Source organism: Doryrhamphus excisus, chromosome 23 (genome assembly GCF_030265055.1).
Source record: "Doryrhamphus excisus isolate RoL2022-K1 chromosome 23, RoL_Dexc_1.0, whole genome shotgun sequence".
NCBI classification, from domain to species: Eukaryota; Metazoa; Chordata; class Actinopteri; order Syngnathiformes; family Syngnathidae; genus Doryrhamphus; species Doryrhamphus excisus.
The window spans coordinates 10,402,451-10,545,930 of record NC_080488.1 but is presented as its reverse complement, the minus strand read 5'-3'; the positions used below and the strand labels follow the sequence as shown (position 1 = coordinate 10,545,930).

The 143,480-nt window shown below is 41.3% G+C and overlaps 9 protein-coding genes and 1 long non-coding RNA gene across 23 annotated transcripts; 6 read left to right on the top strand and 4 right to left on the bottom strand.

The window, feature by feature from the left end:
* Positions 1–30,817: 30,817 nt before the first annotated feature.
* Positions 30,818–32,273, top strand: tmsb2 (thymosin beta 2). The gene is made up of 3 exons (XM_058063634.1): positions 30,818–30,941; positions 31,702–31,806; positions 31,956–32,273. Exons 2-3 carry the CDS (start codon positions 31,707–31,709, stop codon positions 31,991–31,993), a joined length of 138 nt encoding a protein of 45 aa, XP_057919617.1. The 5' UTR covers positions 30,818–30,941; positions 31,702–31,706; the 3' UTR covers positions 31,994–32,273.
* Positions 32,274–34,200: 1,927 nt separating this feature from the next.
* On the top strand, positions 34,201–35,791 carry LOC131110462 (protein Wnt-8a-like). The gene is made up of 6 exons (XM_058063631.1): positions 34,201–34,271; positions 34,350–34,383; positions 34,512–34,650; positions 34,806–34,931; positions 35,010–35,152; positions 35,222–35,791. Exons 1-6 carry the CDS (start codon positions 34,201–34,203, stop codon positions 35,789–35,791), a joined length of 1,083 nt encoding a protein of 360 aa, XP_057919614.1.
* Positions 35,792–36,400: 609 nt separating this feature from the next.
* LOC131110665 (protein Wnt-8a-like) lies at positions 36,401–37,874 on the top strand. The gene is made up of 5 exons (XM_058063951.1): positions 36,401–36,415; positions 36,499–36,628; positions 36,810–36,935; positions 37,015–37,157; positions 37,317–37,874. Exons 1-5 carry the CDS (start codon positions 36,401–36,403, stop codon positions 37,872–37,874), a joined length of 972 nt encoding a protein of 323 aa, XP_057919934.1.
* Positions 37,875–42,392: 4,518 nt separating this feature from the next.
* On the bottom strand, positions 42,393–43,119 carry syce3 (synaptonemal complex central element protein 3). Its single transcript, XM_058063633.1, has 2 exons — positions 42,814–43,119; positions 42,393–42,707 (listed from the first exon to the last, which is right to left on the bottom strand). Exons 1-2 carry the CDS (start codon positions 43,034–43,036, stop codon positions 42,565–42,567), a joined length of 366 nt encoding a protein of 121 aa, XP_057919616.1. The 5' UTR covers positions 43,037–43,119; the 3' UTR covers positions 42,393–42,564.
* A 901-nt stretch (positions 43,120–44,020) lies between these two features.
* foxi3b (forkhead box I3b) lies at positions 44,021–46,001 on the top strand. The gene is made up of 2 exons (XM_058063630.1): positions 44,021–44,777; positions 44,863–46,001. Exons 1-2 carry the CDS (start codon positions 44,177–44,179, stop codon positions 45,438–45,440), a joined length of 1,179 nt encoding a protein of 392 aa, XP_057919613.1. The 5' UTR covers positions 44,021–44,176; the 3' UTR covers positions 45,441–46,001.
* A 13,297-nt stretch (positions 46,002–59,298) lies between these two features.
* gabrp (gamma-aminobutyric acid type A receptor subunit pi) lies at positions 59,299–65,913 on the top strand. 2 transcript variants are annotated; one of them, XM_058063628.1, is made up of 10 exons: positions 59,299–59,832; positions 61,404–61,466; positions 61,579–61,691; positions 61,773–61,840; positions 61,931–62,148; positions 62,679–62,761; positions 62,974–63,111; positions 63,236–63,388; positions 64,318–64,511; positions 64,584–65,913. In XM_058063628.1, the coding sequence occupies exons 2-10, from the start codon at positions 61,414–61,416 to the stop codon at positions 64,914–64,916; spliced, it is 1,353 nt and encodes a 450-aa protein (XP_057919611.1). In that variant the 5' UTR covers positions 59,299–59,832; positions 61,404–61,413; the 3' UTR covers positions 64,917–65,913. The 2 variants fall into 2 exon arrangements, with proteins under 2 accessions (XP_057919611.1, XP_057919612.1); XM_058063629.1 differs by having other exon boundaries at positions 61,401–61,466.
* Positions 65,910–87,055, bottom strand: afap1l1a (actin filament associated protein 1-like 1a). Of its 3 annotated transcripts, XM_058063616.1 has the most exons (20): positions 86,910–87,017; positions 79,247–79,300; positions 72,714–72,839; positions 72,539–72,622; positions 72,375–72,454; positions 71,624–71,759; positions 71,330–71,425; positions 71,045–71,259; positions 70,793–70,972; positions 70,501–70,584; positions 69,754–69,829; positions 69,541–69,645; positions 69,256–69,467; positions 68,901–69,046; positions 68,720–68,789; positions 68,163–68,277; positions 67,388–67,555; positions 66,468–66,643; positions 66,270–66,395; positions 65,910–66,061 (listed from the first exon to the last, which is right to left on the bottom strand). In XM_058063616.1, exons 3-20 carry the CDS (start codon positions 72,835–72,837, stop codon positions 66,035–66,037), a joined length of 2,220 nt encoding a protein of 739 aa, XP_057919599.1. In that variant the 5' UTR covers positions 72,838–72,839; positions 79,247–79,300; positions 86,910–87,017; the 3' UTR covers positions 65,910–66,034. The 3 variants fall into 3 exon arrangements, with proteins under 3 accessions (XP_057919599.1, XP_057919597.1, XP_057919598.1); XM_058063614.1 differs by lacking the exon at positions 79,247–79,300 and having other exon boundaries at positions 86,910–87,055; XM_058063615.1 differs by lacking the exons at positions 79,247–79,300; positions 86,910–87,017 and adding an exon at positions 77,514–77,699.
* A 489-nt stretch (positions 87,056–87,544) lies between these two features.
* ablim3 (actin binding LIM protein family, member 3) lies at positions 87,545–121,964 on the bottom strand. 7 transcript variants are annotated; one of them, XM_058063617.1, is made up of 23 exons: positions 121,116–121,963; positions 114,579–114,698; positions 105,882–106,065; positions 102,727–102,842; positions 100,815–100,941; positions 100,645–100,738; positions 98,402–98,489; positions 98,264–98,322; positions 98,115–98,186; positions 96,822–96,983; positions 96,310–96,339; positions 96,079–96,205; positions 95,374–95,469; positions 95,037–95,087; positions 92,089–92,223; positions 91,918–91,988; positions 91,564–91,732; positions 90,068–90,097; positions 89,788–89,843; positions 89,600–89,663; positions 89,521–89,531; positions 89,337–89,417; positions 87,545–88,598 (listed from the first exon to the last, which is right to left on the bottom strand). In XM_058063617.1, the coding sequence occupies exons 1-23, from the start codon at positions 121,126–121,128 to the stop codon at positions 88,485–88,487; spliced, it is 2,070 nt and encodes a 689-aa protein (XP_057919600.1). In that variant the 5' UTR covers positions 121,129–121,963; the 3' UTR covers positions 87,545–88,484. The 7 variants fall into 7 exon arrangements, with proteins under 7 accessions (XP_057919600.1, XP_057919601.1, XP_057919603.1 ...); XM_058063618.1 differs by having other exon boundaries at positions 92,089–92,205; XM_058063620.1 differs by lacking the exon at positions 98,115–98,186 and having other exon boundaries at positions 121,116–121,964.
* Positions 121,965–124,838: 2,874 nt separating this feature from the next.
* Positions 124,839–140,727, top strand: sh3tc2 (SH3 domain and tetratricopeptide repeats 2). Of its 4 annotated transcripts, XM_058063600.1 has the most exons (24): positions 124,839–125,023; positions 125,230–125,316; positions 127,543–127,649; positions 128,820–128,918; positions 130,148–130,279; positions 130,683–130,810; positions 130,906–131,011; positions 131,101–131,244; positions 132,173–132,368; positions 132,456–132,529; positions 132,918–133,113; positions 133,273–133,409; positions 133,725–133,775; positions 134,532–134,836; positions 135,221–135,415; positions 135,598–136,458; positions 136,531–136,751; positions 137,038–137,204; positions 137,591–137,768; positions 137,845–137,995; positions 138,554–138,676; positions 138,754–138,904; positions 138,982–139,178; positions 139,371–140,725. In XM_058063600.1, exons 4-24 carry the CDS (start codon positions 128,909–128,911, stop codon positions 139,971–139,973), a joined length of 4,326 nt encoding a protein of 1,441 aa, XP_057919583.1. In that variant the 5' UTR covers positions 124,839–125,023; positions 125,230–125,316; positions 127,543–127,649; positions 128,820–128,908; the 3' UTR covers positions 139,974–140,725. The 4 variants fall into 4 exon arrangements, with proteins under 4 accessions (XP_057919583.1, XP_057919582.1, XP_057919585.1 ...); XM_058063599.1 differs by lacking the exon at positions 127,543–127,649; XM_058063602.1 differs by lacking the exons at positions 124,839–125,023; positions 125,230–125,316; positions 127,543–127,649 and adding an exon at positions 125,333–126,251.
* Positions 128,257–141,476, bottom strand: LOC131110468 (uncharacterized). 2 transcript variants are annotated; one of them, XR_009120892.1, is made up of 4 exons: positions 141,241–141,476; positions 141,065–141,128; positions 138,212–138,308; positions 128,257–133,111 (listed from the first exon to the last, which is right to left on the bottom strand). It is a non-coding gene; the product is annotated as an uncharacterized LOC131110468 (long non-coding RNA). The 2 variants fall into 2 exon arrangements; XR_009120893.1 differs by lacking the exons at positions 141,065–141,128; positions 141,241–141,476 and adding an exon at positions 140,870–141,058.
* Between the last annotated feature and the right edge of the window lie 2,004 nt (positions 141,477–143,480).

Here is a 143,480-nt window from a genome sequence, read left to right as displayed (position 1 = left end):
TGGAGATAAACCGTCCTGTGATTTGTTCGCAATCACTGCAGATGGCTTCACTGGTGAGCAGTGCATCAACCCCTGAGATTAATTAGCTCATTAGGAGATGTGAAAGTCATTGCCATAATGCTTTTAACAGATTGTAATGGCGACAGAAAACCATAAATGCATGGGGGTGAAAGAGGAGAAGGGTGTTTGCATAACTAAGATAAAAACACGAGGAAGCGGGAGCAGCAACAAAGAGAAAAGGCAGAAGTGCGAGATGGAAAGAGGAGGAGGAATGAATCGATAAGAATAAATCCATACAGGAAGAAAGAAAAAAAAAAGAATGGAGATGGAGACAGATGATGGAACCAAAATCATGCAAGAGACGGAGCGATATCTAATCCTTCAAAGAGCTTTTAGCGCAGTTTAGGGGGCACAGATTCTAAAAATGTTATGAGCGGAAACACGAGGTAGCCTGAACAAGACGTTGGGGTGGTTAGTACCGGAGCAGAGATTATTTACTGAAGAATCGTGTCATGAAATAAACATGAGGAATCATTTTCTCTCCACCCTTAATCCACCTACTCAAGTAGGACATGACACTCTCTCTGTACCAAACTCTTAGACTTTGGGGAATAAGTGCATCCTCCCGGGGAAGAGGGTAAGGCTACAGTATGTCCACACTAATACTGTGTTAGTTCAGCTCCACACTTTGTTTTAAGTTAACTTGCTTTTCTTTATGATGAATTTGGCATAATCTAAAAATTCCGTCTATTCATCCATTTTCTTCTGCTTAACAGGTCCGGGTCGCTGGGACAGCGGTGTCAGTAGGGAAGCCCAGTAAAGCGAGTAGAACACACATCTGCAGGTTTAAATATTACTTGTGGAGTACCCCAGGGGTCAATACTGGAACCAAAGTTGTTCAACTTGTACATCAATAACATCGGCAAAGTTATGAGCCTTAAAGTTGGTATTATTTGCAGATGATACAACTACCTTTTGTTCCGGAGGAAGCGCAGAAGACATGCTTTACATGTGGAAATGTGAATTGATTTATGTGATGTATTCCATCTGTATAAAATATTCTGGTTCGCAATACTGAATCCAGCTTTGCAGAAATTGACTCAGTTCTGGAACCAATTCACTGTGATGAACAGGGACAATTATCTATGGAAAAAGTGGAAATAGTGTACAATACAGCTTCTTGGACATACACACTACTGGCGTAGATGAACACAGCTCATTAGCATTGCAGCTACACACACACACAAACACACTTTCCCACTTGGGCTTACTAAAATCACTTCCAAACTGTCTAAATTCCAGCATTAAGCCTAGATTTTAACCAACGCACTTTGAATACTTTATTGTGTGGCCCGGGTTGGCGTCCATCTTTGTTACCACCTCTTCTCCTCATCTGCCCTTTTGGCTGGTGCAGTGTGATCCCATCTCCTTTGTATGAGACAACTCAAAAGGTTTGTGCTAATTAATTTCATTTGAACCCTAGAAAATTGATGTCCTTGTGTCAGTTTGGGGATAAGATGATGAGAGGGAGATTTTGCTGGTACACTCATTTATAAATTTGTTCTGTGTCCCTAACCTCCATTGTGTTTGCCGCCTATCATAATTATACTCCCGTATGTAGCGGTTATATTTGAGCTGCTCTGGGACAATAGAAAAGAATACTGATTATTAAAAAAAAAGGAATTAAAAGACTGATGGTCGACCTTGTGAGGATAAGCGGCATAGAAAATAGATGGATGACTGATGGTCGAATATCCGGACTAAACAGTACAATTTTTCTAGTATTTTTCTAGTATTTTCCCTTGTGGCAGCATCACAAGAGGCAAAAATTTTAAAACTAATGTATTTATGTATAACTGACATCTATTGGGTGCATGTAGACATTTATTACTAAAAAGATACGTTGTAAATAAAATATTTCTGACAGTAATATCAAATAGATTATAGTCAGACATGAGAAAACCTTTGATATCAATAAAACCTTCTCTTGTATGGATGGAGGTGAAATAACATTGATGCATCTAACTATTTGAGAAAAATACTATTTAGAGCCATTAATCACGAGAGATGCAAAACATCCCTCTTAACAACCATTAATAACTTTTTCTCAAATGAATTATTGAACTGTTTAATAATTCTCCATCCCATGAATTTTACCAAGGCATATTAATATCAAATTAACTTTCACTTGAACTTTTAGGTCACTGCTGATATGGGCAGACGTAGCACAACATGGTGATTAAAAATCAATGCGCCTTGAGCAATAGCTGTAATAAATTATTTGCATACAATCTTGCTCCAAAGCTACAGCCGCTAAGCTCATTTACGATGGATCACAGCAGCATGGGGGGAAAAAAAAATAAATAAAATTGCTCTTGATAGCCAGGCCATACAGACAAACAAGTGTGATTATATTTAAACACACAAACACACGTGCTTTGATAAAGCCTGCAAAGAGGATGCCACAGGATTCAGCTATGGGAAATATAACCAAGACTTTGATTCTATAGCCTTCAGCATAAACACAATAAGATCCCAATACACTAATTATATTGGTGCGACGTATTATAAACATTCACCAGGTACACTGACTATACCTAATGAGATCCAATACAAGACATGAGAAAAATGTTCCGCCTTTACAAAGATAATAGGGCTCAGTCATTTGGCGAGCTGAAGAAAACCTAATAACGCTGAGACGTTTTAAACTTCCCAATTGCACCTTGTGTTGCATTTCTGTGGCCAATCAGAGTGTGTGAAGAGTGAATACATAATGAGCATTTTTGTTAAACACAAACACGGATAATGAAGACAACACATTCTTGTTACGTCCCAAAGGTGTCTAGGGCAAGGTGGGGGCGTAACAAAAGTGTAAAAAGAAAACACCAGGTAAGTTAAAGGTAGCACAGTAGTAGGTCAAAGTAAATCAAGTATTTAATTCCAGGGTAACAAATCACACAAAAACTGGGGACGGAACAAGAAGCAAAAAAAAAAAAAAAAAAATAGCTAATACAAAATGGCTGCACACACAGCAAACAGCCACTCGGTCACCCACACAGCAACGCTTCTACAAGAGCAGCACGAGAGAGAGCACTGATTGCTGTCTGGCTGTTATATGCCAGCTTCACCTGATTGGTAATCAGGCACACCTGGGATGCACTTTCCAGGTGTGTCACCACTCTGCTGACGAGAGGGGGGGAGAGAAAAAAACACACACACACACACACACACACAAATACTCAACAGGTTTTGAAGTCAAGCAAACACAACAACAAAATAGTAAGAAACACCCATTAGAGAACCCTTTTCTGCGGACCGTTTAGTAGAAAGCTTGCTTTTCTTTTCCAACCCTCTCGGTCACACTATCAACCCCCCCCCCCCCCTCCCTCGCCCCACAGGACTACCTATCCCCAAATATCAATCACTTGAATAAGATTGTTCAATTATAACAGCTTTAATGAGCTTAATCATTGAGGTGGAAGATGAATTGTGAAATCAATTAAACAGATTGTTTAATACGGATGTGACTTCACACTCTTATGCTACAGTGAAGACTTTTTTTTAACAGAAAAGGTATATGCAATTTGTATTTGTTCTCTTTTTTATGGGAAAGTACAGCAGATGAAATGAAAACATGTGTACAATATGTTCCGGTGTATAATCATAGCTATTTTGTTGCTTCGCTGTCATTGTAATCATATGTAAGATGATGTATTCTCTCTGGTGGTTCAAGCCTGACCTAACAGCAGTGTACAGTCCTCATGAAACAAACTAGTACTGTCTTTGGTTGCCAAGGTAACTGTTTCATAGATTCCTCATTTTACTCATCTGTCTGTCAACATAATGCTTATCGGGAGTCATTTTAATTATGCTGCTTAGCGTCCTTGGCCGCTTTGCATCAAGACACATCCATCTTTGGTTTTCTGAATAAAAAAATAATACAACTAAGTGTGTGGAATTGCACAGATTTACATTTACATTACATGTGCACATAAAAAATAATAATTATTAATTAATATTTATTGTATTATTATCATACAAAAACAAACCCAACAGTAATGTTACATTATAATTTAAAAAATTGAAATTAATTTAAATTGAAAAGTAATAAGCCAAAAGACTAAAATATTGTTTTAAGAAGCAAAACGCTTTACTGAAGTGACACAACCAACCCGTCAGAACGTCAAAATACCCCAAACTATCCCTCTAACTATAAGATGTACATGTTCTTTGTTTTTTATTGGGGTCATGTGTATACTTAAGATATAATTCTACGTCTTAGATCAGGAAGAGCGAGCATTGCCTTCTGATACTGGAACTCCAGAGACTAGTAGCACAAGAATGAAAGCTCGCTGTTCATAAGAACGGGAGTTTGATTGAAGTCTCTCTTGTGGCTTAATTAAGTCATATTTTGTCACTATTTGATATATATACTGCATGCATAATTCCTTCACAATAAACAATATGATGATTATATATATGAATATTGGGTAACGGATGACGATACATATCAAAAGTAGAGGAAATGCAAATGAAACAACATTCAAGTAATGCAGCAAAAGCACTCATGTGCAGTATGCTTTGAGTTCCTGTTTGGAAATATGTGGATGTGCACCCAGGTGCATAATTCATAAGGAGTTCTCTCCTATATTTACCTGATTTGTTTGAGCAGGGCACTGAATGTGACCAAAAGGCCAAGTTAGAAATATCTCTGCTAATTCTGTTTCAGCCAAAACACAAACTGTGTGCTCTGTTTTATTGGTCTACAGCAGAGCTGGGGGCCAGATGTTCAATACAGCAAATATATAAAAAATATCAATACATAAAACAGGACTCAATATTAATATATTGAGGACAGAAAACCTGTTTATGACTTTCCAAATACTTATTTTAACCATTATTAGAGCCCTATAGACATTAAATAACACTTGTTTAGTCACATTTACACTGCTATTATTCTTTGTTTACACCACATTGCTATTGTGCAGGCTAAGTAAGAAGACAAAAACTTACCACTTCCACACGGAATGTGAGAAGGTTTTTTTCATTCATGTAGCGTCATCAATGTTTTGTATCATTATTACTGCCCCCCCCCCAGTCTGCAGTTTAGATAACAGCATTTTGGTGTTTTTAGGAATCGTCTGCAAAAATGAAGTGAAGCCGTGGTGTTATGTTATTCTTATACTGGATTTGGCTCATGGCTACGGTGTGCCAGCAGTTAAGGATTGTAGGACAATAATACGATGAGCATTTTAGTTGTGTAAAGCAAAGAAACCATGCATTTCTAAAAATTCTTTTGACTGACATTTAACAATATCTCATTTATAAACATGTATTCCTTGCTCATCTTTTTTTCATGTTTCAAATAAATGTCAACTGAAATCAATTGGCTTCGTCGTCAAACAACAGAATGTCCAGTTTGAACATGATACGTGCACCCCTGCTTCCACTATGCTATTTTCTTTCAGCTGTGACAATCACTGTATTTTGTTAGGGAACAATGGAGAGAAAAAAAGCCGCAAGCTTTGCATCTTCCAATTGTTGGGAAAATGGCAACACTGGTGTCAGTCACTGAGTATGAAAAGAAATGGCTTCAACTGTAATTGTTTCCTGTTCTGTGTAATACTGCTCTTTTATAGTGCACTAACAATACTGTTTACAATACATATTCATGCAATATAGGTTTGCTGCTAACAGGATTACCCCCGACAGTTGGAGAATAAAAAGTGACCAGCAGATTGGATCCAAAATATGTCAGTTGAGCTGCTGATGTTTTACCATTTAGCCTCTCTGAACTCAACCCCCCCGTCAGGCGATGCCGCTGCATGAAACCTCATTAATGTACAATATTATCCATAGGGATTGCATGTATGTATTTTTATCTCCACCAAGCAAGCAAAAGCAGGCGAGTTTGACCACCATTCGTTAGTTAGCAAGATAACGTCAAAAGTACAGAACCGATTTCCATGAAATTTCCACAGGAGGTACATACGAAGGCCTTATTAAAATCTGATTCAAATCCAGTTAAAATGCACATAGAAGAATACATATTTTGGACTCAGAAAAGGAACTCTTTGCAATGTTTAATTTAATTATAGATGGATAAAACACACATGACAGGAAAGAGGAAGTGAGAGAACATGGAGTGTAGCGTGCAGAACGTTTTGATGCATGCACGGGCGTGCATGCACCCATGCACACATATTGTCCAGGTCCAAATGTGAAAACTATAAATAGGTCATGGTGTTATATTTGTAAATAAATTATTTTTATGCAAAAGAAACGTATTTTAGTTCATTTAGCTTGAAAATTCTCAATATAGGTTCTTCAATTCTGACACTGAAGAAGACAACTTTAGTGGTTTAAGTGCAGAAGGAGTAAGATGGAAACGGTAAAAATGGTTGTATTTTTTTTACGTACATTAGATACTAGTTTGTAATCTTTGTAAAACTCTCTCCTTCAATTCGGTCTTCAATCATTGAGATTGCAAGTGGACGAAAAAAAAGTGAAGCTCAAATTCAACTTATCACATGCATTCACCAATTATTCACATTTTAAAAGTTGTGTTTTTTATGTGTGGAAAGGCAGGGTTTAATTGCTTTTATGGGTACTGGTGGAAAGTTTAGGAACCACATATTTACAGGATAACGTAATATTATGTAAACTAAGTATCACAAGATTTTGCATCGGCTTGTGATCCAAGATAGCTGACCAAACAAGCAATGCTGTGTGGACTGAATCTTTATTACAAAACACAAACGGGTAAAATCCAACAGTTTGATACTGAGGCACTGAATCATGAAAGGTTTGACTGCACTTATTACTTTTTGAAATGCTTGTTTTTGTTGTTATTAAAGAGGCACATGGCAGAATAATTTTGCACTTAGGCTTCAATATTTGTAGTGCTGCTCTTCACTCAAGAGGGATTAGTTCTGCTTCGTTCATGTTATGTGAAAAGGTGTATTTTCGTAATACCTCTCACGTTTGATAATTGCTTTTTAAATCTGAGCTATCTTAGACGATGAAGCCAGCATCTCTGCCCGAATACAATGGCGGCGCGTAAACAATTCCCTGCCTCAAGATAACGACATCGAAGGATAATGCAGGCATTTTTACTGTCTGAGGTTCAAGATCACGATCTAATCTTATTTACTGCTTAAGTAGCATTTCTGATGGTTGGGAGAAACCAAGTTAACCTTTAGCATTTTTTGACAGAGTACAAGGACACTTCTATCTGAGTGCCAGGGAGCGGTAAAGAGCCTCTGTTGTGGTTCATATGGTCTGTTCTCTACAGCTCTGTGGGATCATGATCACTCTGTGCGATGTCAGCAGGAGTTAATGAATATCCCCCTCCACGAAGCCGGGGTAATCTTGCCAACAAAATGTCCCCTCATTTATAAGATCTGCCATAATACAGAGCGAGCGCAATGGCATGCAGGGCTCAACCTACCACAGAGGGATTTTTCACGCTTTGATGCCTAAGCCGTATTCTTTTCTTTATTTATTTTCCTAAACTAAGTGGAAATTGGGTAGAGCTTATTATTATGGGATTTGTTGCCGGAGAAGACAATAAAAGAGTCCACAGTCCTACAAGTAGGAGCTTTTGTCTTATTTTATCACTGCTCTCGTTTTTCTTCTTTCTCTGCACTTCACTGTGGTGCCTCTCTATGATCGTCGCCTCTCAGGTGTGAACAAGTAATTTCATGTCTTTGTTTTTGTTGCGGAAAATATATTCTGGTTTCATGACACGGAAACTAATTTACATTTTAAGACAGTGTGCTACTTTCATTTTTGGGAGACCAAAAAGTTATTCACCTCGAGTCATGACAGCGCCAGAGTTTCCGGTCTAAAAAGGACACTATTTTTCAGAGTTTGTGGTCCGTTTGTGGTTTCTGGTCCTCCAACTTTGGTGCAACTTACATATAAAAAACAAAGTGCACTGGTGGTTGTTTTTTTTAGCTTGTTCTGATGCACACAAATATGGTTGTGTGTGTCTGTAAGTAATGTGCAACTATGATGATACGATATCTATGTGGATTGAGAAATGCAGTATTTTTAGAGAGCACTGTTGATGATTATTTCTAGTTTATACATTTAAACGGTGCATCCAGACAAAACATGCAAACAAACGGTGTTTTCTGAAAAATAGTTATACCATATAAGTCAGATTTGAAATTTCTCACACAGCACAATGCGCTTTATATAAAACTTTATACTCATTTGTCTAATGAGTATAAAACATGGAGGGTATCTGTATCATATGTATGGTAGCGTGTCTTCCAAAGCATTTAGAGCACAACCCATGGCGCCCCTTTAATGTGAACAGACTCGCCTCCTGGGCACATGCAGTGTTTCCCCCTCTATTTGCTGACAATTTTAATTAAATGGATTATTTTCTCTTTATTGTAGTAGTTACAATCCCCCAAAGGTGAAATTCTTTACAGTCTGTTGTATCTATATTGCATTGCACACACAAGCAGGCATGCAAGATGAGACGTCAGTGAGGGAGTACACAAACAAAACAGAATAAAAAGAATAGCATGTCTCCAACGACCAGTTGCAATTTATTTTTTGCCTGCAGTGGGACTTGAACTTGTGGAGTCAGGTAGGGAAGACCATGTTCTTACAGACTGAGAAACACCCACACCAACTTCACTATTTTACTACGACATAGTGGTCGGGATCTTGGTCTCACAGTCAGGAACAGTTCAAATTTATGGTGGAGAATCTCTGTGGAGATTTTGCATGTTCAAAAGGTACAAAAATCATCATTAACTTATTCAATAACACATGCTGTACGTGTTTATGTGTTTTTACAAACACCAACACGCCATCCCAAAGACATATAATTTAAATTTTTTGTTGTGCAAGAGGCAAAAAGAGGTGATGATGCAACTGCACACTAAAATAGGCCACTGTTAGATGAGTGTAAAGCCATAAAAATAGTTCAATGTTTATACTGCAGAGCCATAGAACATAAAATCTGTCAAAATCCTCTAAAATGGCCGAAAGGGTTGTCTTTTGAAAAATGGCTGATTGAGTTCATTGTAAAAGTATGAACAAAGCATATTGCACAGTCTGAATATTAGTTCTCTAGCCTTAAAAAATGTATTAATTACTTAAGGAAATCATATCCAAAAAGGAGACTAATGGACTCTTATGTTTGAAGTTAAAGCACATTTTCTTCCAACTGTCATATTCAAGCTTCTTCTTGTGACTTTGGATGTTTGTATTTAAAGCTCATTTATGTACTAAAGTATCTTTCAAAGACTTAGTCCCTGCTCACAGTTCAAACACAGTTTTTACCAATGAAATACGACTTTTATTCATTAGTGTGGATAGCACTACTTTGAATACCTTACAAGAAATTAGGAATAACCCTTTATCCAAGCTCTCTTTTTATGTGCCTCTGTAGACGGTAAAGGATGAAGGAACTATGATCAGGCTGTGAGAGTCACTCTGACTTAAACGGGGACACTTCCTCAAAGACTGTAGGTGATCAGACATAAAGGTTGACCTTGTAAGAGGTCGTCATTCATCGTTGAGACATGAACCTTCTTAACATAGACTGGAGCAAAGCTACTCAAGAAATTCAATCATTAAATGCAAAAATGTACTTTTTCATTTGAAATAAATTAAAATTGGTGTAATTAAATAATGTCTTCAGATTCCGTATTGCCACAATTTAATTGCACTGCTTTGACTTAGATAGAATCGTGATCACCCATGGCTTTTAATCACATAATCAGTACATATTCACATGTAATTAGTCAAAGTCGGATAGCCTCCCCAGCGGTCTGTCTTTCCAAAAATGACTTCAGAATGGCAAACTGACGCTTCACAATTTTCATATACTCATGGAGAATAATCCTCTTATTTTTCCTAATCAAAATCATTCTGCTAACTCGCATGCTTTCATCTTATTCTGAACAGGAGACAAAAGCTTGTTATATTTTAAAGTAGTTGTCTTTTCCCTTCCTGTCACTGTCATGCCTCAGTGGGAGTGATCAGAGTTGAGCAGATCTGGCGTAGGCCGGTTTCCACCTGTCAGACGATGATCAGAGGAACGTTCCAAGTCGCTTCCTCGCCTCAAACATCTTATGCTAATTTACTGGTTTAGCTAGTTTAATTTGAAACATCTCAGCACCAGTAACCTGTGTGTCCTTGCTTTTAAGATGCATTTTACTGCAGAAATGTGACGCAAATGGGTTGTTTTGATCTTTCTGTTGTAGTTCAATGGCATACGGTAAGTTTGGATCTATTTCTACCGAATATATTAGGGATGCTGTGATCAATCGGCCAACGATCAGTATCAATACTGATAATAAAATACGATCACCTGTGGATCGTCGTATGCTCAGTGTGGTATCCTGTTCTAATGTCTTTGGTAGGGTCCCCTTTTCCTTCACACTGGACGGGCGCGTGGTGGAAAACCCAACATGTCTGCTGTGTGGAACTCAAGTTTGCATCCTGATGTTATTGATCTGACATCAGATGTGATGGGACAATTCATACAAACATCTATGCTGGTTCAGACGGTTGCATAAAATAGTGGTTGCTGGTTGCATTGAAATGTGCCTGACACTCTGAAAAACCTGCCTTTTAAGTTTTGGTGTGATGTGTGTGCACTGTGCACCAATTTACTACTGCGCAGGGTGCGCTTCACATGCACCAAGAATAGAACAGGTCGGAGCTGGCGATCTTTTAGTCCACCTCAAGTGTGGACTAATCCCCTGGTGCGCCACCACGGCCATCTCGGCGCAGCCAGTCTACCAAATTACCACTGTGTGGAGTGTGCCACACTCTGCCACCCCATGCCACCTTGTGCCAGGAAATTGCGCCCTTGCGCCCCTTGTCTTGTCCTTCTTGAAATCAGGTTATTTTGCATTGAACAAATTTTTTTCATTTATTGCCAGACATGGCAACTTCCATTCCGATAATACACAAAGGCCAGAATTATTTCTGCCACTGATGTTTAATAGCTAAAAAAGCTTTTTGATTCAGCTTGTTTGTTTGTTAATGGAAGACAAGCCTTCTTTAGAAATACCACATAATAAACCGTGGTTTATTTCTTTGCGAATGCATTACCAATGAAAGCTTACAATGCCAGAACCCTTATAGGTGAATAAACAAGATAGATAAAAAAAATCAGTTGCCGGTAAGTACAGTATATATTATGTATTATGCACACCTTCAAATAGATACAAAATAATGCACTGCACAAGAGGGCGTTGCATTTCAATGAATATGAGTACATACACTCTCCAGATAACCCATGGCAGTGCAGCAGCACCACAACTTAGGACAACAAGACTCAACCTTTGCTGTCAATTCTGTTACAGTTCATCAGCTAATCCAAAACCAGGTTGGCTCGATTATTCCATTTCACTTACTCAACTGTTTCAGTCTGTCTGCAAGACAAATCAAGCACTCCGTTAAGATTTTCTGCTCAGCTGGTAATGAAGACCGTTTAAAAATGATGAATAACAGCTTCAGAATCGCAGTAATGGCGCACCGGGGTGTTGTTATTGCTGTACTTTATAAGTCATCATATCAGCACAGACTCGGAGCTGCGTGCACATCAGACATCAGACAGTTAGAATTTGGGAATTTTGTCAAACATACTGTACATGCACTATGAATATGGCTCGTGTATAATAGTAGCACATGAAGCGGTGCTGATCTTGGACTTTTACTCCTACTTTAAAAGTCTGATTCAAACTAATTCATCCATTTTCTTCGCCTCGAGGCTCCCACTTCACTTCAATGGAGAAGATGACTCAGGTGGAGTTCATTACGTATTGAATACTGGACTGACACTAATGAGAATATCAAGAAAATGATTTATGATGTGAGAGAGAACGTGACCCTCAGGAAACAACACCATTTTTGGAATTTGTCCAGGAAATAGGATCTAATACTAAGACGCTGCATATGTAGAAGAAGAGGACAACAACACAATAAAATGTCATCGTCATCGCTACTTTTTGTTTCTCTCTTCTGTTTAAAAGATCTCCATCTCCACCATCATGAACTTCTGTCCTCTTCCCACCTCTGCACTCTTTCACTTTTCCTCCTTCTGTCCCTATGAAGATGTTCCGCTCTGTGATCAAAGAAAAATCTTTCCTTCCTTTTTGAGAAGCAAAGAGACTACGGAAACAAAAGCCCCGCGCAGTCAGTCTGCCGCAAATAACCTCTTCATAGATCTACGCCGCCCTAAGTCAGCCCGTGGCAGCAGGAAGAAAAAGTGAGGCTGGCAGATCTGTTTGAGAGCACATTGTGTATCCTGGCTCCATTATTGTGAACTGCGGCATATAATGAGGCAGCTCTTTATTATCTGTGAATCACATCCGACTAATGTGACGCGTATAGAATGACTGCTGAGAAATCGTTGTCTCCAAAAAAAAAATAATAAAAAATGCATTACAACAATGAAATTGATTAATGAGCAATCGCCAAATAAAAGACGTGTTGAAAGCTTTGGTGTCAAGACGGGTCAGAACAGCATTGACTGCCCGCATTTTTCAACATAGTCATATATGGCTTGACAGATTTCCATCAAATGCTGAAAATATAGAGTGCAACAGAACCAGACCTCTTGAAAAACTGAAGAGCTTTCCAAGGTCAGACAGGTACTTTGGAACGAAGCTATTAAGGTTTGTTGGGGAAAAAAAGGTTGAAGATATTATTTGAAAAAAAAAACTGGTGTTGTGTACTGTATTTGTGGGTTTGTTTTCTGACCCTGACAATAACATGACGACCAGATGACTGAATTTTTTCATTGGGGTGGCCAGGGTGAGACCATTACAACTCATAGGTTGATACACCTCAAGGCACTCGAAGCGCTTTGACACTGTTAGCACGTACTGATAACTGGGGGTTCAGTATCTTGCCCAAGGATACTTCGACATGATAACAACAGGACAAAAGTCCGATTCCACAACCTTCAGGTTGGGAGACGACCACTCTACCAGCTGAGCCACGCCAGAACCAGAGTGTACAGCGGGAAGAGCCTCCTGCCAGGCAATGTACACAATGTATTTTTAAAGTTGCGACACGTGCAAGGGTCATATACTCCACCCCTGCCTTGCCCTTGCGACCTTGGCTGAGTGTAATGTTGGGATGCAAACAATTTGCTGGTAAGTTTTGTTTTTTTCAATGGTGTGGCGACTGGTCTGGTCTGAATAAAAGACGCTGAAACTGAGGTTATTCCCTTGATTTTTCATTTCAGTGGCTGACAGCTGTCTCATCTGTAAATGCGTGACAAACAAACCTGCAAACAGCACGGGAACTTCAAGAAAGGACCTTTGTCAGAGCAGAAAGTAGCCATGTAATATGGTGACCATTTATGCAAATGCCTACATTATAAAAGCAGCAGCTGGGGCTTAGCCATTAAGTTGCAATGATTGTTTTTCTTTTTTTTTCCTTTGGAGGCAAAGAATAATTATCATATGGACAAAACACAAAGAATGACAAAGGTCCACTGTGTGGGAGGTGTGTGTGTGTGTGTAGAAAAATATCTGAAGCAGTGGACGGAATCTGCTCAAGGATGATGGAGCAAGAAGGGTTTCCATGAGGGATTGAAGGGGAAACAAAGAGAAGCTGAGACTCCCCAGCCAGTTGAAAGCTAAATCATTGCACCATCAAGACCTGAATAAGAATGCAGTAAAATGTATGTGTTCAGACTGGCAAACTCCAGGTCTGTGGAGAGAAATGGGATAATCTTGTGTCCTTGGGCTTTTCAAATGGTTTACTCACCCTTTTTGAAGGCCATTTGGGGTTAGAGTGAATTATATTCCAATTTCCACTGCAGACAGTCCCATAGTGTAGATAATGTCTTCTAAGGGGCAATGCCCCGCATCTACTGTGAAGTTATTAAACAAGGATTTAGTTTACATTCATGGTGTTCTGCAACCTTGTCCTCCTCTGTTAGAATTCAGATTCAAGTGTACTTTATCTATGAAACTCCATTCTTTCACTCTCTATACCAGTCAATCACCGGGTACATACAGTAAAGACAACAATTTACATGCATGGTTTGGGGAGGAAGCCCGGGTACCTGGAAATATCCGTACAAGTACGTGGAAGACATGCAAACTTCATAAAGAGCGTAAATGTCTAACCGATTCTATCAATGCAAGGATCCGCATTACACAGTACTGTACTATAAAACTATAAAACCCGTGGAACAATCAATGTATGCATTTATTGGTGATTGAGATGGACTACTTGTTTCCAGATTAATTTTATTCCATCATCTTTAATTGAAAAAATGCTATGCCTCATCTTTGCGGTAACTGGGGGTGCAGAGGGTTATGCTTAATTAATTAGCTTCTCAGATGAAGCAGTAAGCATATGAGTAATGAATAGAACATACAATCCCTATTAATTCTCATAAATTCCTGATACATCCCATGGTAACGTTTTAACAAAACATGAATGTTGAAGAGAATAAACATAACCGATAAATCTTATGTTGAATAAATAATAAACAATAAATCTGTCTCATGTATCCGAGGGTTTCAGGATGTTAAATATAACAGTGCTAAGATGATAGCACAAGACTCATACTGTAGGTCATAGACAAAATTTTTACTAGCTTTTCAAGTAAAGTACACATCTTTTGTGAAAGATGAAAATAGATCTGTGATAAAATTCATATTAAAGTGAATAAAAAGTTCATATGGTTAAAAAAATCATGGGGAATTTCATACAATTCATCCAAAAAGAGCTCTCACAATTGAGAATGGTTAGGAACCTGAATCAAAATCGAAACTGAAATATTTAAATTAAAACGATACCCAGCCCTACCGATATGAGACAAAGACGGCACTACCTCCGACCATACAAATTACTTAACAAAAGTTTCCACAGACACAAACATGTTTCCCATAAAAATGTCTTCTTATGTCTTATGGGTACAATGTCCATAATTCTTTGGACCTCAGGCAAAATACTGATGGAATTTTGGGACTGCCAGCAGCTTCTGAGCTACAATGTGAATGGCACTGAGATATCAGTTAACCAAAAATCTAATTATGAACTCGCAATTGAGTTGTAATGAAACACGCCTCCGCCATTCGTTTTCAGTTTTGTGCCCCTTGGTGAATCGTCTGGATGGATTTCTGCGCAGTGGTTCTGCGGTTGCCGACCCACTACATGATAACTGGAAGCAGAGGAAACTGTGTGACTCGTTATCCTCCCTTTAGATTGTTCTCTAAATCAGTGAGGAGGCAGCTCTGGGCCATGTAATGATGCTGCTGGAATCACAGAGGACAGGCTGAAGCTAAGTGCCTCACGGTGCGGGTGCCTCTCAGACACAAACCACGCTATTCTCCGCATCTCTGCCAGGAGAACAGACACAAATGCATGCATATCTAAGCACACCTTTCCACATTCTGCATGCACAGACACCCTGGAATGTAAATCCTTGTGTGGTATAAAGGGGAACCAAGGGGAACAGAAGCAAAATAAAAACTCCATGTGACAGATCTAACTAGGTGCGATGTTGCCGGGCTTTTCTCAGCACTTTCAGGGTACTCCGACTAAACACTGGTGTCACAATAAACTCATGGCAAAGCTTTCTCTGCAAGGCATGCTGGCTCATATGTCTTTATTTGTGTCACACTGCTACCAGGCAGCACTTGCACAGTTGTTGTTCTTCAGACAACCACATATTGGAGAGAGAAGGGGAAGGTTTGGACCTGAATTAGATTCACCTTTGTGCTTAGTATTTAACTGCCTGACTTCAGAAATACATATATTAATAAATCAGGCTGTGTTCTGGTGATTAATAGTGTATTATTCATTTTTTGTAATTATTTCGCAAAAGATACAATAATCCCTTACACGTTCTACTGTTTTGGCCTTAACCCTAAAACTCAACACTGAAACCCTGACGTCACTTAAGCCAGGCCCAACCCAGCTTTAATATAGTTGGTAATACGAATGGCTTTAGGGCTCTATTAATGTTAAAAGCCATATGTAGAAGGTTGTAAACAGGTTTCTTATGCGCTTACTATGAAAATATTCCATTTATAAACAAGAAATCGTACTTCGTGGAAATGTTCATATATCATTGCAGCCAGGTCTGGAAGCAATTAATTGAATTTTTACGGGCATATCAATGACTCGTGTTTTTTTGCCATTCGCATCAGTGACGTCTACTGTATGTGAGTGTAATATAACTTTTTTTTACTCCGTCTCAAAGCATGTTGGAGACTACAGTATCATTACAGCTCCAACATATTCTGTAAGTGATGCTTGACATGATCTTGAGTATTTTCCTTGCTAATGACAGCGGTGACTGCTTGCCCTGCGGCCACTGGAGCTCGGTAGCCCACAGCTCATGCTGTGTGGCAGAAAACTGATCATCCATAGCAAGTCCTCCATCTCTTTGTTAGCTGGAGGCTTACAAACCGAGGCACTCTGTGTGGAAGGCTTAGGCTGAGATCTGTTCACTTGCTCTGTCATCTAAGCGCTACAAATGCCCTACAATATGCTCGAGTGTCCACAGGGGAAATAAGACTTCCAGACATGAGACTCCATCACCGCTGCACTCATGTGGGGGAAAATGAAGGGGCAGAGAGCGTTTAACCAGCCTTGCCTCACTGGCCTCTTGCGTCTTGTTAAAAAGCTGATGGCCACTTATAAGAGAAGGGATAGCTGAGATGATGAAATGCAGGGGGCCAAGAGGAAACAGGCTTGGCTGAAGAGTTCGGGAAATAGATGGGAGGAAGAAAAAGACAGCAGGTGGTGGACAGAATGGCCTTGATAGACAGATTAGAAATATTCAGTGTATAAAGCTTCGTTCAACTACATTGGTGCTGTCTGTAGTTGGGTAAAAGAGATTAGATATTATATTAGATATTACTATGCCAGTTTTATACTTTTTGTCAAGGTAATTCATTTATGGAAATACATCTGATTATTAGCATCAAACACTTGAAACGGTCTTATTGCCTACTAATATCAAGCATTGGCACAAGAACGCATCAACAAGAAAATGCATTGGTTGTCAGGAGACATATGCTGAAAAGACTATGCAGGGTGTCATCCTGCTGTGAAAAGGTCAAGAGTCTTGCTGTTCTACTCTCTTGCAGGGCGTTCTACCTTCTCTTCAAGTAGCCCTGCCCTTATCAGCATGCATGATACGTACCATTTGTGACAGGGTGATTTGCCAAAGGTGCTGGACAGGCCAATAACATTGGCGTGGTACAAGTTGTGTTACATGTCGGTACAGAATCCAGCTTCCTGCAATCCTGGACTACATATGGTGTGGATGAAGATGATGATTCTGGTAACTTGCCTGTATGGAGAATGAGTATGAATAATTCTGGACCTGGAATGTTTTGTCAATATAAAAGATAATGAAAACAACATTTCATCTCTTGTATCATTTTCACTAACCCATTAACCAAACTTTCATTAAAAATTTGGCCAGCGTGAGAATAGTTTTGGGATGAAGTGTATTTCCCGGCCAAATCTGAATTTAAATTTGTTGTGTTTATGTAGGATCTTACTATAAAGTTTTCTCAATGACTCAAAAAGGTCCCCGGGCTTTGTACAAGTTCTGTTCCTAGACTGTGATGTGAGACCATAACACTGCTCAGTCAGTTGTTTTCAGAGCATCAGCGTTATGTGTACTGTAGTGTAAAAGAATTTAGTCATTTTATAATACACCTTAATGACGGTCACAATGTGACCGTACATAGTGTGTTGTTGCGAGGCGCACTGTGTTATAAATAGTTCTCCAGCAAGTTTTGTGTTTTCTGACCAAAATTATGTTAATTAATTTATAGGAGCATGTACGAAATGCTCTGCAGTACCACCTGCATGTATGTATCTCACTCAGTGATGTCTGCATATAACAAACAGAAATACTTGGTATACGTCCGTGCTCCCCGAGTACTTGTTCATAATGGTTTTGGCATCATTTAAAACACATTTGGTGTGTATGTTCATGTGTGCATGTTCTTTAAATACATGTATTTTCTGTACAACTGTAATTTGTATCAGATACATCACCACTTGGAGATGCTCATTTCTTTCACCTTTCGGTCTCAAAGAAGACATCTTGGGAAGTTATCATCTGTGTTCAGCTGTCAAAACGATGTACCCATGCGGCGGCAAACATATGGGCGTCAGGTGTGTGTGTGTGCGTGTTATGTGTGTGTCAGCACAAAAAAAAGGAAATGACAAACTGGTTGAAATATTCTCACTCCACATCATTTCAAGCCTGTCTGGTAGTCATCGTGTGGTGCATTGACAGGAAATAGATTACTGGGAAAAACGTCCCTGTTCTATTCTATCTACACTTACAGCTTGCTGCTCATGTTTGTGTGTGTGTGTGTGTGTGTGCATTTGCATGCTTGCAAAGAACAAAACAGAGCATAAAAAAACAAGAGCTTATTGCGGTGTATATTTTAATATTTTATGTAGTGCACATAATGACATGGTGTCATATCTCTACCCCCCTAGTGGATACCTGCTGTCACATGCTCAGCGAGTGTGCGCGCAGATAACTGCCGTCCCCATAGCAAAGTCAGCTAAGCCAGCTGCCCTTCCTCCAAAAGATAAACCTCTAAAGCTTGAATGACAGCTTGAACACTGTAAGACCACACACACACACCCACACACTCTCTGTTCTCTCGCAGTGTCGCTGCCTCTATCTTCCTGGAACAGTCCAACTACTAGTCTCCGATCCATCATCTTGGGTCACGTTTAAGTGCTTTGATGTAAGATGCAACATGCAAAAACTCGTATTAATCAATAGTATGTTTTGATAGTATGATTTGATTTTTAATTTGATTTGATAGTATGATAACATTTTGTGGGCCGGCGCCAGTTGGTACCAGTTCACGCCAATGCATTTCGCTGTGGCGCCTAGTGTCGCCAATAAGGTGCCTCGGGGAGGTGCAGTGGCTCAAACTGCCTCCCAACTGGCTCGTTGTGGCCCGTAATGGTGGCAAAAATTGAGTTTGTCGGCAGTAAAATTTCAAAATGTTCAAAATCTCAGCTCGCCACCTGCATCAAGCAATCGCCACAAAGTGTCCACCAAGTGGAACCAAATGTCGCAAACAATCCGCCTATTGGAATCCACTGGAATGCAATGGCGCGAGCCAAGTTGCGCCAAGCTGCTGGTCTCAGGCTGCACTGACAAGTGGTCAATTGTCACATATAAAGGACTCCGAGGGCCATACTAAAAAGACCGTGGAATAGTGGAACTCGCTGGCTCATAAAGATCATCTTTTAAAGTAGTCAGAATTCCGAGTAGAAGCCGTTTGTTGTCGTGATGAGGACACCGCCTCTAGGAGTGAAAAATGTCTCTAAAGTGCAATCCCTACGCGCAAGAGCAACAACACTGAGTTTAGCATTCTAAAGTGGCCACACGGGCTGAATAAATCATTGATGCATTTAAATATCTGCTTTGATGCCGTACACATACTGCACATGACCAAAACTAGCGTTGTAAAAATTGGAAATAGTCAAATACTACTATGCTTCCCCGGTGGTATTAAATTCATTTGTACATGCAGCCATGTGAATCTGATGACTTGAACATTACTACTATGTCACCTCTTCTGACACTGAGCAGCCTATCATTCCTCGAGATGAAATTATTATCACCCTCCTACCAGTGGAGCAGTCAGCCTTCTCAATGAGTGGGATATCATCTTTTCCATCTTCCTTGTTTAGCGCATTGGAGCATGACACCATCCGATACGTCAACATTGCTGTAGTAAAAGCTTTTCTCCTTTTAAAATACGGCTTAAATCTACTGAGAATCACTTACAATCATACAAGCCAATGTAGCCACAATGAGTCCCACGATTCTCCCTTGTAGAGATACTTTCCTGACCTACGACTAATGATTTGTATTTCTTACATAGAAAATGTTAGAGGAAAAACACACTTTTTTGCCCATAATTCGATCAGATTGCACTTTTCTATGCATTCTAGAGAGAACAACAGCTGACATAGTGGTGTTAATAATGCACAAAATGGGACCTAGCTATTTCGGCTATAAAGCCCTATAAACGCTGTACAAAGTGGCATGTCTCCGGCAGTAGAGTGGTGGCCTCCCAAGTTGACGGTTCAATAAATTTCAACAGATTTCAGCATTCATTCCATAATTTCGCTTCAACATTCACATGCAATTTCTACTGAAATTGCTTAATTTCAGCTTAAACATTTAGAGGAAGCTTGACAACATTGGACTTTATCATGATAGCATAGATTCTATGAAGTGAATCAGTGTGGGCAGAGGAGACGAGAGGAGACCTGAAGGCAAAGGGAGGTGACCTATGTTGTGGGTCAAACACGGTCTCACACCCCACAGCATTTGTTGAAGAAAACATCACTAATCAGATCAGAGTAGGTCAGGTCAAAAGTCCGCTCACACTCACAGGCAAGCGCACTCTCAGAGTCGAAAGCCCACACATATCTTAGTCATAATTTGGGCAGAAGATGCACAGGCTTCTCACAGCGTTGGCAAACTAACAGACTCATCATGGAGAGGAAGAGGTAGGGGGTGGGCAGTTATCACCGGATCATTTGGAAACATCTGGAACCACAATAAGTGCCTCCATCCTTCTAATTAATTTCCCATGCCTGCATCCTCACTTCTCTTTCTTATCTCATCTCGCATCTTTCCTCTGATAAATCTGAAACCAATTCTACTAATAGCTTAGCATCCTTCCTCTTATCTCCCAAACACGCTCAGCCACATTTCGGCTGAAACCACATCAAATGCAGAGGTTGCATGCGAAAACAGGAAAAGCGTAACGAAAAGACATAAGCATACGCACACACACACACTGTTTGAGGTAAGATTGGTTTCTAATGCCATCGTCATGGTAACACTCCCTCGCTTGGAACAGACTACATACAGCAGAATTCACTGTGAGGATTCTTATGTAACGACACAGCCCCACGCACTTATCAGGAGCCAGACAGACAGAAAGACAGCGATGGTGTGACTCAGACCGCATAGTAAGAACATCTGTGGTTATATCTTCAGCCGTGACAAGAACAGGACGTACCTCTGTCCTGCTGCGCATGCCCATCCTTTCACGACATAACCATAGAAAGGATGAAAATAGTTGCTTGACTGCATTCAGCAACACAACAGGCTCATGTGTTAGCATACTAATTACTACTTTTCCTCCCCAAAGGCACTGCCGTTGGTGTTGAGGGGCTATATAAAGAGGATTAATGAAAATGGGTCGCCAGAGGTATTCCTGTGATAAAATTAGGAGATTTCTAGTAAAAAAAAAAAAACAAAATTGCACTTTGAATTTTGTCGCTTCACTCTAAAATAAATCAATAAATCATGCTATTAATATGACCGATTAGTCAAATACATGCATGATGAAGCACATTTTATTTCAAGCATAAAATTATGTAAATTAACTAAAATACATATATAAGGCATTCAGAAGACTCATTCAAAGACGCTGTTCTCTAAACCCCCAAAGTCACTTCCTGACCGCCCACCACTCAGCTCCTCTGAGAACACATTCATAGCGCACACACACACTTCATTTTTGCATTTAATTAACAGACATTTTATTTATTATCAAGAAAGAACACACTCTATGGTGGTAAAATAAGTGTAAAAGGTAAAAAACAGAATACTAAAAAAATTAAATGTAAAAAATAGAATAAAAAAATAACAGAATTTGGGGGGAAATTGATTCCATTGGGCCCTATTAATGTCTTAAATAGCTTATTTTCTCTTATTATGGCTACAATATTGCATAATATGAGACTGTAGGGGTGTTATTTTAGGTCTAGAGGTCTCTAATAAGGTTAAAAAACATTCATTCATTTTCTACTGCTTATCCTCACGAGGGTGGTGAGGGTGCTGGAGCCTATCCCAGCTGTCTTTGGGTTGAGAGGCGGGGTACACCCAGGACTGGTGGCCAGCCAATCACATTCACACTCACATTCATACCTATGGACAATTTGGAGGCGCCAATTAACCTAGCATGTTTTTCGAATATGGGAGGAAACCGGAGTACCCGGAGAAAACCCACGCATGCACGGGGAGAACATGCAAACTCCACACAGAGAAGGCCGAGTGTGGAATCAAACTCGGGTCTCCTAGCTCTAACCACTCGTTTGCCGTGCAGCCTGTTAAAAAACATCTTAGAAAGAAAGTCGTAAATATTCCATTTATAAAAAAGGACTCCTTTGCGGGAATTCACTCGGGCTTGCGTGTGAAGTAATTAAAGCACAGGAGACCATGGCATTTGGGAAGGAGAACATCAGATGCAACAAGAGTAGTTGAGAAGTTTTCAAGTCTGTCCACCTCCTCGTTCTCTTTTTCTCTTAGCAGCCATGCAGGATTGGATGTGTTGTTGTGCTGCTGCTTAGGCAATGCAGGCGGATGTGTGGTTGGCAGCATGCAATGCTCACACTTAATTGACCAGGCTTCCTGTGTGGGACTTTTTGATTAAAATGCCTAATCAAACAGGGGAGACAGTGGAGGGCAATGTGTCTTTTTTTTTTGTTTGGCAATGTTGTAGCACATGGTCATTAGTGTGACTGTTTGCTGAAACACTACCAGTCCCAGAAAATCAGTCGCAGCAGACACGTTGTGCATGGAAAATTAACAGATTTAATTCCCAAAATTGAACCAAGTCTGAAGGGGAAGCAATGAAGTCAATGTCAGAGTAATGCCAGTTAAAGCGAGACAGATAAAGTAATTAATGCTACTTTAAAACACAACAGGCTCTCGTATCAGAATATTCACGCTCACAAGCAGGTTAATGTAATACACAACAGAGTGCACTCTCAAAAGTCAAATATTCTAATGAAATCTAAGAGGAGTATTAAAAATATGCGCTTCATATAGGACCATAAAAACAAAAGGAATTTGTGTGCACTAACTGGCATGCATGTTTTTTGTTCTATACATAACACTTTGGAACAAAAATTGAAAAAAAAATACTATATTGTCCTTGTGTAAATACACATTTCGAGGCAAATACATGACTGGTTGAAGTGAAACACTGCCTCTTCCAGTGAATTCTCCCGCTTCTAATTTGATAGCTCAGACAGACTGCCACTGTTTGGTTTGTGTGCTATTCAACAATCACATATGTAAGCTCAAACCAATAATACTACACACTAAACATTAACAGCCATGTCTGAATAGATTTACAGACAATATGTAGCAAGGCCCCAGAGCTTAAAGTTGCAGCTAAATGCAATGCAAAAGCATTATGTCAAATTAAAACGTGATTAATATATTACCCAGGAAATAAGGGAGATTTTCATGTTACACCAGTAACTGGGAATGCCGCTTTCAAAAGAAACACTATAGGAAAAAGAGCATCATTAGGCATTTCCCATATGTTTATCTGTTTGTGGCAGATCATCACTTTTGCACTGAGGTGCGTTGAAGGACCTCAAACAAAATGTGAAATCATAATGCTTGGCAAGAAAAACGAGTATAGTGTTGTTGCGGACCTTCCGCTATCTCCAAGTACTCACAGGTCGGTCAGTATCCATATTTTTTTATTCACTTTTTTGTCTGTTTCAAGTAAAAATAATGCACCTACTATTTTGTATCATGCAAAACTGGCTTATATAAGTTTGCAAAATGATAGAAGAAGACATTTGTATTTTAAAAGCAAGGTTTCAATCGATAAAATGCAAGCTTCCAGGTTTCTTTCTGCCATGTCTCGCTGACTGAATGCTAATCAGAAGAGTTCCTGGCTTTGCAATCCAATCTTTGAAGATTTGTTGAAAGTTAAGAGGAGGAATGGCAATCACTGGCAGCTAACTTACACACTATTGCTTCTTCAAAATTGTCTTTGTTTGTGAATTGCATCCTGGAGGAGCCCGGGGCCAATCATCTGGCGCAGTCTTTGGTGCATGAAATCTGACTGTCAGGGTCTGCTGATCCACCTGCCTGCACGGCTGCATTTTCACACACACAGAAAGTATATAAAAACACACAGAGTCTGGTAATTGGACTCATGAAGCCAAAAGACAAGTGCACAATCTCACTTCCTGACGTCGTGGAGTAAGTGTTTGTATGTTCGTTGAGCGTGGAAGTCATTTTCTGCTTTCAGGCGTGCCCTCTAAAACCAGGCAGGCAATCTCCTGTAGAGCAAGTCAAGTGTGACAGCAGCAGGTGCCTAATGGCTACATTTTAACGAAACAAGCTGCTGCCAGAATCTGGCAAACTCAATTGTATTAATCCTCTGGATTAGCAGATTTAATTCTCTACACATTCCCTGTTTTAAAAGTTTTGTTTCCTTCCTGAAAATAGGAGCCACCCGCGAGGTACCGAACTACGTCAAGTCTGGTGCAGCAAACACTGACGCCTGCATTGCCACGCTTACCTGAAGGTGTCATGATAAAACAGTCTCTTGCTAATTAATCCGGTGCTCAATCCGGTGTTGATACAAAAGTCACGATCACTAAACCTGCACTCAGCACATCACCCTAAAGACCAGCAAGGGGTGGCAGGTTTAATCTCCTCCTGTCTCTCTTACAGACACACACAGCTTTTCAAACCAGGGATTTAGATTACAGTGCAAAACAGTATGAGTGTGTACTCTGAGTGGGAGCCTTATTAGAATTCATACAACGTTTGTTGACTCCCTTCACATAAACAGGTGGCTGTGTGGAGATAACTTTTCAGCATTCGAGCAGATGATGCACCCTTGCAGCCTTACACACACACACACACACACACATACACACACAGTAGTGTTGAGTGTGTTATTTTAAAGCAGTCAATGTGCTGTTTGTTGTTATTAATCTGTGTATTTCAGTAGACGCGTTTCCTGAACATGTGTTGACTCATGTCTGTGCAGTAGCAAGAACAAAGCAACATTAGTATTGTTCTGCTGGTAGTCTACTACGCAGGTGTATAAGGTGCACATTTTATAATGCCAAATTGTGGTGTACACAAAGCTGTCTCTGTCCACCAGAAGCCCAGAGGGAGGCTGATGTCATTGCAGCATCCTAATGAACACAATGCATTATAGGAAAACTAACAGATGTATGTTTTCATATACCCAATCTCGTGTATCATCTTGTCTCGTGAAGTGTCTCCTGGCATCCCTAAGAATTCTAATCCAAATGTGAAAAAGAAGCATACATGCAAAGTTGGCATGGCGACCTGATTGAGCCACAGTTGCTGTGAGCAAAGCAGAAGCAGCGTGCACACGTGCATGCTTCTTGACTTTGAGACGACTGATAGAAATGTGATTTTTGTCTCCTTTGCAGATGCCTCGGCAGCCTCTCCCGCTTTAAAAGCCCATCTAAGTGCTGACCTTGACACTTCAAGTCAACCTCTTTATTGATCTCTGCTTTCAAGGGCTAAGAAACACAAGCTGACAGGATGCTCCAACAATCTGGCCTGACTAAACCAATTATTCTTGCAAAATGTGTTGCAATGATTTTGACTAGCTGTTAAGAGGTGCTTTAAAACGGGATTTGTCGGATCCATTTACTACAAGAAAGATGTCCATTGATTTAAAGCAGGAAATATAATTGACTCAAATGTGAATTTTTTTTTTTGTTTATGTCTCTACTTATAATATTCAGTGTTCATCGTGGGTCACCTTTCACAGACTCGCTGTTTCAATGATTTTTTTATTTTGATTTTTAGTTACAATTGGACCTTTGAGAATGTTTAAACAAGAGAAAGGCTGCGCGGCCTGCAAGGCCTCACAGCTAGGGGACTCAAGTTCGATTCCACCCTCCGGCATCTCTGTGTGGAGTTTGCATGTTCTCCGTGCATATGTGGGTTTTCTCCGGGGACTCCGGCTTCCTCCCACATTCCAAAAACATGCTAGGTTAATTGGCGACTCCAAATTGTCCATAGGTATGAATGTGAGTGTGAATGGTTGTTTGTCTATATGTGCCCCGTGATTGGCTGGCAACCAGTCCAGAGTGTACCCCGCCTCTCACCCAAAGACAGCTGGGATAGGCTCCAGAGAAAGATGATATGATATTTGTATATCCAAAAAAATAAGCACAAGCCTAATTTTAAATTCAGTATTCATGTGGTGCACATTTGTACAAGATCCAGTACATGACTCATAATGACAACGAACCACATAAAAAATTGCAGGAACTCGAGTCAGTGACTTGTGAAAGAGCGCTGTAGACCACAACACGTTCCTCACTGCTTTAAAAACACCCACAAGTTCATAATGAATCTTTTATGTTTCATTCTGCTTTTAGACTTTTTAAAAGTTAGCAAAGAAAGTGGTGCATCTGAATGGCAACCTGACTGCTCCCTGGCCTATGAAAACACATTACAGACACTACATGAGTGGTCAAGCATGGCTGCTACCATAAATTCCATTTTTCATCTATCCCAAACTGCGAGAAGGCGCCAAATTAGAGATTAAGCTCTAAACGGATTCGTTGGCAGCCAGCTGAAGAGGTGGTAGGAAAGGATGAATCGGACTTCTGGGGACCAAATTTGCCTGTGAATTAGTATTAAAGAGCATTCTCAGTGGGTGTGATTTTTGGTTATTTCATCCGGGCCAGCAGTTTTTAATTTTTGGGGCCAGGGAGCTGGAGGCTGGAGAAAGGCTCAATCCAGTGCCCATTGTCAGTAGGGCTTTTGGCACCCATGGGGTCATAAAAGGCATCTGGCTTCAAGAGCCCACATTTTTCCTTTTTCAGTTTTTGGTGACACTTTTTTCCCATTTTACCGCCATCAGAACATCCATGAACATAGCCTGCAGAAAAGAATACAGTCATCTAAATATATTAATATAAATACCCATCTGATGTAGCTTCAGGTGATTCTTCAGCACAAATAAACCAAGGCTCCCCTGTAAAGGTCTCACAAAAAGGTCACAGGAGTTATAATGCAAACTTTGCACTAATGAGAGCAGGAATAATAAGATACAAGAGATGCTTGTCAGATGTAGCATAAACACAACAAAAAAACTCCACACTCATCCACTCCAGCCCCAAGCTTAATATTAACTGTATGCATGCATCCGTACAAAACATAGTACTACAGTAAGAACATCTTTCATTTAAACCGCAGCAGATCCACGCTATCGTCCCCAAAAAACATGAATAATATACACACCCATTAAATACTCTAAAAATGCCTATTCTTGACTTGTGGCTTGCGACCGTTTTGTTGTTGGCCGACTGCTCAGAGCCGGGCCAAGGCGTAAGCCTAAGACTAAGACTAAGCAAATGCTTAGGGCCCTGTGACCAGTAGAGGGCCCCCAAGAGCAATTCACTAAAACCAGAAAAAATATTTTTTTCTGTGTGTGAGGGCCCCAAAATCAAATTTTGCTTAGGGCCCCCCCATCTTCGTTAGAATAAGATTTTTTATTCTTAATATTTTTACATTATTCTTACAAAATGTGCTCTTCTTTTATTTTTCAGATCTTTCCTGTAAATTTTCTTCTTGTAATGATACATTTTATTTCCATAAAATTTTGACTTTATTCTCATAACATTATAATGTTAAAAAAACATAATAATTTATCATAATATTTCAGCTTTATGCTCCTAAAATTATTTTATTCTTGGACAATTTTAATCTCACATTTTAATCTAACTTTTTTTTCCAACATTGTGACTTTATTCTTGTAACACTACTACAGATTTATCCATTTTGGCTGTTGTTATCTTAGTTTTCTTCTTAAAATAAATTTTTATAATGTGCTATGGGCCAATTAAAAAAAAAAAAAAGAGGGGGGTTGCGGAACACAAATGGCCCCAGGGCTGCATTGCCCCTGGCCTGGCATACAGTAGATAGAGAATGTTTGAACAATGACATTTTAGGAAGCCTGTTTCCTCCACCAGCAGGTCTATGAGCAACACATCGCCACCGCTCTTTGATTGCTGATAAAATGTAGTACAAATGTGTTTTATTCATGTCATCCCTCACTGGTCTCCTCCCTGTCCAGTGTTCTCCCTCCTCACCTTCTATCTCTGCCATGGTGCTCCAGCTGGCCTGGGGAGATAACTCCGCACCAAGATACTCGGCTCTTTGGCTGGCGAATGGAACACAGGGCACCAATCAAACGCAGCATCATTAGTCGAGGAGTTCATGAGGCGAGGCCGTGCTCTTATCTGGGCTCACTGAAGCCGCACTGTCCTAACTCATCTTGCACAGCCACCACCCGCCCTCAGGTGTTTACTTGCACTTGGAATGGACTGTACGTGTCTTCAATCTGATCCGTGTGAGTACTTAGTACAATGGCGTGTTTCTGATGCATTACGACTGTCTGTTGTTTGGATTTAAGATTCTACAAGGTCACATAAACTCCATAGTGCTGTTGTTGTGTGTTCATGTGAGAAGGGGAAATGTAGATAAAAGTAGATATAACAGCTCCCACTTTCTACAAATCACACCACTATTTATGAAACCCTTGATTTACATTACAGGATGTTGGCCTCATGAGTTTGGCATCTTTCTAAAAAAAAAAAAGCACAATGCTGCCATCTTCTGGTTATTTGTATACACGCATCCTGTCTCATATTCTGCACACTCATGTTAATCTGACATTCTCAGTTCTCAGGCGTGATCTTCCCCCAAAAGGTTTACTGGTATGTTATCTTCCATCAACAAGGTGCACGCTGTCAGGCACACCTGTCAGACAATTCATTGACCTTTGTCAGTGTCCAACCCTCAAATTCGATGACATTTCCAACACAAAGGTTAATAAGGAAGGTCGGGATCCATTTAGAAGGTCAAAGATCTCCTCAACTGGTAGTCAGAAGTGAATCACCCGAGGATCTGTATCTGTACTTAAATGTATTGAGGCATCCTGCATTACCAGCACCTGTCATTATTAGTAGAGAGTGTTTGCTCTAACAATGCAATGTTTACAAAGTTGCTTTTCCAAAGCAGGTTGTTTCAGATTGTGGAGTTGGTCGCACCAACCGCACCAACCCATCACAAGATTGAGGGTAAACTTTTTGCCTGTAGGAGCTTCTGTGATATGGTAAATGTCAGCTAAAAAAAAAAAAGCTCACAAATTCCGCCCACTATGAAATCTTAAAGAGGTGGTCTAACGATGAATTGGATGCATTATGAAAATTGTTGTTATATTACACTATACTGCACTTTAATATGTTTACATTAGGGCTGTAAAAGTTAGTGGGTTATTAACGCGTTAACGGAGGTTTCCTTTAATGACGCGCGATTAACGTGCGTACGGCCTTTTTTGATCCTAGCTGACGCCGCAGTTGTCACTGTGTAGCTACAAGCTGGAGCCAATATTGAGCAGAAATTGAGACACAATAAGGTATATTCATTGGTAAATTAGTAATTACTAATTAACAAAAACTCACGGTGAAAATTCCTGCGCTTGCGATGCATTCATACTTAACTAGTTCACGGAAATTATGCATGCTACAAATTTGGAACATTTAAATATGTTCTTTGCACACTGGCACGTAGCCCTGCACAGTTTCCACATACAGCACATCTGTTTAGGACCAATTTACTCATCGGCACGCAACATTGTATTATACTGCAGGGACAAAATGCATGCAAGTGTAAACTAGGCCTGCTAAATGATCTGTTGAAGACCCACTGTGGTGCAAATTTGGAACTGGTTGCAAAAGAGAATCCATTTCGCCGCTTCCTGTGCATGACTGATGTGCCATTGAGCAAGAAACTACAACCACCAACCAGGGTAGCACTGTATTGTATGACTGTATGGTAAGTGTACGTGCATGTATTTATGCATGCACACTGTATGAACATTCATTAGTTCATTTTCTATTGCCTTTCCACTAGGGTCTACCCAAAGCTGCCAAGTTATAATGACAAATTAGGCGAGGTTATATTTAGCTGATGATGAGATGTTAACATAAGAGGTGCAGCAGGAGGTCTCACTCACTTAAATATATTTTCAAAAGTGTCTTTGGATCATAAGGCAGGGTCAGCTTTTACGACTTTCACCCCTCATTCATTACCTCATTAAAGTACAGGTATATAGAATCTTAAGAAAGTGGGTCAGTTCCACATTCTGACCAAGCGATGGGAATGCACCCACACTGAAAAGCATGCAACCATTTATGACCACAGAGAGGCGTTGTTGTCACCCTATTTAAGGCCGTCCAGTAATGTGATGCCAGAATAGCAATGCACATACAATACTGTACCAAAGAGGCAATGTTGAGTCATCCTCACAGTTATGAACTGCATGGCAGGGAGCTGGGCTGATATATGCATATAAATATACACAGCAGGTGTCCTCACTGACCGGCAGCATTGTAGTGGACCCCTGGGATGATTAAGAGGGGAAAGCATGGTATTTTATGACATCATCCCAGGACTATCTGAACATCATTGCTCTATTGAAGCCTGATGTAATCAAGAGCTGCTTGATCAGCCACAAAATAAAAGCTGTGACTAACATCTGTGGAGACTTAAATGTAAAACCATATACGCAAAATATACCAAATGCAGTAAACACCAAAAGACGACCGCTCATATAAATAAAGGGAACAATAACATAACACATCCGAGCTCTCAATTAATGAAATATTCTTATTAAATACAATTTTCTTGAATGTGCTGACAACAAAAATAATCTCCAAGGAAATCAAATGTATTAGATTTATTAAAGTGGAAAAACTAAAAACTGATCCAACTTTGATGTAATTTTGGATCAAGTAACATAAGGCCTCTTCTTGTATTGCATCCTATATTGACATAAGCAGAGCATCACACTGAGTCTTGTCTTTTCCCTTAAGAACATAAATATTGATGACAAAGAAGAAGTCTGACTAAGCCCTGAGTCACTCTCTCTCCCCTCTCTATCTCTCTCCTCCCTCCCTTTTATACCCCCTCCCTGGATGTAGGCAAGCAGGCGTGCACACACACCGGCAGCTCCCGTCTCACTCTCTGCACCGTTATCCCTCCGCGCTCTCCTTTAAGCTAGTGGATTTGAGCCAGCTGCTGCGTAAAAACACAGGTAAGAATATAAATATTCTGTATATTCTTCATCGTGTTTTTCAGGGATGTCTGGCTGTGTTCTTTTTCGGGGAGGCTTGTTGCTGGGAGCCAGACAAAGGATTGGGGTGTGGCTGGATCACAAGAGAGGTGGCCTGCTGATGGCAGCAAGGGGGAAAGATGTGCAAAGGAATGGTGGTGCTGATGGTGATGAAGGGGGGAAACAATGGGGCTTAGTGTCTGGGTAATTAGTTTGCCGATTAATCAAGATGTGCTCCTGTCAGGGTTATCATCTGTGGCGTGATCCAGTTTGCCTTGTTTGTTACTCTAATGATTAAAACATACCAATAAAGCTCTATTTGTACATAACATCATGTAGTCGTGTGGGTCAAGGGGGCTACACGACAGAGCAGGTGTGACCAGGCCACATTTTGCAAGACGACATATTGAGACCTGAGGCTAGGTCAGGCAAATGACTGCAGTAAAGCACAATGAGGCTGGAGGGGTGGATGCAGAGGGACAGAACAAAGACATGGGCCCCAGAGAAGGAATGGCAAAGACAAAGAAAAGACAGATGGGTAAAAAAAAAAAAAAAAAAAAAGGCACGTGGTGCCGCCATGAAGGGGGGAGTGCATGATGATGGAGGCACACATGTGGACATGTGTTAGCTTTGCACAAAAGCCACTCCCTTCGTATGTCACTGCTGAAAATGTTCCTATTCAACACCATTCAACATTACCTCAGGTACTCAATATTCTAAGGTGATATTTTTGTCTTTACAGCCAAAATGTCTGACAAGCCTGATATGACTGAGATTTCTCGTTTTGACAAGACAAAGCTTAAGAAGACCGAGACAAAAGAAAAAAACCCTCTACCCACCAAAGAGAGTGAGTCAACGCTTTTCTGTGCCAGTACAATACAGCTACATCTGACAATACCACAATGAATAATAACTGAGAATAAATCTGCACAATATACTGATTTTTCTCCTCTCGTGGTCTTTAATGCTGATACATGTTCTCCTTCTCCTCCCCAGCGATTGAGCAAGAGAGGAAAGGAGATGCCACACCTTGACTGATAAGCACATGAAGAAAAGAAGCTGGGATGCCACAGCAAAATGCACTTTGTTTTTCATTATCACAGTATTCCCATCTCCTACTTTTGTCGTCAGATAAAGGGTGCTCCTGAGCTGAGAAGGGTTACATCCTCATATGGATGGGAGGGGGTCGCTTTATCACGTGAGAGCAGAAGAGTTAGTCTGGTTCCCTGTCTCCAACATTGCCAAACTGGGAAGAGTGGTGCTGTGATGTAGCATCACGAGGCAGGCAACCAAACTATGGGGGGATAAGGGTGGGTGGGGGTCTCCTGAAAGAGGGAGCAGTCAGAGCCAAACCATGTGGGGGGTTTTTCGTAATAATTTTTTTAACTTTTCTTTATGAAATAAATATCAAGATGTGGAACCAAATGGTCTGAATCAGTTTTTCAGTTTTGTGCAAAAAACATAAGACTTTTACACAAGCATAATAGGAAATGGTCATGATACGATGACTAATAAACCTCAATGGCGTTAACCTAATGGAGCCACACACTCACAAGCCACAATGTTAGGAACACCTGCACCATCACCACCACGAGATCAACTTCATTTAAGGCCTTACACACTATGTAGGGTACTTTATATTATAGCTACATACACAATACTGGGGACAGCTCGATATAATGCAGTGCAATTCCTCACTATTGCAAAGTGCAACAGTATCAGTCCTTCCCATTGCAATTTATATTTATATTATATACAGTGGTATGAAAATGTTTTGGTATAACACATATACATAACACATAATCACCAACACTCAGTATATAATATAATAATAGTTGCAACCATTACTTCTGATAATAATAATGATTTTGGTTGGGCACAAGAATTTGGAAAATTTGAAATTTAAAAAAAAGCACCTAATACTCATAAACTGAGCTACTGGTGTGATTATCATTATTACTAAGTTTTGGTTTTATTCGTATTGAAAGATGGGTTGAAATGATAACCCACCAGGGTGAAATGTCACCTCTCCCCACGTGATTTGTCGGCAATAGTTTCGATGGCACCCAAACACTAACACGCCCATGCATTTAGAGCATTATTTGCGCCCTAACAAGCCATTAGAGTTGTTAAGAGGGCGCTTAATTAAAGACAAATTATGACGGGTCAGTATTATATCACGTCCAGGTTTGGAGGGGGCGCTATTCTGTTGGTTTCAGTCATATTGCAGGATGAATGTCAGCGATATCTAATTATTAGGGATTATCCTCACCTACGTCTCCTCTCCATTGTGTGGATGTTCTCGCCCAGTCGTCCGCCTATTGTTGTCCATGCTGAGTGAGTTGTTGTTTTAGAGGATTTTGAGTAGCTTATTTGGGATTTGACAAATGGACATTTTTTTTAAACTAACATTAATCACTATGGGCAACGCAGAATGCCATTAAAGCCATGACAGAAACCAGCATAATCAATGTTGATGACTGCCATGATTATATAGGATAACTTAATAAAACAATCAGGGCACAGCAAAGCACATCATTATCCATTATATAAAAAAATTCAATGTTTCCCACATTAGTGCTTTCATGGATTTATGCTCTTGTAAATTCCAGACTATTTTCACACCAGGTTGCTTCTGAGGGAAACATCTATTATCCTATTATCACCATGATGCCAATGTCGGTGACGTGTGAAGAAGGATTTACATGACTATATGGGCTCTGCTCCTGCAAGACTTTATGGCTTTATCGTCACCCTGAGCTTCCCCCCCAGGGACACCGGTGCCATTTTCCCAAACTTGCAAACCCTTCATGACACATTTTAGATATATGTATTAGTTTGTATTCATCAGCATCTATCAACACTTCTGCAGGGGATCTGCAATGATTAATGTGGGATTATATTCTCCTTACAAGTTGTCATGCAGGTGAAAGCATGAGGAGTGCAGGTGAATGAATGAGGGATTTGTTGAAGTGTCTGCATCCCCTCTTTGAAGTGCACTTATGCACGGACGGCTCCTATTTGTCTACTGGCAGAGGACAATCACTGTCCTCCTTCTCACAGCGGAGCGTTAGCTGCTTGACAAATCTGTCAATCAAAGGGCCTATAGGGCCCACCAGCATATAAATATCATCAGTGTGGAGGTCGGGGCACAGCTTCAGTTGCCCTCTCGTCTTTTTGCAACTCACACTTGGGACTCTAATAGGCAGACGTGCAGGGCAGGGTCTGGATCACAGTTACTATGGGACATTGGACTTTGCCTGCAGTGATGGTTGTCTACATGAGTTGGAATTTGCAAGCCTCATCTGCTTGGTAAGACAACTTGCATTTTGGTGCATTTATTAACACAGCAACTAAATCATTAATTCTGTTTTTTTTTTTTTAATATAGGACGGTGAATAACTTCCTCATGACCGGACCAAAGGTAAACACACTTTCCTCTGATTTGTGCAAATTTCGTTTATAACAAGAGAAATGTCTCCGTCCTGCATTTGGCATGCATGCAATAACATTATATTCTGTATAAAGAATACGCTCTCTCTCTCTCTGAAGGCTTTTCTGACGTATGCTGGCAGTGTTCAAGTAGGTGCGCAAAGTGGAATATACGAGTGTAAACATCAATTTGCGTGGGACAGATGGAACTGTCCGGAGAGTACGCTTCAGCTATCTACACACAAGGGCCTAAGAAGTGGTAAGAAAAGCTTGAATTCACCTTATTTTCCGAAGTCTGACGTGCTCAATGGTGCGCATGACGTAACTATTGCATTTTTACGCATCTATTACGCACGGTGCCATTGCAAATATACGGTGCCAAATGTGTAACTTTGTTTTTTTTATGTGTTATAGCCACAAAAGAGACATCTTTTGTCCACGCTATCAGTGCTGCAGGAGTGATGTACACTCTGACCAAGAACTGTAGCATGGGAGACTTTGATAACTGCGGCTGTGATGACTCCAGGATAGGACAGAGTGGTATGACGCGTCATCTTTTTACAATTTGATCCAGGTAGTATAAATGATGCTCTAATAAAACTACTTTGCCATCTCCAGGTGGTAGAGGGTGGATTTGGGGAGGCTGTAGTGATAACGTGGCGTTTGGAGAGAAGATCTCCAAACAGTTTGTGGACGCACTAGAAGATGGTCATGACGCTCGTGCCGCGGTCAACCTGCACAACAACGAGGCTGGCAGACTGGTAGGATATGCAACGACATGAATTCACCTTCAGAAAGAGAGCCGTGCATTCATGTTATGTCTTTAACAGGCAATCAAAGCCACAATGAGGAGAGCATGCAAGTGTCACGGAGTGTCTGGCAGCTGCAGCATCCAAACGTGCTGGATGCAGCTGGCTGATTTCAGGGAGGTGGGAAACTACCTGAAGATGAAGCATGCTCAAGCAAAGAAGCTGGAGATGGACAAGAGGCCGGTGAGGGCTGGGAACAGCGCCGATAACAGAGAAGCCATTGCGCATGCCTTCCGCAACATTCCACGGACGGAGCTCATCTTCCTGGAGGACTCCGCGGACTATTGCGTCAGGAACCAGAGCATGGGCTACCTGGGCACCGAGGGACGGGAGTGCCTGAAGGGGGACAAGAACATGCCACAGTGGGAAAGGAAGAGCTGCCGCAGGCTGTGCTACGAATGCAGCCTCCGTGTGGTGGAAAAGCGCACCGAGGTTGTCAGCAGCTGCAACTGCAAGTTCCACTGGTGCTGCACGGTCAGATGTGACAAATGCACCCAAGTTGTTACTAAATATTACTGTGCACGCAAGGACAGTAGCAGAAGAGCACACAACAACAAAACAAAACGAAAACACCGTGCAGGTCGGCACTGATTGTAACAGTCTGTATGGTGCATGATCGTTATGGATTTTATGTTGTTTAATGCACTTTATGTTGGATTTTGTATACTGTACGACCAAATAAGTCACTCACAACTGTTGAGCATGACGATATATAGTCAAAAATATGTCCTGTCTAATATTGTATTTGAAATTGTACTTAATAAATATTTTATAATATAAAAAGTGATTGCGTTTAGTTTGTCACAGGCTAGCCTCACTTGTATATTGGTGTCATGCGGCTTTGCAAGGAAAATAAACTATCACCTATAATACCAGCCTTTGAAGTGCGCATATAGGCGTTTCCTAAAGCCGTTATCCAATCAGCTTTTTGGCTGCTTGGGGGATAAGACACAAGGGCCCCGTTTGTTCCTCCTTCAAATAAAGGCCTTAAGCTGCATAAGACGGGCTCACCTTAAGTTTGGTGGTGGACAATCGATCAAAATGGTACATTTACTATGGATGCTGCCTATTCTATGCAGAATTGATGCAGGACATGCTTGGTAAGTGACTTTCCTCAAGCTTAGATTGAAATGTTTCTGAAGTCTGATTAGAGTTTATAAATGATGCTGTTGTCCTCTCAGGATTGCAAGCAATTTTCTGATGACGGGTTCCAAGGTAAATGAGGAATTTATTTTCAGAATTGCACTATTTTTATTTGGGAACTTCAAATGAAAAATCTATGGCTCTGTTGCATGCAGGCTTACCTTACCTATGCCAGAAGCGTGCAGGTGGGCACACAGAGTGGCATAGACGAGTGTAAACATCAGTTTACGTGGGATAGGTGGAACTGCCCAGACAGCGCTGTCCAGCTCAGGGGACTAAGACGTGGTAGGGACATCATGCATTTGCATAAACATAAATTAAAAATAATATGTGTAGCCCCAGTTAAAGGTTTTGTCACACTTTCTTATGCTATTAAATGAGGTGTGTCAAAATTTGTCTAGGATCAAAAACATTGTCTTGGCAGTGTTAATTAAAATCAGTATGATTCATCTCCTTTTCTTTGCAGCAACCAGAGAAACATCTTTTGTCCATGCCATCAGTGCAGCAGGAGTCATGTACACCCTGACCAGGAACTGCAGTCTGGGAGACCTCGACAACTGTGGCTGTGATGTCTCAAGAAACGGCAAAATTGGTATGAAAGGAACATACTCAATAATGAGGGGGAAAGGTGAATGATGTTTCCTATTGTCAATGATGATTTGTGCATCTAGGTGGACAAGGCTGGCTGTGGGGTGGCTGCAGTGACAACGTGGACTTCGGGGAGAGGATTTCTAAACAGTATGTGGATGCACAAGAGACTGGTCAGGACTCCAGAGCTGCCGTCAACCTGCATAACAATGAAGCTGGACGTCAAGTAAGCATATTTATACCTTATGGATTAAGAGCTACATAGATCGAAAAGGCTTCTATCTGTGAAATCTGTGGTATTGTTAGAGAAATAACAAGCCTCGTAGGTAGGGAATGATGAATTCCATTTACTCATCAGGAAATAACATTGCCCATGTCTCTATAGGCGGTGAAGGCCACCATGAAGCGCATCTGCAGATGTCACGGCATGTCTGAGAGTTGCAGCGTCCAAACCTGCTGGACACAGCTGTCCGACTTCAGAGAAATTGGTGATTATCTAAAGGTCAAGCACAGCCAAGCCCAAAAACTGGACATCGACAAGAAGCGCAAAAGGGCAGGCAACAGTGCGGACAGCCGTGGGGCCATCGTGGATGCTTTTGGCAGCATCGCCCGGACTGAACTCATCTACCTGGAGGACTCCCCCGATTACTGCAAGAGAAACACCACTTTAGGGTTGTACGGCACAGAGGGCCGGGAGTGTGTGCAGCACGGAGAGGCCCTTACCCAGTGGGAGAGGAGGAGCTGCCGTAGGCTGTGCCACGAGTGTGGCCTGAGGGTGGAGGAGAGGCGTACTGAGGTGGTGAGCAGTTGCAACTGTAAGTTCCACTGGTGCTGCAAGGTGAACTGTGATGACTGCTCGCAGGTCATAGTGAAGCACGTCTGCGCCAGGAGGGAAGCCACTGAAGGTCACAGCCTCAGACGCAGATATCGTGGCCCCAAATAAGACATAAGTTTATATGACAATCTTCTAAAGGGTCAAAATCTGAACTGTAATCATGTTTGCACTTTTGTTTCATGTTGTACGCCTATTTATATTAATTTGTGTCACTGAGTGGAATGTCTGAGTATTGAATAAAAGTTAAACTTCTCCAGCACTGTCTTTATTATTTCAAATGGTTAAATAGAGATTGTTTAACTTGGGGAAGAAGGGGCTTTAGGACAAGCCGAAAGTCAAGTTGTGTCTATTTGAATTACAATGGTGTAAATACACTTAACAGAGGATTACAGGGATAACATGGTGCAGATGACACCTATCAAGGTGTTGATCCTGCATTACTTTGATGTCAATGCGTACTGAATTGGTTCTCGGGATTTGAAAGACAAATTAGTGAAGTATTTCCACTGCAAGAAGTCAGCTATTTGTCCTGATAATCTGGGAGGATGCCCAGCACAGGCTTTCTCACATCTCAGATTCAGACAATGCTAATGCAGTATGCAATACATCAAAGCTCCGGGAGGGGAGGCAGTTTGACAGTCCGCGACACATTTCCGCCACTTTGTGTTAAGGTACTCACATTTTCCGTCTTGAAATGTGATATTTTTTTGTTGTTGAAATACCGCATTTACACATTAGGTCTGTAAAAAACTTCAACTGATTTACTCCCTTCTTTCCTCTTCCACCCACTGTATTAACTCAAAATGTTCCTCTCAGCAGGACATGTCATAAATCTGGCACTGTCTTAGTTAAATGAGAAATGGCATTGCTATTTCCTTCATCAGGGGTCCAGGATTGGAGGAGAGTGGGTGGGGGTATTTTTAGCTTTACAAACACTACTTTTGGAGCAAGAAAATAAGGTAAGCGCAACAGGCTTTAGAAAAGTGGGCTTCACCTTCAGGTGGTGACAGTAAAGACAATAACAAAAAAGTAACAGATATTGACTCTGAAAACAAGAAACTCTTTATCTTCCAATCCCCTTTTCCCATTTGCCTGTTTGCTCCTGGGGATGTCCCGTATTTCCCATGCTGTCCTGCTGTGCGCTAATGAAGGCTTTGCCCCACTGGAGGTCTTCCCCGATCCACCCCTTATCTCTTGTCTCCACCAGCTAAACATGATTGCTTCCATATTGGCCCAATGAAGAAACTGCTGTAAATGGCATCTATTCTTTACTTAAAATGATGTTGGAACTTTTTGAGTGAAACAAGTTAAGGTTTAACCTAATTTTTCTCAGAAGAAATGTGTCATTGTTTGCTAGAAATGCTGGAAAATACATTTGTCACTAAATACTCAAATGTGTTTGCAACACTTTCTCCATTATCATACATCTTTCCATGTTGACTCTACAGTGGCAAGATCCTGTCTTTCACAAGGGGTGCGTCTCCAAATCAGAACCCCAGAGGAAAACAAGAGCAGGGGGAAGCAGGGGGGGAATCTTGCACAAAGACCCCCCAGGAGGACTCATGTATTCACCAGACATGCCTGAGGGTCTGGGGGGGCGGATCACACCGTGATTGATCATTCCCACTCCCTGTTGCCCTCCTCTATCACCTATGTGTGAGATAAAGTCTCGCTGTGCTGGGTCACAAGACTGTATTTAGGAAATGCCATCCACATTAATATCTAGGATTAACAAGGAAAAAGCCTTAAAAATGGTATTGGGTAGGAAAATAAATACAGCTGTATATGCTGCATTATTGCTGCATATAGAGATTCTTGAGGCAACACAATGTAAAAGTGCTAATGTCAGTTCTGTATAATTCTGTGGGAAAAAGTATTTAGGATTAAGAAAATTCACCTCACGTGAACTGGTGTTGCCTGTGTGTTCATCTGGACTACAAAAAAAGGAAGCAACAGGACAGCAACCACATGTGAAAAGGTAACAAGGACCGACTGCCAAGTTCAGTCTGACAGGTAAAACTGACAGGTACAAATAAGGAGCTATCCATGCAGAAACATTTTCATTTTCATTTCAAGTATCATCTCAGACATTCATCCACACAAACGGCATACAGGGTGCCCTGAAACGGTAGTTAAAAAAAAAACCAAAATACTTTCAGAGAATCTCTAAACACCATCTTTCCATGTAAATCTCAATCTAATTTGCATAGTGAGGCACTACAGCTGTGACAATCTGAATCATTGTCCACACACTTTCCCAAACTAACAGTACAGCAGTGGTTCCCATACCTTTTTTCCCATACCAATGGGAATGGCCAAATCTCTTTCCTTGGCCTCCTGCGGTCTCGAGTTTGCTCCTGATCGATCCCTTCGTTCTGCTTAAAGAGTTCTGATTTGTGCCATTGTCTCCAATGGTAACACTCTCCATCATTCCTTGACGAAGCTCGTATGACACAAACAAGGTGATAAACTGGCATCCCTGCTGATGCAATGCCTCTTTCTTCCAACAGTACATACTCCCAAGGATGTCCTGCTTGTCTTTGCTGATATGAGCTTGCACTTGTTCAGTGTGAGTGACTTGGGAGTTAACTCGGGTATAATTTTGGTATGCAGTCCGTCTTACACCAAAACTCAACTTACATCACATGCTAGTAAATTAATTTGTACACAACCCAAGGACCATCTGTAGATTATTATGTGGAGACTTCAATGGTTCAATTGATATTTATAACTATGTCCACAAGATGGTAGCATTGACAAGGCTTGTGTGGCTATTACTGTTTAAAGCAGCACTTCACTGAATATGTACAGTAATAGACTACATTCTCCCCATAATGATCTATTCAATAGATTGGGTTTATCCCTTTCAGTTACTGCAACGTGTTATTTTTCATGAACTATCATTCTGAACTGCGAGCACATAGTGATAAACTTTCACAGTGTATGACAAGTTATCCGTAGATTGTACATGTAATACATAATGCTGCTTTGCTTCAGTGTGAATTTGAATAAACTCCAAATATACATACGGTAAACCCATCTATTTTATTGTATTTTACATCATCTGCAATTTTTCTTAGATAAGCTTAGGTTAGCTTCCATGTAGAGAATTTACATCACTTGCAATGAGCATTAATAGATAGCTTGGCACATCAACAGGGGTTTACATGACAAATATTTAAATAAAATTGATCAAATGGAGAATTATTACAGCTTCTGTTTGGACATCAGGTAGCAAGCAGCTGTTTTTGACTCCCATGGAAAAAAAGAATAATGCCTCACTCACTGCCATTTCCATATTACTTATATATTGTAATATAAAATATATTACTGTATTTTGCCATTTTAGACTGCCTTATGTTCTGCCTCCAGGGGGCAGAAGACAAATATAAAATGCTACAACATTTTCACCATATGGTAATGTCATGGGTATCAGAAGTGTATGAATCAAAGTTGATACCTATAGCAATGTAGGGATAAAGCATTACCTCTGCTCCTCATACATCAGTTCCAGGTGAAGCTGGTGGCAGCTGATTAGGTGCCTCCTGGACTTCTGTGTGTCCCGGCTTGTCAGGGTGACTGACACAAACGATCAGATCACATTGCTTAAGCTGGATTTGCACTGCAGGGTAAGGAAGGAGAGAAAAAATAGAATTGCCTGAATTTCCACACAGATAATTTTAAACAGTAAACAGCAGTAAACAACCTGAATGTTGCACATATTAAGCTGTATGGATGCTACAAAAAAATATATATACTACATATATATGTACACACAAACACACCAGCCATAATCTTTTGAGATCACAAAAAGATAAGCGGTATGAAAAATGGATGGATATACGGCATACTGCAAAGCAATGAGCAAGGTGCACACGATGTCCATTTTTTAAATTATTCTTTGCTAGATCAGTTTTAAATTTTGAAAAGCAAAAACGTTATCGAAATGTAAAAAGAACAAGCTGCAGGATCAGTGACAAAATGAACCTCTCATGTCAGGAACCTCAGATGTTTCTTTAACAGTAAAGGATTTTTTACTTTGCCGCTTTATTTTTATTACTATAACTGTCCCCCTCGGCAGAGAACAAGTCACAACATCCTGCTTGATGGATAGCCACTTCGGTAATCCTTCAGTTACTTCTACATACCCACTAGCAAGGGTCAATCTGACACTCATCCTGTACAACATTGTAACTCGGCACCACCGACACCTCTGAGCATGGCTAACTTGCATAGCAGTTGGACTGTTGTGATCCACATGTGGCTATCACATTGCAGATTGAGGGCAAACAGTCACATTTGTGCTTTGCATAGTTGCAAATTGATCATCAATGTCATCCTTCTAGAATAATTGATGCTTACTGACATTTTGGAAAGAGGAAAAAAAAAATCACACTTACATGCCAGTTGATCCAGGCAATTGGACAGGGAGTCCAGCCCTTTGAGGATGTATTCTAGATCAACACAGGTGGCTGAGGAAGATTGCTCTGTTGTTGTTTCTGTGTTATCCATCTGGAAAACAACACAACACAATTACATAAACTGTGGTGTCTCAGTACATGTGAAAGTGTAACATATCGGAATATCATTAATAGATGACAAAATAAGACATTCTTTTTCTGAAAATTTATTTATTTGAACTTTAGCAGAATTTGACAGGAAATGATCTTACACTTAAGGCACAGTCTATATCAATGCATGAGTCTAATGCTTATAATGTACATTAATGTATTCCAGCTTCTTCTTGGGAAAAAAAATAACAATATGGAAATTACATTATGGAATGAAAACATCACATCTAACTGCGTGGGTCCTGTTGTGAGTTTCCTTTCACAGCCACCGAGCACTGGCGATGAGCCTCCTCCAGTTGCTGCATGGAGCTCCACAGTTGGGGGTTGGTCCGCAGGGCCACCATGTCATAAGCCATCCACGTTAGCTGCACTGCAGGCGGACACGGCGGCAGGTCAATTGTAGGGAAGCGTTGAACAATACCGTCAAGTCCGTCGTATTTAATACACGTTTTAACGTTTGCCAATTGATATTATACCTGATATTTTTTCCATGTCTTCTGTCATCCTTTCCAAAAACTCATTGAGCTCCAGTGAGTCTTCGGTGCTCCTCTTGAGCCCAGGAGGCTTCGTGGAGTCCGTCATCTGTCCAACAAGAATATCCAAACTACAACTCTTTCGGCCATTTTGGATTATGACGCTCATTTCATTAGCCCGCGTTATCCTATATGTTACGTCGTTTTTATCTTCACCACTTAGCATGAAGCTGTCGTTTTTTGTTTATTTCTAGAAACAACCGAAACGGCTCCCGTGTGCGATTTTAACGACCGCTTTATGGAGATATGAATAACAATTACTTACTTCCGCTGAGAGGCTTTTGGTCAGGCAGACGAATGAAGAGAATGGTCTGGTCCTGTTGCTAGCATAAAGAACACGGCAAAATCACACACGTATACCCTACTACGTAATTTTAATATTTAAACATTTTTTTTGTTTCATATAGATTTTTTAAACGTATAGCAGTTCATTCATGTGTTTAAATAAAAAAAATATATGAATAAACAAATCTACAAGTCAACCAGCAGTCTCCCCTATTATTCAACTATTCACTGCTAATAATTTATCAATGCTTTATTTTCTCACAAGGGACTCTAATTATGGCACCTGACTTAATATTACAATAGGGATGAATGTGCAATCTCAGTTATACAATATATGATTAACTGCTACCTTACAACAAATAATAGTCGGAATCGTTCAATATTAAATTATAAATCATACAAGTGTCAACTTTGGAAAGACAATCTGTGTATGTTTAGTGTGTTGGACCACACTTATTTCCAGTAAGTGAAAACTATGCATATAATGTATGCAAAATAATTGAAGTTGAATCACAGGAAAATAAATTATATACCTAAGCAAGGGTTTTCCATTCACCGTAAAGGTTTAAATTCATGTTGACAATGGGAAAACACGTTTAAAGGGTGCAATTTTTCTGTGTGTAAATTTGCATAGTCACAATAAAAGCACAGAAAATCGGACTCAATCATGCTATAGCAGCTTAGGTTTTAAGAAAATTGATTTAAGCAAGGTTGAAAACCCCTGGAGGGACTGAAGTAGCCTCCCCCCCTCAAAAAAATTACAGGCTGCTCACCTAAAGAGACAACCAATCAAATGAGATTGGGGGCGTGTCCAAGGAGGCAGATAAAACAGGTATGACAGGTGACATCTGAACATAAAGCAAGGGCAAAACGGGCACGCAAGGACATCTTAAATAAGACAGTTTGGATTGGCTCGTTAACTCTAACAGCTCCAAAGAACCATTTTCTTTAAAGACACAGGTTTTGAACCAGCAAACAAGTGAAGGCTCTCTTCGAGGTAAGAAGAAACGCTGCTTTGACAATGTCTACATTTGAGACGCAGGACCAGTCTCCTCCACGTTGTGGCCCTCAGTTCCCGAGCCTCGGCCAGGAGCCCCCTGAACTCAGCCTGTACAGTGACTGTTACTACCCTCCGCCATCCCTACCGAGTCCTCAACGTACCACGCCGACATCCTACGAGCTGAGTGACTACAGCACCTCCTCCCCAAACCCTTACCTTTGGTTCAACGGCTCTGGGATCAACACGCCATCATACCTGACTACTAACGTTCCACCGGGGAACCCTGGCCCTCCCTTCGTGCCACAGCACTATGGCATGCAGAGGCCATACCTGGGTCCTGCAGGCACTGGAGGCCCAGGAGGGGAATTGAGCTGGTTCTCTCTGCCTTCACAAGAGGACTTGATGAAGCTTGTCAGACCCCCTTATTCGTACTCCGCTCTCATCGCCATGGCTATCCACGGCGCACCAGACCGGAGATTGACGCTGAGTCAGATCTACCAGTACGTCGCTGACAACTTCCCTTTCTACAATAAAAGTAAAGCAGGCTGGCAGAATTCCATCAGACACAACCTGTCACTCAATGACTGCTTCAAAAAAGTACCAAGAGATGAAGACGATCCAGGTAATGTTTTGAACAAATACGCTCTTTCTTACGTCTTTCTTATGTCGTATTGAAATATTGAAATGTATCCTTGTATCCTTTACAGGCAAGGGAAACTACTGGACATTAGACCCAAACTGTGAAAAGATGTTTGACAATGGAAACTTCCGTCGCAAAAGGAAGAGAAAGTCCGACTCCCTCTCCGGTGTTGATGGTGGTTCAGGGACCATGGAGTCAGGTGAGAGTGACAGAGGAAGCCCCAAACTCTCTGCCAACTCTGCCCTCAACATCTCCCCAACACCGGACAGAATTCCTTCCCCGTCATCTTCTGGTGCTACACCTTGTCTGAGCAGCTTCCTGTCTGAGATGTCCGGGGTGACTGCTGGACCAGCCAATGATGTGGGAGGTGATGGCTTGAGCAGACCCCTGCAGGTCAACCTCCCCATAGATGGGCCCCACAGGCTTGCACAGCCTGCGAGTTTTAGTAGCTACTCCCCAAACTCAGCTGGCCGAGAATGGCTTCCACAGGTGCAAGCTCCGTCTGTGCTGTCCTCTTCACCCACCCACTCTTCACTGGGGTACTCAAGTCCCATCCTGAGCCAGTACAGTGGGTCCAGTGGACACTTCTACCCCCCGCTGGGCTCAACGGGAATCATTTATCACCGCGAAGGGACTGAGGTTTAACTTTAGGGGGAGGGTGGGAACTGTTAGTATTGACAAGACTTCTTTTGCAGTAGTGATCCACTGTGAGGCGATACATACACAACATGTTTGCGCTGACTGAGACAGTTGGTCACAAGAGCGTGTGACAGCAGACCTGCACACCTTGATTCCCACAGGAACAGCCGAGTCAGCAGCCACGGGCTGAAACTGTCTGACAGCACCAAATCCAAAGTCAGCTCTTTATCCCAACCCAAAAGCTGGTGTCTATCAGAGCTGACTCATTCCTAACTGATCTGAGATCTGATCTGCTGACAGTCTGTTCCACGCAACTGTCTGTGATTCTTTGATGGTTATCACACAAACGTCCAGGCAGCACAATTGGAGTGCTTCATTACACATTTGTCTACATCTTGTGTTGCTTTGGCTTTTATAGAAACAGGAGTTTTAAAAACATTCATTGTAAATATGTTCATGTGCTTGTAATGATATTCCTTTATGTTATTGGTTTGCTTTTAATGTATTCATAATGGAAGCTAATTCTATCTTGTGTTTTTGATATGAATAAAATGCTTTTGACTTTGACAGCAGCTGTTCCTTTTGTTTTTTATTAAACACATGAATACTTGATACTTTATTATAAAAAAAATAAAGTAGAGCAGAAGTACAGAGTGGCAGAAAACATCCCTGCCAAGAAAAGCGATGACCAGTAGCGTAAACGCAGCATGGAGGTGAAACCTGATCCTTGTGTGACGATTGTTTAACTGATTCTCCTAAATGATAAAAAATCCACATTCCCATGGTAGATCTTTTTTTCCCTAAACAACTAAACATAGACATCATGCACCTTAATACTGCTACCTGGATGCGGCATTAATCGTGGCCAGGATCAACTGTGACAACCTTCACAAGGTGCAAAAGGTAATTGACTGCTGATGAGACAATCACGGCAGGTTGATGGACGGTTAACTATCAAATTGGATCTTGTCTTAAATTTAAATAGTGCTGTATGATGTCTTTTTCCACTCCCTGCAATACTAAAACGTGCCTGCAGCAGATATAAGATTTTATTTTATATGTTTATACCTGTAACAATCATGAATACATTTAAATAAACAATAATTCCATAAAAAAGGAACACTGCATACAAAATATGAGAAATTTTAATATATGAACTGTCCAAAACGTAACGTAATGCACTTCTAACAGCACATACAACTGTATGTAATATGTATATGTATGTAATATACAGGGATATTACCGACACTGGTATTACTATACCACACTTTTATCTGCCCTGCGTGTATAAATATACAGTAAATAAATTAGCCTTTGATGGATGTCAGCCTGAGGCCTTTATTTACCCTGAAACACAGGCAGCATGACATTCATTTACACTAAACACAAAAAGAAAGAGAAACAACAAAACATTGAACGAAATACTTAAGTAAAGAAAGAGGGGGCCAAGTGAATTTAACATCCTGGCGTGGGTTTTTGTGGTTTTAAGGCAAAAAGGTCAGGATGATTTGCATAAATGATCGAATGACTAGATATGAAGGCAATAAGATGAAAGTCATACTTGATTAATTTAGTTTCAGTCCTGATAATATCCTGTTAGTTGTGGGAGAATTGCAACCAAGCCAAATTCCTATGCAAATTGACTTGACTTTACCTTCAGTTTTCACAAACAATATGGCCGATGGTGCCACTCTCATTTTCCAACGCAAATTTGAATAGTTTATGCAGCCAAACTTCTTTTTCAGGCTTCGAGATGGCAGGTGAACGGTGTGGCATGAGGATTACTTATCCAAAACGAGGTACTTCTGCCAACAGAAACAACACAGCGCTTTTCTATCTACTTCATGACCAGGAAACATCACCTCCTGATGTCTCATTTAGACTGTTTTAAATGATCAATGCAAATTTGGAACTGTTAGTCATGTCACAGATGGAGTTGAGGAGCACTGAGCTTTCCAGGTGCACTTTCGTTTATTTTAAGAAAGTCGATTGATAGGATTTACTATTACTACTTCAAATCTAGGAAATCACCTTATTTGCAAGTTGACTTGAATGTAACTCCAAATTACAATTATTGGACGTGACATGTCGTAGGAGACCCATTGATTCAAAGACGTAGCATCCATCCATCACACACTTTTCTTGCCTCAGGCAGTGAAATTATTGCTCAATACAGTCATCCGATTAAAATCTAATAAATCCTCATCCCCCACCTGCTGCCTGGCTCGTGGCTGTCTCTCACACACCTGTCGAAGTAACGGAATATGCCCATACACGTACTGTTTACACGTGTCTGTGTGTAGTAGAAGATGTTTATATCATAAACTAAGAAGGAGAACGATTATCTCTGACCTGCATTTTTCTGCAGGTCAGAGTTTTACAATTGTTGGAGATGCACGTAAGACCTGACAGGCAGAGAATCTGTTAAAAAAAAAAAAAGTTTTTTTTTTTTTTAACCTCAATACTATCTGAACCAGAATCCTAACTGTCCTGGTACCAAATCAACCCAAAACAGAGGCACATACGCCTGCTGTATTTACTAAAACAGTCATGTCCTATCAAAGCTGTTTAGTAAACGGCAGGGGAGAACGTCAAGCCTGGAGAAATATGGTCATGCTTAGTATTCCAGCAAGGAGTGGGCCCAGGATTTACCAGCTTACTGTTATGTGTAAACATCCACACACACTCCTGACACACGTATGCAGGTGATGAAAGCACCAATTACTGTGCCCTTAGTCTGCACGTTTTTCGCTCTTTAAATGTTATGGAAAATGTGCACAATGTCTTCAACCACGGCTTGGAATCCGCATGCTGCCGAGAAGTCTTTAGTTTGCAAAAATATATTTTCCTTCAACAGAACTCAAAATATTCAATAGATACGGTCCGTAACCCATCACCAAGTCCCTAAAAATGTTCCGGTTGAGCCAAATTCCAGTAAATATTCCACGCCAGGGTGCAAAAATGTCCCATCGTTTTAGTAATGTCCATCCCAGTCAGCCCCTGGAGAGCACGGTAGTGAGTGTTCTCTCCGTCCTAAACATGGCTTATATACACGATTTGGGGAAAAGTGAAGTTTAAAGACAAACACAGAGCACAGAGAGAGGCTGTGTATATATGAATCATTGCTAGTTCACCCTAAAATATTTTCCATGTCAACATGAAGTAAACATGGCGATACGAAGAGGGCTTTGCAGGAAAAGGGAGGGAGACAGAAGAACAAGTGAAGTAGACATCAGAGCACAAATGAACTTGTTATTGCATTAGTGATGACATGAATATCATACTTTATGAGGGGGATATGGTTGGCAGACGTGTGTGTGTTTACGGCAACATTTTGCCTCAGTTTGCGTACAATACGGCACACGTCTTATAATATCCTGTCGACAAAAACGTTTGTTCGGACCAGGCCCTATAGGTCTCGTATCTTATGATTAGATGATGCGATATGTCACCGCTATCCTGTTTCACTGGGTTCTTCCTGGTGGCAATTTTGCATTTTTATGTCATTGACAGGGGATCAGTCCTGAGTGTACCCTGCCTCTCACTCTCAGTAAGCTGGGAAAACCTTCAGATCCCCCCCAAACACTGAACAACGTAATTGGTATGGAAAATGGATGGAGTAATTCTTCCTTTAGGATTCAACAGTAATAAATACGCAGGGAAAACCCCTGTTTGTTTTAATGATTTAATGAATAGTTAATGGGCTGCACGCAAGCCGAGTGGTTAGCAATGATTGGCTGGCGACCAGTCCAGGGTAGGACTGGCTCCAGCACCCCTCGTGAGGATAAATGGTAGAAAATGAATGAATGGATGAATAGTTAACTAGTACGGATTCTCAGTGCTTGTTCTTAATAAATGCAGTTTATATATATTTACAGACATATGACTGCATATATGACTTTTTTTTTACAATGTAAAACAAAGAAGACAGGCTGTGTATTTTCCGGCACTATTTTTCAGTTCAGTTCAGGTGCTATTTAGAAATCCAAATATTTACAATTTACCATGCAGCGCCTTTTAAGTTGAAAGTGGGGTGGTGGTTGTTGTTTTGGAGACACCTTGTGGCCGTGTTTATTGTGATGCCGTTAGGCATCAGAACAGAAATGAAATCTTTGATACGTTTCTACACAACACCCGTTTCTCTTGTGCATTTAATGCTATTAGAAGCATTGCCATGACCAGTAAATGCAATGAGACTTTTTTTTACTTATACGCCAGGGTGACATATAGTCCAGAAAAGACGATACATGACCTTAATCAACATTATACCGTGTGCTGGCTGCATATAAGTTGTGCTCTGCATTTTATCACGAGATGCAATTGATCCACAATCAATTCCTCAGAACCCTAACAATGCCCAATGGTCTATCAATTGACTAATTAGTCATTATGACCGTCCCTGATGTTGACTCACATTTACTCTAGTGAAACAGACATTTTACATGCCACGGGTGAGCAATTGTGTTCCCAAAACAAACATCAGTAGGACAGGAGCTTTATGTCCTTTCGCCAAACCACAACTGTTCCTTCTCCACACGTTTATGCATCTGCGGCCGCGGCACGTCAGCCTTTTTATTGGTAATCGAAAGACTTATCAGAGTGTGGCGGCCCAATGGATTGTTGCACAGCTACTGAAATCTCATTATGTTGTATCAGGCATGCAGAGAAGCTCTGCATTATTCCGGCTCCAGAATATATTGTGTCAAAATTCAATCCAGCTAACTGACTCAGTGGAGTGGCTGAACTTCAGGATGTCGCACCAAAGAGAACATCATTCATTATCATAAAGCCTTCAGTGGTGTGAAGCCTGTCTTTTATTGCCAGTGCCTGAAGGTTACACCTCTGATAAATTACCCATGACACCCGCTGCAGGAAAAAGGACTGTTTTGACAAAACGGTTGGCTTTTGAAGGCGGGTGGCAAACTTTCATGTTCCTTTTGTTGTGGCCCATAGACTGTCAGAGATTATTGCGGTAGGAAGAGCCAAATACTGTACTACTGCCAGTGATTCTGCTGTGTGCACCTTTATTTACAATCATTCTAACACAATCCTGGTTTGATATTTATTCCACTTCTGCATACTGTAGTTAATAATACTTATCCTTATTCAACTTACCCTGCCTTCTGCTTGAATCATGTGGATCCACTGTTGGCAAGTTCATTCGTGTGCAGCGGGAACCAGCGTGCACAGAGCATGACGGAGCCCATGTAGTGGCCTACGAGAGAAATGAGCATCTTTGAAATAAACCATTCAAAGGCACAGTATTGGTAAATATTGATGCGATGTGTACTTGTGCGCTAGTGCGAATGAGTGTTTTCCCCTCAGTTGAACTATAGGATCATTAACATCAAATAGATACTGCGGCTCATCTGCTTTCCCGATGCAGGTCAAAGTGCAAATCAATGGTAAATTAATTGCCATGATAAAGTGGGTTTTGTACACATGGCTGATCCCGACTGATCAATCCAATGGAAGCCTGCACACACGTTCAAGGATAATTTGCCATTGCATGTGACTGAAGGCTCCTGATTAGTCATCATGCCAATCAATTATATTTGCTGTAATGGAAGACTGCTATGTTTGGATAAATGTATACAATGTACATTCTAGATTTAATAAACTGGTTGTATTTAACATTTTATTTAAAAAAAACAACTTTCATTCTGAGCAAACACAATCCCACATACAACGCAACCTTGGTTAGTATCATTAATTTGTTGCAGAAATTCTGACTCTAACAAAAAAAAAAAGTAACGTACATCTCCTATTTTACTGAGAATTAGGGTCACTTTGGGAAAAAAAATGAAATTTTGAGAACAAAGTCGGAAATTTACAAAAAAAAGTCGTAATGTTACTTTTGCCCAAGGCCACAAGTCACACAAGCAGGCAAGTATTAAAAGAACCTGGAGAAAAAACTTGAAATATTACAAGAATAAAGTACATTTACAAGAAAAAATTCAGAATTTTATGTTACAGGCATTGCCTGAGACAGCTATGAAAAGGGGCGACCTATGTGACGTTGGCCTTGGGCATGTGGAGGAGGCTAAATTCTGAACGCTCAACTGCTGTTTTGCAGCCACGTTATAAATGACAGCTCGCCTGAAGCAAGAGGAAAGTTTCCTTCTCACCTGAAGAGCTATGCTTTATTTTCACTCAAAAAAATGTGAATGAATGAAAGGGATAAACACACATTTAATGTTACATCTATCTTTACCGAGAATGTGATTCTTGACGTGGTGTCCCAAAGATACAATGTGGCAGGAAGATCAACCACCGCCGCCTGTTTCTCACCACCAAAAGCAAAACCATTCATAAAACAAAAGATTTAATGTAGCAAAGGAAAAAAACATTATTAAGAATAATACATTTTGTCACCGATAACATCTTTACATATTTTTATTTAAGACTTTAAGACTTTTTAAGACTTAAAAAAATATATCAAAATGGGCCCCGTACCTTTGACTTTTGGATATCCCTGGAAAAAGTGATTGACTATCACAGTACCATGACTGACATTTTAATTATTTTTCACATCATCCGCATGTTGCGTTGGGAAATCCATCTCATAAAACTCGCTGTCCATGTTCGTATTGTTTTTGCTGTGGCCACCACTGTCATATTTCCATATAAATAAGGTACATAAAATGCAGAGAAAATTACATCATGCACAAGCCATACAGAGGAAGGAAGCTGATTTTAGAGTGCTCATTAAAAAGTAAAAAAATAAATAATGGGGTGTGAAAGGTATGATAAGTTTTTGCCTAACTGCATTAGAGGAGAGTGGACACACTCTCTAACACCATGCCTTTATCATAGTAGTTTTTCTATACAGAATAAATAAAGTACACCTGTGTCCCTCTGTATGAGCTTAACAAATGACCAGTCAACACGTCATGTGATGAAACAGCGACTCCTGCTGACGGAAAAGGTAACTAGGGGTGTAGTGTACAGCATATGTTGACACCTGACACAGGGGAATGAATGTTTTCATTTTCAGTTGGTGGTATGGGACTTGAAGATGAGGTGCAGGGAGTGCTGGGCTTCATCAAAGGGACATTATTCCCATTAGCCATTAAACTAGATACATTATTTTAATACATATTTTTGACAGCTCTTAGTAATTGGTACTAGAAATGAAAAAGGGTGCAGTAGGTTTCTTCTTTCTAATTTAATTCCTCAGTTCCAGTCATTTCAAGCATTTTTCTGCTAAATTTCTGTGCATGCGAGTGTGATATTGAAAATGGATGGATTGATTAATAATCAGGTCCATGAATGTCTCAATACATTTCTAGTTTAGTTTGGTTATGTCATACATATGATTGCTGAATTGTACAGTGTTTCTCATATGCATATGGGAGACGGCCACAAATAAATCGGCGCTGCCTGTTCACCCTCGTTCATAACAAGATTAACACATCTACCAGACAATAAGGAAAAGTTTCCAATTTAGCAACTCTGTGGCGCCCCTTTCCCGTCTAAAAGCCTTCACAGGAGGCTTCATCTTTGGAAGGAAATTGGAAGCTTTTCATGCCCATTTACTCACTTTTTGCAAATGCGTTATGGCCACTTTTGCAAATTGGAGGATTATGTCGCATGCCAGTTCTCTCTTCCAACAGCACACATTTAAATGAAGGTTCTATCAAACATTCCTGAAAAGAAACAGCGTTGTGCACGTAGGCTGTGATTATGCATCACGCAAGACAAGAAATTTGCATCATGCACACAGATGTGGGCGTTGGCAAGGGAAACGTTAAGAAACGTTCATTTGTTGAGGCCTTTATCCATTCATCACCACTTATAGCAGACTGCGGCTACCAAAGCACATGTGAGCTTTGGCAGCGGCATATGACTTGTGTCGTCTGTTATCCAATAATTGGCTATTTAGCTGAAACTCCCTCAGAAGTCGTTACAGGTCCGGGTAGCAAGTGTGTGCCTAATTACTCTGACTGCGACGCCTCGCTAATGTTTGCTGGCCGGACTAGCAGACACACTTTTCTGAATCTTTAACCTCCCACTGGACTTTTCACCAATTGCTGAGTACATTAACTGGTGCATACTAATTGGTCCCTGTGGCAAAACAGGGCGAGACGACATAAGTGCATATGCATGTGCGTGGGTGGAGGCGTTTACTTGTGAACTTGCTGCGGGAAAAATCCCTCGACGGTTAACATGAGTCCACTAGATCTCTTTAGACTGGTCCCCTCATGCAGACACACTCAGGGAGAGCAGGCAATATTGCTCAGCAACGCTGGTTTAGTCTGTGCAGGCTGCAAGAAAGACAAACACTACATTCTTGAATCATGCATATGACAATGCATCAATGCATCAATTTTCATAAAGATCAGGAGTGAACCTATCCCAGCTAACTTAGGGTGAGAGGTGGGGTGCACACCGGACTGGTCGCCAGAAAATCTCAGGACTCACACTCATATTTGCACCAATGGACAATTAAGAGTCTCCAATTAGCCTAACGTGATGATTTGGGTATGTGTGTGTGCAAAATGCAGCAAAGTTCATACCTTTTGGAATCTACACATTCATAAAATTGGAAAAAATACCATATCATTAATTAATATGAACTTTAAGTAAACAAATACTTAACATTAGGACAGCCGCATGCAGCTCACGTTCCTGCCACATTCATCCTCCTCCACAATGACTAACACGATTCGCTCATACAGCAGCGATGTCAGTTACGGCTGCTGTGGCCATTATTTTCCTTTCGCTTGCACCAGCAGCCCAATCTGTGCTTGACATGGTAACATATTCCCTTTTCTCCACTCGTGCATCCTATGGAATTAAATGAGATGCCACTTGGCTTTGGACAATAACCACTCTTGACGTTCAGCTCATCTAAATTTCAAGCACAGAGGCAGGGGACAGGATTTGCTCCAGCCAGGAGCAGATAGAGAAGTGAGAAGCTTTGGGTCACATGACTGACTTTGATAACAAGGAGAAAGGGGCAAGAGACAGAAATGTCAGCGAGAAGGATGGAGAGAGATGGCCGGTGGAGGTCAAAGGAAATGCAAAGGAAACAAAAATCTTGTGGCACTGACTCCTCCTTTTTTGCTGTCGGTTGCCAGGTTATGGCTGACGAGACGACCCGACATTGTGGGATCCCACAGGGGCTGGTGGACCAGTTGATGGATTCACACTTCAGTGGTTTGATGCAAACAGACTGAAGCAGTGAAAGTCGATGCACTCACTTTGATGAGATGTGAATGCTGACGCCCCCCCAATCAGGTGTGAGTCGAACATGAAGATGTGGTCTATTAGAATAACGGCGGTGAAATTATATATAAATATATATATAAATATATATATATATATATATATATGTATATCCTGTTGGTTTTGTCCTTGAAGACTACAACATGCTCAGCTTTTCTAATGAGGCGGAAAATACATGGTTTCAATAATACAATACTTGAAGGCTTATTTGCAGTACATTGCACTCACAAGAGGGGGGTGTCTTACGATACTGCAAAGTTTCATGATGTCAAGTGTTAATAGTCAAATGAATAGTCAAGAGGAAACATACCGTAATTTCTAGTGTTTAGGCCCCACCCGCTAAATGTAAACAGAACAACAGACTATATACCGCACATGTCAACGTCATAAAATGGCATATTGTGGTGTGCACAAGTCCACGAGGACCAGGTAGCTCTATGTATATTTGACAGGAGTCAATCATGAGGTTTGAGAAAACTCATACGGGCACAGCTACTGTTTCGTCACTGATGTGCGAGTGGCACAGTATTTAGCAGTCAGCGATGTGATTATTCTCAGTGTTTGCATCATTTCAATGATGCATTCAAGGGTCGTCTGGCATAGCACAAAATTTAAATACTTAACAAAAAACATTATCAATGAAGCATGAAGACATAAACATTTAAAACATGTACATTTCACCCAGATTATGTATTTATATAAAGAAAAGTATTTTTTGGGGGGGAAAAATCAAATGAAAACATGTTTCTGTTAACCAAATATATGCAAATTTGTAGGGCTGCATTTCAAATGTGTGCAAAGTTGCGCTGTAATCAATTTTCTCAAAAGCAGTGTTTGCATTAATTAAACGATTATTTATTACGCACATCAATGTAGTCGCAGGTCAGTGAGTTTGTTGTGGGTTTTACTTTTTTTACATTAGAGTCTTTAATTTGATTAATTTTGAACTGTGTCATAATAATTACAAATCTTGCATTCATTATTCAGTCATTATCTGACTCCGCTACATCCATCCATTTTTTTTTAAAAGAGAAAATTTAATTAAATACTGCATCACTTACTGACTGGTTGAAGATGAAGCAGCTAACCGGCTAAAAGAATCTTTGGTTCAAGGAATAGGATGGGGAGGAGGACAAAGGCAGGAGAAATATGTTTTAACAAGGATACAAAAACATTACAGCTACAAATACACGTATATTTCACACGTAAGTCACTTAATTTTCCAAGTAGATTGATCATTAAAATTCAAACGGCATTGAACTTTGAACGAGAGAAACGTGAGGAAGTGGTAATGTCTTTCTGTGAAGTGTACAAAGTGTACAGTGAGATGTTTTACAGCCTTAAAACATATAATTATTGTAAAAAAAAAAGTTTGCAGATTTGACTTATTGCGGGCTATCGCCCCGTGATAAACGAGGGAACACTGGAGTGTATCCATCCACGTACTGGACATGTACATTAGGTTCATTGTACACTAAACGGCCACTGGGTCTTAACGCTTGTTTTCTATATCATGGTCCCAAATCAGCTGGGGTAGGCTCCAGTTCACCAGAACCTCTCACAGGATAAGCAGTAGAACACACATGTGCTGCCGCTCTCTAACTTTGTTTACCATTATCCTGTTTTAGATTCTCTTTTTAAAAAGGTATTGATTCTGTTAAAGGCATTGTTGTAACTCATGCAAAAAAAAATGCTAATATCAGTGTTTTATTTGTTCAAAGTACACTGATCAATTAAAACCACCAGAGGCTAGTGTCTACACCAGACGCCCCGCTGAAACTGTTTTGTCATGTTGCCTTTAAAGCTCTGGGGATCTATACTTTTAATGGGTGCCGCGCTGATGCGCTGCATGCACTTGGTATTAGCAGTCCTGAGGGTTGGTTTCAGAGCTCAGCCCCAGACAGACTGTGACTGTATGCTCCATGGATGCTGTACCCAAAGCATTAAAAAAAAACACATTGAGGTTTCGCCCAATGAATTCAGATTTATTGCAATTGGTATTCCAACTAAAGGTGGGGGGATTAAAGCATTAAGCACTTTGCAATTTAGTTACTAGTTTGTACTTTTTGGCCTTTATGGCCCCCCACACAAGTCACATGAAATCTATTAACACAAGGGATACTTTTGGGATTAGGATACCTCTTAGTAAGTTTATGCACTACAGAAAGCCGAATGACTGCATTGAATAGATTGAAACCAGACTTTTAAATGGAATTGAACACTTTAAAGTTGGATTAACACACACATACAAAGACTGTTCGATTTAAGACCCAGTTTCTTAGTTCTTTATACACTTGGATCGATCGCCAGTTGAAGCAGACTTTGTGCGTATGGTCCATTTCTGAGGCCCATTTAATTCCCAAGAGAAAGGGGATTAAGAAGAAAGGAAGGGGGGCATTGCATGCATGCAGGTCAGAAGCAGAAATGCAGCATCACCACCATCCAGCCTTGTGGAGGCGATCAAGATAAAATTGCAACCTGTGCATGTAATAATAAAAACAAGTATGAAGAAATAAAGATAACTAAGTCAGTTGCTTGAATAAAGTGTGCAAAAACCACTACAGTCTAAGAATTGCTTTCTTACGCATAAACAGAAACGGAAAGTCCTTGTCTTTATCAAACATGGTTAAAAACCTAAAAGAACATTGGTCAGCCATCCAATCCAATCCAATGCAATAAAATACCTGCATATCTGGAGAAAGACATCAAAACAACACAGGAATTTGTCAGTTCAGAGGAAACCAGTGAAAATGCACATTAATTCATTCATGTTCCTTCTGGACGCAGCAGCCGTCAGAGTCATTTAAGAGAGATTTATCCCTGCCCCCCCAACCCCCCCCCCCACCCCGAATGTTCAGTCCTATGACATTTCCATTTGTCACATGACGGCAAATCACCGGGGCAGCACGTGGGCAGTAACGTTTCCTTTCTCTGGTGCCGCCGCAAAGCGAAGGCCGACATTTGTGAAATATGGTGACCTCAGACTGCTTATTCATCGCGGAAACACATCATGAGAGAGGGAGAGAGCTTCAGAGAAAGCTGGCCGATGGGGGAATAAGACCAAATACTGGATGTTCAAGTCAAGACATTACAGTGGTGTGAAAAGGTGTTTGCTGCCTTTCCTGATTTCCTATTTTTTGTGCATTTTTGCTGCAGAATTTTGCCAGAAAACATCTTGATGATTCCCAAGACATTTGGGGAAATACTCTGTGGTCTGTATGAGACAAAAGCTGAACTTTTTGGAAGGTGTGTGTCCCATTACATCTGGTGTAAACGTAAGAAAATATACCAAAGGTAAAATATGGTGGTGGTAGTGTGATGACAAAACTGTTTCAGGACCTGGAAGACTTGGAACCATGAATTCCGCTGTCTCCCAAAAACTCCTGAAGGAGAATGTCCGGCCGTCTGTTTGTGACCTCAAGCTGAAACCAATATGGCTTCTGCAGCAGGACAATGATCCAAAACACACCAGTAAGTCCACCAGCATATAAAAGGTGTGTGCATTCCGCATATACAGGTATGTCTCCTCTAAACGTCATCCCTAATAATGCAATGTATAACCCCTTCATAAGCAAGTGAAGTTGGAATGTTTCATCACGGCTTAGATTTCCTCTGAGCCTGTAATTCCTCCTGAATATTTCATTTTTACTGCACCCCTAATGAAAGCCAGATTGTATTTTATAACATGCTAAAAAAAAATAAGTGATATGACGAACGGACATATAACAACCAGACCATACGCAGCCACATTTCTTATGAAGATGAAGATGTCATAAGCTACCAAGTGATAAATGAACAGATGGAAACAAAATATAATGAAGTGGAAAAAATAGTATTAAAAATAGAAAAATATAATATAAAATATAATATAAAAATAGAATCGCACAGACAGGCGGGTATACATATGTTGATTCACACTGATGTATCTTCCTATCGTACATCAGTGTTTGGACTATAATTATATACTGGGTGCAAACCTGTAAGACAAACATTTACATTCCTCGTGTTTACCCCGCTCGTTGTCAAGCACATTAGCGTTCTTATTTTCCTGTCTATTCTGGCGCTGGGTGTAAATCACATTATGGTAAACTCATTGTCTCTATTATCACAAGTGCACAGACTATTTGCTGTAAAATAAAGCTGTAGGCCATGGAATTCACACAAGGAAATGCAATGGATACGCCACATGAATCAAAAGAAGCACCATTAGTGACGACAGAGACTGGTGGAATACGGACTAACATTTGCTTATCCAGTGGGAGAACATAGTTAAACATGCTGACTCCATGAGGTCTACAGAGGTCAGAGGTAAAATTCCCGAGACAGAAATGAAAGAACTAAGCGGGAGTATGTGGTGGAGCTGAATGATTGACCCCAGCACAAAAACTGCTTAGGTTTGTGGTCGACTGTGAGCGGTGGGTGAGAGAATCAATTTACTTGACAACATCATGGCTTCCTTCCTGCACCAGCATTTTGTGCCTTGGAATTTGTCATAGCCTCTATCAGTAATTTAACATTTGGAATAGGCTCCACTTCTTCATAAGCCAAAAAAGGATAAGCGGTATATTCATTTTCCAAGAGCGCCGCATGGGTTCTTTATCAAAGTGAAGCTGGACACAGCTAAGAGGAAACCACTTCACATGATGCCACAGAGTAGAATTAGTCAGGGGAAGCAAGAGCTCTTGAGGGGATAAGACAGAGGAGAGATCAGATGCCCAGGAGGAGGTGCTCAAAGTGAAGAGGAGTAGAGTGCAGACTTGAGATTAAAGGCCTGTGGAGGAAATAGTGTGAGGGAGGGAGACGGGAGATGTCCAACTGGATGTTAAAGAGCATGAATGCACTCCACTTCCTTGCTTATTTGAGAGTGGAGGTGAGTGAGACGGGAGTGAAAGGGGCAGAGATGTGGTGCAAAAGAGGGAGGGGGCTACACAACAGCTCTGTTGGGAGATGACGGCAGCTGTGCAGAGACGCAGGGAGACGCACATACAGTGCAACCAGCAACATTAGAAACACATCAGGACCAGATGATTGCTTCATTGGCAGATGGATGGAATAACACTTGGAAATAACCAAAAGTAAGAGGGGATACAGGACGAGAAAACAAAGGAGAGAAGAACAACAGGTGGACAAAGAAAACCAGAGGACAATTCCCTGCAGTCCAAAAGAGGTAAGATAAAAAATATAAAGTTTTCCCTAAAAATTTTTTAAAAACCAATTTTTTGATGTGGGCATGCACACAGAAATTCTACTCACCTCAATGGGTCTTTTTATGTGTTTGACACAAGTAGGAGATAAGAAAGGGAAACCAAATGATGCTTTGCAAGGTAAACTACGAGGAATGCGGGTATGAATTAATCATAGTCGACCGGTGTAGTGAAACAAATTAGACATAATAACTCTTAACTCTCATAACAGCCATTAGCAAGGGAAATCAATGTGCCCATAAACATCATCATTTAGAATGGCACCACTGCGTTAATAATACATCCACCGAGCAGCTTTCACCTACTGTAACATTTATTAGGGGGATTTTTGTGTTTGTTCATGAGAGAGAAACAGAAGTCTATTAGTCATTTAAGGGGGAGGGGTGCGGGTGTAACTCCACAATGGGGAATCCTTGATGAGATGGCGACAGAATTAGTTATCTGACTGGCTTTGTGAATAAACCATGAGGCCATGGCTTCATAAATCAGCAGGTGACACGCGCCAAACCACACCTTATAATAAGTAGAAAAAAAATTAATTATTCATTCATCTCTATTGAACAGGAGGATTGTATGTGTTGTTCCATAAATTAGGGTAGCTTTATGAAGATGTGCTATTAAGTTATTCATATGTAGTCGTTGACCAGGAGGGTGGGGATCAATAAAAGTTCCCAGATGTATCAAAACACTGCCCATCATTTCTATACCGCTACAATCCCCCTAACTCTAATCCTGTTTGCTAATACATGGGAACAGAAAAGGGAAGTCAGCTCCGTCGCCCACTTAGGATGTCATCAGTGGTTGCCCCTTTGCTAATTAAAAGTTATGCCAAAATTTAAAAAAATGTTAAAGTTACTGACGACATTGCAACCCAAAATTCCTAATATGGGCTGCAGATTGCCTGCACTCAGTAAATGCGGACCTTGGTTTCCAGAAGCCCTCGGGAGAGCTTGGGAGTGTGACCAATCACAGCGGAGTGGGCTCGGCAGGAGTACGGCCGGTGGTGCAGTAAATTACACAAACCTTTTGGGCAGGAGGCAGGAAATCCAAGAAGACATTGCTGGAAGGGGTGCAGAGTCTAGAAGATCTAGAAAGCTTTCTGTGTGAGCTATTGCGTGTCGCTGATGTATAGGAGTCCAGATCGCAATACAAAGGCCTGAAAATGAGTATAATAGGTCACTTTTAAGGTTATTTTTTACCTTCAATGAAGACATGTTGACACTATTTGGCAGTGAGATCAACACAGACACTACCTTTAGGTCTTGGCCCGAGCTATTTCTTGAATTTAATAGTGTAATAGTTTCTCACCTTCTGTATCAAATGCTGCCATTTTCGACTCTTCTTGGCTCCGTTTTGGGTTGTTTTGCAGCCATGATCAAAACAGAAGCGAAGACCTGAGGTGAGAAACATGACTAAATTCAAGAAATAACTCAAGGCAAAACATGAAGCTGGTGTCCATGTTGACATGATAACCCCATGTATACTACACGTAGATTGATTTGTCTTTGTCTTTATGTTTGTTGTTGCCTAGCAGCTGATCCACAATGTTTGTCCAGCTGCATACGCAACTGATCCTGTTTCTGACCTTCCCACTCTGGTGAGACACCCCTGGTCCATACTGTGTTATCAGTCAAAGTGCTGGAATTAATCATGTGGTATATTGATTGATAATTCCTTACAAATGCTTTCTATTCATCTGTGGTCCCCAGTACGTGTGTGTTCCCTGGGCATCACTGGGGGGAATGGAATGACTCCCAGCTTCTGCCCACCATTCAGAAACTGATGAAAGGATATAACCGCTACCTGAGACCCAATTTCAATGGTAAGCCTAATCTTGATCCGCAACAGTCTACCACCCAACCGGTACTTTTGGATGCCAAAGCCTGTCATGTCTCCCTGACAGAGGGTCCAGTGGAAATTGGGATGAGTCTTGATATTGCAAGCATCGATGCCATCTCTGAAATCAATATGGTACAATACCGCTGCTATTCATTTCGGGTGGGACATCCATCCATCCATCAAAAAACAGAAGTAATGATGACCCAAGGTGTTTCTCTTCAGGACTACACTGCAACTATCTTCCTCCGCCAGCGATGGCGTGATTCAAGGTTGGTTTTCCCGGGGAATGAGAGCATCAGCGTGGATGGACGTCTGGTGTCCCTGCTCTGGATCCCTGACACCTTCATTCCAGACTCCAAGCGTTCCTTCTTGCATGATGTGACGGTGGAGAACCGCCTCATACGCATCTTCAGTAACGGGACGGTTCTCTATGCACTCCGGTATTCTTTACCCACACGAAGGTCCAATAAGGTCCATAGTAGAAATGCATTTGGTTGTTTGATAAACTAAAATGATTTCCAACTGTAATTATCATAATTGAAAGTGATCACTGATAATTGAGATAATTTTGGTCACAATAATCATACCAACACATAACACACACGGCTCACAAAGTACTATGTGGACAAAGAAATATCTGCACACAATGCTCATGCCAAAAAAAAAAAACACCTATATATTCCTGCCGCAAGGCATGCTGGGTAGCTCGTAGCCCACTTTCTCCTAAGATTTTAGCCTGATTGTAAAATATGTTGAGGAGGTCATCATCAAGTACCCAAGGAGGAGTTAACGTTGTCCTCTGATTTTGGATCAACAGTTGCAATAAAAGCGACTCCATAACCCTTTCCTCATTTTCCGAAATGCGGGACCAAGGGTAGTCATTGTACATAGCTATTTTAGACATAATGTCAGCTGATGGGGATATATTCTAACATTTTTTTTGTAATATCTTTATTGTGACTCCAACCAGCATCACAGCCACAATCGCCTGCAACATGGACCTGACCAAATACCCCATGGACAGACAGGTGTGCACCCTGCAGCTGGAGAGCTGTGAGTACCTCTCGGCTCTATTACCCCCTCCCTCCATTACCCCCCCTCCACATCTAGCCCGTCACAATACGCAGATGGACATATGCTAAACCATCCTCACTATCACCACCATCTTCCTCACTGTGGTAAGTATGCCACTGAATACATACCAAGGATTGTGTTTGTCGCAGACAAAAGTCAGTACTCTTACAAGTGTTGTGTTGTGTAATCAGGGGGCTACAACGTGCAGGATGTAGTGTTTTACTGGACAAGAGGGAATGACTCAGTGAGGGGTCTGGACACTCTGCGGCTGGCTCAGTATAGCGTGGAGAGCTACTACACGTCTGTGTCGCAGGCTGTGTATGAGACTGGTAGGAAGAGAATTTTCACGACACTATTGGATAATTAATATGAATTATGATGCCGTTTAGATCACAGCTTTTTAAATAGTACATGTATGTGTATGTGTGTGTGTGTGTGTGTGTGTGCTCCCAGGACAATACCCCAAGCTGGTGCTGCATTTTGCACTGCGGAGAAATGTGTTGTTCTTCATCTTGGAGACATATGTTCCCTCCACTCTGTTGGTGGTTCTCTCCTGGGTCTCATTCTGGATCAGCCAGTCTTCCGTACCTGCCAGGACCTGCATTGGTTAGTAGTCACAGTACAAACACATAAAGGCCGCATAGGGCCCAAAACAGCTTGCATATTTAAATGATAACCCAAGGGAACGCTTACTTACTCTGGGGTGTATTTGTCTATTACAGGCGTCCAAAAAAGGTAGTTTGTAAGCTATGGTACATATCCTGTTGTTGGAGAGTGTCTTATTGTTCATAGCAGACAAAGTGTAACTTAACTAGTTACTGAGTTCCAACTCATCTGCGTGGAGGAGATTTCAACGCAATAGTAATTTATTGACGCCCCCTAGTATGTGAGGGGGGGAACTACATAGCAACAGCCACTGTTGCTACGGAGCCTTATATCCAACCGACAGCTGAAGTGACATGAATAGCAACGGACATTATCCGGACAATATCCAATGCCCACTTCACCAAAAAGCAAAACCAGCAAAAGCAGGTTAATGGAGTAACGCCGCGGGGTTTGGTCAACTTCCTGGCTAAAGCTAGCGTTAGCGTCAGGTAAAGTACACAGTATTTGAGTTGACCACCGTATTCGCAGTATAAAGTATAATTTGTTTATTGTTTTGCTTACCTGATTGGTCGGAAGAAGTCCGGTGTAGCACGTCAAAAACTGTGAAAGTGGTGCATTCTCCTTTGCACGGTCCTCGTTTTTGCAAATGGATGAACATGCATACATCCTGTCGCTTGTTTTGGTTGGTGTCATGCCGCCATTTTTGACCAATCGTCGAAATTAGGCACCGGAAGTTAAAAAACCCGTTTCCGGGAGAATCGTAACGTCAGAACCGTTTCCCATTCCATTACCTATTTAACAAGTAATCACAGAACTATAGATAATATTTCGCAAAAATGTAAATCCAGACAACCCTAGGCTAGTGTAGACTTCTAGAGTCTGCTGGACATCTCTAATGGCATCATTTTGAAGTATGTGCTACTCACTAGGTGTGACTACAGTCCTCACAATGACCACTCTGATGATGGGCGCCCGCACCTCCCTCCCCAATGCCAACTGCTTCATTAAGGCCATAGACGTCTACCTGGGCATTTGCTTCACCTTCATCTTTGGTGCCCTGCTGGAGTACGCCTGTGCACACTTCTATACGATGCAAAACCAGACCATAGAGGATCTACACAGGGTGAGCTGTGAAAACGGAGGAATAATCATATGTATGTTCTTCAATAACTAAGAGCGTCTTTATTTCTGTTAGGATCTTGCAAGAGAGTTCAATGAGTCCAATGGAAATGGCTCCATCCCCATCGTCAGCTCCACCCAACCAAAGAATAGCGCAGAAGCAGGCTCCTCTGCAGAGGAACCTGCACAGGAGTCAGAAAACAGCAACACAAAGGCCACCGGTGAACCCAAGGAGGAGAAGCCAGGTCAAGGCTGCAGCCTATCATCAGTGAAGGACGCATCACGGAGGGCAGTGTCCATCTTCATTGTAGAAAACCCACACAACATCGATCGACACGCCCGCACTGTTTTCCCCACGGCATTCCTTTTTGTCAATATTCTCTACTGGCTTTATTATCTCTTTCTCTGAGAGATGCTCACAAGCTGCTATTGAGTTCATTCCACCACCCAGCAGCTGCCGCACATCCCTGTTGGAGACCCAGACCAGTCGCTTGGATCTGAAGCCATCATACATGCTTTTGGTTGACAAGTTCTATGTAAAAAAGAAACAACTTGCAACCAAATGATGAGGCTACAAATGAATGAAAAGCAGCTGTCATCCATGATTCTACAAAGTCTACATTTGAATATTTAGCAGAACTTATGAGAATGAGTCAGGTTGTAAACCAAAGTTGGTTTCAACTGCATCACACTAATGCTGCCTTCATTGTTGTTTTAATACATAGGTTGGTATACTGTAGACCGTATACTGTAATTAACTTCACAGCATGCAACATTAGAATAATAAAACAATGATACCGGGCAGGCTGGTGCGTTGTATTGTTTTTGATATTTGAGGCTATTATTTCGGTAGCAACATTGACAAATAAAAAGCAACCTAAAAATCTGTGGAAAGAACTGGTTACATTAAAGGAACAGATATATTTAATGACATGTATTGTAGTAAATTATATTTAATGCTGTTAAATAGCATAAATCCATTCTTTTATATATATAAGGGTCTATAGATACCCAGGTCAGAAAATCTTAAAGTGCAAAAATCAACCACAGGTTTTACAGATAAGTAGAAAAGTGGAGATTTCTTCCAAAAAAATGTGAATGGCAGTGAGCATGTGTGGCCTAAATAAGTCAAATGAATGCATGATGCGTTCACAACCAAGCATGGCACATGCAGCTGGATGGGTATGTCTTATTATAAATGACGTACAGTATTAACAGAAAACAGTAGTCATAAAAAAATACAACTCAAATGGCACATCCTGGCTTCACCTACTGTATCTCCCATCCTCTTATTTTCCCCAACTCATCACACACAAACCCCCCACACATGACTGAAACAGGGTGTGAACCTATTACACTAACTGCATAACCTTAACGTTCCGAGTCAAACCTCAAAAAAAAATTTTCCTGAAGATGTACCTCCACCTAGTGGCTGATTTCTTTCATTACAACATTAACTTGTTGGCCGTCTGTGCTTGTGAATATTTGGTGGGAACCTTTTTGTATCAAGTCCCAATGCTGCTGCCTTTAGGTTCCTTTCTTTGACTCCCATTCCTGCAAAAAAAGAGGAACACATGCAAGTGAATATGTATAGCATTCATTGGGTAAAATATCAAAATGTGCTTTACTAAGATAACAACAATGTTACCCAATAGAACCAAAATAACAACAGTTGTGTTGACAAGTTATTAGCAATAACGTTCCCTTGTAATGATCTAATTATTTGTAGAGACCGGATGTGATGAAGCGGTGTAAAAGTCACCTTAGCCTTCTGCATGACAGTTCCTGAAGAGGAAGCGTACACAGATGGAGGCCTCTTGCGCATCTCCGAGGCACAGTTCACAGGTAAGGCCTCGCTGTAGATGTTAAGGGTCTTCTTTCTGGGCCCCTATAAAAATGTGCAAATTTAACAAATATGCAAGAATGCAACAATGAAGTCACGCATCGACAACTAAAGTACCTTAACAGGTGGGACGACCTCCAACGGCGTACCCAGCGCTCCACCCGCCAGGCTCTTCTTCAGGTTTTCTTTGACTTGTGACAGCCGGAGCTCCAGGTCCACTCTCTCTGCCTCCTTAGCTCGGCAAGCTTCCTCGAGCTGGGAGACACGCTTGTTCAGGAGAAGAGCTCTCTTCTCTGTGCAGAGACACACACATCGAAATACATAATACTTTTTATGGCACTAGACAGACAATATTTTAAGAAGGTATACTGGGAAGTAGAGAGTTGTTCTAAAATGATGGTATCTTATGTGCTTCCCGTCTTCTGTGTACAGTGTGAGTAACTTAGCAATACATTTTGACTTACACTAAAAGCTGACTTACATCACAGTCTAAGAACGGAACTCATTCGTAGCCGTGGGACCATATAACAACTAAAGGCCGCCAACATTAATATTGTGGTTGCAGCTGTCGTGATGTAGTATTACACTACACTACACTACACAATCCGTACCTTATCTAACAGCGCCAATCATAACTGAGTATTATTATCTCTGGAAAGGCGTACAGCTCTTACATTAGATCACATTAAATTGTGCCTAATGTTTATACTGAGAACCTAAAAAAATGCAGCGTTGAATTGTTTATCTGTAATCTAAACGTTACATTTTTACAGTTTCATTTTCATTCAGTCACCATTTTTAAACACGTTGTTGAATTTAATTATAAAAAAACTATTAGCTCTTTTATTAATCCCAGTTCCCACACAGTTGTGGACTAATGAAGGTCAGACAGAGCAGTCCCATTAGACACACAAGCTTTTGCAGGATTCACAGATGAAAGCTGTAGAGCAAAGCTGAGTAGCTACGGGGATATGATAACCCCCCCAAAAATGATTAATCTAGCATCTGCTCGGTGTTTTCTCTAAGGCTCTTCTTACCAGGAGCTGTTTGCAGCTGTTCCTTGAGTTCTCGCTTCTCCTGTCGGAGTATTGAGAGCGTATTCCGGATACCGTCCCTCTCTTTCTCTAAGTCCTCCTTGTCTTTCAGGTGGCGCTTGGCGTCCTCCTCTGCTCGTGTTTTCCCATACCTTCCGTACTGGTTTGAATCTAGGTTGAGATGTAAGGGCAAAGGTCAGAGATCCTGGGAGGGTAGCAGAGCATGTCAGTGTGAATAAGTACTATGAGTGAGGGTGACAATACTATTTTCCTATTACGCTGGATATCCTGTATGAGGAGTGTGTGTGTGGGCTTCCCAGCATGCCTTGCGGGTTATAAGGTTTTGATACCTGCATAGTGCATGTTATACAGCTACTTTGTATGTGTGTTAGTTTGGGTTGGGCTTTGAGTGTGGTAGGCAGTGAGTTTGTTAGAGTGAGAGTTTAAATATCAAACTAATCCACTACATATGAAAAACATTCCTCACAGAAACACCAACATGTGGATTCATTGTTTGGTCACACAATAACTGAGACAATATACAATTGAAACATATTTTTAGCATTAATAATCCAAAACAGGATTGTATGAAACCAAGGTTCCACTGTTCTGTATGCCAAACCATAATAGAATCGTTTCAAAAACCAAACCCCCATTAGAAATGTTTTCATCAGTTCCATTGCTGTCATATGATCTTGAACACTATACAGAAGCCTGTAACAGAACTATGCTCAACACATAGCGCCGCTACTACAGGAACCCAACCACACACACTTACTTGACCCTGTTCTTTTGAGGGAGTTTAACGGCTTGGTTTTGTCCGAATCACTGCTGGAGAAACTGGAGCGTCGCTTCCCTTGATTCCCACACTGTTGCCGGCAGCTCTCCATAGACTGGAGGAACACAGAGAGGGGAGGGAAGGGGTGCAAAAAGCTCAAGTATTCATCCATTCGGTCTCTTTTTGATTTATTGGCTTCAGACAGCAGAGGTGCTTGTGGCGGTAGTATGTGTTTAAATGCACGTCAGTGGAGTGGACTGAGGGCTTGACAGGATGTTAAACTGCTGTGACCTCTTGGCTTCCTGTCACCACTGTGATGACTGGTCTTTCTCACTCCCATGCATGCACACACACACACACACACTTTCGTCTGTCTGGCTTTGAAAAAAGCCATGGCTGATGTGATGTAACACAGCTACTGTACATTTATTAGCAATGGTTCTCCATACTTAGCTGATAGCCCCACAAACAGATACATCCGAATGCATCGCCATGATAAAATAAAAGCCGCCACACACACATGCGGCTTCTAAAACTGAAAATGTCTGCATTCTCACCTGCATGTCCTCATTAGGGACCTCATCATATGTTCTGGAGTCTGTGCTACCACACGAGGATGTGGCCCACCTAAGCATCAAAGAGCAGAGTAGAAATAACCGATGTCTGTGACTTTCATTTGACCTTGCACAGACAGTATCCAACACCCACCCCTGACCATCAAAAAACTGGCAAACTCACAGGAAGGAATGGCGCGCAGCATTGCGTATATTAGCGATGGTTTCCACGTCTACGTAGTCATAATGTAGTGACTCTGGGTCTGTTGTGGAACCGGTTTCGGCCAAGAGAACGCCAAGCCATCTCCCAAGATCCTCAGAGTTTGCTGCCTGTAAATAAACAGGACATACAGTCATGTATTAAAACACTAACTTAAACACAAAGACACCTCAATTAACGAAATGTAACTAAAGTAACTAAAACAACCATAATGTATCCCACGGGGTACATTCCAAATCTCCCCCAAATCTTTTTACGATACTAAATATATGCACCAAAATAGATGCATACTGTAAATGAATAATAAAACACTTTTCACCTCCAGAGCCGCCACTGTGGTGCTGGCCCGTAAGATTCGGAAAGCAATAGGATGCTTAGGTCCCAGCCCCGGCACCATCTCGCAGCCATGCAGTGGGAGGGAGGGCAGGGAGGTCTGATGGTCGCCTCTGTCATGGTAGAAGTGCAGGAAGCCTCTGCACACACAGCACCAGTGCTCTTGCCACTCTTGGTTGACAAGTACTGACAGATAACCTGCAGACACAAAAAGTATTGACGCACAATGTGTTGTTAAACCTTCAGGGAAGCCTTGCGGCAGGCGTCTGACCTTGTCGAGGGTCGTTGTAGGCTGTTCGGGAAGCCTTCTTCTTTGAGAAGCTAATGATGCGTGTGATCTTTCGGCCTGCAGCAAAAGCCCCACGCTTTACCTTACCTGCGGCGAACAGCAAAGCATGCAGCTGTAGATACTTTTAAGATCATAATCGATACCCAGTAAAATATGAAGTCACAACAGGGTTTCCTGAGTGGCTTTTATTCTCACCATTTTCTCTGCAGTTCTCCCCTGTTGATACGCCAACACTGTCTGAATCTGAAGTGTTCCTCTCAGCAGACAATCTCTGAGCAAGAGAAAAATGAATACACACAAACTGTACATGGTAGAGCCCGACCGATATGAGATTTTGGGGGGCTAAAAAAATGTATATATTGAAATTTCACTTTAAAACACGGTATAGTAGTCTTGGTGGACATAATGGTGGACATGTGAATTAACTGTTGCATCTATTTTTATCTCCCAGAGATGCAACGTTAAAGCTGTAATATCGTTTCATCTCCTTCCTACATGGCTTAATTTATTTACCGAGACGGTGTGCAAAGATCCTGCACTCGTTGGTATGTCTCACTTTCATTCTTTCTCTCATGTGTAGTCCAAACTATGAAAACATGACATCAAGAGATAAACACACCTGTTTGCTACCTGGTTCCCTCCCTTCCCTTTCAGGGCTTTTATTTATTGCAGCATCTCTTACCTTTAAATAAGTCATACAGTGACTCACATCCAGCCCTATTATTATTAGCATCGTAACAATCATGTACATAACACACCTTGCCTTTGTTCTGCTAATCAAACATAGGTAGTACTGTTTGCCGCTACATGTGTTTAGGACAATGGATGGTGACAACACAATTGCAGCTTGATGCTGACTTTTCCTCACCTCAGCTGTGAATGAGTATAATTTGAGGGAACAAATGACAGAGAACGTAAAGGTCCTCTCACCCTTTGACTCACCTTATCAAGCTCAGTTTTTCTGGAAATGACTGGGGATGTGGATACCTCTGCCCCTGTGCATTGTCCCTTCACCTCTCTAACAACCTGAAAGGGATATTTTAATCATGTTATGCAATGGCTGCTCTTCATTGCATCATGCATCATTTTGCGTATGCATACAGAAACACAATGTAATAATATAGGCTGGTACTGGTACTTGATACAACAATATGATTCTTATTGAAGCACTTGAAGTGGTGCAGAACTGTCCTGTATTAACCTGAGGTATTTTGTCCCCTACCAATGGACTTACCCGGAGCCATCTGTGTGCTTGCTCCTTGCTCTGCACAGCCAAAACCAGCGCATCTCCATTGGGTAATGTGAACCGGAGTTCATGGTGCTTCCGCTTGCTGTCTTTCGGAGCATAAACCACAGTGCACTGGGGCAGCAGAAGGTCCACGTAGGGGCTTGTGTCCTTCGAGCTCTTATAACACTGAAGGAAGGATGGCAGTGTTAACTAAGCTACGATGTGCAGTCAGCACACCCGTCTTGAGGATTTCCTCACCTGTAATCTATTCTCTCTTATGACAGTGAGCTGTTTGGCCCATTGGCCAAAGCGTTTCTTGCGTAGTAGGAAAGCACAGATGCGGCAATCTCTAGTTGGGGGCATCGAGCTCTCATCAGACGGCCACTGATGTGTGAGTCGCACACCGGGACTCCTCTCTTCCTCGTCTTCCTCGTATGATTCATAGGAGCTGCTCAGTGCGTCTGAATCGTTATCTAAGAGACAGAAATACTTAAATACATTCAAAGTATTTTCCTTAAATGGCTTTTATTTTTTTTAACCCACAGGAGTTTTTGCGGTGGGAGTTGATGCGGGTAGTTGGGTAGTTGCTGTCTGCATCTTCATATCCATCCTCTATGGAGTTAGGAGGGCTAGGCCGGACTGAAATAATACAAATAAATGCTGAAGAACAGGTAACAGGAATTGTATACAGATCTTTGGCTGCAACATGAGGTGAGGTTTAATGACTATAGATATACATTTGCTAAATGTATATATTTATAGAGCTTGACTGTTGATTAATGACTGGAATGCAAAGACGCAAAGAGAAACAAGTTGAGTCAAGACAGGGACGTATACCTCTTGTGATGATGTATTCGGGCATCTTGCCCGGACTGAGTGGCACTGCCTCCTCATAATAGTCCTCTGGGGGAGGTGTTGTGGGCAGAGGGGGAGGAGAGTCTGCTGAATGTACAGCTAAGGAGTCTCCACAGGTCTGAGAAGGGACACAGACACATACAGTATTTCTTAAATGTCCCAAAAACTATTAAAGATCTGCGCTAAAGTGCTATATCATTGAAGAGATACAGTAAATTCTCTGGGTGGAGCCCTCACCCTTGAGCATGTACATATGGGAAACCCCACACCATGGAATACTTTGCTCTTGCTTCCCTATGGCCTCGTAAATCATGGACAGTCATAATGAGGAGGAGTGCTGAAAATACTCTTTATCACATCCTACATGCAGAAAGCAAAGTATTTACAATTTTCACATTTGGAACTGAACAAGTGCACGCGTGTGTTCTGTGGGTTTATGTGCATGGGTCAAAATATCCATAAAATACGGAACCTTCTGCATGCAATGCTCTCTCACTTCCAACTTCCTGTCATGTGTGATTTTCCCATCACTTGATACCTGCCTAGCTCTTATCAAATGCACTTCTGCCACCTTGTGGACGTTTTTATGGCTTAAAATTGCTCTGTAGTGAAGTGCATTTTTTAGAGTTGTGAGCGTCCATTAATTAATAATACGTTAATACCAAACATCTTTGGTATTAAATGAGTCCCCCCTTGATAGTTTGATGAAGACATCAGGAACTCGGTCGCTGACCTGTTTTGAAGCCTCAGTTTGTGTGTCTTTGTCTTGTTTCAAATCATCCGTAACGTCCTTTAGGTCTCCAAGCTCACAGTCTGTGAATGACAACTCACATGAAAATTGGCTTTGTGTAAATGGATGAAGCACTAATATGCTCCTTGCTTGAAGAAGAAACATACCAAACTTCTCAAAGAGGGACTCTACAAAGCTGGTCCCATTCCTGTATACTGCTGAGTTCATGTAGATGTAGTCTGTTCCTGAAACTGGAAAAACAAAGCAATACACTTAACTTTTTACTTCTCACTCACTTAAGTGTGTGTATTTGTTTCTTAGGTTGTCTTCATTTTGGCTGACCTGATGGTTGGATCTTCTGCAGGAGATTCCATACGGAAGTCTTCTTCTCCTGGGTGGAGGAGCTGAGAGTCTCCTGGTCCAGCAACTTTAGGAGTGCATTCAGCTCACTCACCAACACCTCCATGGCTGCAGAGAGGTGAAAGGTCGGGGTGTAAGCAGAGAGCGTAAAGGTCGGGATGCAATGTCTAAACAAGCCTTAACAGATGTAAATTAGCAGCCTCATTTTACTTTGCTTTTGCTGACCCTTGATTCTCACAGACAGGGACCATCCCTCACCTCCTCTGATAGGCGCTAGACTCAACAATAACAATACAAGCATAGATGGACAGGACAGGACACATGGGTCCTCATTAAAGCAGAGAAAACAGGAAGTAAACAGTCTAATCCTAAACCAAAAATACCTGGTAAGATCTTAATGCAGCAGCTCAGAACATGCCTGGCTCTCAATCACAAAGTCAGATTTGAATCAAAGGCTGAGAAGGAAAATGAAAAGCTTGGATGGAATGATGACAGTAGTATGAGATTGTGACAAGAACAACAAATTAGAGAGCAGATTTACGAGGCAGCAGCCCAACTTCTCATTTGTAGAGACTTGATCTTTATCTTAGAGGTTGGAAATTTGAAGGCGTGTACACACAAAAAGCCAAGAGTTGGATCATGTTTGACGAGTCAGATAACAAAACGGTCACATCATTAATTTGAGATGGTCCACTCCCTGAAAATAGAGCCAGATTTGCACCGACCCTTATTTTAAAGATCCCTTAAATTCCATTGTACATCTCAGTGTGGTTTGTTGCCATAGTGACAACACAACACATACAATGCCCGCTCCAGTGAATAAAGCATCATAAAATGTATACAGATGTTGTTTGCCCAGAAGCATGGATGGTATGCTGCCCATCCATCCATCTTCTGTTACGCGGATCCTTACTACAGTCGTGGGTATGCTGGAGACTATTTCGGCCTACGGACAACTTAAGAGTCCTCGCTTACGGTTTGACGGAGTGAGGTTTACTAACAGAATATTGCACGGCTCAGTTAGTTGGCATCTGTCGCATACACACGTACCACAACTGATTTGGTTGCATATTATTCCACATCTGTACATCAATATCATAAGGTATTGGGTGCACACTTAGACCGCTGCTTAAATGAAACCACAAACCAAAAAAAACAACTAGCAGCTGCATGCTAAAGTTGATACCATCTGGTCAAAATGCCCCATAATCCCCACAGCTGCTGGACAACCTGCACTGGCAAATGTGTTTGAATTCCTGTGTTATCTGATGTGATTCCAGATGCAAGCATGTGGTGCTGAAATCTGAAATCAAACCACTGTTCCCCTCCGATGCCCCTTTTGTGTTGTCTTCATTGCCAACCGGTTGAGTCGGCGCACCAACATCTGCATCACTCAAACCCACCATGAAGCAACCGATCTCCTTTCTTACTGCTCCATTTTCCCAGCCCAGCTACATGAGTTAGACCTGCTGAACCATGCATCTAGCCGGGGTCAGCCATCGGATAGTCGCTCAGCCAGAAAACTCTTTGTTGGGCAGCCGGCCATTTGGCAACAAGTCCTGTTGTACTAATCACACACAAATACACACACATGCAGACTCTTGGAAGGTGTGTATTTAAGGTGTGTCAATAGAGACGTTGAGTATATATTGAGAACAGACAGCTTTGTGTGTGTGACTTGTGCAAGGTTTATGCATTAATGTATTAACCACGTGATAAATGTACGAATGTTTTTTGTCAATAATGTGTGACAGTGAGCTGTTCTCACTCAGAAATATTTTCCCAAGGTGGGTCTTCCTATGGGTTAAACAATGGCCCGTGAATGCACCGGTCTAAATGCAAATAGAAATGCACTTACGGTAGCAGTGTGTGTGTACTTCTTCTTTACAAGCATTTCCTTCTATTGTACCAAAACCACACTTGCACTCCCCGTGTAGTTGGCATGAGGAATTGATTCACGCACGGATCCGCCACTTTGACCCTTCTCATTACGATCCGACCCACCACACGAGGAGGTTTGTGAGGGGGATTGTGAGAGTCAGATCCCATGGCCAAGTGAATGCTGTCACTTTGCCAAAGGTTCCAGCTGTTTAGATTCTGGCTTTGGAGTGAAACTGTGCTTCCCCTAACCTTGGACACAAAAGCGTGTGAGTCATTCACTGCACAGAGGAGTTAAAATTACAGTCAGCACTAAATCAGATCTAGCAAACAAATCAAGGGCTCCATTCACACTGTGATTACCGAGACCTGGATAAAGGTACTCACAGATTCTTGTCATTTGAAAGCTATTTAAAAAAGTTGTTCTTCACAGACTACCACAGCATAGCATAACTTTCATTGAAAAGTTACTTCCATATGCAAAAAACAAGAACGTGTGATGTCGTGCTTTTGTGCATGTGAGTCACTTCACTCATTTTTTGCGTTCACATTGGCAAGTGAACGTAGCCAAGGTGTAGCCTTGACACAAAACTCTTCACACCATTACATTCGAACTTGAGCTGTAAGGCTCCGCTCACACTGCAGGTTAATTCCGATTACTTTCCTCATGGAGGTTGATCAAACCTTAGCAGTTGGTGCAACTAATTCCCGCAGGTGTTCCAAGTTCTGGAATTTGCCAAGTGAGGCACAAAGGACCACCCTTAAATCCAAAGTAAAGCTTCTAAAATCACCGAAACATTCATCTAATGCAGCATGTGATTATTTAAATCTGCAATGCACTTGCCTTTCAAAAGGACCTTAAGAAAAAACACTAAACTGGAAGTCACACCTGTTAAAGGTAGATAAAAGTTAACCTTTACCACTCTGTCTTACTACAACTTGGGATATTTCAGACCTAAAATCCAACAAATAAAAAGATGAGCCAAAAAGCGGGTCCCCACAGGAATGTCGGTGGCTTTTTAGTAGCCTTGGTTGCTGTCAAACATTGACTTCCTGTCACTTGTCTGGCAATTACTGGTAAACACCGCGCACATTCCTCACCTTTTTAACAGAGCAAGACGCTGCAAAGTGCAGCCTGTGGGTGTAGATGCATGCGTAGCCTTTTTGTTTAAGATGACGCTGTACAAACTGCACGGATGTGGGAGAGATGTGGGTGCTGATTTGTGATTTGAATCGTGTCAGCAAACACAGCACCTGTGCGAACATGTCCAACAAACCCTGATATGAAGACTAATCTGACTTTAGCTGAGTGCACATGCTGTTTTTCCTCCCTCCTGAATGAGATTTGCTGAGTCTGCCTCACACACACACACACACACACACACACACACACACAACATAAATAACTTTTGTCCAAGGTGACAGTTAAGTCATTCAGCAGCCATTATGTTTCACAATATTGTTGTGCACATTCCAACTAATTAAAGAAGAATTTTATTTCCACAGAAACTCCCCAGAGTAAAAAAAAAAAAAAAAAAACGACATTTCAAAATGAACCATGGTGCCACATTGTTGCTTCACTGATTCCCCCAGTCTGGTTAAGCTGTCTACAGTACTACGGTATTTCATGTCCAGTGAGTAACAAAACAACCTTTTCATTACCAACAGTGGTTATACATTACATGAAGGGAGGATCTAGACCCACAGGTTGAAAGAAATCGATCACTTCTATGTGACAACAGGAATGGAATGAGAACACAAAACTTGCCTTTTTTGGATGATAAACCAGCCCTTTCAAATGTTATTATGAGGTTAGGTTATTACAGGTCGCAATACACAAATTTAAATTTACATCTAGTCACATTCGTCTTTGTGGAATTCCTTGGCTGACACTTTACATTTTGGAGGGGCTAAGTAACACATTTGATATTCCTGCTTCTAAAGCTTTGTTATACGGCATGCATTCTTCAACCATTCTCTAGTAAATAGTCTCAAAGCATAGTACTCCTACAAAAAAATTCCCAAAAATGATCAAAGAAATTTCTCTGCCTTGAAGAATGAACACGTTTATGTCACTCAACCATTTTAACTGCTATTTACAAGCGTCTGCAGGGCATGCTGGGTAGTCCTGTGACATCAAGAATATCAGGAGTATGTGAACGTCTCATTGTTTACTTCCCTGACGACTTCTTCAACATGTTTTACAATCAAGCAAAGATGCAACAAACACAGCGACATGTTGCAAGGGAGACTACCACAAGGTACCCAGCATGCCTTGCGGCGCAAATATATGGGTATAATTTTGGCATGGATGTTGTGCGTACATTAGACTATAAATGGGGTTGTTTTAATTCGATTTTTGACTGTCATGTCGGTATGATGCCAGAATATTTCTGTAGCTGACACACCTATCCATCGGCTCCAGCATACCCCTGCTACCCTAGATAAGTGGCATGGAAAATGGATGGATGGATGGATGGACGCACCTATCCTGTGGTAGAAACAAAATCCAGATCTTTGTTTGTCTTTCCAAACAGTACAGCGGGGAGCTAAACGGTGTTGCTTCAGTTGCTTTTTTTTTTTGCAGACCCAACCATTAACTGTAGGGGTTTGATTCCTATTAATTTGTTCCATCTATGGCCTAACTGATTACTTCTGATGAATCAACTAAGAAAATTATCATGATTTATTAGACATTTAAAAAATTTGATTCATCGATTAATTGACAAAATAATCGACCGATTCATCGGTTATTAAAATAATGGTTAGTTGCACCGCTACTCACGTCATGCTTCTACCTGAGAAATTATTACAGCTTGTTGTTTGCAGGCAAGTATCTTGACACAGTCCTGTCCTCTATTCAACCTATAATGTATACAGAAATGAGCACAGGTCAGCACTTACCCTCCACAACCGTGGATGAGAGTCCAACCATGGTTCCGGCATACAGAGGGGGGCATTCATGTACAACAAGCGGATAGTGTGAGAGATATTCCACAGTCAAGGCCTGGCTGTGTTCTCTGGCTTGCTCGTGGAGGTGAGCTTCAGCCTGCTGCTGAAATCACAACCCTACCTCCCCCTTCCTCCCTCTGATCTGTTATCGCTGCCTCCCAACCTCCCTCCCTCCCTGTCTCCCCACCTCTCTTTTCTTTTGGGGGGCAGGGGAATTGTAGTGCTGTGTGTCCTTATTAGATCCCAGTCTACGGGGATTGTGTAGCACCTGGGAAACACTCTCCTTTTTATATATACTCAATTTAACACTTGACTGTATTCTTACCCCATATATTCTTATTTTGGAAAATCCTTTGATGAAGTTGTTATCAAAGTGACAATTTTTATGTTACAGCAGGTGTATTTATGTGTAAAAGTGAGGAGAGTAAGAGTATAATCGGTGGAGTTGAGTGGGAGGAGGAGGCAAGTTGAGACTTTTCAAAGTTACTTGTCGCCTTCAGGCAGACTCATGAGCTTCGACATGATGAAACACGCCATCGCCAGCACTACACTCTAACACTAACATCCCCAAGCACAGGCAGACAATACACAACCTCAATGATCCACTTTTGCAGGATCATTTGTTAAAGAAACATTTGGGCAAAACAACAACAACTTGGAATACAGTCTTCTGCAGGAGGCTGGTTGACCTCTGATTTCTTTGTACCGGTATTTAATATCACATTTCCTTATAGAAAATAATGGAAATAGGAATAACATGGCTGAAGTTTGACATGTTACCCATCATAAAACATTTCAAAGAATCCCAGCTCCCCAGTGCCTGCAGCACTCATGCAGCCCCAGATTAGGATGCTACCACTATGCTTTACTGTAATACAATTATTATTATTACATTATAATAAAAAATGGTAGTAACCTGCAGAGTAAATCATGATCACAGAACTGACATATTTTGTAGAAGTTCCAAGATCAATTAAAAATGATACCCATGTAATTGATATGAAGCATACAGAGCAAGGAACAACTTGCTGCTGTGTCTCCTCACATTGTGAGGCGTTCAGGCGCAGTGGTAATTTTGAGTGTTAGGCGCTAATATCCATGAGAGGGGAATTCTTTACCAGGTGTATTTACTTGACCCACATTTCTTTAAATACTAGACACAGCCACCTACAACCATAAGGGTAAACATACTTACATTGGATTTTATGGGCACCTGAAGGCACCTGAAGGCACATGTACTGTACGTATCTAACAGAGGGTGTTGGATCATGAGGGGCCCACAAAGTACTTTACTGTTCATAAAAGCTCCCTTATTTGCTGATCTGGTTTGTTGGTTCGGGGACATTGGTCCATGGTCTTTGGACACACAGTCTTTAGTTTGGTATGGTTGGATGATTATGATGTAGAGGAATTTCACAGAACCCTAACCTCAACCCCGTGGGACATATTTAGGATTAATTGGAACAGAGATGGTGAGCCAGGCAAGTCCCACAAAGACACTGGAAAATCATGTCAAAATTCCCAGTAAGAGTGGAAGCAGATGGGAAAAATTGGGGTCATACAGGTGTAAGGTGGCAGAGTGTCATTAACTTCCAATAGAATTGGTGTAATGCTTCTTTTCAGTCATTGTTTCTCAAGTGCAAGTGGAGCGATTTCAGCCTCACAGGACCTGTAGAATGACTGACCTTTGGACTTGTTTTGGCAGACTGGGAGAAGGAGGCCGCCAGCTCAGGCATTGGCTGATCACACAAAGAAAAGAATGGACGAAAACAACTTAGTGAGGGGGGGAATTTCTCAAGACAGCAGTAATAACGCAAATATAAATATCTTCATAATAGACGAAGCTCAGTGAAAAAGCAACTAAGCATGAAGCAAGTGTTCACCTGTTTCCAAACTCCTCAGAAATAGTTCTGACTGTGACAAATTCCAGACACGCCTTGCTAGGCATGGTTATGTTCTTTCAAAACCACTCCACACTGTGACTAAATGTGACCTCTGACCCTCCTGAGTAAAGCCGTGGACTCACAGGACGATGCAAGCCAGAGAAAGGACAGAAGAACAAACTATGCTTCAAAACATACATCGCTTTACCCCAAAGCCCAAGCTCACAAGTCCTGATGTTTTGGAGTCAGCCTAGGGAATCCAAGAGTTCAGCCCACAATACCAAACAGTGGTCTGCCCATCCAGAGGCGGCTCCCTGGGAGGGCTGTGTCTAATGAAAACTACAGGGCTTTTTCTTGGAAGTCCCCCCTTCCTTATTGTCTTTGGACATGTTGGACAAACAAACATTTCTAAACCTGATCGGACATGAAAGAGCACTGCAGGTCCAAGACTTTGGTGCAAGATGTGAACAACAACCGGGGCTTACTTTGGGCTATGAGCTATAGCAGATGTTTTCCAAGTTAACGTTATCACTTTGGTCTTCCTAGACTTATCACATCATCCAAGCTGGGGAAGGTACAATGTCTATGTCCTCCACATACCTGAGGTGTGTGTGGGCCACGTGGTAACAATAGTGGGGTGACCAGATGGTATAGATGTGTTTTTAAATTGCATCGTAAGCTGTGCCAACAATGCCTTGTCTCAACAGCTTGTGCCCTGTCATCCACTCTCCCTTTTCTGCTCAGATTCCAGGCATTTCCCAAGAGTGACGGTTCTCATCTCCGGGGCAGACAACATGTCTAGGCGTTCATGGACTGCTGATACGGTACATTCTGCAGCCTTGAAACTTTTATTACATTTTTTATTAGTTTTTGTCACTATTGCTGTCTATGCCACTTTAGACACGACGCAAGCTTGTTACTATTGTGCTCTTTAAAAAGGAAAAAGGTGATGCAGAAATGACTCGAGGCTCTTTGCTCCACTCATCTATATTGAGTGACAACGAGGTGTCAGCTGTCCCTTACGACTGCTGCAGTAAAACACTGGCAGCGACACAATGAACACTGAGGTCATGTTTACATGAGGTTCACACAGTGCTACAAAAGACAACAATAAAAAATACTGTAAATCACATTCCGTTGCAGTCACACAAATGCAATTCAGCGTGTATTTTGGTTGATATTTGGTCTGTATTGAGTTGATTAACAAGTACAGTAAACCTCGGATATATCGGATTCAATTGTTCCCACTGGTTTTGTCCGATATAAGCGAAATCCGTTATATGCGTATACCGGAAAATGTCCGTTTTACGCATATATCGGATTTTATCCGTTATAAAAAGGCACTTCCTTGACTATGTTTCCAATGTACCTGGACGCGCAGGCAACGCTGCAAACGCTGCAAATGACGTCGTATAGCGGCCTGTCACGATTCGGCGAATCGGAGCGCCACGATGCGGCCATCCGATATATGCGAGGGAAATTTAATGGAAATGCATTGGAACGGGACTGGAGATTTTGTCCGAAATAGGCGAAATCCGTTATAAAAAATCCGATATATGCAATGAATTTTTATTGGAAATGCATTACAGAAAAATTGGTTCTTTTTTATCTGTCCGTTGTGAGCGAATTTCCGATATATCCGAGTCCGATATATCCGAGGTTTACTGTACCACATTAATGCTAAACCATCAGTTATACCCCTATGAAAAATACAGGACTTTTATTATTTTATTTAACATGTTTCTCAATGGGCTACCCAGGTCATGCCCATGTGTCCCCTATAGAGATGGACTTCCTCCCTCCGCTGATGACATCACATATCACCTCCGGCCTTCTGTTTCCTCTTCTGGTCTGATGACATGCATCCACTGCACTGTCCCTAGTGACCCTATTCGCTATGCGCACTTGATCTTTTGCTAGATAGGACGGGATGTGCCTATTTCTCCTGCTGTAATTCAAAGCAGTGACAAAACAATAGAAGATAACTTGAGTGCAAAGTTTTTTTTTAGCGACCAACAACTAGAAAGTAAACATTTCACATGGCGTTTACTTTAGCGTATATTTACTATATGGAGATTGCATGCTGCATTGCTGACAGTACAGGCACATTACAGTAAAGTCAGGAATTTTGCGGATCGTGATTAGAACATGTGGAACATGTTTGGAGAAGTCGGAAGGATATACAAATTAATTAATGAGCAACGGGAAAGAGCATGCTCTTCCCACTGTTTTTATTATAACACGGGAAATGCTTCAGGTTATCGTAAAAATACACCGATGAGCTCACACTCCAACAAGGGAGGCAAGACAATACTGAGCTGCGCTGTAATGTTTCACATTTTATTTTAATAAAAAATGATTGACACCGTGTCTCACTTAAAAGCTCCATTTCAAGATCTTAAATGAGCCTCTGGCGTTTACATTCCGCAGCACAATTGCTACCCTGTCTGTTATTACAGCTCTTATCTCGCTCGGAGAAGAGCAATTAACGAGTTCAGTTGGCCTAAAATGCAAAACAACAGCGACACGTGCGCACGTGCTGTGGTATTTAAAGTTTAGCGATTCAATCAAAATATAATACGAGCTGTTCAATTCAATAAAAATACCCAATGAGTCTAAAAATCATCTGCTCCATGATTGATGTCCAGCCTCCTTGCTCCCTCTCATCGTGCCTGCTACTGACGCTCACTTTCGGGGGTTTGTGCACTCACCTGTTTCAGCATTAGCCGGCTTCTGAAGCGGTCTGAAACTTTGATGGTTGACATCTACTGAGCACACATGCTGTCACGGTGTGTGAGCGCCGTGGGAATTCCGCAGCCGTGATAGCGCTGGGCAGCTATCTCGGCGGTGACACAAACCAGACTTCAGTTACATGTAAGGTTCGTAAATGCATGTTCACTAATGAAGTTTGGCATACGGCTATCTAAAAGTCAAATGGACCACACGGACATACGAGTGAGGAGACAACAGGCGGTCTTTGTGTTACAATGTTTCACCGTTATTGCACATTCCCATCGGAAGGGTTGTATTGTAGGGTTGAGCGGTATGGACCTGAGCATGCATCACGTTTCTGTCAGATACCCCAGGGCAGCTGTGACTACAGATGTAGTTTACCACCACCAGTGTGTGAATGAGTTGTGAATGAACAAAGGGTTCACTTCATTGTGAAGCGCTTTGGGTGCCTTGAAAAGTTGTTATGACTATTGTTATTATGGTAAAATGTTCAGAAAATGGAAGAGTGGTTAGCGTGCAGGCCACACAGCTATGAGACCCGAGTTCAATTCCACCTGTGTGGAGTTTGCATGTTCTCCCCGTGCATGTGTGGGTTTTCTCCGGGTACTACGGTTTCCTCCCACATTCCAAAAACATGCTAGGTTAATTGCCGACTCCAAATTGTCCATAGGTATGAATGTGAGTGTGAATGGTTGTTTGTCTATATGTGCCCTGTGATTGGCTTGTGACCAGTCCAGGGTGTACCCCGCCTCTCGTTCCAGCACCCCAGCGACCTTCGTCACGATAAGCAGTAGAAAATGACTGAATGTTCAGAAAATGTAGCTGTTAGTCTTGGGAATTATAATATAAAAACAAAATAAGTCATATGTTGCAGCTTTTAATACTTAAACACTGCAAGAATGTTTCCAACTGTTTGCTAAGTGTGACAATGTTCCTTTCTCCACAAAAGCTTCTTTTACCCTCCATGCCCCCTGTAATCTATTACTTCCTCTTCGTCTCGCCGTATCTATATCGTTAACAGCTAACACAGATGATCAAATGCACTTGAGATGAACCCACTGGGGGTTTCCTGGCCTTTTTGAAACGCTTCAGAGATGCACACGCTCATGACAAGAGATATTGAAAATAGACAAATGGGCATTGGCTCATGAAGGGATGGTCAGAAGCCAAAGGTCGTAATCTTGGAAAGGATCGGTCTGTAAAAGCTACACTCATTTTTCATCTCTTTGAGTGATGAATTCATGTCCTAGATGACACCGCGGCTTGACTCAGCCTGCTGCCACACAAAGAACCTACAGTGCACCCATTATTATTCAGTTCGCAGTCCGATGAGATCACCACAACGCTATGTCTCCCTTCAGACTCGAGTATTCACTGAGAAAGATGCAGGCTGAGCCGCTTGATTGACACAGTAGAACGGATGTTGCACAGATGAGACTAATACACAACGATATACACTTACACACGGACAGAAGGGAGAAATGGTCAATGGTCTTTCACTTGTATAAGACAGAGCAAAATGGCCATCACCTTTTCACTGCACCTTACAAAGAGCACAGTTTTTTCTATGGAAAGCTTTACTGTAGCTACAACACAACCAGTTTATACCAGTCTCATTTGTAACTTGTTGAACAGAAATGTTGTTGCGACTAAATTGCTTTGACATAAATGCAAACATCTACCACGCACTGTCACTTTTAAATGCACTGTACAGAAATAAAAAGCAGCGCAAGGTAACACTGTGGAAAAGATTACTGTGGAAACCCGACGGCTGTGCCCTGAATGCACCACAGTCATATACAATTGTAGTCTGCTCAGGGGAATTCCAATTTGTAGCTGCCCCCAGCTAATGCCTAATAGTGAGAGAAGATATCATTCTGTATGATAAAACATACATACTTATTGAGACATATCACTTTATTAGCACTGACAGGGGAACATCTAAATGTTATTAAACATGAACTGTCGCATGCACTCACAGTGACTTCTCCCAAGGCTTTTACAGCTTGGGAACATACCCAAACAACAAAAATGTTGGAGTGGAGTTCCTTGCTGGAAAGAAATCTTGCAGCATTCGGTAAACAAATAGCAACATCTTACGGACATAACACTACCAACCTGGCTCCTTACACATATAAATACAAATATACGGAGAGGATATTCCCTTTCAGCACATCCTGGTTGCTGTTATTGTAGCTGGGTTTTCTCCACATTAGAATAACATTGCATTCACGGACAATAGTGAGGAAAGCCCCCGGCTATGAAATGTATGATGTCACACGAAACCCCAGCAAACCTTGTGAGACTTCAGCTTGGTGAGCAGGATAAACGTTACAGTTGCGATTTGGTTTTTATTTCGCTTGTTTGTGTTGTCACCATAGAAGTATGGCGATGACCACAGAACCACAATTGTGTTACCGAATGATTTGTCGAAATTATTTTTTTTACATAATCAAGGTTATTTTTCTTAAATTGACATTGTGCATAGCGAATGTTGCTTGTCCAGGTTTCAGCTCAAAATAAGATGACATTTTAGAAATCATCGGATCAACAGGAAGACGTGATGAAAAGAGTTGCAAAGAGATGAATAAAACAGCAGCACAGAAAGGCTTTCTATTGTTGTTATTAAGTCTCCTGTTTCCTTGTCGTCATTTGACTGCGCTGCAAAGTCAGGCTTAGAACAATGACTGCCTTGAAATACATGAAAAACACAACAGCTTTGTTGTTTAAAAATGCAATTCACACTATAGAGTACTTGCGTATAAGATGTTGCATGTTTGAATGCATGCATCGAGGGGTCACAAACTTACAGTAAGGGGATGACAGCAGTATGCATAATTACCCAAGTTGTACCGTATACAGCTTTGTGTCATCAGTAATAAACTGTCAATCAGAGTTCCACACTAAATACAGAATAAATGCTTTTGCATAAATGGAGCAGAGTTTCCATAGAATTACATGCATGCACCATTATCCAATAGACGTCTTTGTCCACAACCTCTTCCATATGCAGCCTGACAATGGCTGCGATTCATCACGGACGCGGAGCTGCAAAACACAAAATCTCAACACTGCAGTGGTTCTCTTTGGGGACCGCCGCTCCCCTTTCTCACCCACCTGATGCTCCGATTCTCAGACTGCAGAAACCATAACTTTATGACAAAGCTGCTCCAGATGGCTTCCATTCAAGGATATACTACAAAGCTACCACTGCTAAATCCCATACCTGCTTGTCTAGTACGCATATTCCATATTGTCCCAACGCCGATCACATTGCAAACTTGGATAATATAGGATGGTATTCAATCATCCCATATTAAATCATCCCCGCAATGATAACAATTAATCCCTAATAGCTTTTAAGTGCATTGCAAGAACATCGTTTTTTTGTGTCAGTCTACAGGTTATATCAAAATTTGTACTGTTATCAAAAAATCCCCAAATAAGGTTAGCTCAAATTAATCCGTTCACTGTCCTTTGGATGGAAGTGAATTTATGAGCAAAAATGAACATTTTATGTTCTCATATATCAAATCAAATCTCAACTACAAACACACCAAATGAATGCGATCCAAATAAAACTGTGAACTGTGTTCTACTCATAAAACCATGAACTATAAAGCCAATATATCCCTCAAGACAATACAATGAATTCTTACTCCAGTCTGCTGCGGTGTTTATGCAAACGAAGCCCACATAGTCACTTAGGAGAGATACCTGGATGTTGTTAATCTGCGTTGAGAGATGGGGATGACAGACACGGGATTTGTTTTGACCTGACAACATCCGCTTGCATGCCGTCATAGTGATGCAAAGCGGTGAGTCGTCAGCAAAAAAAAACAAAAAGTGACGATTAGTATAGTTCATGTGATAAGGTAGAGCACCATTTAGTGCCGTTTCCTTTCATTCCAAGTCTGCGGAGTAAAACTACCCATAAACGTTGGTCCTCTAATCAGTATTACATGTTTACCCGGCTGGAGGCATCCAGCCAGGCTTTATAGCCCTGTAAGTAGTAAAACTACACGTTTACCGTCATCTGAATCTGTAAACGGAGATCAAAAACGCTAACAAAGAAATGATGTTCTGCACCTCAGGCCAAAATCCACAGAAAGTGGTGTGGCTTGGGGGCTGTTTTTATTTCTAGTAAAACAATATGCACCCCACAAATGCACACCAACAATAACCACATGCTTGGTCTAAACCTTTCAACTGATGCAACCATCATCAAAGATAAAGATGGTACCTTTGAAGAAGTGACAAAATGTGCTCCAATAAAATGGACAGCGATAACTAAGCAGTGTTGTGGTCTCCTTATTGAGACTCCCCCCTACCAATGTCTCTCCCTCAATTGCAACGTCCCTTAGAAGTGTGCATGAAGGAGTTTTTTCAATTATCAAAAATGCAGTACTGTGCCTTTTACTGGTGCGCTTAATGGTTTGGCTGGAATAGTTATCTTCTTAGAAAACTCCATCCACCCCACCAGGAGTGCAGGAATTCCTTTGGAATTGTGCTCATAAAGTTAAAGAGCGCTCGGGTCTCATTAATGTGCTGTAAATCCAAGTAGTTTAATTTTATATATACATTTTTTTTTTGCAGGAGATGCTGCAGTTTGCAATGTATAAGAAAGGTGACAACATGCACAGTGGGCGTGAGAGGTCAACTGACAAGTTGGAGCCTGCACACAACACTCAAGACATTTTGTTTTTAAGTGTACAAGAAAGTGTGTACTTACATTTACTGCTGTTTGAGTTCATCCTGCAGGTGATGATGTCCATGTGAGACGATGCACTTTTATAGAACGCCCATGGTTAACCGTGCACGGCTTGAAAGAGCCTATATGGACGAGCCCCTGTCATGAACTGCAGTCCGGACTGGAGGAATAAAGCCGCTGGCTGTTCCGCAGGGTCCCAAAACCCGCCTGTTTTCAATGTCAATGACTCGAATCTAATTAAGTAATCTAATTCAACTATTTCGTCAAATGTGATGCCTGATTATAGTTAATATCGTTGAATTTTAAGTACAAAAACGTAAATGTAATACAAAAAAGTCACATTTTCAATGTTATGCTAGGTTATGCTAGCTGCACACCAGCTAGCTGAGTTCGTATCTTCCTTAAACCGTATATTCACTTGTATCTGCTGTAATATTTATATATTTATATATTACATAGCATTTATATTATTCATAATAACATTGGTCAACATCACATACCTGTATGTTGTTTGCTCAGGGGTGTGTAAATACAAATATCGATAATGTGATACCACTGGTAGTGGCTGTATCGGACCAATACAAGCTCTTTCCCCCACTTATATATCGCTCCATAACTATTTAAGCTTTTGTTCGAATATAAATGAAATGACAAAATGTAATTCTAACTTTAATTTTTGTGGAAAAATCATCCAAAACAAAGTACTCGAAGTAAACATGTCACAACCCTGGTTCTTTAACAATGTGAAAATCCTTGCAGAGCATTTCTTTATTATTATTACCCATACTTATGATTTGAATCGAGTATAAATGACCACCATTTCATCAACATCTTATTGCAATGAGCTAAAAAAATAAACAGAAAGATGAAATTATTGAATGAAATATATTGCACATTGTCAAAGTTTAGCACACAGTGAATGTATTCGTCTGAATAGTGTAACATCACATTTATGTGTACCGTTAATTTGTGTATTTGCATTGTCACTTTGGTTTGCATCTTTCAATCAAATTATTGTTGAGACAATTAGTCCACTTCGGGACAACGTATCTTGAGTGTGAGTGTACAATCCCGGGGGAAAAAAAAATGTTAGTTCATAAAATGAAAGGTAAATATTTAAAGTGTCATCCACTCGTGTCATGTAATCATTCACACAGATAAAGTGACATAAATGATGTACCGTGACTACATTCTACTTATTCAGATTGCTGGTGCTGCACACTCATGAAACTTAAAAAGCATAACAAATAAGGCAAAGCCAAAATTCTCCTCATGGTGTTAAAAGCAGGGCATCTCGTTCGCAGGGTGCAGACGTGCCTTCCACAGTCCTTCGTCATGAAGAAAAACACAACATGGCATCCACACCTACAAGTTTGTATTGCTTTCACACCACTCCAGCACAGGAGCACACAAGTGCTTGGTTTTCTGTGCATAAATGTTTCCGTAAACCCACAAGTCTGTGCTGGTGTGCCCAAAATTTGGTTCATTGCATGAGGAGATCAAGAACAGGTTCTCAGCCATGGCAGTGAAACGGTGCAGAAATCTTCATTTTTCTCTCTGGATGTATGGCAGCATCGAACACACGTCCACACATTGTTAAAAGAGTCTGGCCTGTTTCTTTAGCTCGTTCCTCTTCCATAACGCCAGCCTGTCGAAGTCCTCCATGGTCATGCCAAACACTTGGACAAACTCTTCTGGAGAAAGGTGACGCTGGGAGAAATGAGGAAAATGTTAACATCATCATTTTGATTTGAAGTTCATACTCAATATTCAAGACAGAGAGTTAAACTGTACGCCATCGCTCCCTGCCCGCCACTCACTCTGCCTCTCTAGGAACACATTTATAGCAACACATAGCTTATTTACTTTTATTACTCCTACTGGTCAGTATATTGAATCTATGGGTGACTATAGGGGTGTTATTTCATGTTTAGAGGGCTCTAATAATGTTAAAATAGCTTTTGGAAGGTAATTTTATACGCTCTAACAACATAAATATTGCATATATAAATAAGGAATCTGTCCTGGTCAGGTCTGGAACCAACTGACCACGATAAATGAGGGATTACTGTAGTCAAAAGTGTGATACATTAGTACTACTACAACTACTACATACTATTACTACACTTGACCAACATGCCATGATATATGTTTCAGGTGCTTTGACAAGTCATAATATCTTGTTCTGTTGGCAGATTAATTTTAGATTAATTAATTCAAATTTAATTTAATTTTTACTAGAAATAAAAATGATTAAAATTTGTACTAACATGTGATGTAGTAGTTAATTTGCTTAAGAGAGGCAAATTTCTCAGAATTATAATGAAGAAAGTACATTGCTAGTTAAAGAGAACTGCTTTTGACTTTTATTTTAGGCATTAAATCATATTAAAGAGTCATTTGGAGAGAACCTTAGAGGTTCCCCTTCCTTGTGTGTTCTTATTTTACCTCCAGTCTGGCTCTCTCCACGTCTTTAGGGAGCCTATTCCGCCCTCTAGTGGTCACAATGAGCGCCTCATATGGGTAAATCTGAATGGAAGTGCATAGAAAGAATATTGTTTTCTCCTTTAGTTTCAGTGACAATGGGAGTATTCAAATACATCGTATTCAGGAAAGTGTGTAAAATCCTTACCTTGTGTTCTGCTGTAATTAAAATAAACAGTAATGTTAGTGCATTGTATAAAGCGTCAATGATATGCATTATAATGTACCTCTGCTTCCCCAGTTGACCTCATTGCTGTCATACTGGTACTGGTAGCAGTCAGCACTCTGAGGCTGTAGTTGATTAAAAAAAGGGTAGACAAATTCTTATTTTAAGTAATTGAGACTTAAATGTTACATATAATAACAATGACATCACATTTCCAACAGCGTTTTGTCTCATTTATCGAGGTCTTACTCTTTGCATGCCGTTGCGTCCATATCCTGGAAGTGAGGCAGACTTGCACACAAAATCTAAATTACACAAAGAAAAAAAAATGTTAATTACCCTTTAATTGTCATGTTAGAAACATCATCTCTGCACAGGACGGGTGCTTTTAGTCATCTTAGAAATGGAAGTAAAATTGCACTGTCGAGTCAGTGCCAGGAGATGGCGCTCATCACAAACAATTTTTATACGATTTGTTTTCTGATGTAAAATATCATTTTGAAATGAATGCCTTGGTTAAATAACTCACCACTCTCGGTGCTGTATTGGGATCGGGGTGCTGTGAAAGGCAAACAAAAAAGAACATTTAAAACTCCTTAATGTATGAAAACATAAATGATGCCTTCTGTTGGGATAATCACACATCACAAGTACTGTAGGGAAGATGTGGAAGGACAGGAATCGAACATCCACATGCACACCCATTCAATTGCTCCATGTGGCTTCATGCCCTTGTTCCTTAAAGCCATAACCAACAGAGTGCACTTGTGTCCCCTCCCATCCCAGAAAGAGCTTTAATGAGAGATCTTACTGCTCATAAATAAACCAGGATATGGGACACCAGCTGTGTGGATGAGAGAGTCAGACACATACGCACATCCATGGATGCATAGATGGAGCCAGTAGGATGTAAGTCAGGAGGGAAGACGAAGAAGAAGGAGGAGGAGGAGAGGAAAGCTGGAAGTAGCATGCAAAGCAAAGAGGGAGATGACGAAAGAGATGGAGCGTGCAATTGAATAGAAGCTCTTGGAAAAAAAAAAAAAAAAAAGAGGGGGAAGCGGATGAAGACAAGCTGCTGTGTTAATGTCAGGGGCTAAAATAACAACCTCAATGTGCTGCCTGTACAATAATGCTTGGGGAGCTTGGGCGCATCTGGCACTCGTGCACACCTGGTTGAGCCTCTGTTGTCAATGACAGACTTGATGGTCACATGTAGTCCAAACAGTAGCGGTACGCCTGCTGCTGCTGTTCAAGCAACCAGCAGCTGTTCTCTCCTTTATCATAAACCAACCTGAACCCTCGCTGACACGCATCCATAAAGGCCATAAAAATGCATGCTTTTGGGCAAGGCACCGGCATACACTGTATGAATAAATTATCAATGATTATCAATTACATAAGTGTTGCGTTATATATATATATATGCGATCAGTTCCACCTGAATCAACGATGAAGTGGAAGCCACTTGGTGTCTATGCAGTGCAGAGTCAGTACTTTGCTGAGTATGCAAGAATATGCGAGAATTGACCTTTAACCCCTATAAAACACCTTTCATGGATAAGAATTCCCACAGAAACGATCCGCAATCGTGTACAAAGTTTTCCCACAAGATTGGAAGCTTTTCTCATATTGTTATGACGAATATGATACTAAATGTGTATGTTGTTGAAACCCCTGACAAGAACTATAATGTTGTGTTTAATGCCCATGCCTCTACTGTTTTTTTTAGTTTGTTTTTAATTAGTGTTTATCACTTCCCATGTTGATACTCGCAAAGCAGCACTGAAAACCAATTGGATTGACCGAGTCATGTCACATGGGAAGTTTTATGCATAACCTGCGTGAATACTTACATTTTACAATTTACAATTATGACCATAAAAATGTTAGAAACCAGCAAAAGTTCATATAGAAATGCATCTGGGTACTATTTAAGGCCTATTTTCACTGTGAATGTCAGTGCTACTATCTATTATGTCTCATTTCACAAAGATGGATGCCCAAAGGTGCAGGGTGCTTCCTTACATCCGTTGATGGTGTTGTTGTAGGCCGTGGAGCTGTAGCTTGTTGTGTTGAGGGTTTCCTTGCTCCCACTACGAGAATTCCTTGCACTGCCCCAGGGGTCGTTGTCATAGGAACCAGATCTGGCTTTCATCTCCTCTTTTAGGATCATCCTCCCTATGCCACTCCCAATCTAAGAGACACATAGGCAGTAGTTTGAGGCACACATTATGGACATTTGATGTAGAGAGTGAAGAGCGAGCAGAGGAGCATACAAGAAGGGTCGTTTAGGTGCCGTAACCTAAGACATGCATTATTTATGGTGTTTCTGACATCATGTTGAAGTAAGAGGGGGAGGAAGTATAATGAAGTTCATACTCTTTGAAGACTGTGACTCCAACTCTCTTCATCTCCCCCCGTCGAGAACCGTCTCCTTGGCACTCGATAGGCTGAGCGGGAATACAGATAGAACAAGGCATTCCTAAATTAATACGTGAATAACTTTGGTCCAATGCAGACATTCAATGTGGTAAAAGGTGTCTTCCCTACCCCTGGGGGAGCTGGGGTATGGGTAGTAGTCACACTCGGACTGGGTGTATGGCTCTGGAGAGTAGGTGGACAGTCTGGAGGACCTCAGAATGTCCTCACTGGTCCTACTTTTGGTGGCTGCATTCAAATGATTGTCTGTGAGGAAGCCATTTTGGAAAGCAGAAAAAAAAAAACACGTTAACTTCTAATGTCATTCTGGTCTGTCAAAGCAAATGAAAACATTGTCATTTCAAATAAGTACATAGTTGAATGCAGTCAACTGTCTTCTTTTCTATTGCTGAGTTAAATATTCAAACACCTGCCAAGACAAGGGGCTAGTGGCAGGGCTGTGTTAAGAAGAGAGTGCAGAGAAATGTGTCACAGTGTTTTATGCTCCGATAGATAGTTCTACAAAATTAATGATCTCTTCATGCATCCCAGAAAATTTCTGTTAATGTCAAAATATTTGTATAAGGAACATAAAAACAGGCTTAAGAGTAGATCCTCATTTTTCGCGGGAATTATATCCTAAGACCACCCGCAAATAGCAAATAAACGTGAGTAATTGAGGCGCCCGGGGAATGCCTGGATTATGCTGCTGCATCGAGACTCAGTCATCCCCCTCCAAACCCTCCTGCTAGCTTGGCAGTGATGTTCTCCTCCGATTTCAGATCATTTGCAGACCTGACGACTTTGAAAAAAGGCATTCAGGGGCTTGGTAGGGGTGGTCCAATTCAACTGCGGAGGTCATAGTGAGCTTTCACCCATGCATCAACGTTATGTCTTTTGTCTGTACTTTATAATTATGACAAAACTGTCTTGAAACAAGACACAATGTCAGCAAACCATGGAGCTGTGTTTGCATGGAATTTGACTAAGTTTGACCTGTTTCTCACTTTCTTAGCAAAGTTCTGTTACTTTGACTCCATTGTGGGTTATTTTGCAGTCATGATCAATGAGAAAGACTTGCATAGACTTGTGGCATAACTGTCTTATCTACCAAAGAACTATAGAATCTACCTCTGATGACATCATGACTCAATGACCTACAGTTCTGGATTGCATTCAGGATGTATTGTGATAAAAAAAAACAGTTGGAATCACACATATTGTATGATAACCAGAAAATTTGCGCAAACTGAGAAAAAAAAATACGTGTAAGACCGATATTATATTGTATTATTCTATTGTATGGGAAGGTGAGCTACATCCATGAACATGTCTGCTATGGCGCAAGCCCTCCATCAACCCTTCATTTGTTCAAAATAACACTGCCATAAAACCAGGAATATCACTGAAAATTAAAAAAAAAAAACAACACTGAATTGATTGTACATTTTCCTGAAATTTGAGTCCCCATTTTGTGAAACGGTATCAGCCCCCCGATTGAACTTCATAAAAATGTGCCTCAAGAGTTTGCTTCCAGCCTCTGTTTCCCTCTGTTCTTTTCCGAAAAGATCGATGTTAGAGCCAGCAGCAAGAAAATAAGCTATTTTAACCTGAGTTTAGTAACGGCCCAGCCAGAGGCAGCCAGTCATTTCATGAATGTTAGGCGATCATATCGATGCCTCTCCACGCTAAAGCACAGTCAATGGAAGTCAATGGGTTTGACATGCAGCATAATGTCAGATGGATCGTTTCTCTCTCTGCTAGCCATTAACCATGCCGGCCCTGATCCATGATACATTGAATTCCAATACACACAATGAATGACACCAGCTACAGACATTCTTATCTTTGGGACACACGCTTTCCACTTGCCTGACGTCACATGCACAAGTACACAAGTACACAAGTACACAAGTACGTTCACAGCAAGGTTGTGTAGGCTGTGCAGGGTTGATATGAATTACCAAACACAAGAAGAGAGACACAGACATGAATAGAATCCATCTACTGACTGAGCGAAACAGAGAGTACGAGTGAGCTTACTTACAGTGGCAAGGTCATCGGGTTAAATGGAGCAGGAGGTGGAGGGGAGTGAAAAAAATGTGATTGGATGCAAGAAAAGGGTGAAAAGAAAAGGGAAATGTTACTGGAGCGCCCCCGAGAGAGATGTGACACTGTGAGAGCTTTAATACTCCTATAGAGTACAAAATCTATTCTTGTAGGCAAGATGTAGCTCTAGATATGAGAAAGGAGCTATTATATTCAGACGCTATATCACAAAAATCACACTTCAATGGAATAAAATAGGAATCACATGATTTAAGTAGTACATAACAGGCCTGCGATGCACATTTAATGTGTATTTAACGTGGTTTGTGCAGTCATCCTTGAACAGAATGTGTATGGAAACATTACGGCCTGTGATGTACTTTGCATCATTTACACTAGCAGACATGTCTGTGCACAAGTTGACACAATTCACTAAATAACCCACAAAAGCCAACACATACAAAACAGAGGAAACGGCACAATGGCAAACAAGATCAAATACCAAAACCACTTCCTGTCAACAGTGTATCGATGTCATCTCACCGGGCATAAAAAGCATCTTTAATTATTATCCATTATGAAAGGAGAAATTACTCAAAAACAGATTCCTGTAAATGTCTGCATGGTTGAAACTATTTTTTCTCCTCCATATAAAGCTAAGAAATGGCTTCACTGAATATATGAGCAGGGTACTGTACTTCTGCATTGTGCATGTATTTATCTTTCAAAGTGTGCATCCCACACAGTAAACAGACTTGACTTAAATCATGGCCTTAATTGCACTCTGCAGCATTTCGATTGCATATAACAACAAAACCCTTCATGCTATATCTAAAAAATAATACAAGTCTCAAAAGTGCTATTAGTAAGGTTCTGTTTGAAATAATGATAATTGGAATGTCAATACAAATCCGCAGTCCTAAGGGCTGCTGAAAGACATCAATAGATCAGTAATAACACTGACGCCAAGCACAGCATGACTACACTGACAGGAGGACAGGCAGGCTAAGGCGGCGCTAACTGCACTGTACCCGTTCTCTTATAGATGGGAGGCTTCCTGTAGATGTTGGGCTCCCCTGTGGCTGGTGAGAGAAAGAGGAGATGGAAAATTGAAACGCTGTGGCATAAAAGAGGAAAGGCCAGAGGATGTGAGCTTCTTTTGGAACAATGGGATGGGAAGGAGGAGATTGGTTGTAATGGAAGATAAAAGAAGGTCAAGTATGCAGTATGAGGGGAAGAATAGGCGCCAAAAAAGGGATTACGTGGCGAATTACGTCGTAAATAAGAACGGGACTTTGTTACATGATGTGCTTCCCAAGAATCCAACTCTTTTCTGTGATCGTGAGATGAACTGGTGAGGTGTTCTACCTGGTACATGAAAATGTCTTGGGGGCTGGTTGGTGGTCGGTGTACTGGACCGCCCCTCTTGGCTGTAATAAGGTGAGCTTCTACCACTCTCGGAACCTGCAGCCAGCCACAGCAGATGACGGTAAAGAAGTCATGCGTGAGTATTCCATCGAAACATCATTGAAGCACAGTGGCAGCCATTAAGTGCGCAATTTGGAAAGAAGAGGAGAAACAGGCCAAAGGCGCTATAGCATCTATAGCATCAGTTTATCAATCAATCAATTTGTCAGTCAAAGCCAGAACCGCCATCGTACCAGTGTGGGCAGCACTGGGGCTAAGGTGGGGGAAGTGCCTTGCCGAGGGTGACAACTTCTGGTACCTGGACGACCTGCTCTACCTCTTGAGCCAATCATCACTTATTTTGTTAGAAAAGTCTTATAGAAAAAGCTCAATCAAGGGATTTTATGCAAATAGAAAACAAAAGACATAATGTAACGAGGCTCCAGGTTCTCAATTAAGCACTTAAACCAGCAGTCTATTTTATTCCCATTTATTTCTGATATCAGTCTGATATTGGCTATCAATATCCAATCGGGCCTAGTGTGTTGAGAGGAAGAATATTGGAAAAAGAAGGTTTTGTTGTTCATCAAACATTAATGTAACTGCTGGACTCAGCATAAACATTGATTATTAACTGATTCTAAAAGTCAACGACGCCACACTCACCAGGGTAACCAAAGTGCTGCGGAGAGCGAGGCATGATAGGCGACATCCCTTGCCGACTGTAGGTTGGGGAGTCAATATAACCTGGACTGGAGCATCGCCTCTGCTTTATATCCAGGCAGTCGTAGTCCTTGGAAGACAGATGAGAGGTACAAAAGGACAAAATGGAAACACTCCAGTGGTTTCAAGTGTTTTAAGTACTCTTCTAGTAACACCGGGAAGAGGAATGCCTACCTGAGAATAGGGAGAGAACGTCCCAAGAGACTGCAGGATGAATAAGACAGAAAGGGTATTTATAATACAAAAGTGCTCAATGCATCAGAAGAATATACAATGCCATAGCTCGGGTATTTACAGTTGTGCTGCCCCTTGGCAGGCTTCCATAGGTCTGTTAATCACAACAAAGTAGCTTTTTGAGCCAAGCCAAGATGAATGCTTTCAAACAGAGAGTGAACTTGATGACTTTATAAAAAGCAACAGTAACATAAGTAAGGATTTGTACTCATGTGAACCAAGCAAATTTGCATCCGAGTCAGTGAATAAACGGGACAGGCAATACCTTTAAGTGGTAGTTACTGTATGTAAAGGGCATTTGTTTGCTGTATTGATTTTGTTCCAAACAAGCACTCAAATTCCATATAACACTAATACAGAACTGCAACCTGCAAGTAGACAAGCAGCTCACAGGCATTTTTATTTCAAGTTTCCATTCGAACGCTTTCGCCTGGCGTGTGTAGCAGTAGTACCTCCCCATAGATGTAAGTGTCTAGCCTGTCATCAGACGTGTATCTGTGGTAGGGCTGGTATGAGGAGGATATGAGGTCTGGCTGCTGGACTGCATATATGGCCTTGATCTTTGGGAGAGCAGCTAGGTCCTTATAATCTAGGAACTCATGCTCCAATCTGGCCTGGAGAGAGGACACACGTACACCCACCAACACCAACACACACACACACACACACACACATACACACAACAGCAAACACATGAACGACACCCAGAAACAGAAGTATGGAAACTCCACAGTTGATGGCAAACAGAACATGCAGCTGCAGAGAACTAGAAATGAACCCACACAAGCTTGTGCATCTGCATAGTTGTGTGTGTGTGTGTGTGTGTCTGCAATGTGCATGATCGGAGCTACACTTGTACGCTGAAGGCTCTGACAGCAGTGTAAGTTGTTGACCTTCAGGAGGAAAGACGGCAATAGAGAGTGGGAGGGGGAGAGGAAACAGCATGGAAGCCAAGTGTGCTTACACTGCATTTGTCCCTCATCCATCACCTTAACCAGAAAGGTCATTGATTAAGAGATGAGAGCCGAGTGGGGCCGGGCAGAGAGCAGTGACTCCGCGTACATGCAGACAAAACTTGACATACTCACACTGACAACACGCAGTAACACGTAGCAGCCCGCCATGCAGTACACCATGCCACATAACGGAATTCTGGGAGACTGGCAGCCATCACTCAACTTTATTTAGTCCAAAATATGTCACATAGCACGTATCTGTTGAATTGTATGTCCAATTACTAAACTTAACTCTGACTCATTAGCAAGTTAGGTTTTCATGAATGTTTAATTTGGAGACATTTTTTTTGTCTTTCTTTTGTTTCTATAGCTATCCTCAAATGTTATAGTGGTGAATCTGCTCAATAAGCATCGTTTTACACCTCCCGGCTGACCAGGTACTAGAAATAATACCACTTAGTACCTGGTTTCACCAACATACTGTATAACCATCAATAGCGAGTGCAGTCTCAGTCTCAGGACACATCGTGACATCAATATTTACTGATGTAAAACCATTTGAGGGAAGACAACAAAACACAAATTGATGCAGTAAAGTATGTTTCTTGTCAGTGTTCAGCAAGAGACATGACAACATGAGTGAGCACAGACAGACGGTGAAGAGGCCGAGGGAGTGAGCAGCCCTCAAGTCGGTGCCTAACAGATAGCCCTCTGGTGTTTTCCGTGTTCCTATTTAAGCGTTAGCTCGGTGGCAGTGGATGCAAAAGTAATAATAAGGTGCAAACTTACACATATAACCCTATTGGGGGAGCCAATGGAGGAGCCTGGGGGAGAGATGGAGGTTTCTGACAGGCGTCTATGCTGCGAGGTGAAGTACAAAGCAATGAGCATTCACATATGTCTATTTTCCATTCAACAAACGTTAAAGCTTATCTCACCCTCAGTCTCCTTTCTGCTCTTGCTGCCTGTTTGCATAAAGGGTGCCATACCTCACATCCTGATGAAGAGTTGACATTTAGCATGAACATATGCGATGTGTTGTTGGTACAGAGCGGTGTGTGTGTGTTACGTTTTACCTGTCAGGTACATTTCCTCTCCTTCTTTGAACATCATATTACAACGAGCGCAGCGGGCGCACGTTGGATGGTAGTGCTTCCCCCCGGCCTGAAGAAGAAAAGAACAAACATCATTTTTGTTTTTAAGCATGTGATCAGTTAAATATCTGATCACAATGGCCTCATAGTGCATTGAGATACCATGAGACATCATAAGATACATCAGCACGCAGCAATCACATGAACGATCACTCCCATTTTCCTCCCTGCCATAATTAGCAAAGATCCCTGTGGGTCAGTCATATGAAGATGTGCAAGGGTGGTGTGTGTGTTCTTTAGAGATAAGGAGGGTGGAATGTGCCCATGCAAGGACATGAATGAATGGATGTCTTTGGAACACATCGATACAAACAGCATATCATTTAAGTAGTCTTGTCTAGTCCCGAGTCTTCATGTCTCACACGTGTCTCTGCAGAGCTGATGTCTGAGGCGTGACCCCAAACCATCACCTCTACCTTTCTGACACATCATCGGGGAACTGCTATTTATAGACGCACTGCTGACATGAATGGTACGTGCCGAGGGGACTAAGCAGTTTCATTTGAACACATGAAGAATGTCTGTAGAAGATAGCGTTTTGTTGTTAGTACCAACATTGTGAGCGGAAACACAGAGACTGAAATATCTCCAAGACCTGCTGGTGCACTGTTTGGTTGTTAATTGTATCGAAAATGCATCAGCAAATTTTCACCCACTCATCCCATCTCAGGTTACTCTGCAAGGAAAACCAAGAGAGATGCATTTCCAAGCAGCAAAGAGCTTGGTGTTTGCGGCCATTTTATATTTGTAGTACAACTGCTGGAAGTCTCAGTCATGATGAACTCATAATGAGATGCATTAATAGGCGGCTTTAAGTTTATTATTGAACTGAGATGCTAAAGGAAGTGGTGAAACTAAAGTAGCGGAAGCTGCTCTCTCTTCGGTTTCTAGCTGTGTCTATCCTTTGGAGCCATCCATTAGACTAATAACCTTTGCCTCACTGCTACCGGGGACCCTGATTTACAAGATTTAAGATCAGCTTAGACAGAGTTTGAGCAAACCCTCATGATTAGTTGTCAGAAGTCTTCAAAGGTAGTGGCTTGAAATACATACAAAATACCCCTACAGAGGGAATTTTTAATAAACTTAGCTTCTAAGAAGTTATCACTACAGGTTAAAGTTACTTTATCGCACTTGCAGCAAAACTTGCAGTCAAAACGCCTAATACGTGCTATCTATGCTGCTCTTAGAAAATGCTTGGTAGAAAATGTAAAGAATGTATGTGTTGGGCAAATAAAAAAAGTGCAGTTTTCAATGAGCCACATCTTAAATGTCATCATCATGTTAAAGTTGTTCTATAGACGGCCATCATTCGGACATGTATGGAGCATTCCTGGAGTGAGACATACAGTAGATACATGTACGGTACAGAAAGAGTGGGAGTGGGAGACTCACAGAACAAGGCTGACATGTCTCTGTGTCTATAAATAACTCAAGAGAGGAACAAAGCACTTTACACCAACCGTTCTGATGAGCAAAGGAGCACAGGGACAAGAAGACACTGTGTGTGTGTGTGTGTGTGTGTGTGTGTGTTGAGTGCACGGACAACAAGACTGAGTGTGTGCGTGTGTGTGTTGTATCCCACTTCCAAAAGACTCTTCCAAGGTATTTAATCAGAATCTGTACTAATCTCTTTCATTAGTTCCAATCCGGGTCCTCTCATCATTTTCCATTAACTTCTTCTTGAAGTCGTTTTACTCTTCTCTGAAGACTACTTTTTGCGGCCATATTCTTATACTACTGCTACATATATGATATGAAACATGTTATTCATTTTTTATCCTTCTGCTGGACTTTGACAGGACAGAGGATCGAACCCACAACCTCCAGGTTGGGAGCCGACCACTCCACCACCTGATCCATGCCGCCCCGATGAAAAAGCGTGTATGTTAAACTACATTACAGCAACAGATGAATTTGTTTTGGTTCGGTTAAGCATGTCAAAATGTTTATCGCTCTCTCATCGTGAGTCACACACTCCCCAAGCACAGATGAGCTTAAACTGAGCTGAGGATGAAAAAGTGACTGCTCAATTGTGATAAGGCTGATTATGCTCAGTTAGCACAGTCAGCTCCCATTTGAGTATTTCTCAATTACTGCACAAATTTGCCCAGCTAAATCCCTGTTAGCGCTGATTGACTGAAGAAATGGTGCCGCATTCTCACCTCCAGAACCCTTCCGCTTATGTATCTGCTGCAAGTCTCGCACTTGACCCCATACTGGGCATGGTAGTCTGCCTCACAGTACGGAACTCCATCTCTGTAATATGATACATAAGAAAAACTTAGCAAGAGTTTGTGTTTCTTTCCGTTTCTATTGTTCCTTGCATGCTTACTTGCTGATGTACTCGCCGGTGAGGACCATGTTGCATGTTTGACATCTGAAGCAGCTGACATGCCACTGCTTCTCCAGCGCCAGCAGAGATTGGCCTTGCTTGATCTCTGCTCTACATCCGGCACAGTCTGGACAAAAAGAGCAAGAATTGGATGAGGTGGACATTTGGCAGAAGAACACAAAAGAAGACGTAATGGAGGAGCCAGAAGTAGTAACAGCATCTCGGTGAAGTGTAATTTGATTTCTTTGTGCAGTTTCATACTCCTGCAGCTAATCAATAGTTGTAATAATGCCGAGCTCAACTGACATTTTCTCATATTTCAAAACAGTCACGTGACATCACTGATTCTAACAGGTATACATCTCTCATTGTATTTCCTTCACCTGCAGTGAAGAGCAATTTGCATACAAGCACACTGTACATTCCAATTCCCGAGCTCAGCGGGTGTTATTGAGAACATCAGGAACGGGATGAGTTACATAACGAGGCCACAAATGATGCATGGCTCCCGAGTATCACAATGCAGAGAATAAATCACTTTGAATATGTCTTTAGGGTAATCTTATTAGATGTGATCTACTGGTCTTGGTAAAAGCATACAGTACACGCTATAGCAAAGGGATAGCCAAGGCAAACTGCTGCACATCCAATATGTCTGCTGTTGGCAAATATATTTGAACTGTCATTAGTGGCGATAACACTGGATCAATCCAGCCAAGATTTAACTCTGCTGTCTGAACCGACCCCCCTGAGTCATGATAGCTGCTGTTTTATGTTCATGATTAAGAACCCGATAAAGATAATCAAAATGTGCAGCAAGTCAAATTGCAGAATGAGACAATAAAATGTGTTCATGTCCTAATCTTATTATTGCTAATCGTTTAAATACTGTGCGGCTTGCAAGTCAGAGAGGAAGTGGCAGCTCTGTATTTTTGGTAAACTCATCACACAGGAACATAACACCTAAATATATGTAGGAAATATTCAATAAAAGAATACTGGTGACTGATTACTGTAAATATTTTAATGCCAATGTGACAATTGCACGTACAAACGCACAGAATACAAACATGATAAAGATAAAACTGTTGTGTGCGGACAACTACAAATCCTCTGTAACTCCCAGTTGGATACAATAATATGAATGGGGTTATATAATATATAATAAGCAAACACACTCCTACTACTACCACTTGCATTCTTACAAATCACTCTCATGTCACAGAAGCGCAGTGGAACAAACAGAGGATTCTATTTCAACTCCACACTGTCACACTCTCTGACAGCATGACACACATCTGGGGAGCCATTTGGATTTGGTTCTCATGAATGGATCAATCTGTGGACGGCAGTAACTTACTGCTGATCCGCAGTCACTGAGCGGGAGAATGTGCTTACACACCACAGTAAACAAACGATTCACTCGGAATGACGAGCGCTTTGCTGTGTGTTCAGATGCTTCTTTAGTTCCATCAAAGCGGTAGGAAACTACCTTATGTGTTCAAACGGCACACAATCTATCGACAGCTCATTCATCAATCAAATCAAGTGTCGGGATATAAGTGTGTGAAATTAGTATTTGATAATATTGACACATATCTGAGCTTGATATTGCAAAATATATATGCTTTCATACAACAGATCTTCGCCGTGCGTCCAACAAATGAAGTTGATGTCATGTTGCTGACATGACATTCATGTATCGATATCATCCTGCTCTTGACGTTCCATGCATGCTGACAGCGACAAACAAATGAGTGCGTTTGGGCGCCATCATTCTCACTGTGCAGATTGTTCTGACAGAAACTTGATTAGCTAAATGTGCTAAGTGGGCTAATGGACACATCAAATTAGAGGCTGTGTCTGGTGGCTCTCAGCAGAAGAGACAGAGTGAAGCAGATGCAGGACTTACGGCTGGGTCCATGGATTTTGATTGGTTCATTTGGCTTAACGAGGGAGTGAGAGCACTGCTGGCACACACAGTCCTTTCCACTGAATGTCACTCTGTCGCCGATGGGAAAGGGTTTACTGTGGAGGTGAAAACACAAACACAGGGTGAGTTAGAAAACTAGCACACGCCTGTAAGATCATCGCTTAGGTTTCTGAAACAGGAACAGGAAACTGGCAGGAGAATGACTGAATGTCAGGTAGTATTTTATAGCACTAACAAATATGACAATGAAAACACATTCTCACATATACTGTAAAGGCAATGCATTAATAGGAAGTTGAGTGACAACCTCAGGATGTGAGCCTAAACCTCATAAGCATGGCGAGAACATGCAAATTCCACCAACCTTCAATCGACTAAATATGAAGCCAACAAGCTCCTCAATCCAAGTCCGAACAAGACGCACGCTTTCCTCTGCTTCGCTAACGGACTGATTGATTTTCCCATGACTGAGAAGGATGTAAGAATGAATGGAGAGCTAAAAGGCTTAGAGAAGGCTGTTTAAAATGACATAGACAGCAATAATCCTTTTTATTCCGCCACCAGGGCCTGGAACCGGAGCCAAAGCCTAGAAGGAGTCACCAGCAGAGCTCGCAGTCAGCACACACTGTGCTTGTTCCGTACCCCGAGGCAGATGTGCTCTCTCTGCCTTGGTTTCAGTAGATGTGTTTGTCAGCCCCCGTTTCTGTTTGGTGCACCTGTCCCTGACTTACCTTGCCAAATGCTCCGAGCACACTAAGGATGGTTGAAATAACATATCCAGCAATAGCTGGTAGGCATGTCCCAGAAAGCAGGTCAACGAAATGTTCAGCTAATTTTTCTTTTACATTTGGCATATCATTTTCAATAATGAGTTTGAGTTGGGCTTATGGTACTTTTATAGTTCATGAAAAGCCTTTATCCTCCTTCTAAGGGAATAGTTTTAGGCGATAGTTTGTAAACCAAAAGATTTTGCAATTTATTATTATTTTTGTCCATAAAAGTGGAGCATTTCAAAAACTCTGGCCAGGGTGGAGACTTTCAAAAACTCCAGCTGCAGCTTATGTATGTGTGTGTGTGTGTGTGTGTGTGTGTGTGCGGTATGTAAAAGAAATATTCTCTGTGTCTGTTGGCCAGTTGAGACATGATCTGGAATACAGGCTTCTATCCATTTCTATTATTTAAAACAACATTCATAAATATTTAAAACTGAGATAAAGTATTTCAGAGCACAAATTATTTAAGGGAACTAAGTCCATGAAAACTGGTAAAGCACAGCGATAATGTTTTTAAAATTTCATTTCACCCTTCACATTACACATCATTCTACAGCAGGTGTCAAACGCATTTAAAAAGTCCCAAAGCCATTTCTAAAGCTTTGGGACTGTAGCCAACCACAGTGAGAGCCATTACGTACAAATGGTGAAAACACGGAACAGTGTCAAACCTTCCCATGAGTGACCGTCAATCAAAATGACCCCAGGATCGCAAAGACGGCACATCCAAGAGGTCACAAAAGGCCCCACAATATCTGGAACAAGGCCATGTAGGTTTGGATTTTTTCCTCTTTTTTTTCGTCATTGACTAAATTAGTTTGATGATGTGAAATATTTAAGTGTGACAAACATGAAAAAAAAAAAGAAATCGGGACGGGGCAAACACATTTTCACACCACTGTGTATATCATTTTCCAAACATATCAGACTTGAGCGACTTATTAGCGGTTGTGATGTTTGACCTTGTCCTTACCAGTGTTTTTTCTCTCAGGGAACTTTGCTTTGTCAGCAACACTTTAAAATTTCACACAGTTAACATGTTTAATGCATTGCTTAACGAGGCACTCAAGGGAGGCTATTTCTGGTCGTAGTTACATACGCTCTTTTGATCACTCCTAGTGAAAACATGAGAACAGCAACCTGCTCGGACTGTGTTAGAGTTGAAGCCATGATGAGTGAGTAACGTTGGGAGATGCAGAGAAGGACCGTGTGATGTGGATGATAAGGAGAGAGGAGATGGCCATTATAATATTAAAGGGGTAAAAACAGGGTGGGGTAAAAACAAGTTGTAATGTCAGTGATAAATTATCACTGAATCCACAATTTAAATATGCATCAAAATACATTTGTCCTTTTCCACTTTGCAGGTCCAATTTTGCGGTTTATAGCCTATAATCAGCAAGAAAAATGCATATTTAAGCACATTTTACATATTGCTTTGCTGACATTAAGCATTGTCACGCATAAAAATGGATAAATAAAAAAAAAATACAAATATAAGGCATTCAGTAGATACATTTAAAGATGTGAGATGTAGTATTCTAGACTGGTCACTTGGTGTCAGTGATGTTACTCTAGTGACCGGTGTATTGTGTAGTTTCATTACATTACATTGACGAGACAATAGTCAGTGGAAGAATATGCTAAAATATGACTATATGTTTTATTTATCTTTAATATGTTTTATTTTATGTGACTTTATATGTATATCGTGTAATACGAGTGTAAATGTGACTATGAGATGTTTTTTTTCATGTCTAGAGGGCTCTAATAATGTCAAAATCTGTATTTAGATGGCTGTAAACAGGTTTTTTTTACTCTATGAAAAGAACCCATGAATAAATAAGGAATCCTTATTATGGATCATGTCTACAGCCAATTAACCATGGGGATTATTGTATAAAAGTTTTTTTTCCCAAAGGGTAATGCTCGAACGGAACCATAAGCATCATTCAAAAGAAGTGATTAAGAAAAGGACAAGATGGCAAATGGATTCTTGCTGTCTCTTGGAGTTGAGTCCACCTACAGGTATTCTGACATGATTGCTCGACTGACCGTTGCTGAACACTTTGTGTCAATCCAGCTCTCTCGGTGTGGGAGGGAAGGGAAGTAAAAAGTGAACTAAAATAAGAGGGATGCTAACTCTGGTTCGTTCAAAAGGATCTCAACATGAACCGTGAAGGCCAGGAGAGAGATGGCCTACTTTGCTGAAGCAAACAGCGTGACACATTACAGTAAGTCAACTTTCTTATGGAAATGTTTCAACTCCACAATACAAATGTTGTTTGTCATCCCAACGATCGTTTATCATCCCATTCTCACATCTGTGATTGTGTGTGGGTGAGTGTGTTCACTGTGTACCTGCAGACACTGCAGACAAAGCACTTGGGGTGGTAAGTCCGTCCCAGAGCCGAGACCACCTCGCCTGTGATGAAGGTCTCACAACGGTCGCAACGTGTCCCGTACAGACGCTGGTAGTCTGCCGTGCAGATGTACTCGCCCTTCTTCTGGAAGAAACCTGACCTCGCCAGATCACAGTTACACACTGTGGAGAGAGAGGTGGAAGGATGTTGCTTGTGTTACTTATTTACAACCTTCTAAATATGTTTTTTAACATATTGGAGACCTGAAGATGGTCACTTTCAAACTGGTATTGCCCTGAAAATTACAATTGATAGTAAACGCAACACCTGTTATGTGTTGTACTGTCATTTATGCTCATACAGTAAGTTATATTCCTGTTATATGTGACCTCCTGCATGTTCCACTTTGGGAGTGACTATTTTCAAGCAGCTGAAGTGACTCACGAGGTTCTGTTCATGTCTCAGCCTTAAGGGCGTTGACATTGTTTCACAAAAATAATAGCAGAATGTAATGGCCTTTTGCTGCATTTGTTGTGTTGAAAGAAGGCAATGTTATTGATGCATGACTGTGTAACTTTTTCTTATGTTTATTTAAAGAAATATTATATATAGTAAATATTGTATATTGCCCAGAACTTGCAAGGCTTCATCAGTTCATGCTACATGATAGATCTGCTGGAAATGTGGAACACACACACAGACACACACAGTATGATGATTTTGTAAAAATGCATTTTCCCCCGAAAGCCAAATGTTTATTTATATATCTTTTTTTGTTTTGACATCTTTCTTTTAGAAGTATGTATTGTGAATAAGGCCTCTTTTTATCTCTTGTGCAGTGTGTGTGTGTTTGTCAATCAAATTTGCTATTGTGGCAATATAATGATTTAATCAGTGGAAAAGTCTTTTTCTGTGCGGGTATAATACAAGTTGGAGGCAAAACAACAGACCACAAGTTCCCATCATAGCCAAGATTGACAGGATGAAGATTGTATTGTGTGTGTGTGCGTTTATGTGTATGTCAGGTGGGTGTATTCTTGAAATTGTGTACTCTCAGGAGACGGTATGCTCTTCAAGCTTTTACCATGTAGCTGTAAGTAAATTCCAGTGGGTTTAACAGGATAGTTAAAAAGACCTTTTTGCAGAATTGCGGCCAAGTGTGGTAGATGGTGTCTGGTTTCTCCCAATTTCTGTGGTTAACCAACAAAAGGAGCTGACAGATGTTGTTAGTGTCTACTAGGGAAAAAAATGGCTACACGTGGCAATGATGGAGGTCACATGGGATGCAAATGAAATGCAGTCATGTTTTCGTCACACTACCGCAGGACAGCTGTAGCTACACATGTACTTTACCACCACCAGTCTGTGACTGAAGGGTGAATGAATAATAGGCTCACTTCATTGTGAAGCGAGCTATATGAAAAGCTATATAAAAGCCAAACGCGATCGAATTAAAGTATTTATGGGGTAAAGTTTGAATGTTTAAAAGCTGGTTTTACTCCAATTCATGCAATATTTTTTGTGCATGTAATCGAGTGTCCCGCTTCTGCTATGAAGTATCATTCCGTGTCACTACTACTGTCGTTAATGGAAAAAGAGCGGAAACATGAACATGAGGTGTTTACATGTGAGCCATGGGTCACACGTCTTGAGATCTACCAATAAATCTCAAGTGTTCAAGCGTTAATATGAATCCTAGGTCTACCAGTCTGTCTGACCCTGCTAGCTGATGCTTACACCAGCAGTGGTGGAATGTCTGCGTTGGCCACAAACAGCCCAGTAAAGGTTAGAGTTGCTGCTCCATAAAGCCACCAGTTTTCACTTGATGCTGAATGACACGATGCTTCCACACACACACGCAGCACAGGCATAAACCCTTCAAAGGGGCTCATTTAATCTCAAGTTGTTTATGAGAGGAGCGTATTGACTTAATGGTGTAATAAAAGATCAATGTGCCCTCACTTAGGAACAAAACAATCCCAGCAGCAGCAGAAGGTTGGAAACACATAAATCTCTGAAGCTCCGGCAGAGTGCATATGCAGAGGTAGGATGATGAAATGTGACAGTGTGTATGGTGAGATATGATGATGGATCTTTATTATCATGACAGGTCACTGGCACCCCGGCAAGGTGGCTGCAAAACTACACAGGAAGGGAGGGAAGTGGAAGAACGGGAATACAGCTCCTAAAAATGTGTGTGCGTCAACCACATTTTCTGAGCCACTGTCTTCAAAGTGTCCCCCACCACATTTGGATCCAGTCTAACTAAGGCTCCGACCAAAAACCTTAATCACAGGCTATCTGATACAGTCATTGAAACGGGAAACCGAAAAAAATAAATGCATCTTGAACTGCATGAAAGCTTTTTCATTCCCTTCTGCTTTGCAGTCTGTTAGCCAGACTGTCAAATGACTCGAATATGCACAAGTAGCCTAATGCGCTTCATTAGCATACGGACGCCTGACCAACTCGCAGCTGGCTGACTGGAAGGTCCGATTTGTTAATGACAACATTTGCGCCACAATGAATGATTGGCTGGGGCACTGCAAAGGACGTCCCCCATCCTCGGTTGCTATAGGAAACACAATCTTTCCACAGTTGCCCTAGAGACAGGTCCCCATCTAAATGATCTTGTGGTTGTTGTGCTGGTGGCAAATTCTGTGCTGGATGTGGATTGGTTTGATTATCATTATTACAATTAGGTGTTATACTACATGAAAAACACCAGGGTGAACATAACCAATATTTCCAAAGCTGGTGTTTTTATGATAAATTCTAAAGCGATGATTTGTGGATGGGATTAATCTTTTAGCTCACCAATGTCAAAGTTTTATAAAAAGTCATTAAAAAATAAATTCCTGATGTTTTGTGTGTGTGATTTTTAAGATAGCTTACATGTCATTGTGCATTAAATATGTCACTATATTGATGAACAGATGCAATATGAAGTCATTTGTGGTATGTATGAGGTGCTTTAAAATGCAGAGTTATAATGCAAGCTACTGTAATCATGTCTTTATATAAAGAAACGGATACTTAAAAACCAAAAAATCTTCTGCACAAAGAGCGCACAATGTGAAAAGCAATGCATTTTTCAGTATGGTATATTTCAATAATTCATATAGTTAATGGCTAATATAAGCGCATGGTCTGCATTATCCAAGGTTGTTGGGTATTTGTTTTTTTTTACTATGCAGGTTTTACAGTACATGCATGCATGACAAGGTTGGAAGTGCATGAACAAAAAAATCTCCATTCAATTCTCCAGTCTGAGTTTTTGAAAATTGTGCCAATTAAATGATGGCGTCCTGTCATTGTTTGATATTTTGAAAAGAAACACCCCAATTAAATGTCAATAAAATGTCAATGTCGATTGTACCGTTCTGCCAGGGAGTGCACACAAATGTTGGATTTTTGGAAAAAGCACATCTTGCAAAACTTTTCCACAGTCTTGAAGCAAAAGGTTCAGCTTTTTGTGTTTTCTTGCCAGAAGTGTGGGTGAAGTTGGGTCAGAACTCCAGAAAGTCCTTGCCCCTACAGAGCATGGATTAGGTTGGCTCACAGTAGAAAGGCTTTGGTTACAGCTGCACTACCAGCACCACATGGCATCAACATTCATTCACCCATGGAGCAACCGTGTATGCTCTGTTTCCTCGTCCTGTGAATGCCTGAAGACTTGCAGTCTCAATATTTATCAATACACACAGACTATTCATGAGAGAAATGTCTATTATTTTACTAAGCATAATCAGATTTCTCAACAATTGGCTCCCAAATGAAATGAACGAAGCAACACTTTAAGTACGTTAAAGGCTTGATTTAATTCTTTCTGCTCATTTTATGATCATTCCCTGAGTGGCATGCTAATGAAGCCAAGTAAATTTGTGTCTTTTTACTTCATGTTTCTATTTTTTGCCAGTGTAAGAACTTAACATTGAGAGATCACAAGCCTGGTGATTAGAGGTTAACACGAAGCCTGGTGTCTGCAGCTGTGGTCATTAGAACCACACTGATTAGACATCAACAGGGGGTCTGCATGATTGGGTATTTATCTCCCGCCAACAGATGCAATTAAAATTCCCATCTCAAGTTGGCCAAGGCTGGAACCCCAAAATAGTACTGACACATCCCTGTTTTTCTTGCCTTTTGTTTTTTTTTTTTATATATTTTTTTAAATTCAGCTTTTCAAAATCTTTGTGGGCCTGACCACGAGGCTTTCACTTTATCTCCATGAACACACGCCTCTCTCACTACTACTCATCATATTGTTGTGTCTCGCACTGTGCCTGTCCTCTAAGCTCATTATGCAGCTGTTCAGTGTTGCTCATGGTTTTTGCAGTATATTGATGTCACATTCCGCTGTAAAAAAAAAAAAAAAATGTCAGGGTATTTTAAGCAATAATAAGCATAAATGTTGCAGGACAGTTGATAACTAGCGGTCCTTCGTCATGACTGAGCTGCAAAATTCCAGTAAACAGAGACTTTTCTCAAGTTGTGCCAAATCACAGGTGGAAGAGAAAACCGCCAGACAGACGTTAGGAAAAAGCTGCAGCCGAGTGAGGAATAAGGCATTCAGCTCAATGTTGGTATGCTCAATTTAACAGGTAAATGACTATGTTTTACGGGTGGGAAATTGTAGTCACTGAAGATGGTTGATGGCGGCGTCAAGGTGGTGGAGGAAGTTATTTGATATGCAAAAAAAGCCTGAAGCTGCAGCCCTAACTCCTTGCCTTATAATTTGTCAGTAAGCAGATGCTCCTAACGTGCTGGTTTAGAGTAAACAGTGAGACATGCATAAATCAGCCTGTGCTAAATCCAAGAGTCAGTGTTTAAAAAAAAGGTTCTTCACTCAATTTCTATACCAGTTGTCCTCACGACGGTCACGGGTGAGCTGGAGCCTACCCCATCTGACTTCAGGTGAGAGCTGGCCCTGGAATAGTCGTAAAACGATAGCAAACAAACAAACAAGGAGAAGGCTGACGGTTTAAATTATACCAGAGAACGATTATGCATGAATAACTTTCATTTGGCTCGCATTTGCCACTTGGCAGTAGTTTTTGGATAAAGACAGATGGCTGCCCAGCAGAGTCTCTTCAAAGCAGCCTGCCATGTGTGAACTTTCAACCTTGGTCAAATGGGAAATATTAGGCATGGATGGGAATGCCGATACAAAAAGATAGAAGTAAATTGCGAGGGATTAGTAGACTTGGTGAGGTCATATCTGATTACAGAGGGGAAAAAAAAGCTGTGACACAGCAGGATTTGTTCCTAAGCTCCACCTGGCTGGGACGTACACACTCCCAGTTTAACACACACAAACCCATTTCATGACAATAAGCAAGGTGTGAGTGTGAAAAGCCTCCAATACTTGGAGCCTTGACACAAGAAATGCAGAGAAATAATCTCTATCATGTACCCAGCATCCTGGAGAGCCGTCGGGGAGAAGTCCCGTTGCCTCCTGCATTCGCTTCTCTCCCTAGCAACCAGGCATTGGCGTGGTGATTGGACTAGCGTACCAGCGGTTGCTATAGCTACAGGAAGCTACCCTTCCATGTAACCCCCCGGTTTGTTTTTGTCTGAGAAATGTGTCTCGCAGTTTTTCTTTTTTTATTCATCACCTCTTTTCTCTTTTTGGCAGCTCCATATTTATTTTGTGTTCAGATGGAGGATGTTATAAATGCAGTGGTTGAGAGACTGGGTTAATGGTGTCTTAAGGGAGGGCTTGCTGACTAAAACGTGTCTGCAAAGAACTCCAAAAATGATGCGGTTGGAACAGCATAGGAGTCCTACCAGACAGAAGCACAGCCGTCAAGTATTTAATAAAATCTGCTTTTTCCTCAATTAAAAATGGCTTCTTCCTAAACAATACCTTCCTTGTGGAAAGGAGTTTCTAGTCCGTCTATAAACGGGAATGTTTGCTTTTATTCACATAATGAATTGCTTGCATGGTTAATACATATTAGAATTTGAACTACTACAATTTGGTTGCTTATGTCTCCCTTGAAAGCGAAGAGTGATTTGTACAAAACAGGGATCATCATCATTGTCACTGACGCCAAAATGAACCTGTGAGCCAGTCTGACAGTAATTCAACACCGCATCATCTCCTAAACCTGCCACAACAGTGGGAGGTTCCAGGAGAGTCACAAAACACACAAACGTCTTTTGTGTGGTGATCTGATCTGACTAGTGATCTGTTCCATCTGCATGTTATAATCAAGCATAAGATAGTGAAAAGAAAGTGAAACATATGCAGAGTACAGTAGATCCCCTTTTCACAGGGTTACGTCAAAGATTGATTTTTTTGCACATTTAAAGAATAAAATGTCTAGGTACTCACCACTAATGAATGATCATGTACATATGATGACCACTAAACACATGGAATTGGCGTCCAACTCAGCCAGGCACAGCACCACATCTATGATGCGTTCGAGGACCGCAGAACAAAGTGTGAAATCTTAACGCTTCACTAAAAAACATTTTACATACAAATATAGCGAAAGAATGAGGGAGGACAAAGAAACTTGAAATATCTGACATAGTTTTACTGTTACAGGTCAATAATCCTGTTGTGATTCTCGCTGGGAAAAAAAAATCTAATGTTAAAACACACGTATTCCCAGTTCATAAACACATCCGACACAGGTGGCAATTATCTGCTGACAGAGGATTGTCACCCTGGTGGTATGGCATTAGCCATTAGTCTCCACACACACAGCATGCCAATGTCATCCTGTCCCGTGATGAGAAATTGATTTCATGCTTGAGTGGCAGTCTGTAGGAAAGCAAGAGCGAAAGCCCCAAAAAAGAAACAATGGGAGAGGATGGAGGCAAAAGCAAGTTAGCCAAGGAAACAAAATGTAACCTTAAAATGATGCGTGGTTATTTGTCATCTTTAGCTACACTACAAACCAAACAAAACCAGACAACAGCACCGGCAGCACAGCATGGAGCCTTGATGGAGTTTATAAAGTTCAAAAGAACACGCAGCACATTTGTCTGTGAGGGGGAGTCAGACGACGGAACAATAAAAGCTGTGGAAAACTGCTGGCTGTGCAGGGGCCCACATTGGAGAGCATATTATAGCCAGGGATGTGGAATAGTCTGGCCACACAATAATGGGGAGAGCTATCTGGAACATGAGAAGCCTGTTATTATTGTAAAGCTGCTTTCAATGAAATGACTGGAAGTATGGCGTAGAAGAGGAGTGGAACATATACATATAAAACGACCTGATATTAGAACAAAGTTGTGATCCAATGTTTAGATCACAACCCCCATCCCCCTCTCTTCTCTGCTATCTTCCTGTGTTCACCACCCTTTTTCTCTGGGGCATGGAATAGTGCTGTGCCATTGGTTAATAGCATCATAGAGATGCTGAGAATATCCACCAACCAGGGCGCGGGTACCCCATCACACCGTTACCACAGCAACCTTTAACAACCACAGTGAGGGTGCATGTGTGTTCAAATGCACACAACAAGCATTATTTGTGCGTGTTGAGGGGAACGTGTCTCCAATGAGTAGCCGCCACTGTGTTAATCTAGAGTAGGATGACATCATACTGTTGTGCAAGACCAACTACAAAGTCACAAACTGCAGCTCACCTTCATTACTTAAACATAAACTATGAAATGATATAACAGGATGCTGTCTGTTTGCTACACCGCCTAAAGATTTAGGAGCAAAATCCCGAAGACAGAAAAGTGTCTTTGTGGCGGTGTAGAGTGTTCAGGCAAACATCCAATTAACTAGGTTATTACTTAATATCACAAGGGAAAGCAATTAGTACTATGTATATTACAACTCCTCGGTCCTAGTGGAGAAAAAAAGTATTGGATGCTTTGAAATGATGCTACACCATGTAGCATCATCACCTTATGTGCAAGGACTTTATCTTTCAAAGTCATGTTTTCATGTTATTATTATAATGCATTTTTGTTGTTGATAATACAGTGATTTATTTTCCTTCTACCTCATGCTATTATTGGATGAATGAAACAATACTGATTGTGTTTTGCTGGATAAGGTAACAGAATGGCTTATCTTTTTAAACATGACACTGATTTATGGCACTCCTACAAAAGTATGTGCTACCCTGGAAAAGAACTTGTGACAGTCAAGTGTGAGTGTATGAGCAAATTAGAAATCAAAGAACCAAGAAACACAATTTGTCACGGTGCTCTGCAGCCTGGAGCGTGTATGCTTAGTAACAGTTGTACTTCTGAAACAAAGAGTTACTTTTCACTCATGTGCAAGTGATGTTGTATTAAGTATAGACTACTGCTGGAAATTGCAGAGAATCTCCAAATGCAATTTAATGGTGATTTCTGCAACAGCGGTATCACAGTACAATGCAGTAGTCAATACAATATAATAATCACTCCATTGTGGTTAATTGATTGCAGACCCGAGCGCGGTAAGTGAATATCCGTGAAGTAGTATTCCTTAATTACAAAAGCAAGCAAGCTACCTTAGCAGGAGTCGAAGTCCCCTGCAAAGGAACTCTGATCTGCTCCAATCCTCACCGTGGGCTATTAGTAGCACTCAGCATGGAGACTAAGATGGATTAGCAGGAGGATCCACTATTCTTAGCAGTCAATGCAGGTTGTTTGTCGAAAGTGTAAGAATGTGATGTAGTTTGTGTTTCCTCATTGCTGTCAGGTGTTATGAAAGAAATTTGAAGTCTTACCTGTGCAGGTGAAACACTTGACATGAAAGTGGGTATCTTGAACTCGAACCACCTCTCCTTTGCATACTTCCCGACATCGTTGACATCGGATTGGCCCGCCTGTACATCCCCGTTGATACTCTGTATTGGCAAACAAAAGTACACAAAGCAGTGTCTTTGTCATTGTACAAACAAGGCTCAAATACTGTTATACTGTACTTCTCCCACGTGTATATCTGTCAATTCACAGACTCCAAAATCCCAAGCATTTCACACAATAAGATGAACGTTCTAAAAGTGCGAGTTCTGACACCTCGGTAGCTCTCTCCTCAATGTAAAATACCCCATAAGTCACAATTGCAGCATCATGTGGAGTAGATCTATCCTAATTCCAGTGTTTCCCATACAATAATGTATTTGTGGCTGCCCGTCACAATTACATTTGGACCGCCACAGATAGATTTATTGCTACCTCATCACCCTTGCTCATAAACACACTATGATGAGACTGTGTGCGTAGCTTGTCATTGCAACTCCATACAGTAGACGGCATCTTAACTCTATACCCTTATACCAACATCAACATTTCTTCATGAAATTAAACAAAATCCCAGCTACCATAATAGTAAGCCTGTGGTTGACTACCTGAAGTCATGCTTGGTAATTCTGCCCTTTATCTTCCTCAAGGAGCATTGGAGTGGTGCTACAGTGTTGGAGAGGTATAATGGTGGGATAAGCAGCTAGCATTGCTCTCTACCAGAATAGCTGACTGAAGGACTTTGCTGCTTCAGTGGCGGTAGCACATGGCACGGGGCTAGCGTGCTCTATAGCTACTGATTCCATTTCACTGGAGGAATCTCAAAGGACTTGCAGTACTTAAAATGTCTAAGAGCTTTGCACACCTCATATCCTGAGTGCAGTGAGGTTTGTGTGTCACAGTCCTGATATATGTACATCCGTGGACTGAAGACAGAATGTATGCATACAGTGACTCCACAGTTTCCTTTCAAATCAGGAGAGTGGGCATTAGAAATATGCAAGTATGATTAATTCCAATGCCGGGCTCCCACACTCAAGTCACTGTTAATTCATTGTTTGCCTCACAATGCTGGTGGCACCACTGGAATTTGTTACCCCATCTGATAAGTGTTTCGCTACTGGACTGAGTAATGACACAAGTGAGAAAGTATGCTTGTTTTTTATCATAAACCAAAAAGCCATAATGGGAACTAAGCCTGTGCCAAATCCTACTGAATACACACAGGCTATTTATTTACAATGGTGACCTTCTGAAATGGTGCCAAAACAAACTGGCAAGTCTGGAATATTGTCTGCTTTCACAGTCCAGACAGGAAACCTTTGCGGATCCTATTTCTGTTCTCTCAATTTAATTAAATAAATTTAATTCTACAATATGCATGACAAATTGCTGCACCTAAGCAGGCAATCCACACACACACACACACACACACACAATCGCCTCAGGAGCTTAAGAATTACGCAACAATATCTAATTGTGTGAGTGGGCACATTGCCATTCAACCCAGCCAAGTTATTTCTGTCTAGAACCATTAGAGAGCTTGAGACCAGCCGTACGTCCTTTCCCATATAGAGATGGCGAGTCATTCTAATAAGGATAGCCGCCTAGCAACAGGTGTAATCCCAGACTAAATCACCGACGAGTGCCAGGGGGAGAATCCAGCCTCCAGCTGACAGGTGATAAGAACAGGGCCAGGGTCAGTGAGGCAGACAGCATCCCCAGGGACCAGCTGCTACTATTTCTGCCTCTGACCTGACAGCCACGACGAGGAGCACGCCTGGAGCACGGTCGCAGGGGATGCTTGGATAGTGGTGCTGATGAGGAATGAAGAGATAACAATCACAGAACAAAAACAATGAGAACTTGTGGGATTAACTGAATGAAAAATATGTATAACTTCTCCAATATGGACCGTGCTTTGTGAAATGGGGTGCAGTCTTGTTCCCCAAATGTTCCACAGAGTTGTAGTCTGCCTTTCACCCAGGGTTAGGGCTCGGCCTCCACCCCCAGAAAGTGGATGAATGGTTGGATGCTACGAAGCCAATGACCCAGGGTTCGCTACCATCTACTGAAAAAAGTGCCCCCTTGTGAAATTTGAGGCCTGGTTTCTAAGTCAACAATCTTGTAAATAAAGTATACAATTTATCACGTTTTAATTAACATTCCTCGGGGATATTGGTACAAACATAAATCATCGCAGTGAATAAAGTCATCACTCCTTTCGAATTAATCATAGTCTCGGTTAGGACTGCAAAAAACGTGAATCACGACTTGCTCGCTTGCATTGAGATCACAATTCCCCGGGCCAATGTGCTCATTTTTTACAGTAGGTGTAAAGATACACCAAGTATGAAGATATATTGAAAATGACTGCAGGATCTGGCATCTCAAAAAAAGGGCCGCAAAATAAATTGTTAGATTAGTTGAAATCCTGTGGTTTGGGAGATGAATGTTATAAAGAATACATTCATTAGAAATACACAAAATTGTAAAACAGATGTAATGTTATTGAAAAAAAAATCAAAATGTGGCAAATTTTGGCACAAATTTTTGAAAAAGCTCATGAAATCATGGCTGCTCATCGTAAAAAAAAATTAGCAAAATGTCACAAAAAACACAGTTTCTTCAGCATCTCTATGCAAAAACCCTATCACTTTCAGATCATTAAAGAAGTCAGTTAAAGAATAGTAAATAAATCCACTCACGCCTGGTAATTTCTTTGACACAAAATATATCTTAATTAACCAAAATGCAATCTGACTTCCACGTGACTTTACAGTCAAGTTTGCAAATGTGTGGTGTATGTAAATGTACACAAGCCATGGTCTGCAGCAGCAAAATGATCAGAACTCTGCCCTCCAGCCTTACCCCACCCTTCTTTTCATCATCCTTGAACTCAGCCAAGACCTCGGAGAGGAGCATTCATCAAAGCTACAAGAGTCCACTCAGTGGTCCGACTAACATTCTGCTACAGTGAGACGGGAGAGCAAAGGGTCGCACCTACACTGACAGTGTGAATGATCACTCAATCCTACCGGAGGCCAAGGTCATGGAGAAAAGGGGAGACGTAATACAATTGTTTATCTCTCCCACTGATTGTTATTCCACTTAAGAGGTATACTCTTCTCCTCTCCATGTCGAACATAATCGGGGTTTAGTGTAATTTGGTAACTGTGAGCATAGATATATGAATATATGGTGTGATATGTTTGTCCAAGATTACAAAAAAATATTAATAACTTCAACTACTCCACAAAATACACACATAAAAACTAAAACTGCATTTTGCGGTATCAGTGTCTTCATAGTTGTCTGCTGGTTTTAGACATAATCAAGCTGCCCGGCACGTGATGGATGGTGTTTACCTCAAGTTTGGACTGTTCAACATGCAAGAAAAAAAGAGTGGGAATCGTATACGGTCCTCGCCATCACTCTGAACCCCCTTCTAGTACATCTTGATATTGACACCATTCTAAAAAAAGCTGCTTTGCGAGTACAACTATATAACGTTCACCATCTTAGATTACCATTTTGAAATGCCTTGCACTGACATGTTATGTTTCAGTGACTTGGAGTTAGTTCTTCCATCTGCGGTCCCTAAATTGCCATTCATATTGACATGAGCAATGATCACTCGCGCAGATGTTCAGTGTCCCACTACACCAGGAAATAATACAGACAAGGAACTTCTTTGTCATCAACGGAAACAAGTTCAAGTTCTGGGTAGCATTTTTTACCCCAGAAAAGATGGAAATGTTGGCAAAGTGGTACGTGCCAATGTTGCACTTTGTGGTATTGAGGTCATGTGCGGCGTATATGCTGTTCTTTTGGTTTACACAGGAGGTATGAAGAAGATCAGCCATGAGCAAAATGGGGTGAACACAAGGTGAGCCAAAGCATCTGGTGCCATTATCTTGGTCATCCTGCTGGAGTACTACGCATATGTAAGTCTTTTAATATTGTTGTGGTTACATTTAGTTTGTCCTGTTGAACATGGACATATGGACATATTCACAACAGTAATAACATTCACTAATATTGAGTTGTGATGAGTATGATAGCCACCTTGTGGAAATGTCACTCACTTTTTGTCCCCCACAATGTTATTTTCCTCTCCTACAGCATCCATAGCAGTTACATTATGTAGTTATGGTAATTACATTATAATGCTACTACCTACTACCCACCCTACCACCACCACCACAAATACGAGATTGCAGTCTGTGGGAAACCCTGCAGGGTATTGATTAACATGTGCTTTATCCCACTCCGTTTCATTCTAACCTTTAAAACATTTATGTGTTTTGCTTATGCGGGTAAGAGAAATTAAAGTCCTATTCCGTGACATTTATAGACGGTACTGGTCTGTCCAGCAAACACAAAAAAAGTCAGACTGGACACATAAAGACCCAGTTGACCATGAGAGGCCCTGGTACATAGTCAGTGTTGTGTGTAATTATACTGTGTGAGGATGGCCTCTGGGCTATCACATCCAATGCAGTGGAAAACATCGCACACGCTTCAGCTTACCAGGCCCATTCATGTCCGAGCCAGAAGAGTGCCTGGGGCAAGAAGGGAACACATGTTTGACTGACTGACTGACTGACTGACTGACTGGATCTAAGCTCCGTGGTGTTTCATGCCAACAGACACATGTTCACTAAGCATGTTCCACCACCATCTGCCTTCTGTTACGACGCAGACACACACACACACCTCGAGCGTTCAGGCCAGACGCAAACCCCATGTTGACGTGTTTTTGACATGTGTTTGAGAGCATTCTTCTTTTTTCAATCACAAGAGCCTGTGACAGCCCACCGCATGCGGAATACCATGCACCTTTCACTGTCACAAAGAAACTAGGAACCTTCAGAAGACAATTCAATGTTTCAATTGTGGAAACCACATTCTGTATTTAGGATGATGCTTTCAATAATCATTTCAATAAATTTCAAAATGTTCTGAACATCTTTTGCAAACAACAAAAAAGAAGCTACATCCACAAAGTCCTCCGCTACGGCACAATTGCTCATTGTCATTCTGCTTAATGTAGCTCTGAAACATGAGTTATTCATACCTACGGACAATTTAGAGTCTCCGATTAGCCTATAACGTGCATGTTTTGGACTGTGGGAGGAAACTGGAGTACCTGCAGAAAGAGTCGAGTTAAGAGTTGAACCCAGAGCGTCTGAGCTAAGAGTCACTAACCACTATTAACCACACTGCCACTGTTGTTTCATCTTAAACCTTTTCAGTACACTACAGCAATGTAGGACTCCCCAGGATCTGTTGAACAATGAATCCAAAGACAACACCCTTAGGGAAAATGTATAAAAAAAGTCAACAGTATAGCAGATTGGGCGAGCTTGTGATGATTAAGTACTTCTGGTTGAAATGGATCCACAGTAAAGTCTATACTGGTGTACTGTACCCTGTAATTCTTGAACTGTGGGATAGCTGCTCATACCTTTTCCAGTCCCAAACTCTAAAAAATACCATGAAACATTGCATGGGAACTTGAGGTCAGGCGAGGTGGCACCAAGAGAGATGAATAATGTACTGTACATCCTGACAATGACAGACTTGTGTATGACTGATGCAGTAATACTATGTTTATGTGATATGAACACTGGGTGTTCTTAAATCACTGCAACTGAGGGAGATATATTTTTAGGTCTTTCCCTGACAAATCGGTCTTCCTCGTGGATCAACAAGGGATAATTTGTACAAAAGGCACAACAACATTCACATGCACAGAGCTTGAACCGCCAGCCCTGCGGGGGAAAGCCCTGATTCAGCTGACAGGGGATCAGGGTCGGAGTCAGCTGATACAAGGTCAGCTTAGCATCACGGCAGCCTTCGGGTTAGTCTAAGATAAGTACGACAGCAGCCTCCGGGTGTCTTCGTCATGCTCTGCATCACATTCACATAAAGTCCACAAGACCAGAAGCGGTCTGCCTGGAAAACCTGCAGTGCTGTCTGTTCCTCCAATGACCATGTTGGAGAAGTGACAGGTGGACTTTTATGTAGTGGCAACAGCTGAAAGTCGGTGGGGGTTCAATATGCGTGAAAGTGCTCATTTGGAAATATACAAGTCTATATAATCACATATTGAAGCTGCGTGAGTGAATGAGAGCCACTTGTTATGGGAATCGTGACATGCTGGGTGTGAATGGTGACTAGAATGAGGAAAAACAGAAATGAGGGTTGGAAAGGCAACAACTGTGACGTGGATGAAGAATCCAAAAAAAGATCTAGTGTGGCTGAACTCTGAACAAATGTGGCTGACCTCTTCCAGTTTTATCATGGATGCATGGGCCAATATAATAGAAACACCAAAGTGCAATGCAATGATGGTACCTGAACGCAACTTTGAATAGAATTGTGAATTGTGAGCACAATAAAGCCGGAATGAAAGGCAACGCTGTTGTATTGGATTACAAGAGACTGTTCAGGTGTAACTCATGATTTCCTAGTCCACTATTGTCCTACAGCTCACCTACACGGATCGAACTTACCACTGGAACTCATGATGTGTTCTTCTCCAAAACAGGGCAGTTTCGTCGAAAAAGAATCCCATACAGTATGCGCCAACGTCACTCAGAATAGTGTATCCATATTGTGTCATTAAGAGTGAATATCCGGTGAAGGCAAATGATGCTCCTCACTCTTCGCAACGCTGCTTCCAGTCCATTTCTTACAACACGGGGAAAACAATGCAAACAAAAATTGAAAAAAAACACACAAATTAATATAGTGGTCCTGTTTTTCCTGTATGTGTGTTTTTTCCAGAGGAGAAATTGGGATTAGTTATAACACAAAGCAGCTCAGGCGATACCACCTTCACATTCTCTCTACCGGCTCTCCCTGACAGTGTGCGCGCCCCTCGAGCGCCTTCACATAGTCACAGCCAGCCGTTTCCGGTACGCCTTTTCAAAATAAATTAAACGCCTCGCTGGTTCTGCCTTAAAAATGATGAGCAACTGAATCAAGTGTCCGTACAACTTAAATAACAAACTCTACAAATATACAAAGGGTACTTAACAAGTTGTGCGAAAATTCTCATAATTAACTTGAGCCTGTAATGCTTAATTTGAAGAAGTCTTTCATCCCATTGCAAATTGTCACTTGCCAATTTACTCACTTATGAATTATTGTAATTAAACAAGCAGGCATTCACATGAGTAATTTACACGAAAAACGCAGTTAAAATGTCAAAATCAGAATAAAACTATTAATAGTTTTAATCTGATTGACATTTTACTGTATGACAAGCGTCTGTGAAATAACAAGTTCAGTGATGTAATCCAATCATTATTGTGCAAGGCGTGGTGCTTTCGTTTTTTGTCTCACAGTTCCAGTCTGTGTGAGACTTTAATGTTTTTATTGTGAAAGCTTCTCTGTTCCAAAGTAGCTGTCATTGCTTGCCGCACCTGTCTTAATCTCTTGGGGGAGGCGACGTCACTGCTGGCGGCTTCACAGCTCCCAAGTGACACTACGTCATTCTGCAAAAAACAATTAAATAAAAAATAAAGTCATTTTCCCCCTTATTTAATACTTGAGAATGACATAAATATCTGTACATGGGATTAAACCGTGCGTCGATTTGAAGCACAGTTGAAGACTGTAAACTGCAAAAATGTATTTTGGGACAATTTATTGTGGCCAAAAGTGCTATAACAGCGCGCTCTGCTGGACAACTCTCATAATGCATTCATTCGTTAACTATGCTGGTTTTCCTCTCGAGGGTTGAAGGGGGGGTGCTGGAGTCTATCCCGGCTCACTTTGGGCGACAGCCAATCACAGGGCACATTCACACTCACACTCCTGTACAGCAATTGAGTTAATTGGATTAATTAGTGAAGAGGCCAGGTTAATTTGAGTGAGACATGCTTCATTGTGTGTGATTGTTGGCGTAATTACCTTGACTGGTTTGTGTACTTCTGGTGTGGTTTCACTATATGTCTTTAAGAAGGGGTAGAAGGGTGACTTTTATGGTGGTTCAGTTTTGATAAACTTAATATGTAAATATTTTTTTGATTTACCTAACCCCTAATTCCTTAAAATGGACTAATATTCTGCTATTTTATGTCAGTCATGGGCCATTGGATTTGTCAACAGCCCCTTATGTGTGTATGTGCTGTTTTCATTCACTTATCCTCCAACTATGTCCTGAGGAAGCCCTGCTTGTGAAGCTCAAAAGGAAGCAGGACAATGAGTCGACGGGATGTGAGCGGCGGCAGGGCACTCTCCTCTGCCGCCACACACAGTGTCCTCTGCGGCCGATTTGTTCCCAAATTTACTACTGCATGCATGGCTTTAGGTTGTTCGGTCGTTCCTTTAAAAAACTACTTTATAGCTTTAGATAAAGTACATTGTCCCGGTGTACTGAAGTTCTTTCTCCACATTTACGGTTTATGTTTGTTTACATTATTATTATGAGCCTCGTCATTGTGGGCGGATCTTTGCCTATTGGTCCTGGGTGCTGACTATGCACTGTGTCAATCCTGTGCTCTGGACTGACAGGGAAAAAACAGGAAGCTGGCCTTCCCGTGCAATGAGGGCAACAGTGCGGGTCAGGTTATCACAGCAAGATGGTATAGGCCGGGGTCTGCAACCCGCGGCTTTTCAGCCTCTTTGTTGCTGTTCCCTTCGCTGAGTTTGTTTTTTTTAACACAGGAAATTTGCATTTTCGAAAAAGACTTTGTTTTGATGGGTACCAACCAACCAAACATGTTATTGATGGGATATGCTTATTGTCGTCACTAAAACTGTTCATAAAAATTGTGTATCAGAAGTTCCTTAGTCTCTTGAGAATTGCATGTTTGTTAAAACAGTTTGGAGAAAGACATTTTCTGTTGTTCTCTTTCATTGTTCTGGGTCAGGGTCATGAAGGAAAAGGGGGAAAAATGCTCAATCTAGTGTCTTTTCATTGTCAATCACCCTCAGTATATATATCCCTTATCAGCAGGCTGCTCAATTCTCACAACCATTGCCTTTTGTCCTCCAAACACACACACACACACACACACACACACACATTTGCAAACTGAGCAAAATAAATGGGCTGTGTCCTGCAGCTTTGCATAGCCAATTGCATGATCACATGTGCAGTGCCAGGCTGATATTGTGCATTCAGGGTGACTTTGTCATGGTGCACTGGGGGCTGGGGGTGTCCAATCAGTTTCAGAGGATATTATATGTATCTATAGGCACACATATACAATACACTGAAGTGACCTTCAATGGGGTTTTTTTTTTCATCAAGTGTTGCGATTTCACAAAATGCCTTCTCTATATTGTCAGCCCAGGTGTAAGCAAACTGCGGCCGGCGGGCCACATCTGGACCGCCAAGTGCCTTTTAAAAACCTTAAACATGGAAAGTGCAGCCGTCAACATGACTTGCAGAGACATTGTGGCACGCTTCAATTTGTAGCGGCAAAATGTTTCCTTGTTTGTCACAATTTTTGCTTCATTGCAAAATATGTTGAAGTGGTCGAGAGGTAAACAAGGCGAAGTTAACATACTCTTGATATCCAATGTTTTATTGGTTATAGTTCATATTAAAAAGATCTGCTGAATCAAACAAAAAAAAAAGTTGTGGCAGCTGGACTACCCAGCATGCCTTGCGGGCATTTGGAAGTATGTTGTAAGTTGTTTTATGCTTAGTTGTTGGTTTATATGATGCGTTAACTTGCTATGGATGTGTTGTGTTTTACATTTCGTTGCACCGTACCGTGAGCAAGTATGTCGTTCTGCTTGATGCTACCCAGCCACATTTTTGATCCAAGAGTGGACGTCTACTATATGTATAGTGGTGTATAATGAGGTTAAACACAAGACCTAATCAGGCAACGGTAAGCAAGCGATGTGTTGTGTGTGAACTGAAGGGCAAGGCCTACAGGGAAGGGCTTTGGAATGTTGAAAATCCCTCAGGTACGGACACAACAATGACATCAACCAGCTCATGTGATGGAGTTATAATCTGTCACCCTTCACCTCAAACTGGTGCAACTGGTGTTTTAGAATGAGGAAATACTTTTTTAACGTCTCTAAATGGGAGGACAAGTTATCACAGTTGAGAATAATGTTGTTTTTAAAGGTTAACAATAACTGCAATCATGTGAATTGTTGGGTTACCTGATATGTTTGGTGGAGAGGAAGAGTGGTGACAGAGGGGCGTGAGGGAGGCTGTACCCTTGTCCTGAAGAAATATGAGGGGAGGAGTCAGTCCTCAGTCAGAGACATGCCATGCGGGACAGCCCTGTGTGTTGCATTTAAAGGCAAATACACTCAGACGCGTACACATACTGATTCTCATTCACTGTTGTTTATCCTGTGAGTTTTAAGGAGCTATGTTAGCAAACACACTCATAGATTCACACATTTTGTCAGCACAAGAGGAACTGGCTTAGTGAGCAGAGAGGTAAGAGTTGTTTTTTTATGCCTGTTTTCAACATGTAAGTCTTGTTGACCCTTGTACTCACCACAAACTGGATAGTAGCTGTCATGTTAATACTGCAAACAAACAGTAAGCCACAATAATGTTAATGTTGTGTTAGTTTTATCAACTTTTTCATGTCAGATAGTAGAAATACAACTAAAAGCTCCAAATCATCTGTTGTTTTGCAGTACAAATGCCGCTCTGCAACACTGTGGGTATCTCCCTGCAGGGAACTCTGTCCTAGACACACAGGCATGCAAGGGAGCTAACAGGGGGTAAGTCTAAAATTATATACTCCACATCTCATATTACCGAATTACATATTTCAAATCGACAAAACCACATCAGACACAAAAACACACCTCAGACAACCTTGTTGCACCCATTCATTTGAACTGGGCCATATGTTTCCTATTAGGTTCAATGTTACTTTCATGCGCTGTGTCCCGTCTGGCTTTAATGTGTGTGGGATATTGAGTTAACTCATTCACGGAATGCAAACACTTGGCTTGTGAAGCACATTAAAAGCTGTGTGAGCTGTATTTATGACTCAATTCATTCTCGGTGACTTGACACTTTATTGTCAAGAATGAAAGGAAGGGGTTTGATATCCCAGCTGTCAGGACACTGCAGCTAGATCCACAGTTGTTCGTCATAGGGGACATGGTGACTTCGACATCACAACCACAAGTTACATGATCGTTCTGGCTATCACTAATGTGTATTGTTTGTAATCAGTACTGTGTGGTAGCTGGGTTTTTTGTCGTTCTTCAAAAAAAATAAAAATAACAAACATGTGACTCTCTCTGACTTGAGCAGTGTTTTAATTAGATTAGTTACGCTGAGAGGACCAAGCAACATAACATCCATATCCTGACACAGCTCGAACCTGTTTAGAGCTTTCACGCTCACAACATGCATAAATTCAGTCATGAGCGTTCATTCATCGGTAAACAGATCACTGGTCTCACCCTTTTTGACCATCAGCAGCACAACAAAGGGGAAGTAATCACATCCTGTGATCAGTAATTAGAAGACGCAAGCCATATAATCATGGAGCCATAAGGATGGTCGGGAAAATCACACACATCGTCAAAGACAGATTTTTAATGCGGTGGGTTGGTACTTATAGTAGCTGACTGACAGCAGTGATCTCAGTGAATATGACCGGAAGCAAGGCTCTAAACTTGATGGGCCGTATATGGATCAGGTAAGAAGCTCCTTAGTGCACTTAGTACTTAAAGCTGAGCTGGTGTTTAAGTCAATATAGTAACGGCCTAAACCAAGGGTGTCCAATCTTTTTCTAGTGAGGGCTGCATACTGAAAAGGCAAAAATCACTTTATTTTTATCCATATTTTTACATTTTGTAAAAAGGCAAAAATATTGAATCTCAATTCATATGAAGTTTTTATCTATAATATAATATCTATAGGCTGCACGGTGGACGAGTGGTTAGCACACAGGCCACACAGCTAGGCGACCCGGGTTCAATTCCACCCTCGGCCATCTCAGTGTGGAGTTTGCATGTTCTCCCCGTGCATGTGTGGGTTTTCTCCGGGTACTCCGGTTTCCTCCCACATTCCAAAAACATGCTAGGTTAATTGGCGACTCCAAATTGTCGATAGGTATGAATGTGAGTGTGAATGGTTGTTTGTCTATATGTGCCCTGTGATTGGCCTTGTGAGGATAAAACAACTTACATAACATTAAACATAATAATGTAATATTTACAACTATTTACAAATCAGTACAGCAAAGCATGCTGACAAGTAGAAAGTGCTGCCAGTGGTTTATAAAAAAAATCTTAATGTTATGAGAATAAAGTCATTATATTCAAAGAAAAACATATTTTCGAAGCATGAGGTTGAAAAATTAAACAAAAAAAGGACAAAGTGTATTGTAGGTGGAAAAGTCGTCATTGATATATCAAAGTGACACCAGTATTCTTTGATTATTTAGCATGCGGCCATCGGCGGAGAAAGTTTAGGTTTGGTTCCATGGTATTTTTTTAATCTATTTTAATTATCCCTCCAAAAGATCACTTCAACCCACTTCAAAACATTATTTATACATTTGTATTCATCAGTGTACTATTTTTGCTACATTTCTGGAAATTAATATTGGAATTTCCCCTTCATTGCACTTCCTGTTGTACCCAATCAAAGGCTTATGACTGCATATACCATATCAAAGCTACTATTGTTCATTATTACATTGCTTCCTGTTTTAGTGTTTATTTGCATGAAGAGATGGCCCTGCAAGTTGCTTTTTTCTACATAAAGTAGCATCCTTCATTGTTGTTTTTTTTTAACATAGTTAATTGAGGAAGTATATACTGTCAGAATCAGTTGTGCTAATGGTTGTGATTGGCACCCACTTTGTTTACTTATTTTACTGTTTACAGCTGTTTATGAACAACACAGAATCTATGTTGCACCTCCTCGCGTGGAGCAGATTGACCCTGTCCTCGTGCTGATGTCATATTTTTGTTACTCATCAGAGGGCAGGAAGATTTCAGATAACAGATCCTTCATCTATACAACCAATCTCCCCTCTGTTTTTCTGCGACCTTGCCGCCCGCCCCTTCATGGCATTGCCGTACTGCAGGTCAGCAGTTATCACACACATTGTTTATTGTGACACACATTCTGTGCATATTTTCACAATCCACCCCCCATACACACATGCACAACAAGATGGGGGAAATGTGTGTGAGGCCTGCCCCCTACACACTCATACCAATTGGAGAGTGCTTTGTGCACTCATACATTGCCTGGGCAGGAGAGAGAGAGAGGCTAGTGGGTGGAGGTGCATGGAGACGAGAAAGAGACGGTGGGACTGCAGAGGGAAGTCAGACAGGAGGAGATGCAGCCCGTAAAGAAGGGGCACTCAGCACTGACTGGTGAGAGGAGAGAAAGAACGACTGTTCAGGTTAAGTGCAGGAATAGGAAGGGGAAGCGGGCCTGTCCAGCACAGAGGAAGAGAAGGAATTGTTGTTCCAGAGGGAACTGATGGGATGGCATTGATCCCTGGGAGCTGCTGTTTCTTGGGCCAAATGGCGTCTTGTTGCTGCAGACCGCTGCTCCACTCTTCCTGCTGTGGACCCCTCATCAAATTCTGCCTCTCCTCCTTCACAGGTCGGTCCCAAGCCACTTGCCCCGTGCTGCCACAGCACTGGCATGATTAGTAGTGGAGTATAGCTCTAAGTGCAACATGGGTAACACACTAAGCCAAGAAGGTAACGACAAAAGGTCATTGTATGTGTCTGTGTTGTAGAAGCATGTGAGTATGCGAGCCTGAGCCGAGTGCTCCTGTTAGTGCTGTGTTTTGCGTCCCGGGATGGAAGAGAATGGGCTCTTGTCCTTTCCGACGTCATGTCATGTTGCATTGTTTGGCCAAGTTGTGTGCTCTATTGTTTCTTTTTGAACGCTTTGCAGGATGCATTAGCACTGACACAGCATGTTGAAAAAGAAGGAAAGTGCAGTCGTTACTGTATTTCGTTCATTGTATGTCTAAAAAACTTGTGCACACTCAGGAGTCAGGTGCAGGTTAACTGACTGCTTTTGGAGGATTATCTGACGTCACTTTGTGTGTGTGTGTGTGTCTTTGCCAGGTCCATGTGTGCGCTCAGTCCCTTGCCCAAATCCCCTGTACTAACATTTTGCATTTAGAATCCCTTGCCCTACTCCTGCCTTGCTGGCTGGGGAGCAACATTGTGTTTATATGAAAACGTTGAAGAATTTGAGGCGTTCAGCACTGATTTGTTCCCCTTCACAGACATCTCTCCCGCTGAGCTGGATGCCCTGTGGAGGGAACCACCATACACTCTCGGGGGAACCAATGACCACTTCTCAGGAAATGACATCATGACTGAAGGTACAAAACATGGAATCGCCCTAATAACTTTGGAAAACTCTACTTAAGAAACATCTTTGCTACCCTGCGGAACAAAGCAGGAGAAGCCTCTTTAGGTTCGACTTTGCTCTTAGACCAAACTATTATCTGCGTCCCTCCAGCAGACTGTGATATGTTTCCTCCCCATTAAGATCTGACCATGACCATGGAACCTCGGATGTTGAGCACCATCCATTCCGTAACACGGATTAACATTTGCTCCTATTTTGAGACACTATGAAGCAATATTTTTAGTGTAAAATTATGAATGCAGATTACTTGGAAACACTTTACAATAACGTACACAACTTTACGGTAGTTAATGAGGAACAAACCTACCTAACCCTAACCACAACTCAATTAATTCCTCAGTAACTACTGTATTTTTGTGTACTTTACTGTAAAGTTTCTCTTTGTTATTCTCACTTTAGCTATTTTGTACCAAACAACCACGACAAATTTCGGGCATCACTCTGTAACAGGTTTTCAAAAATATATTAATTAATAACTTATGCTGTTCCATGGTTTTATACGGACGGCCTGTTATTAGTCAAAAAGTATGCATTCTTCAGCATTCCAATGGCTAAATGAACTAAAATACAAATATAAGGTGTTCAGAAGACATATTCAAATGGATCGTAGTGTTATAGACGTGGCTTTAATCATATCCTTTCTGAACAACAAGAACTTGTGTCGTGTATTAAATCTACCAGGGCAACCTTTGTAATGTAATTGCTGCATACTTGGAACAGCACTGTTGATGACCCCCCCTGATAAGATTGTTTCCACACCTATGTCTTTATCAGACAAACGGCTAAAATGCAGTTTAGGAAACAGGTATTGGACTAGGATTAAAATATATACTCTTTGGACAACACCTTCAGGAGCTGCAAATAGATTGTGTCTAAAAGTCACAAACCTCACTAATGTTGGACTTGGCTCACAATTTTTGACCAAAATGTGAAAAATATATAAATTCAAGTGGAATTAACTCAACTGACCCTGACCCATAAATTGATTTAGTGAATTGTCCATGGTTGTTTGAACCCCGCCTCTTGCTAGAAGACAGCTGTGATAGACTCCAGCATGCCCACAACCCTTGTGAGGATAAGCGGTATAGAAAATGGATGGATGGACACGTCTCATAGTATTTGCCTATGTAGTATAAAAAGAACAAAGCATCCGTTATCTAGTAATATGGTCCACTTTAGGAGCAGGCGAGGATGATGACGGACCCCTGGTGGAGTCAGATGAAGGTGTCCTGGAGCCAGGACACGACTGGAAGAGGAAAGCAGCCTTCCTTCGAGGAAGTCGAGTGACACTGGAAGATAAATTCTCCTCAGGTATCAGTTTGTGGTGCTTTACGTCTTAGTTGATCGCCTGACCATATTTGGTCATGCATACCGACTGACACATTTACCTACTCAGCAGCTTAGCTCCATCACACCCGTTGCCTGAAGTTCTTCTCTTCAAATGGCTTTTAATGGCCACTGAGAGTCCAGTCAGCAGTGTTAATAGCGTTGTTATTCCTCTAGGGACTAAGATGGTTCTCACAAAGCATTTCACTGTAATATGAGCTACTATAGAAAATCTTTAATGAACTTTTAAAAGTTTCCCTTTATGCTTGCAGGCAGTCAAAACCCTTTCATTCTTGAATAGTGCTGTATAAATACACTTTCCTTGCCTTATCTGTTTGGAAAAGATTTTATTTCTAAAATCAAATTTGATATGATTTATTTTGTCTAGAAATTATTCTCTTTTTTACTGGACGGCGACGCTCCAGTGAGGATCCGGACCTGGCGCTCCAGGAGTCCCTTCGCACTCAACTCCGAGTAGTGGAGAGCAACAGTAAGGATGTCATCCAGTTATTTAAAGTGAGTGAAAATCAGACATGATGAGTGATAACGAGCACGATATTACATAAGGGGCTGTGAAATGTTATTTTCTACTAAGAACAATGTTCTTGTAGGACATGTCTGCACGTCTGGTGTCTGTCCATGCAGAGAAAGACAGCTTTGTTCTCACATTCAAAACTGTGGAAGAAATCTGGAAGTTTTCAACATATTTAGCATTAGGTAAGATTCAATTAGTTTACTATATTGATGTTGATTGTTTTCGTATAATATGATCGGTACTTCTTTTTAACTTGTCTACTAAATGGCAGGCTATGTTGCTCGCTGCTTGGAGAACTTCCTCTTTGATCAGTCCTTCTGGTTGGACCCAAAACTGCTCAGTGACTTGGAGATAAACGTAACGGTGGATGAGGATCAGCTGGCTACCCTCTACTTGGCACTTTTACTTCAGGAAGGTAAGGAATGCTTGGTATAAACTTGGTTAAATGCAGTTGATAACCAGGATATATTTGATTATTAACTGCGATTGGCTGACGACCAGTCCAGGGTGTACCCCGCCTCTCCCCTGAAGTCAGCTGGGATAGGCTCCAGCATACCCGTGCGACCTTAATGAGGATAAGCGGCATAGAAAATGGATGGATTATTAACACTGTAGATGGGTGAATTGGTAAAATCCAATGAATTAACCTATTCAACTTGTTAAATCTATTACTTGGTGGGATTAGTACTTTAAATATTTCGCTTGTACTTCTGTATAAGTGACAAGAATAAAGGGCTACATCAGATATACCTACAATAGACACAATAGATACATTGTTGTCACTCACACAAGCATAACATATTTGTACACAAGCTTAACTCTTACTTTCACTCCGTACAGGGTCGCCATAACTGCTATAAAGACTTGCACGTCTCCGACAGTAACGCGGTCCCAAGAACTGGGACCAAAAAACTAAAGAAAAGAAATTGCTTACACTCAGCATTTCATGACGGCGTTTAAACTGAAAAGTGCCCACATTAAAATATCTTTGCTTAATAACTGTTCTAAAAGTTTGATTTTGCAGCAACGCGACTTCCCTGTTACCCTCAGCGATGCATATTAAAACAGATATCACCATTTAAACGTATACTTTGGCAAAATAAGACTGCAGTGCGGCCAAACTTTGATGAGATACATTAACTGAATGGTATCCAACATCCATCATTTCCTGAGCAGAAATCAAAGTGCAGCAGCGGTTTTGCTGATCTCAAATGTCGATAAAAAGATTTTATAAACCGCAACGGAATTAAAACACTATGTATCGTATATATTAGTGGAAATGGTATCTAAAGCTAGTTCTGTGAGTGAGCTAATTAGTTTACTAATGATATACATTGTTGCAGGATCCTTCTTTGCTAAAGCAGTCTATACAAGAGTTGAGGAGGATGACGAAGAACAGCTGTCTTTCAAAAAGAACGACCTGCTGATGGTAAAGGACACGGGACAGGAGGACATGTGGGAGGGCACCCTGCTCTCCACTGGACACCACGGACTGGTGCCTGTTGATTGCACTCAGCCATTGCCCTACCCTTTCTACCAGTGAGACATTTTCACGACTAGTGTGTTTCTTTACAATGATAGTCTATATGATCTTAACAAGCGCTGACCACTTTCTCCTTCAATCAGATGGTTCCTGAAGAACTACCCGGGGTATGCGGGGTGCTCACCAACCGAAAAGGAACCGTTTGAACATCCATTTGGTAGAAACATACTCTTACAATGCAACTCAACAGTTACAACTGAAAATCTTTGGTTCAGTTGTGAACTGACTATGGCAATTGAAGAGAGGAGGGGCGGGGTCTGGAACTGAATCTAATCTAAGTCATTTCTTTTATTACCGTGTTTAAAAAATAGACATTTTATGGGCATTTAAATTACTGACTGTTTTTCACCATTCACTGATGGTCTTTGAATGTAACCGAGCATTAAGCAGGGATTTACCGTACAGTCTAAGTATGATCAATTATATTTCAGAAAGGCTTTTAGTATTTATTGTGTTCCGTTGCATTATTTATACTGCAATCGTTTGACTTGCATAATAACCTGAAATGCCTGAAATGAGTATATTTTATCTGTCAAACATCCCAGTGACAGGTTTGTGCGCCGCTGTGGTCGACTACATTCCAATGGACCAAGATGAGCTCCAATTGAGTCAAGGTGACACTGTGGAGATCCAAGGTCTACTTGTAAGAGGCTTGGGCGTCTTCATTGGAAAACACTCCTCAACTGGCTGTACTGGTTTTGTCCACAAGGCCCACGTCAAACCTCTGGACATCATGCCTCTGTAAATAGATGATATAATCCTATTGCACAGCTTGTTTAAAAGTAATTAGTAAAGCATTTCGTCTGCATTAAATCCATTGGTTACCTCGAGGTGTACCATATCTTTAGTCTGGACAGACAAGAGCTTTGATGATAATGCTGTTTTGTTTGTCTCACACAGAGACAGGCAATTGGTCTTTCTGACAGAGGAGGAGCGGGCCACCCTGGCTGAGACTAACCCGTTCAGTTCTGAGCCAAGTGATAGCAACCTACTGGAAAAGCTTTTCTCATCTGATATCAGCTCTGTGTACAGGCTAGGTAAAGCTCGATGGAGATGTCTATTTAGACTATTTAGAGATGGTTGTTTCTAAATTCGTAGTTGTCAACCTCTTTTGAGTCATGGATCCCTTCAAGAAAACTTAACGGCCTTCCCTAAAAATATTCATTTAGATTACGTCAATGGTAAACTCTAACAGGCACTGGCAGGATGAAAATGTTTGTTTTGATCTGATACAAAACCCATCCCCACATTAAGAAGACTTAAATAGTTAAATAGACTTTAAATAGTTTATGATCTTTGGAGATGAAAGCCTCTGCCATCAGCTGGAACATCACATCTTTGTTTGTTTCCAGACAGGCTGGATGAGTCCGACTTCATGTACATCAGGAACCGTCCCAAACGTGGTAATGATTTACGTTATTGCATTTGTGTTGAATGAAATGACACAGTTGCTGTCTATCTGCAATTAATTACCTTGACATTTGCAGTCATACTCAAAACAACACAAACCAAACACGTCCCTCGCTCACGGTGCAACCACAAATCACAAGTAACAGAATTCATCACACGGACTATGCGGGTATGGAAATAAATGTTCACACACCAATAGACACACACAAAATAAATACCCTTTTATAGTAATGTCTAACCCGCAAGGCATGCTGGGTAGCTTCCTGTTGGGGAAGTGAGTGCGTGGGATTCCCACCATGCCTTGCGGCTTTTACATTAGTATAAAGTAGTATTGTTTTACATGTATATTAGTGTATAAGCATGACACCAACATTGTATGTTCCACATTCTTACTTGTTATTTTTGGTTGCACCGTGAGTGAGGTAGGCATTTGGGTTGACAATCTCCTATTGACTTATGTTGATGTGAGCTAGAGGGGTATATACTGTATCACGCTGAGTCACTCCGTATACAGAACAAATCCTTAAGCAAGTTGAAGTTGGCCTCTGACACTACTCCCCCTGTGCAACTCAAGCTTTACCGATGTAGGGCAAATACGATGGATTTTCTACTCATAAATGGTGATTATGGAGATGATAAGCACTAGCTAGGAGAGGCTCAAGTAACCCAGAACAAGATAAGCAGGATAGAAAATATCTGGATGGAGTCAGCCTTATTTGTGTTCTCACAACAATCTCCCTTCATTCTAGATCACAAGGTCCCTGCAAGCACTCGTCAGAGCGTCATGTCAGAGAGAAGCGAAGGAACACCCCCGTACCATTCCTCACCCCGTCCGTCACTATCTCACTCCTCCCCCCGTGTGTCCCTGTATCAGTCCCACAATCCTCTGCCACATGACGGAGAGCCCTTGTCCTTCACTCTTGACGACACATTCAGGGAACTGAGTGAGTTCCAGGAGGACCCGCCTCTCTTCTTAGAGGAAAACAGTTGGGAGGGCGAGGAGTCAGAACTCAGTGACCCCACGTTGACTTTACTAAACCATGATCACTTCCAGGTCAGCAAAGTTCCTATGCAGTTTCCTTGTTACCTGCCAGATGCTAAAAACAAAGCCTTGTAGGGCAGTAGAGCATACAGTAGTTTAAAGTACAGAACGTACAGTACATAATTACTGTAGATTGGTATTCTGTGGAGTGCTTTGTAGTTTTTGCATAATCTTGATAAAAACGATACATATTGCCTTTGGTTTTACAAGGAGAGTTATCAGCACTTTGATAGGGACGTTTCCAATGTCAGTATCCACTTTTGTAACGCATAAAATGGAACCATGCAGACGAACATAAAATACCTTATTGAACTAATGTACAATATGTGTAGAGACCTGTATGTTTAATTACGTCTCAACCACTCTCATAAGATACTTTGTGTATTTTCCTCCTAGGAAGACTTCCTGCCCCTGTACGACCTACAGTGTTCCTTCCTGTGGGTGACCTTCAATGGGAAGACTGAGAGTGAGCTTTCAGGGCGGCTCGAGAGTGTGAGGGAATGTGCAAAGAGGATGGGCATGCATTGGGCACACAGACGAGCTTGCTTCCTTCTGGGAAGACTATGTGCCAGGAAACTAAAGCTATCTCAGGTTAGTTATATTCACTATTAAGTAATTTTGTAGGCCACGATGGCCCTGCAACCTGCTAATAAATACCCTTCTTCAGAGAAAGAGAGCAAGATAAAAACATTACCAGTTACTGACAACTAGTATTATTGAATGTTTTGTTGTTTTAAATGCTAAAAATCATCCGCCTTGACCTCTATCTTTAGGCCCGTGTGTACTACGAAGAAGCTCTGAGTGTTCGAGTTGACAGTTTCAGAGACACGCCACTGCTCGTTGCTCTTCTCACCAATGTTACCGCCGTCTACCTGAAGCAGCGTATGACGGACAAGCTGCCCCTCACCTTGGAAAAGGCCAGCGCTGTGCTCCTCTGCCTTCCCAACCACACCTACACATCTTCAGATGAAATTGAGCTACTCAAGCTGCTTCTGAGGAGATCCGTGGTCATGGGGGATAAATACCTCGAGGCCCGCGTGTGCTACCTTATCTTCAGCCTCTTCCTGCTTCTCAGGAAACCTGATGATGCTCTTCCCTTTGTCGAGCGTCTACAGTTCCTCTCCTTGACTCTCTCAGCTAATGACGGGCATCCCATAGCACCCTTGGACCTCAACTGGCTGCTGTGCTGGCTCTATCACCGTAAATACATGCCGTATCTGGCACTGGCTTCTCTGAGCCTAGACTCAAGACAAGACCACTCTCTCCACAATACCTTTCAGAGGATTGAGCTGTTCATCAGAAATGCGGTCCGACTGAACCCATTGTGGAAGGAGGGAACCTCTCTACTCCCTGCCCAGATTGTAATCTACCTCATTGAGGCTCTTGCTATAGCCGAGAAAGATGACGACTTAAAGACGCAGAGGGATCTGTGTCTCGGCTTGGCCTCTGTTTATCAGCAGTACGATGCCCTTGATAAAGCTGTGCGCTGCGCTCAGCAAGCAGTGGAAACAGGAGCCTTCATTAATGAGGAGGAAGGTTTTGAGGCATCTGTGCTGCTTGGTTGGCTGCTGGTGTTAACAGGAGAGGCTGAAAAAGCTCAGAGTGTTCTGCAGCCACTGCTTGTATCACTGCAGGTATAAGAACGCACAGAATTCCTTTCATCGAATGTATGTACATATATTATATTTTAATATGTACTGCTACAGGGCACAGATAGCTCCACTCAGAGAGGCGTCATCCACAATCTCTTGGCCTTGTGTCTGAGGCAACAGGGCTGCATACCAGAGGCAGGCTGGCAGCTCCACTCAGCCTTGGCGATATCAAGGGAAAGTGGAAATCAGAGGAATCAGGCCCTGGCACTCGCCAACCTGGGATGCCTGGCATTGGATGCAGGGGCATCCACATTGTCAGAACATTTCTTGATCAGGTCAGATATTCCTATACTTGTTATGAGAAGATTATATGATACAGTAGAGGTGAACGTGTCCGCCTCATAGATTTCAGTTTCATCTTTTCCTTGTGCTTCCATTGGTTTTGTCCCGGTACACAATTTTTGTAATGTCCAAAAACTAGACTAAATACTATACTATAAATTGTCCACTTTTCTGACCTATAAATGTTACATCCACTTAAGAGCTTTAGGATTCAGAGGTCAGCATCTTACCGTAAATGCAATTGACCTACAGTATGTCATGAAGTTCTCGTTATTCCAGATCCTTGCACCTTTTCCTAGAGCTATGGGAGAGCCCCACTGATGAGGAGCATGTCCAGACCTACCTTTGGCTGGGGAGGAGCTACAAAGACAGGGGGAAGAGTCACAACATCAGGGTGTGCTACGAAATGGGGCTTCTGATTGCACTGCATGCTAGAAACCTGCCCAGTAAGTATAGGAAAGTAAAGAAATGGTGTGTAAATTAATATCAATATACAGTGTTAGCTGCATATTTGTGATTCAGCATTTATATTCCCATAAATTCACACATTTTTCACACATTCAACATTTTTAGTTCTAATTTAAATTCATACATACTGTACACTGATATTTATATTTAACATTTATATTTAAATTGAACATGTCTTTGTAACATGTATAATTATTTTTACCATTTCATCACCTTTTAGCTATGTAGCTAAAAGGTGTGAAAGACTGACTGTATGGATACCTCTTTGGTTCCAATAATGTATGTCACACTGTAAACTCGCCCTCTGGTGGGCACCTTGTGTAACAACATGCATACACAGTAAATGTGATGTATTTTCTCACAGGTCAGTTGGTGGTGGCCAAGGTGCTGAGTCGGTTGTATTCCGACATGCTGCTCTATGGCCAAAGCATCGTCTACTATGAACACTGTGTGTCAGTTTCCAGAGAACTGAAGGACAAGAGGCTGGAAGGAGAGTACCTTGAAATCCTAAGTAGCCTCTACCTCTCACTAAACACTGAAAGGTGAGTTTTTCCTCTCTCCCACCGTGCGTTGTTTATGATGAATTCCCAAATATCTTTGAAATGTGATGTGGTGCAGATCATCTCGTAAATCTCTGGACTACACGAAGCAAAGCCTGAGGATTTCTATTGATTTGGGTAAAAGAGAAGAGGAGTCTGAGACCTGGTTGCAGGTGGGAAGGATCTACTATCTCATCCAGGAGGACGAGCTGGCCGACATGTACTTGCAGGTGAGAAGACATCTGACCCACTAAACTGGATATATTTGTGCATTTATTTTTCCTGCAGAAAACTCATCATAAGTTGGTAGTAATTTCTAAATATTGCTAAAATGTACAATTTCACATGTTTATGCTTCACTTTTGCATTTTGTTTAGCTGTCGTATATGCTTTGTGAGAAAGAACAAGCAAAAGATTGCTGGAATTTGACACGTAAGATAGGGTACCTTATGATCCACAGTGGCATCAATGACAGCATCCACCCCTCAGAATCATAATGGCACTGCATGTCTGGTGATCATCCTCCATGAACCAGGGAGTAGCCTGTAAAGAGCAGATTTGTTAGCTGGGCCTTGGCAGAGGTCAACTTGGTCATCTTGTATGATTGTACTATTATTTTCATTTGGATAATGAAAACAAAAGATGCATTATGTTCATGGGACAATTGCAATTAATCTAACTGCAACCGCTCTTGAGACGGCCCTGGTCGGGCCATTACCCTTGCAGTGCATCTCTCTAGTAGTGTGTGCTTCTTGTGTAATCAAATAACTCCCAAATTTGATGAACAGGCAGCTGTGAAGACAGCCCTGAGAATGAACGACCCTTATTTTTCAATGAGCATCTATGAAGAAGCGGGGGATGTCTACTTTAAGGGTCACAGGAACAGGATGGCTTCAGTGCCTTTCTACAGGGTGAGGACAAAACACGATAATATCAAGTTACTATTTATTTCCCTCTCCCAAACATGGCTTTTCACCTTGTGTTTCAGGATGGCAGTTTACCATTTGCACGAAGTATTAAAGACACCCATTCAGAGTTTCGCTTGTTGAGTAAACTAACAGAACTGTTAATGAACCAAGGGGAGCAGGAGGAGGCGCTGCAATATGCGACTCTTGCTGTTGAGGTAGCTAACCAAACAGGTATGTTATTGGAGCAAATCTGTCTATGTACAATGACTACTATACCTCTTCATAGCAAAGTGATGTTATTCTTACAGGCGTGCATGTGAATGAGAGGACAGCCTACCACAGACTTGCAACGGTTTACTACAGCCTGCAGCACTACGAGATGGCAGAAAACTACTACCTTAAGTCCCTGTTTCTCTGTCCGCCCGTGCTGCAGCATGCAAAGGAGGCTCGCTACTACACTCAGGTCTACTGCAGGCTGGGAAATCTCACTCTGCACAAGCTCAAGGTGTAGATCATTTCCAATGAAAGTTATGTTTCTCACACTCTGTTGCCTGAGGCTTTTGGCCAATCAATCACATGGATTTTTCTTATTATTCTGTCAATACGGTTTTGTAAAAAATGGGGGTACCCTATTGGGTGACATCACCACCTCATCATGTCAACATTTGTTCTTCTAATGTCATGTGCTCTTTCCCAGGATGCTTTTGATGCAGTGGGTTACTTCCACCTGGCTCTGGCAGCCGCACTGGAGGATCGGACCAACCCAGAGGCTCTGTACATTGTGTACATGAAGCTGGCCGAGATCCACGGCAACCACATGCCTGATGCTCAGCTGTGCCAGCTTTACAGAGACAGAGCCCACAGTCTGAAGAGAGTCCTGTCAGGAGAGGAAGCGGTGCGGGAGGAAATTGTTAATTATACAAGTGAAGACTGTGACAGTGAGACATTCCCAAGAACTTGTCGAATCCAAGGTGAAGCCTTCAGTGATATCGCTAATGAAGATAACAGGAAGATGGATGAATGCAGTCCTGCTCCTGATATGGAAAGTCAGATTGTTGACGCCTCTGGATTTATCACAAGTCGGTCGTACAGTGAGAGTATCTTGACAGAGTCTTTTGACACAGCTAGGGAGCACCTGTCAGACTCCTACAGCTTCACTGACACTGTACAAAATTCCCAAAGGCAAAAGAACGGCAATGAATTGATCTCTGGTAACCTCAGTCACACATCAGAGGAGGAAACAGTTGTGGATGCAGAGCTTCAGAAAGATCAGAAAGATCCCGCTCAGATAGACAGATAAGAACTTCCCATCCTAGGTGGACTTAAATGGACATGTAGATGAGCTACAAAACAATTCCCAGTAGCACTTTATGCTCCTCAGTGACCGTTAACAGAATGCAATATTACAACAACACGGCACTTATTGTATAGAAAGAGAGGTCCTTTAAAAAGATGTGCCTTTTTTTTTTTTTTTTTACAAAATTTGCTCAAGGTATAACAATGTCCTGGTGATGTAGGTTTTTTTAATGTCTTTGATACTATATATCTGCAAGTAAAGTCAAATGATGTCTTATGTCTTTTTCCACCAACAAAAAGAACAGGAAAAATGTAAAATTATGAATAAATTATTTCTGAATCACATTAAAAGTAAATCCTACAGTGTTTCTCATAAATTTGGCCCAGCAAAAATGGAACTGGAAAGTTGCTTGTCCTTCCAATTCCACACAGTAGATGGACGTAGTATAAGTGTATCTGTGTGATATGGAGTGTTTGATACACTCAGCATGCAAGTTACAAGTCAAAATTATCTACCTCTGTCTGTAAATAATATGTAAAATCTAACCAGTAAACTTCGAACGTTTACAGTTTTGAAGCTTACAGATAATCAAAGCAGTTGATATAATTTGCCAATAAAGATATTTGCACATATGTTCTCAATAGTTGTGTTGATAACCGGAGTACAGCTAATATGTCAGTCAAAATAGCTACCTAGCTTTCATTAGGACACACAGTTTGTGTATTACTTCAAGTTAGCATTTGCTGCCAAGCATTATCAATATACAAGAATTGAAAAAGACTATGCAAAAGACAATGCTGCCGAAGTTAAGGCAACATATTAAAAGGTTCCAGTAATGGGCAGATTTTCCAAATCATCATGAAATAATGGTTTAATAAAAGGAAGTGTATAAAACTTACAGTTCTATAGTGGAGTTCATGACACAAAGCAAATCCATCAAACAACGTTTACCGGATCAACCCAAACAAAGGGAGCCAGTTGTCAAATTATTGTAACACTCTATGACCAGAACCAAACCAACAGCCTTTTTTTGAAGTCCACGAAGCACCACAATTGTTATTGTCACGGCCGGCCGTAACCCACGCCAAACTTACTTCCAGCCAACTCCAACGGGGGGCTCTCACACGTCTCTTCCTGTCCGTTCCACCTTTTCCTCCCCTAACACCGGAAAACAAATTTTCATGGCAAAAGCACAACACTTAACACCCCGGAGGGTCATTACAGTATGATTTAACTTTTTTTTTTTTTCAAGCGGGCTGCAGTTACTTACTTTACTATGAATATTAGGGCCACACTAAAAAAATGTGACTCATTTCTGGTGGAAAAACAGATTTCGACCTGACCCATATAGCCATTGTTAGAAATCTGTTTTTTTTTAGAAGAAAGGTTCCACCTAAAAGGTCGTGATAGTCATAACAGTAACTTTCTTATTGTGTTTTTGAGTTCAGGTTTCAAATACAGTAGTTGTTGACTTTTTAGTCCAGCAAGAAATCCTGTAATGTCACATACCGAATATGTTGTTTGTTGTGTATCTTACAGAACTGACACCCAACCTTAAAAGATGCAACGCTTGCTGGTGTTATTATTATGTCAGCCAGATGGGGGCAGTCGAAGTCAAAAGGGAGTTAACTTTGTGGCTTGTATTTACTACACAACTCTGTCATTCACACCAGCTAAAAGACACATCAAGACAGAAAGAGCTGCATTTCCAATGAGAGTGAGCCATTAAAATCAGCCGCTTACATGTAGAGTAAATTCTAACAAGTATGGGATCTATAAAGAGCAGAAACAAGTTATGCAAAAGAATGGCATTTTACATATGAAGAAAATACCATTATATCAAATGTTATTGCAGCAAGTGGTTGGCTTTACAATAGTGAAGGATTAGTGCATAATTGAAGCTAAAGTGTGTGTATGCCTGATCTGCATACTGAACAACCCTGCTGTGCTGCTTCCTCCCCCCACAGGCAGGGTAAATCTAAACCTCTATTCAACTCTGACAAAACAAGCGCTTGAGTTGCTCTTCTTTTTTTAAAGTATTCCCAGAGTTGCTGGACTGTTCTTTATGATCTACTTGCCATTGAGTGCAGGCATGGAATGCCACAGTAAACACACACCTTTCTACCAATTTGGGAGAAAAATCAAAAAGAGGTGTTAAAATTCAAGTAAAATCCAAATGGTGAATATAAACGGTGCATCTCAATGCAAAGGGGCAGCGTGGGGACGGCTCTGTGGCCTCCTCGGCTTCGGTCACACTTACACGCTTAGGATGCCGATAAGACAGAGATGATAACCACATGTAGCTTTTGGATAAAGGATAAAAAGCCCAGCTGAAAACGTCACAACACAGAAGATTAATCTTTAACTCGACATGAACGGCCGCTCCAACTTTACTCTGCAGACCAAAAAATGTTCAAGTGCGACTGCCAGTGAGCGGTCACCTGGGAGGGGATCCAACTCCCTGCGGGCCTGTGCAGGATAAGCAGTTAGCACGTGATGGATGGGTCAGACATCAGTGAACTGTATCAAGGCTGTGCACACAATCAGACGCAGCGGCAAGAAATGATGTAGTTGAAACAACAAAACAAAATACAGTGGCTCCTCTCGGGTCAAACACATGATTTGTTCATTACCGATAGGAAATAATGAAAACTGACATAATTCATATGAGGGCCCAACTACCACTGTGAATCCATTATTATTAACTTTGCAGAAAACTTTGCAATAAAAGAAAAATCCCAAGTCAAACCTTTGATACTTGTTTCTTACATTGCATTTGTAACTAAGTCCATCTATGTCAGGGGTGTCCAAAGTGTGGCCCGATGGCCATTTGCAGCCCACAGCAGTTTGTTTCATTTTTATTGAAGAATAACTTATTTATAGAATACTAGAATATTGTTTATTTATTGAAGAAGAAAGTTGAAATATTTGTAAAATAAAAAAAGAAAAGCAAGAAAAAGAAATATTGTTAGTATATAGCATAGCAAGCTAACTAGATATCTTTGCCAATTTATTGTTCTAAAATTATTTATTAGTATTATTATTATAAACTTATTCTAAAAGTGTTTCAAACTGAGTGGGGAAGCAAAAAAAAATACCACTTCCACACGGAATAAGAGGAGGACCTTTTTCATTTGATCTCAGCCATGACATGTCGGCTTGGCTGGACTCGGCTCTAATGTCATGTCTCATAACATTACTGATGCAGAGTGACCAGAATACTACGTATAACTTATCTTGCAGGATTGATTAATTGAGAAAACGTGATATAGTGAGATAGTGATATTCGATAAGTCCGAATAACCCTAAAAACGTACTCATATACATAGGTTGCTTTACAAAATGTAAAATATCAAAGTGGCGCTAGCAGTCTTTCAGTTTTTGTTTTCTGTGGCGCTAAAGACCTACCTCACAGTCAGTGGTCCTCTTCTTTCAGATAGCTATTTTGTGAACATATCCAATTCTAGAGGCGGCCATGTCTCTATACAGCTCTAAGCGGTAGCAGGGGGT

Coding starts and splice junctions, on each gene's coding strand:
- tmsb2 (XM_058063634.1), top strand. CDS start 31,707: ATGTCTGACAAGCCTGATATGACTGAGATTTCTCGTTTTGACAAGACA. Junction 31,807..31,955: donor CCCTCTACCCACCAAAGAGA/GTGAGTCAACGC, acceptor TCTCCTCCCCAG/CGATTGAGCAAGAGAGGAAA.
- LOC131110462 (XM_058063631.1), top strand. CDS start 34,201: ATGGGACATTGGACTTTGCCTGCAGTGATGGTTGTCTACATGAGTTGG. Junction 34,272..34,349: donor TTGCAAGCCTCATCTGCTTG/GTAAGACAACTT, acceptor TTTTTAATATAG/GACGGTGAATAACTTCCTCA. Junction 34,384..34,511: donor TCCTCATGACCGGACCAAAG/GTAAACACACTT, acceptor CTCTCTCTGAAG/GCTTTTCTGACGTATGCTGG.
- LOC131110665 (XM_058063951.1), top strand. Junction 36,629..36,809: donor GCTCAGGGGACTAAGACGTG/GTAGGGACATCA, acceptor TTTTCTTTGCAG/CAACCAGAGAAACATCTTTT. Junction 36,936..37,014: donor CTCAAGAAACGGCAAAATTG/GTATGAAAGGAA, acceptor TTGTGCATCTAG/GTGGACAAGGCTGGCTGTGG.
- syce3 (XM_058063633.1), bottom strand. CDS start 43,036: ATGCTAAGTGGTGAAGATAAAAACGACGTAACATATAGGATAACGCGG. Junction 42,708..42,813: donor AGACATGGAAAAAATATCAG/GTATAATATCAA, acceptor GTCCGCCTGCAG/TGCAGCTAACGTGGATGGCT.
- foxi3b (XM_058063630.1), top strand. CDS start 44,177: ATGTCTACATTTGAGACGCAGGACCAGTCTCCTCCACGTTGTGGCCCT. Junction 44,778..44,862: donor AAGAGATGAAGACGATCCAG/GTAATGTTTTGA, acceptor TATCCTTTACAG/GCAAGGGAAACTACTGGACA.
- gabrp (XM_058063628.1), top strand. CDS start 61,414: ATGTTTGTCCAGCTGCATACGCAACTGATCCTGTTTCTGACCTTCCCA. Junction 61,467..61,578: donor TTTCTGACCTTCCCACTCTG/GTGAGACACCCC, acceptor TGTGGTCCCCAG/TACGTGTGTGTTCCCTGGGC. Junction 64,512..64,583: donor CCATAGAGGATCTACACAGG/GTGAGCTGTGAA, acceptor TATTTCTGTTAG/GATCTTGCAAGAGAGTTCAA.
- afap1l1a (XM_058063614.1), bottom strand. CDS start 86,952: ATGGACATCATCACCTGCAGGATGAACTCAAACAGCAGTAAAT. Junction 71,260..71,329: donor CTCCCACCGCAAAAACTCCT/GTGGGTTAAAAA, acceptor TCTGTCTCTTAG/ATAACGATTCAGACGCACTG. Junction 70,585..70,792: donor AAGCACACAGATGGCTCCGG/GTAAGTCCATTG, acceptor TATCCCTTTCAG/GTTGTTAGAGAGGTGAAGGG.
- ablim3 (XM_058063617.1), bottom strand. Junction 102,843..105,881: donor TTTGTCTGCAGTGTCTGCAG/GTACACAGTGAA, acceptor TCACCTCCACAG/TAAACCCTTTCCCATCGGCG. Junction 91,989..92,088: donor ATACCCCAGCTCCCCCAGGG/GTAGGGAAGACA, acceptor ATTCCCGCTCAG/CCTATCGAGTGCCAAGGAGA.
- sh3tc2 (XM_058063598.1), top strand. CDS start 128,059: ATGGCATTGATCCCTGGGAGCTGCTGTTTCTTGGGCCAAATGGCGTCT. Junction 130,811..130,905: donor ATGTCATCCAGTTATTTAAA/GTGAGTGAAAAT, acceptor ATGTTCTTGTAG/GACATGTCTGCACGTCTGGT. Junction 132,369..132,455: donor TTGCCCTACCCTTTCTACCA/GTGAGACATTTT, acceptor TCCTTCAATCAG/ATGGTTCCTGAAGAACTACC.